At 46.1% G+C, this 144,179-nt stretch overlaps 1 protein-coding gene across 1 annotated transcript; it reads right to left on the bottom strand.

The window, feature by feature from the left end:
* Window positions 1-3,100: 3,100 nt before the first annotated feature.
* LOC146830797 (uncharacterized) lies at window positions 3,101-118,321 on the bottom strand. Its single transcript, XM_085604959.1, has 5 exons — window positions 118,139-118,321; window positions 103,799-103,861; window positions 17,271-17,344; window positions 17,048-17,074; window positions 3,101-16,164 (listed from the first exon to the last, which is right to left on the bottom strand). Exon 5 carries the CDS (start codon window positions 15,012-15,014, stop codon window positions 13,182-13,184), a length of 1,833 nt encoding a protein of 610 aa, XP_085461085.1. The 5' UTR covers window positions 15,015-16,164; window positions 17,048-17,074; window positions 17,271-17,344; window positions 103,799-103,861; window positions 118,139-118,321; the 3' UTR covers window positions 3,101-13,181.
* Between the last annotated feature and the right edge of the window lie 25,858 nt (window positions 118,322-144,179).

Here is a 144,179-nt window from a genome sequence, read left to right on the forward strand (position 1 = left end):
CTCATTTGTTGACTGTTTTCATCTATTTGGAGAGACATAATTGTAAAATAAGTTCTTTAGATTATTAAGAGTGGCAGAACCATTGTTTCACATATACTACTCTTCTGCAGCAGGGCACAATTGCATTAGTCCACTGGTTATGACAGCACTAGATGTGAAACTGGTTACTGAAGGCACATATTTATATAGGTAGCAGTCACTTTTATCTGGTGCTCATTTATATATGTAGATGTGAGTCTGGTGGTGCCTGATTACTGATAGCACATATTTGTTTACATAGGAAGGAGTCACATTAGTCTGGTGCTCATTTACATGAGCAAGCTATGTGACCCTAGTGGTGACTGGTTACATATGACACACAAGCGTGTTCACATAGACAGGAAAACTATGAAACTAGTGATGCTGGTTACAGACAGCACACAGCCTCATTTACATAACAAGGAGTTACAATAGTCTGGTGCTTATGTACATATGCATAAGTGAGCCGGGTCACAGATGGCACACAGGCTCATTTACATACAAGAGTGGTGGCTCCTGATTAGAGACGACACTCTAGCTTGTTTACACATGGAGGAGGGTAGGAGCCTGGCACTCCGTTACATATGTGGCAGATGTGAACAAGGTGGTGCCTAGTTATGAATGCCGAACATGAACTTTTAAACAGGGAGAGGGGCTAGGTGACTAACGAAAGCCAGAGTATGGCAATCTGCAGCATAATTGATTTTCAGTCCAACTGTTGCTGGGATTCTGTACATACACAGAATTATGCACAGGAAAACAGGACCTTGGTGTATAGGGGTTGTACCTTTCTACCACCTTAGCACCCAAAATCCCAGAACCGACTAGCTTTAGTGTCTCATTCGTCCTTTGACAAAATCACAAAGCTACAAATGATTAGACAACCCAGAACACAACACTCCCGACTCTCTCAGGAATCGCGGTAGCAAGACATACCCTTTCGCTCACTCACACGTACTTGTCCACAATAATGATTGTCAAAGTCACTATATAGTTTAAAATGTTTATTTTAACTACCGTGCTCTATAATGCAGTATACGAGCCAATACCAGCAGCAAAATGCATAAACCTAGCACAGTTAGCTTTGTTACAATACCATAGAATATGAAGGGGGATGTCATTATATATAGACAGTCCAAAAAGGACTATAAGGCCTAACCACCCTCCCCTTGGTAAGTTGAGGTTTATTATATAAAGGAAGTTCTCTGGGCTTTGTCAGCAGACCCCATACCTTAGAGCCTAGATGGTAGCTTTACATCATAGGAACAGCGTAGCTCTTCCCCAAGGAATGGTTTCCCTCCAAGTGTGTGTGAACAACATACAACTCCGTAATATCAAAGCACGAGCCCTCTAGCATTGCAGCTGTGTGTAGCATGTTTTGTCTAGGTTATAGGGACTGACCAGAACAGAATAACAAGGGGCATGTTTTTCGACCTTGCACATCCTGTTCAGACTAAATTCCAGGAACAGTAGAGAACGCAAAAAGCAGACTGTTCTCATGTGAAAGACACAGAGTCTTGCAAAATAAAGTCATGTAGAAACGTGCGCAAAAGCAGCATCATGGCTGCAGAGCTCATGCTAACTTAGCAATGTCGAGAATTACCCTAAGGGCTATATAACACAACCACCATCATGTTTAACAAAATGTTCTCGGCCGCTTGGCGTCATCCTGGCATAATCCTGCTGACATCAGAAGCAGGTCATGTAGAGTCTGGTGTTATCTCTGTCCTCTTCCAACACACTACATACCGATCTGTAAATGGCATGGGCTCTTCCAGCTCCAGTTGGTTACAAGCTATACACCAAGCAACGGGAAGACCTTTTAAGAGCCTGCTTTCATGTGTCTGACTTATCTGGCCACAACATTCAATCACAAATGAACAAAACCATTATACAGAACATAGATCCCCACACCACACTGTAAGAGATGAGTGCTACTCAAGTGTGAACGTGTTTCACTCTATATGTATATGTTCTTTTAATATACCATGAGTATCGCTGAAAGGCATCAGATCTTTGTACAAGGTCCAAGGCAAAGGCAGTCAACAAGTGACTAGAGGGTAGATGGTTACTAAGAGTGAAAGAGGATTGTTAATTTGTCATGATTTGTTATTCTTTACAGTGGTGCATTCAGCTCATCTCTGTCACAATTTGCAGCTCTGACAATTTCATATGTTTCTGTTTTTTGTATTCCTTTTCCTTTTACAGCAGCTTCTGCCTTGAAAAGGCCCATCCTAGTCCAGCAAGATGACAAAACACACACCGACAAATTGTGAACAGAGGTATTTTGACATGGTCTAGGAACACTAACAACATATCCTATGTCAAACCTCACGTCTAACTGATAGCGATTAAAGAGCGATTTAAAGTGATATTCTGAAAAAGTAACCTCGAGAACTGCTGCAAATTACCGTAAATTGAAAACTAACAAAGAACTACATAACCACAACTGTGACTTGGAAGCCTATTATTACTCAATATAGCCCTTGTTTGTAATTACGTTACAGTGCTCACATTATCATCCGTACTAGAAGAGATGGGAGACTGGGGCTTCTGGTCAGAGAAGCTTATTTACATACAAAGGAGGGGTGGCAGCCTGTCCACAAAGTAAAACACAACTTGTTTATGTAAAGTGCTTGTACACAGCACAAAGCAAAGTGATTTAGGTATCAGTGTGAGTACTGTATGATGAGAACGGGCAGTCTTAGTTGCTGAGACCTGAGTGTATGCTGGGTAGCATTTTTAGCTCTTACAACTGTTTGAGAGAGGGTGCCAGTCTCAACTTTTGGGGGCACAGCTACCAACAGCTCCCCTCATGGTTTTTATTTTTTACATCTAGTCGGTGCAGATTCCACCTAAGACAGTACAGGTCCTCTGCTTCCTGGAATCAGCCTGCTTTGCTTTTCACATACTTTGGTCAGCAAAGGTACATGCATCTTCCACTTAAGTGCCCTTAGCTCACTTTTGGTAACGTGGGGTGAGCAGTAAGGCCAAAGGCACGCTCAAAGGTGAAGCAAAACAGTGGAAATCACAAATTTCAATACATTGTAGTAAAAAGAGACATAGAACTTAAAGATTCAAATCAAGTTTAGAAAAACAAGAATATTTAATAATTACTCAGAAACAAAATCAAAGGGAGGTCTGTGGTTTAAGGATTATTAATTAGCAAAAACAACTGTCCTAAAGGAAATAAATGATACTGTTAGTCATGTACTCAAAACAAATAAAAAGGCAAAGGAATAATAAAAAAAAAGCAGATCCACTGATTTAGTGTTGAAGGCACTGGTAAGTCTAGTCTCCGGTGATGGTTAACACTTGAATTTGATGCAATGTTTTGGGCTGAATCAGTCTCAGAAGGTGACAGGCTGCAAAGAGGTGGCTTGAAGTGCAAAATGCCCACAAAGTAAAGTTGGGTCATCAAGTAGAACCCGAATCTATGGCCATCAAAATGTGTGAAACTTCAGGCAGTCAATACAGCAGCAAAGTTTTGGAGCTTCAAAGGTTATGGCGATGGTGTGAAGTTGATGATCCGAGCACAGAAAGTGGGGTGAGAAGAAGCAGCAAACTGGAGCTCACCCTGATGATTAGAACATGAAACTTGTACCCATCAAGGGATATCACAGCAGATTCAAAGGTCGATCACTGATTGGAGCTATAGCTCAGTTATTCAAGTGAAAGGTAGCATACAGATGAAGGCAGATCAAGGTGCAGAACGCTGAGGTTTTGGGCTCTCTGTGCTTACATTGCAGCTGTACAGCGAGAGTAAAAACTGTTCATGGTATCAAAATGTACACATAGGATAAGGGTACCTCAGAACCAATTAACAGCAAACTAACTTTAGTACCCATGCAATGGTAAACACAACAAAATCAAGTAAAAGATAGAAAAGGGAAAATATAAAAGTAAATACTGATAACAGGGTTAACAACATGGAGGAATTTAACGATCCTAGCACTGTAACATTAAATACTTGGGACAAGAATCCCACTAGGCCCAATGATGTAGCAAGTACAGAAATAATACTTCAAGTTATTTTTTGCCGCTCCTCAGTCAAACAAATGCCTCAGACAAGTGCTCTGGTGTTTGAGCCGGATCTTCCAATTTGCACCAATAGCAGGACCAAGTACCAGCATCCACTTCAGATTTACCACTTGTGTTGAGTTGGACACGTTGGAGTCTATTTGCAACAGTGATTTACACCCACGAGTAATCTGCACATGCAAGATTACTCATAGATTTTTATGTAACTTTGCTACTTTTGTGCTATTCAGCATTTACATGCGTAAAGTTATTAAAAATGGTAAATTTGCAGGACTCTGCTCCCTGAAGGGTGGTGGAGCCAAATTTATGAGTGAAAGTTACTACCACCAAATAGGAGCAGTAGTAAGTCCAGCAATGCCCATTGCCACCAACTGGTACTGCAACATCTTCTCATAGAATATAATGGAGGCAGAGGCTTAAAATGGAATCGCTAGGAAATAATCTTGAATTATAATAATCTATTTTGCATTTTAAAAAATACAAATAAATTCAATAGAATATTAAAACATTATAACATTTTAAATAATTATTTCATGGTAAACTATGTTAAAAAACCTTTGTTAATAATTTCAATTTCCATTAATTCAAAACTTAACTGTTTGTAAGTTTGAGTTCATATACATAGAATATAAATACAAACATTTCACTTTAGGAGTTTTATTTAAAACAATCTTTGCAATAAAATTTGTATTTAATTTAATTAATTTAATCAAATATTTAATGAAAAATATTTTAATACACCTGTAGCATTTTTCTATTTTGTTTGCATGTAAAATATATATAAAACTAAATTTAAGTCAATATTTAACAAAAATATATATTTTAAAAAATGTAATTCACTTTTTAGCTTTTCCCTGGATATTTGCTGGTGGCAGAGATCTCTCTACAGTGAAGTATAGGAAGAAGTACAAAAATGTATTAAATGTGAAAAATATTACTATAAATATTTACATGTTATAGCCTCAATAACTTATTTTACATTTGAAACGTAATTATTTTGAATACATTCAATTTAAATTATATTTAAGTTTACATTAAAAAAACTCTCTACCTAAAGTAAAATTTTTACTGTTTTAATTATTAAACGTGATGTACAGAATTAAAGCAAACTTAATTATAATAAAAACAAATGCTACATTAGTATTTAAATGAGAGGGGGGAGGAGGAACATGGCGGCTGCTTAATAGTCGGTCGCGGGCGCCCGGGGGTTGAGGAGTGAGCAGTGCCCTCGACTCCCGTCCCTCGCGACATGAGATGATGAGGCGGTAAAGGGAAAAAGACCGTCCTACCTGCAGGGCGTTTTTTTGAATTGTGTGTTGCCGCATTTTTTATTTTTCCTGTGCTGCTTTTCCCGCTGATGGTATAAAATTCATTGCTCCTTTTGGGTTGTTTTCACTTTCACCCGATGCTGGGGGAATCTATCTTGCCCTCTAGGACAAAGCCAGAGAGGAGTTGGCCTAACGGCTAGGGCGCTCGACCTCGGACCTGGGGAACTGGGTTCGAGTCTCTGTAATGATGCTGAACATCCTGTGATTATGAGCAAATCACTTAATCTCCCCGTGCCTAACAAAAAAAATGAATGTGTGTCCTCATGTAACGTAACTGGTGCTATGTAAAGCGCTCTGATACCCGTTTGGATTTGGGTCAAGTTCACACTATATAAATCTCTGCAAAAAAAAAAGTGCACAGCAATCTCGCACTGGGAGCTTGCCGTGCGGGAGCTCCAGCGGGGCAGAACGACTCTCTCCCGGGTTCTGAGGGAAAGAGTCAGCAAACGTCCGGCAGGGCAGGCAAGGCAAGGAGCTGAGGAGGTCTGGGGGAAAAAAGGCAGTGTTCCACACAGCACTAGCCCTCAGCTTGCTGGAAGAACAAGGCAAGTGGAAGGACTGAGGAGATGGAACAAATTCGAGGCAACTAAGAAACAAAAGTGCTGGGAGCAGCAGAGACATCAAAACCAGTAACAGCATCAGCCCCCTAGGTCTATGGATCAGATTAGTTACAGACCAGGAGGGAAATCAAGGTACGCACTTCGTGCTCATACTGTCAGTAGTACAGGGGTAAGTGTAGATGTGGACCCCTTGGGGGTAGTCCCTGAAAGTACAGCTAATCCCCATTGTAGTACTGTTGGGGGAGCTATGGGATGGCCGAAATCAAAGCTTGAAAAACTTGGAAAACCTTCTCAACAGGTCAATAAAACACCAGGCATTAGGGGGAGGAAAATTCCTGCCACCCAGATAAGAGTGACCCCTAAATTGTTATTTTAGAGTAATGGCTCCAACAGCGCAAAATCAAAATCAAAACATGCAAGGAGCAGATACACATTTTTGGGATGCTTCTATTATAGCAGTAGGGCTGGATAAGAATGGGGCACTCGGTCATCTGCACAGTCATCCACACAGATTACTACTACGAATAGGTTTGAGGTGCTTGCCTCTTTTGAAAGTCCAGGGGAGAAGGATGAAGCAGATCAGGTGATAAAGTCGCCATCCAGAAATTTCCCGGCGAGAATGACAGGGTGGATAGGTAAGAGGTAGCAGGTATACAGGAGGAGTCGTCGTTATCCACTATACTACTGAGTCTAAGGACTGAGATTGAAAACAGATTTGAGGTCTCCGAGGCCAATCAGTCTGGGATACAGGCCTCCTGTATAGCCCTGAGCCAAAAATTGGATGAAGTTGCTGCTCGAAGTAAAGTTCTTGAGGAGGAAGTGTCATAGGTCAAGAAAGATGTACAGAAAAATGCAAGCAAAATCTCACTGCTAAAGCAACAGAATCAAGGCCTGAGGGAGAATTTAGAAAGGATCGAGAACCATTTGAGGAGAAACAACCTCCGGATTCTGAATGTCCCAGAGATGGAGTAAGCAGCTGATATGAAGTCCTTTGTGGTAGCATTATTACGAGACACAGTCCTAAAGGACAAATCCAACATTAACCTAGAACTGGAGATCCAAAGAGTGCATAGGGAACCATTTAAAAGAAACCCGTCAGAAACCTTTGGAGATTCTTGTGAATTTTCTTACTTATATGGTGAAGGAGACTATCTTGGGCATAGCTCTGAAGTTGGGCCCATGTTCTACTAAGGATAACTCCTTTACTATTAGGTCCGATGTCCGCAAGGTCACTGACCAGCGGCAGTGGAAGCTTAGTAAAAGGTTGGATGAGTTTCATAAACTAGGGGCTGAGGCACAGTTAAAGTTCCCCAATGCTGCGTATAATGTGGAACAGCCAGATGTATAATTATCGCACTCCTAAAGAGGTGGACGGTCTGATTGATAGAATCAGGAATCATAAGTAGTAGGGAGCGGTGGAGAGACAGGATGGAAAGTCGAGGGATGTACTAGATTTATGTGTGTGTTGTTGTATGTGTGTTTTGGCCCCCCACCCAAGCAAGCCCAATGGCATTTCATAAATGACAAACAGCAGAGGGAGGGTTCCTCAGGGGTCGTCTGTGGAAGAGGGCACTTGGTGGGTAACAGTGGAAAAAAAACAAAAAAAGTCCTCAATATCCCCAGATAGTGGTTTTTATTGCTCTTATATTTATAGGTGGTTTGTCCTGAAAGATAATGGGAAAGGATAAGGAGATATGCTTCTTAACCTTGAATGTTAACGGTCTTAGATCAAAGGGAGTGCAGAGGCTGGTACTCCGATATCTTGATGAAAATAGGGCTCACATAATAATCCTACAGGAGATCCCCTTATCAGCAATAGAGAGTAGACAACCATATTCAAAGTGCAGATGGATTGAGAGTTTTTCAGTTTCGGATCACGCAGAATTCTGTAAGGGCATTGCCATTCTTTTGAGGAAAAGAGCTGATAGGAGATGCTACAGTCGAAAACGGATAGTTCCAGTAGATGGGTCCTGGCGGGTATAAGTTGCTCCAACTATGAATTTGTCTGTGGGGGCCTTTATGGCCTGAATGCTGATGACCTCTTATATCTCGCGACCCTGGAGTTTGTTGGAGGCCACATTAACCAATAGTTTTGGGGCGGGATTTTAACACTGCTTGATCCTACTCTAAATAGATCTACAAGGAGAGCATCTCTACACCTAAAACTAGGCAGGCACTAAGGAATATGCTCCAAGGTTTGGGGTTGGTCGATGTGTGGCATCACCAAAAGGGCCAGGTGAGGGGTTACACATTTCATAGTAAGAAATATGGCCACTTTTCTAGGCTAGACTATTTCTTTGTGGATACTGCAATCACAGAAAAGGTTAAAAGAATTAATCATCGGCCAGGACACATTTCTGACCATTCACCTGTAACTATGGTTTTCCAGCGTTCAGTATACAGGCAGAACCCTAGGTGGATGGTTAATCATGCCCTTCTCCGGGACGCTGAAGTAATCTTTACCCTGGAAGTGGCTAGCAATTACTTTTTTGCTGACAATATGTGGTCAGCCACCCTTACAACAGTGTGGGAAACATTTAAAGCTTTTATAAGACGAGTCTTGCTAAATGTGGGCTATGCCAAGAATAGGGCAGAGAGCGGAATGTATCACCCTAAAGCAGGAAATTGGGATGTTGGAGGCAGCAATGCAGGCGCAAAGTTCTTCCCAGGGCGGGGATAAAGCCAGAATGAGGCTAGAGGATGCCCGTCTAAAGTTCAAGCTCAAGCTGGAAATTAAATGTAGGGATAGGTGGCAAGCAAAGAGTATGAAGGTCTTCGAGTATGGGGAGAGAGCAGGAGCACTCCAACTTGGAAATTTAGATCAGAGCGGGTCCGGAATAATATCAAGCAGTGAAGTATAAACTCTCAGGGTAACGTCTCTAAAAATGCGTGTGAGATGCAAGATCATCTGGTCTCTCTTTTTTCTACTCTATATACGGAGGCGATCTCTCCAGACCTGGAGGGTCTTAGGGGATGGATCCGGGATAGATCCCTCCCGGGGCTGTCTGAGATAGGGAGGGAGTCTCTTGAGGCACAAATTAAGGAGTCTGAAGTTTGAGAACATCTGAGTTGACCTAAGAATGGGAAAGTGGCAGGGCCTTATGTCATCCCCTCTGAGCTATACAAGATATTTAAGAAGGTGGTAATCCCGTTCTGATGGAAGTTGTTTAATGCTATATACTTTGAGAATGCCCAGATCCCAGAGTCATGGAAGGAAGCCACGTTAGTGTTGATTTCTGGTAAAGACCCAAAGAAGGCAGATTCATATCGACCAGTTTCTTTTGAATGCTGATTATAAGGTTTTCACTAGTATTTTAGCAAGTAAGTTAGCTACTGCAGCTCCACAACTTATCCATCCAGATCAGAAAGGGTTTGTCCCTAAGCGCCAAATTCATGATGTCACACAGCAATTAATGGGGTGCATTGACCTGGCCATGGGGCATTCGACTCGATTGGCTGTTGCCACAATAGATGGGACCAAGGTCTTTGACCGGGTTTGTTGGGTTTACTTTTGGGAGGTCTTAGTCGCATTAGAGTTTAGCCCGTGTTTTATTTTGACCCTTAAGAGAATGTATGCAAACTCATCAGCACAAATTTTATTTAAAGGTGCTCTGACAGAGAGTTTTAGGATTACCCGTGGTACGAGGCAAGGGTGCCCTCTCTCTCCGCTTGTTTGATATTTATATCAAACCATTTACCCAGTTGCTTAGAAGAGACCCCCAGGTAATCCCTTTTTCTGTACAACTAAACAATAAGATAGTGCTCTACGCAGATGATTTAATAATTTACACAATAGACCCTTTTCAATCTATTCCCCAGGGTAGGAAAAGTTAGCAGAAGAATTTGGAGCACTGTGAGGTTATGCTGAAAATACAACTTTGTCAGAGTTTACGTGCTGGTATATTACTTACTAGGATTGGGTGGTGACAGAGTTTAGGGACTTGGGCATTTCAATAGTTCATGCATTAGGGGGAGGTTCCAGCACATAATTTAGGATGGGTGGCAAAAGAGATTGATAGGCTCCTAATAAGGTGGAGAAACTTGCCATTATCGATCTATGGGTGAGTGAACCTGATTAACATGTCAGTTTTACCTAGGTTCACCTTTCTTTTTATTTGTATCCACTTACGTTTCCTAAAGAAAATGTAGAAAAAATACAGGGGAAAATCACTAGCTTTATCTGGGCCCCGGGGAGAGCTAGGTTCTCCTGAAAAACGTTAAGTAGGAGTTTGAAGAAACTGGCTTTCCAATTCAAAAACTGTAGGATGCTTTTTGGGACACCAGATAGTTGCACATACTATAAGAGATGGTGGTAGGGCTGGTACCCACAGGCTTTTTATATAAATTTTGGGCTCCGACGTTTTTCAAGAAAGTTTTAAAAGCTGCACTTCTTCTCTGGTACAGGGCGAGAAAGATTCCTGGCATCAGGTACTACGACTTTTCCCCAGTTTGGCACCACAGAATGTTTGTTGGATAGGTTGAGTCTTCCTCTGAGGGAGGCCGGGATAACCAGTTGGGGGATCTCTTTACAGTGCAAGGGCTTCTGCCCTGGGAAATCCTTAAGGCAAACACAGGGGGCTCCCTATTTAGATTAAAGTATATACAGCTCACCTCTTGGTATTGGAGTGCGAGTTCAGAGATTGGTGGTCCCTAGGAGGTTGAAGCATTGCTGCAAGTTATGCATCCATTAAGCAAGGAGGTCTCCATATGGTTTCGGAAGCTCTTGGAAGCTGATGATGGAATTGCAGAGGTACTGTGTGAGACTTGGAAGGGTGTGATTCCAGATTCCGAGTTCCCATATGTATCGCAAACCTCTTTGAATCTATTATATTCTATGATTGCCAGCCAACCTAAAAAAGAATCATTTTTGTACCATGAATAGAATATACTGGACACCTCAGAGATTGACTATATTTGTGCATTTTCCGATTCCAAAGTGTAAAGCATGCGGTCATCCTTAAGCAAATGACGTGCATATGTTTGCTATGTGTCCTTCCATCACTGGATTCTGGAACAATGTGAGCAACATTATAGGGGATATTCCAGGTTTTAGGATTGTGATAAGCCTAGTGTTGGTGCTGATGGGACTTGCTAAAGAGTCACTTAGCCTGTTGGGCAGGATGCAGAGGGGCTTGCTTTTTTCTTGATGCTTTTTGCGAGAAGAGAGAAATGCAAGCATTGGGTGGGTGCAGCAGGCCTCCACCCTGAGGACTGGCTTGAATCTGTGTGGTGGTATTGCAAGATGGACTTGGGCTGTACCTCTGGCAGAACGGATAATATATGGACAGACTTTCTTAGGTGGAGCGATGTGTCGGTTTAGAGGAATGGAGCAGTCCGATGATTACACCTAGGCACCAAAGATTTGGGTGTGTAAGCCCAGGTTGGTGTGGCTGGGAAGTTTCTATGCAGAAGGTGCGTGGTCTGCTCCAAGGGGTCACCTGAGATTGCAACAGCTGGGGTGATAGAAGGACAAAAAAGAAAAAAAGTATTTAACTGAGAAAAAAGAATAAAAGTATTTTAAAAAAAATATTTTATATTTAGATATTTATTATTAAATAACAGCTATAGTAATTTTTTTAACTAGTTTAAATAATTTAATTTAGCATTATTTATATGGGGTTATATTCAAAGTGCATAGTTCTATTATTTTCTACGGGACGGTGCTGCAGTACCAGTGTATGGCCATGTGTGGTGCTGGACATACTCCAGCTCTAAGCTGGAGTACACTTCTAACTCTGTTTGGGTCCATTATGCCTGCAGTAACTTTACTTTAGAAGTTCCGTTCGTGAGTAGCAATGGGCATACACTTTTGTGAGTGAGTGCATGTCCCTTCTGAAATCCCTCCTTCCTCCCCTTTAGTCAAAAGTATTTCCCATTTGCATGTCACTCCCCTCTGTCCTACCCGCATTTACTACTAAAACATATACCTAAGTGCAAGGAGACTCCGTAGTTGAGGCAGAGATCTACACACAGACAATGATAGGAGAGGGAAACCCCCACAACTAGGTTTGTGAATAGCATTTTGTAGTCCTTTAGTTGTCCTATTGAAGTTTATGAATAGGCCAGATTATTTGTGAGACTCTACTAGATGTAGCTGATGTGATTCTAAAGCTCGCAAAACTTTGCTCAGCAGATGGGAAGCAGGTTCTATATGTAGCAATAAGAACATGGAAAGAGGCCACTAAAGTGAATCTTTGTAATACCAGGCTGTGCCCCCTCTGAAGAGAAGTGTTAAGGACTACTTAGGGTGTTGGCAAGAATGGTTTACATATGGTTGGCCTTGTCTGTAGTTAGACTGGAGAAGGACCTAGTGGAATGTTGCAGAGATTAACTACCAGTCCTTCCATTAGCTTTAGTTTTTCTCAAAGATCAGCCCTGATTTACACAGACATAAACAGACGTTGGTCCCATAGAGACCTACGACAAAGGGACTCATGTTGCAGCTCCCTGGTGAGGCTCATGTGGCTGGAAACAGTTTGAGGTTACTTGTACTCTCGAACATAGGGGCATGGCCTCAAAGTTCAGGATTGACTGGACATTGTGGGCAAGAGCCATGGCTCATTGGCAGACAGGGAGCAAAACACAATGAATGGAATGAAGCTAGAGATACTTACGAAGGAATAAGATTAATTGAAGCATGTTCATCTCTTGTGTGTGTTTTTCTAACAAGACAGTTATTAAGACAATCAATGGCTTGGGATCTTTGTGGCTGCTTCATATGAAGGTTTTGCGATGCTGAAACCTACTCCCAAGGGATGACAGTGAGCACCTTTAGTGTCCCATATTGTCCCTCTCATGCAGACAGGTTGCATTTACAACTAATTTTTGTCACAATGTGAGCACCGATATTTTTGTTCTGCTTGATGGTTCTCTCATTTTGAAACAAACTGAATCTCTGACTGCTATTTTCCTGGCATTTAGACCAATGATAAGGTTTTTACCCAGTGTGGATTCACTTATGTCAAATGTTATTAGCTTTCAGACTGAATCTTTTCTGGCATTCATTGATAAGGTTTTTGTCCAGTGTGAGTTCTCTAATGTCTAGTGAGATTTATTTTCTGACTGAATCTTTTCAAGCATTGAGAGAACTGATAAGGTCTTCAACCAGAGTGAGTTCTTTCATGTTTCGTGAGAGTTTATTTCTGACTGGAGCGTATCTGGCCTTCAGAGCACTGATGAGGTTTCAGTCCAGCATGTATTTTCTCATCTAGAGTTAAACCGGATCTGCAACAGATCAGTCATTCAGATCAGTGATGTTTTTTGGTCCAGTGTGAGTTCTCTCATGTTGAGTGAGACCATATTTCTGAGTGAAGGTTTTCCAGCATTCAGAGCACTGATAAGGTTTTTGCCCAGTGTGAGTTCTCTCATGTTGAGTGAGACCAAATTTTGAAGTGAAGGTTTTCCAGCATTCAGAGCACTGATAAGGTTTTTGTCCTGTGTGAGTTCTCTCATGTCGAGTAAGACCATATTTCTGACTGAAGCTTTTTTGACATTCAGAGCACTGATACGGTTTCAGCCCAGTGTGGATTCTCTCATGCAGAGTTAATCTGGATCTGTGACAGAACCGTTTTTGGCATTCAGAGCACGGATAAGGCATTTGTCCAGTGTGAGTTCTCTCATGTTGAGCAAGACCATTTTTGTGACTGAAGCTTTTCCAGCATTCAGAGCACTGATAAGGGCTTTGTCCAGTGTGAGTTCTCTGATGTTGAGTAAGACCACATTTCTGTCTGAAGCTTTTTTGACATTCAGAGCACTGATACGGTTTCAGCCCAGTGTGGATTCTCTCATGCAGAGTTAAACTGGATCTGTGACAGAAACGTTTTTGGCATTCAGAGCACTGATACGGCATTTGTCCAGTGTGCGTTCTCTCATGTTGAGCAAGAACATATTTCTGACTGAAGCATTTCCAACATTCAGAGCACTGATATGGTTTTTGCCCAGTGTGAGTTCTCTCATGTTGAGTGAGACCAGTTTGATGACTGAAGCTTTTGCAGCATTCAGAGCACTGGTAAGGTCTTTGACCGCTGTGTGTTCTCTCATGTTGAGTAAGATTCGTTTTTTGACTGAAACATTTCTGGCATTCGGAGCACTGATATGGTTTTTGGCCAGTGTGAGTTCTCTCATGCTGAGTGAGACCAGATTTCAGACTGAAGCTTTTTTGGCATTCAGAGCACTGATACGGTTTTTGTCCAGTGTGAGTTCTCTCATGTTGAGTAAGATTAATTTTCTGACTGAAGCTTTTCCAACATTCAGAGCACTGATATGGTTTGTACCCAGTATGGACTCTCTCATGTCGAATAAGACCAGATTTCTCACTGAATCTTTTTTGACACTCAGAGCATTGATAAGGTTTGTGGCCACTGAGGATTCTCACATGTTGAATGAGATAGGATTTGCGAGTAAAACTGTTCTGCCATTCAAGGCACTGATACGTTCTTTGACCAGTGTGTGTTCTCTCATGTTGTGTAAGATACATTTTCTGACTGAAGCTTTTCTGGCATTCAGAGCACTGATATAGTTTTTGATCAGTGTGAGTTCTGACATGTTGAATGAGAGTGGATTTCTTACAAAAGCTTTTTTGGCACTCAGAGCACTGATATGGTTTATACCCAGTATGGGTTCTCTCATGTTGAGTGAGACCAGATTTCAAACTGAAGCTTTTTTGGCACTCAGAGCACTGATAAGGTTTGTGCCCAGTATGGGTTCTCTCATGTTGAGTGAGACCAGATTTCCGGCTAAAGCTTTTCCAGCATTCAGAGCACTGATAAGGTTTGTGCCCAGTATGCGTGCTCTCATGTCGAGTGAGAACAGATTTCTGACTAAAACTTTTCCAGCATTCAGAGCACTGATAAGGCCTTTGACCAGTGTGTGTTCTCTCATGTTGAGTAAGAGTCACTTTCTGACTAAAGCTTTTCTGACATTCAGAGCACTGATAAGGTTTTTGTCCAGTGTGAGTTCTCTCGTGTTTAGTGAGGTGCGACCGATAACTAAAGCTGTTCTCACATTCATTGCTCTTATTCGAGATGTATCCATCTCCACGCTGGGTTTGTTCCTGGATACATGCCATGGTAAGACTGAATCTGATTTCAAAGTCTACACCTGTTTATGTTACACTCAGTATTAACTTCTACAATACACTGAACACACTCTACCAAACATTTGTATTTAACTAATAATAGCTTTTATCTGGAGATCATTTTTCCTACCATTAATGGCAGCCTATCTAACTTGTCTTAAAAATGTTCACAGAGGAGCCCCTTGTTGAGCTATTTTCTCCAAGTTATGTCTAGGTGAGTGCTCTCAAGTAGAATTAGACTCATTTTATGACTCCAGTTTATCGCATTTGATTTGGGCATTTTAAAAGCACTGTTGAGGTCTTTGGGGTTTAGTGCTCACATGTTAGATACATTTATTCATTCAAGTAATGATCGGACATTATGACATGCCACCTTAATTATACGAATTATCAGTAGAGTAACACTGGGCCCGTTTAAGCTTCCTATCCCAGTACAAACTTTTTTTGGTATGAGGCTAAAGTCACAGCAGGCACATAATAGACTTTGGCGGTCCGGGACACTTTGCCTCTTGGGTTGGTTCGAGTTGTTTAAGAGTTGGTGGAAAATATCTTTCTATATTAAAAATGATAATCCAGCGATTTTGCTGTAGTGACAACAGTGAAAGAGTTTTCACAATTACTTTCTTTCTTTCTTTTAAACAATTTTTCTCCACTCTTAAATCAAAGGCGATGTAGACAAAAGATAGTTTTTTTAAATTGAGCCGATTGGCGTGCATACAATTCTGTTACATCATGTATATGAATACTGCTTTATTGGAGAGGCGTTTAGGTCTCCAAGGCATGCCTCATATACCATTAAATTAAATTTACAACACTGATTAGTTTGCTCTCAAGTGCACTGAGGAGATTTCAATTGTCGCCCATGTTCCTATTTCATACATACTTTGAAATGGTAAATTCAGTAATTGTTTCAAACCATTTTACTTTAGGGACTTGGCAATTTATAATGAAAATAAGAAATGTGAGAAATCACTTTGAGATTCAGCAGTTCCTTTTTCTCCACGTTCCTTACCATTCCTGGCACAAAGAATGCATTTCTTTTTATTACTCTAGAATGTTGAATGTTTTACTTTCTTTAAAATAATCCTTTTCATTGTGTTTCACTAAAATACATTTCGTTTTCGGTTCAAGTTTCAGTGACCTGTAGAAATAGAGTTAGAGATTGTAAATGAACTTAAAGAAATCATTTTTATTACCAGTTTCTTTGCAGAAACAACGCATTTACAGAAATGAGGTGAGAAATCAGCTTGAGTTGCATTTGTGAAAGGGGTGAAACTGCTCTTGGGAACTGTGTAGATAGGGAACTTGGAACCACTGGAACTCAAGGTTGTGAGAACAAATGAGTGATTACTGAAGAAAGAAACAAGTTACACATACATTGCGACACAGGTTCTGAGAAGCATCCAACTCCAACAATTTACTCTTTCTGTGACAATGGCAGACGCCACAGTAAGATATTCGTAACAACTTTAATGAATTACTAGATATGATTTACTCCCCTGTCCACTTAGAGGATCATCTATTCCTTATTCCCGCAGTCCATGAAGGACATTTTATTGAGCAGAGGAATTGGCCTTGTTGAAATCACTGCTTTAAATGCCACAGTTTGCTGAGGTGGTGCTCACTTAGCTCATTGGTATTCACAATTTCTATTTGTGGGGAAGATAAGGACTTACTTTGTGGCAAGGAACTGCTGAGCCACATGGGAGGCAAGAGTTCAAGACCCAGTGCCTCCCCACCCAGGAAGGGACCAGACCTGCATTAGGACCACACCACATTCACATTCCCGGAGGAGTGTGTCTCCTTCTGGTGGGTATGAGGGAACGTGAGTGGTCAGCCACATTAGGGGGAACGCAAAAATTGAAGAGGGAGGTTTGCGGGAACATGGGGAGGCCGGACACTGCAATGCGCTTTGCCAGAGAACCCTTTCTATTCCTAAGAACCTTAGAGTAAGAGGCAGAAAGAAGAAATCATTGTACAATTTATGAAACTGGAGATAATTAGCAGCCTTGGAGTATACTTACTTATGAAAGGAAATATGCTCAAAGTACCTAGAATAAAAATAAATAAGGATTTGTAAAAGTCACATTTATTTTATTTCATATTTTTATCACAGCCTGTGTACGTAGACAATAGTCTGGAGAGGGAGTCAAATTCTGGAAGTTATAGAGATAAAAAAACAGAGAGAGAGCGAGACAAAAGAAGAAAAAAGGGGGAAATGAAACAGAGGGTAATAGGACACCTTACCTGCTGTTTATTTATTATTTATTTTTTGTTCCTCCAAGGGTGGCAGCCACACTGCCTGTTCCGTCCCCGAATAGCTTGAAAGAAAGTAAACAAATACTTCAACAAACAGCTTATTTGCATCAAACGTGAATCACACTACATCCCATCTTCCAAACTACCGTCCTAAAGTTACGAAACAAAATGAACTTTTGTTCTCTGCAAAACCATTGTAAAGCACTTTTAATCTATGAAAAAAATAACTTTTTTCAGAAAAGCCTATTTATTCTTCTAGTATCTACAACCAAACCCACAACACGCATCTTCCTCCAAATCCAAACCTTGTGCTGCACGAACACAAAACAAAAACATGGTCCCTTGCTGAAAAAAGTCCATAGGAACATGCAGCGAACCCCCTGGAAGAAAAAGGTCTGAGTGAACATACAGCATACCCAAGGTCTGAGTGACCAAACAGCGCACCCATAGGCTGAACAAGGTCGGAGTGAACCTACAGCGCACCTGTAATGTTCCAGCGTAAGACTCAGTGGTTGTTGGAGTCTGGAGCTGGAAGGAGGTCTGCCGTGCCATGCTGAATAAATCTAACTTAATATTAAATTCACAACGCTTGAATTTAAAATAAGTTAGATTTATTCAGCATGGCACGGCAGACCTCCTTCCAGCTCCAGACTCCAACAACCACTACAGTGATGTTACATACGTAACCAAATAAGAATACAACACACCCACAGGCTGAACAAGGTTGGAGTGAACATACAGTGCACTGCCAGGCTCAGAGAGCAAACCCTAACAGCCGAGCCACTTCTTTACAAAATCTTTCCATTTACAGCCCATGAAATATGCAAATTAAAACAATGTGGTTGACATACAGCAAATTATAGTCCTCATACATAATTCACCTATAATATGTCAGTCAAATGGTTGGTGAACGATGTTCGAGTCAGCAAGTCAAATGAAGGACATTCAGGATGGCAGGACCCACAGACACTCTGTTGTGATGGGAACTAAGTAGCCTGTGAGCAAGTGAAAAGGACGCAGATTGGATGACGATGTGCAATTAGTGACCAATGGCCTGAAAGGGCAAGGAGTGAAGCAATGCCTCGTATGATGGTTGGTTACCCATTCCATGTCTGGCAACAGTGAATAGAGGCCAGGATGGCATTCCAACACAAGGCTGGGCAGGTAGCCAGAGAAGCTGTGCTAGGACACACCAGTCATGCCAATATTAATGTATGTATGCGAAAGAAGATTTCGCAAGCTACAAAAGACCTGGATATTTGTACAACCATAGCTAAGATAGACCTGGCAATTCACTCACGTAGGGACCAGACATGCTGGCAATCTTCCACCCCCTCATGTGATCTCTTTAGCGCGGGGACACACCCGTCAGGTGTAACCAAGCGCTCTATAAATGTATAAATAAATAAATACATAAATAAGGGTTATTGGGTAAATTAGAGCACTCTAGGGCAGTAATGTGAGATCGTAAATCAGGGGGCTCCTGGCATTCCTACAGATAAGGTCAGGAAATGTACCAGAGTGCATTGCTTTTGTGCAGCCCGGGCACCATTGGGACTGCAGTCAATGGAGTGACAAACAGGAAGTGTTCAGTGGTCCACCAACAGGAAAGGTCCTATTCTGTCAGTAAGTTCTGTTGACAGGTGAGCATGTAATAGCTTTCTGGGGAACTGTTTAGTCAGGGGAGGGGCGGCAGCACTGGTTTCATATGGACTGAAGGATGAGCAAAACGAGCCACATTTCCCGGGTGTATTACAATTCAATAAATTATGCAGTTTGTGTTTTTTTGCGTCAGCTATTAGATATTATGTACCAAGTGGTGTCAAACAGATTATAATCTTACCTACAAGGGTCATCTGCTTTATGAAGAATTTCAGTGAGAGGAGTCAGTCTAAAGAGCAACATGGGTAGCCATGTAGTAAGAGGAGAGAACGTGGAGTAACACTAACGTTATGCAGTACCACACAAGTTTAGGAGATACATAAAAGCAAGGGAGAGACCTATGGGCTCTCCACCGTACATGAGCCCAGTACACAAAAGCACATCCTTGTCAGGTCGGAGGGGAGAAGGAGGGGCTAACAACACAAACTTAGAAGAAAGAGCTAATAGCTATTCTTGCCACTGGCGTTCAGGTACATATTACTGGGCACTGACTCCTCTAGTGAGTAGCGTCATGGACTGGATGTGGGACAGCAGTCCCCTACAACAAGCACCTACCTCTCCACGGCTAGCGGAAAAGGTCTTGATCTGCTTCTGGGGTCCTTCTCGAACGCAAATTAACTTGGAAGGACATGGTGCTAATAATCTTGTAGAAAAAAGCATTGCTGCAATTTTTAGCTTTTATAAAAACTAGGATCCAAACGTATCCCGGAGATTTTAAAGCTTTATCTAGCCAAAGCTAAAGCGATTGTAACATGCGGGCAGTGATCTGGGGAATGGCGGATGTAGATTCACTGCAGCATGCGGAGGATACATTTCGTAAAAGATGATCAGTGCCCCACAGCTGCGCAAATTATGTCTGGCATAATGAATTAGGCTAACCCTATCTCAGGGATCAGATCAAACTGGCCCCCTTATTATAATGGTATTCAATATAGAAAAGGGATAATGTCAATTTTAACCAATCAGTGATGAGGGATAGTTTAAAAATGGACCACGCACAAATCCCAATGCTGAACAAATGTAGAAACAACTTTGTCAGCTTTGGGTCTTCGTGAACTGTTCAATACTCTGCTGCTGCATGCCAGTTTACCAAAGTCTAAATTAAAAGAAAACATTTTGTCGATGGCCACAGCGGAAAGATCGGCCACATATAGAGATATAAGCACTATAGTTTCATATCATACGCTACCTTCTGTGACCTATGGTGCACAGTCCTATTTGTTCTTTATACATAATACACAGCATCAATATGTTTTGATAAGGTTCCATCTGAATTATATCCCTCTCATGCTTGGTTTTCCTGCCAATACTTATTCGTTGAAACAGCTGTCCCCCTGCCCTTGTGATGGGAAGTCCATACAGTCAAATTTGCACATTTTATTCTTTTGTTCTATAAATAGATAAACAAGGTAGACTGTTTATTGTTCCACTGTTATGTAAATATAAATGTATAATGTCGCCCGGCACTTTTTTTAATACAACAACTGGAAGATGTTTATGCGTGCCATGTTCTTGCGTCTTATCTCTCGGCTGGTTTAAAGTGCCGGCACATGTATCAGGTGCTCAGACTTTGGTATGGGCATTGATCGTACTCTCAATGGTTTTTATGCAGTTATCTTTTATTAAAAGGCACATAATATTGCTTTTACTTGATAAAAATGTGCCGCATTGATTAAATTCGACTTTTTAATATTTTGTTCTATAGATTATGAACATATGAATTATATGTTTATTATAGATATGCATATTTCGTTTAAAATAGTTTTAATCGTGGAATTGTATGCATTTTAATTAATGCAAAATAAAGTTCTCTGACTGAATGACTACTTCTGCCTTTTTTCATTACATGAACATATTTGGGGGAGGGCACTGAGAAATAGGCTCAATATAGCTAGCAAATGCGGTAAAAACCCTTGACACAATGGAGTAGGAAATTCACTGGTGTGTGCGTACACCACCACTAGACACAACATCTAATGCCGACCTTACCACTTTACTTAAATATGCTGGAAATAAACACCAAATGTTAAGTCCCGGCAGGGCCATTATACGTCATTATCCTGGAAGGGTAGGCCCTCAGCCTTTCCATCACAATCTCTGCCACCCCACGTGTGGTTTGCTGCACTGGGAAACTGTGCACCCAGGAGACGTTGTGTTTAACCGTGAACCACCAATTTGTCATATAGTATGCATGGGTAATTACAGATTAGATTTATGCCTGTATCCCCAATTTATGTCCAAGATTGGGGTTATTTACAATCATTCAAAAGTTTTAAGTAAAACTGTGCTTTAAAAAAATGGGCCTCGGCTGGGTTGATGTGTCTTTAACTAAAGATTCCTTCCCTGTGGCTCTTGGGATGTGGTTGATGGATGCCAGGAGTGCTCCTTGTAGTTATGTTCCTGGTTCTGTTGGGTGAGTAAATCTAACTCTTAACCTACCGATGACATGAGAGTTTTATTACCACATAAGAAATTCCTTCTGGGGAGGCTGGGTACACAGTGCCCACTATCATGCACTGTTCACCTGAATATATAACATGGTGAAGTAATGATCTTTGGAACAACTAGTTCTGCATTCATCGGATTGCTAACTGATCAAACTGTCAGATCAGGGGACAGAGGCACAGAATGAGAAGCATTCACCTAATACTAAACAATGTGTGCACCTCGAAGGAGGCTGGATGGAAGGAATACACAGAAAAAGCACATTCCCAGCACGTGGCCCCAGCATGGATTTCATTCACTCGTTCAGAGCTGTTTAACTGCAGGTCTCCGCACTCCATATTAGCAACTCTAAAGGCAACTCTGTCCCTGAGGCTGCACTGTGCGGGATCCGTCCTGCCTGGCAGCGCCTGCCTCCCAGGCAGGACATTTACGGCTATACTACGGCTGCAATACTGAGATGTGTACACCCTGCCAGGCTGTTCTTTTTGTACTGCAATTGGCGACCTGCACTATAGTGTGGGCAATGTGACAGATGACCCAAAGGCGGGACAAACTGGAAGGTTCCTGGTGACAAAGAGTCAACCAGTAGATCGGGAATGTATTTTTTTTAATGAACCCTATAAAAAAAATTAACACTAGGTTCCGTATGTTTGCTGTTACTAACAAACATTGGCAAAGTCAATTGGTCTCAGCAATCAGAGAGCTATTGATGCTGTCAATATCTTTTAGCCATGTGTTATGAAGTGGGGTGGATGATTGTGGTGTGTAGTGCAAATGTGTGGCATGGTGGGAAGTGTAATTATGTGGACTGTAATTATATTGTATAGTGTAGATCTACATATTTGTGGCATTGTGTGGCATGGAATGGCATGTAGTGAGAGTGGAATTATGTGGCATGATGTTGAATTATATTATGTGGAGTTAAATTATGTGGGTTGGAGTGGAATTGTGTGGCACTAAATGGAGTTGTGTGGCAGAATTACGTGGCATGGTATTCAGTGGAATTATGTGGATAGTAATTATGTGGTATTGAGGGTAGTGTAATTATGTGGTGTGGGAATGTGTAGCATGGAGTGAAATTATGTAGAGCAGGATTGTATGTCGTGGAGTGACACGTAGTGGAGTGGGATTATGTGGCGTGTTGTTGAATTATGTTGTGTGGTTTTGAATTATTTAGCAAGATGTTGAATTATGTGGTGTGGATTGCATGTATGTGGTGTGTAGTGGAAATATGTGTTGTGGGGTGGAATTATGTGATTTGGTGTAGATGCGTGTGGTGTGACATGGAATTGTGTGGTGCTGAGTGAAATTATGTTTAGAGGAATTATGTGGAGTGTTGCTATGAGGCTTGGAGCAGATTTATATAGAGTTATTATGTGGTATGGAGTGTAGTGTAATTATGTGGAGTGTAATTATGTGGTGCTGCATTTGTTGGACTGTAATTATGTGGCACAGAGTAGAATAATGTGGAGTGTAAATATGTTTTGGATCTTAGAGAGTATATGTGGAGTACAATTATGTGGCATGAAGTGTAATTATGTAGGCTGCAGTGGAATTATGTGTAGTGGAAATATCTGGAGTTTGTGTGAAGTATGATTAATTGGAGTGGAGTAGAAATACGTTGTGTGGAGTGGTATTATGTGAAGTGAAATTATGGGGCATGCTGTGGAGTGAAAATATGTGGAGTTGAATAAGTGGCATGGAGTGGAATGATGTGGAGTGTAATTGTATGGAGTTGAGTTGTGTGGCTCGGAATTATGAGCGGTTGAAATGGGTTGTGTGTAGTGGAACTGTGTGGTGTGGATTTGTGTGGTGTGGAATAGTGTGGTACTTAATTGGGTGGTGTTGCATTGAATTATGTGGCGTTTAATGCTTGATGTCTTTACAGGCAAGCTGAGTGCAGGGCACAGTCTGCCTCGGTTTACTATATTGCCCAGTGATCGCTGCAGGGCTTGGATTGGTGCAGGCAACATATCTCCTGCAGTACTGAGGGAGCTGCCTTCATGGGAGACGAGACCTCCTGTCCTCTAACTCCTGTGAATGGCTTACAGCAGCTGTTTCTGCGACTCCTGAGATGGCACCTGCTTCGGGCGGTTGTATTGATCATCACTTTGAAGTTTCAAGGCAGACTCTGCTGATGATTAAAGGCAGCTTGCCGGGTTCTCAGGAGCCAGTTGGGTTCCTGCAGCTCTTCTCTCTGGCATCATCTTTATTTAAACATGCATCGGCATGAGGGGCAGAAATGAAGTATTCCTCCTGCTAGACAATGGCAGCAGAAACTTGTTTGCAGTGATGTTTTCTTGAATGTCCTTTAAATGACAAGCATCTGCATGGGCAGCTTTTAAAGCAAGAAACAAAACACTTTATCTTAGAGGTTTTTGGTTTCCTGTCCATAAAAGGCATGAAGGTGGGTGAGGGGATTAAAGAAACACAAGGGTGGGTGAGGGGAATAAGGGGATAAAGAGATACACTGGGGGTGTGGCCAAGGAGGCTAAGAGGGCGTATGCGAGCTAATCAACCTCCGCACCGCACTCCCCTCATCCTGTAATATATCCAGCAATGCATAGCCATCAGACCCCCTGACTTACCACCTGAGGTGGAGATACTGTTGTGAGCCTGCCCTATCCAAAAGTGGTTTCAGTCGACCTCTTCGAAATGCAGGGCTGCCTGCGCAGACCACAAGGTTTCGCAGCCTTCTGATGAGACTGCTGCGGCCTGTTTCTATGGCCTTAGGGCAGTGTTGCCAGATTTTTAGACCCGTCCCAAGCCCAAAGCCGCTCAAATATAAGCCCAAAATAAGCCCAATCAGACCAGTTCCAGCCCAAAAACCAGCCCAAATTAGCAAGTCTCCAATTAAGCGCAAATCGACATCAGAAACAATTTTAACGACAAATATACTTTCTATTCAATATACAGATGGTGGGAGGGTGTTAACTGGGCACCTGCCTTAATGCTACTCATTTTTAAGACCAGTTCTCCCTGTGACTTTGTCATGTGAAACAAACAGGCACTGCTCAGATACAATAGTAGAAAACAAAGAATAAGCAAGGCAGAAATAGTGGTCTGTGCAATTTACTGCTCCCTCTAAATTTGGATTTGTAATAAAGTCTGTAAAACTCAGTGTCTTCATTATTCATTACATTACAGCGCAGAACTTTCAAGCAAGTGGAGGAGACCAGGTTACATGTTCTCGCGGTGGGGGTTTAAAGATTATGCACCCTATTTTGAACAAGCATTGGCATAGCCAATAGGTCTCGCTTTTGGGACCTTATAAGTGTTTAGTCATGCAACTGTTGATGTTGCACCAAGGATATTGTGCTGCATAACTAAATACTTATAATGTCCCAAAAGCGAGACCTATTGGCTATGCCAATGCTTGTTTACTTGTGGTATTCTATATATGGATACAGTGACAGAAGCAGCAAAATACCAGTCAGGTGGCACACTATGTTATGCATAGATTTTCAGTTTACGTGTTTCTGTGACACAAACAAATACATGATCAAATGTCTTTAAAGTTAAAAGAATGCATTTCTGTAACATGTAGGCGCATTTCAGAGCTTTCCGAACTTGTGCATTGTGTCCAGGCCCGGTTCAAGAGGGTGGGCACCGAGTAACTTTTGCCTACCGTCCTGTGCTGCGTGGATATTTCCATTTCTGTTCAGCATTTGAGAAAAGAAGTTTGTTAATTCTCATTCACCTTTCCTGACTACTGCAACTGCAGTTACAACTTACACACAATACACTATACATGAACCTACATTGATAAGAAATGGGTAGTGAAAAGAATTGGGGCCCACTGTCCTGAAGAAGTTCATAAACCTAGCGTGTAACCTTTTTACAAGCGACTGAAGCATTTCAGCCGGAACATCGATATAGAGGATAATGCCTAGCCCTTGAGTTCAACATTTTAATTTATCCTTACCCTAGAGAGCCAATTACACGTTTTTTCCCCTCTACTACTGGGTAATTTTAACTTATGCATGGGGTCCCCCACGTTTCTTGACAACCAAGAAATTGGGTTTTTGCACACCAGCAAAGGGTTCTATTTTAGGAAAACGCCCTCAGTTGGAGCCACAGGTTCTACAAGTTTCCTACAGAGTTAATGTTTAGCAACCTACCCTGGATAGAAATGTAGTTTATTCAGGGAAAAGAGCAGGGACACTGAGAAAGCATGCCACTTAGATGGTTGAGTACAGTGTCGTTAGATAAGGAAACATACTTAGTTCTGACTATGGGCTATATCCACAGTATATCAGCAGCATTCCAGGAATCTCTGGTCTTCCCTATATGCTGTTGCACCATGGTGTTCCTGTCTCTTCCAGTTCATAGTTGAATAAACCTGGACTACCACAGCACTGTATTGATATTCTCCCACCTATATCTGCATCCATAAAACATTAAACATAACACACACTTGTTTAAATAACATTACATTAAGCACACAGTTTGCCGGCATTACTGTACAGCTAAGAGCTGTCCAAGACAAGCAGTGGACAACTATGCACCTTAAGAAACGAAAACAGATGGCTAGGTTGACGCATCCATGCACTACTGTTCACACAAATGTAGTCATGGTCTTGCTTGACGCTATCCACTATAATTTGTTCCTAAACAGTACATTGGCCTACTATCCAATACAACTCGTTTCTAGTGTGAAACGCATCCAAATGGAATATCAGCACACCACTCTGACTCTGATCATCACGAATGCTAGTACTGTTCATTCAAGGACAATTGTTTTAGCTCTGTTTGTTGGTCATGTGGCTGCATAATGGTTGATTGTTGGGTGGGGGCAGAATGAATGGAAGAAATTAAACGCGCAAGAGAAGGACCCTTGTTTGATTGCTCTTCTCCGTGTATGCTTTAAATCCTGAGTTTGTGCTTTCCCAGGCCAAACCCTCTTAAAATATACTGCCCAAGAGTATGGATGACATTTAATTCCTACATCTTGTAATCCTCATTGATTTATGTGACATTCCCTATAGACTGAATGACATACTTGTATGATTCATTGTCTCTATATTTTGTGATTACGAGTAAGTGAAAATAAAACAAAACAGTACCTTTATGCCACAGCTTCTCAATATAATGTAGCGAAACGTACACCGGGACGTAGCAGTAATTGAAGGAACTATATGTGTTGGTTGGTTCATTTGAAGTCTTCAAACGTACATAAATGATTAGTTTCCACCTGACCTCACTCACTCTGTGATGATCATGAGGCACAAGCAATCGTTGCCAAATTGATGTGGATAAAATCATGCACACCTCAGATTTGCACAGTTGAGGAGCGTGTGATCCCTCTCTCGCACACTACGTCAGTCTCCTCTCCTGAGCTGCATAAGTACTGTGACACCCTACACTGTCATAGGAATATCGCTATACAAGTTACAACAAATGAAATGCATATGATAGGAGGCTACACAGAGACATGAAGGGCACTGTTGGAGGTTGGTAGCAATGGTATCTGTGGAGAAAAGAGGTAATTGGTGCGGCGCCAAAAAAGACTTTCGCACTAGCGCGTTAATCACGGCCCTGTCATTGCCTTTCTGTTTTCATTTAACTAGCGGTCATCTCAGGTCATTAGGGCAACATATTTTAAAGTGCGTGCTAATTTTATATCCCTTTTACTTTCAAATAACTCTCGACATACACACAGAATTGATCCTTTGGATCATGGGGTGACTGATGTCTCACTTACCTGGACCTGGTCGGAGCGGAGGTCGGTGGTGAGTCACGCGGTCACCGGTGGTGGGTGGCTGGCAGTGGACTGGACTGGAAAGGAAAACTAACGCTGCCTGGCAGCAGGCACGGTGGCGTGGCACTGGCAGTGGCTGGGCCTAGGCGCTGGCGGGCCTGGGCGCTGGTGGGCCTGGGGCTGGGCGCTGGGGCAGGCCTGTGCGCTGGCGGGCCTGCCCTGGCTGGGCGCTGGAGTGACTAACCCTGGGGGCTGGGCCCTGGGGCTGGGGCGAGGTGGGCCTGGGCCTGGGCGGCTGGGGCTGGGCCTGGTGATGATGAATGATGAGTGCACACACACGTCGGAGTCGGAGGAGTCGAGGACTCGTCGTCGTCGTCTCCAGTCCTCTCACAGCCAGGCACTCAGGCAGCACAGTGATAGACCATCCGTCGTCGTCGTCTTCTTCTCTTCAGTCAGACAGTAAGCAAGCAACACAGTGAGTAAGTTAACACTGCCTGCTGGCTGCTGCACTGCACTGACTTGACTACACTCGTCGTCATCAGCAGCAGACAGACACAGTCAGCACGCAGCACAGTGGCAGGCAGCACCACCAAGCACCAACCAACCATCAGTGATCAGATCAGATCACTTCACTTCACTGAGTGATGAGATGGATCAATCGCGATTCGCCGCCGCGCCCCGCCGAAAAGACCGTACTCACGTCAGACTCAGCCCCCGCTGCCCCGCATTATATGGGAACCGCGGCTGTGAAGGACTGGGCTATTCTAAGGCCCAGCGGTGCCAGGGGACAACACCTGAAACCTTCGTGGGTTACCTGTTCCGGCGTACAAAACACAGAGACACGGGACACTTCCTGCGGCGTCAAAGATCAGCGTTTATTTACTGCAGGGATACAGAAATCGCAAGAAGTACACAACGTGTAGGTTCTGAGAGACTGCTTCAAATTGCAAAAGTGGATCACTCCTTTTATACACATTTTCGTCACTGAACAACATGGCAAACAAAAGGTTACAACTCAGTTCCCACAGTAAACTTCAAAAGGGTCGCATTCATGTTTTTAGAAGCCCGGAACATAATTACAGCAGCATTGCCGGTTCCCAACTGTAAAAGCACATTATCCCCACATTAAGCACATTCCATTCTGACTGTAAACGAATTAGGAGAAGGGACAGAAACAGATGCAAAGGAAAAACAAGGATGCACAACAGATTGGAAAAGAGTGTAGAGAGCAATATCGGAAACTTGATTGCAGGATCAAAGGACTCGTGCCTAATGCATGCATGACTGAAACAATAGACTAGCACGGCAAGATGAGCCTCGAGCGGAGCCATCTGCCTTTGCAATGTCATCCCCCTCATCATAAAGACACCTTCAAAGGAACATGTGTCCTCCGTGAAAGCCTGGGAATTCCAGGGTCACAAAGCGGACAGTGTCCGTTCGCTGGCTACTTGAGGGCAAGAGACAAAATGGATGCCGCATCTAAAATGGAACCCGAGGGTTCAGATGGACACACCCAGGAATGAGACGAACCGTACATAGTAGCGTAGCGAAAACGCGTACACCCACTAAACTCGTCATTTGCGGTTCGTAGATACCAAACTCGTCCATATTCGAACAAACCCCAAAAATGTCATTACGATTTTCACGGAACCTCAGACGCTCCTTTTGTCCTCATGTAGGCAAGCACTAGTCGAGATCAGAATCGATTTCGATATTCATCAAATCGTTCAGTTGTTGCTGGAACATCATTCTATCCATCAATGTCTCCTTGGTAACAGATGGCCGTCTTATACATGTTGTGGCACAGAGACCACATAAGGCAGGACCACACTGCACACAAAGACAACACGTGAACAGAAACGTTACAACAACCCCTACGATCATCAGAATCTTCCAACCCCAAGTTGATATCAGGCCCCAAAACCATCCTAGAAGTGTCCAACCACCTTCGTCCACGTGTATGGACTCGGAGATCTTATGTAACTTCGAGATGGCTTGGTAAACAGTTGGAGCGTTGTCAGGGATGAAAATGCAACAGCTCGAATGGATTACTTTGTACACACCACCTCTATCTGCAAGAACAACATCTAGAACCATACGGTTCTGCAACGTCATGAGTCTATCCGCCTGAAGTTCTGCTGTTAAATTACCAAGAGCACTCGCAGTTATGTTAGCAGTCAATTCTACCACATGGGTCAACTGTCTCAGGTTCCTACTATTAACCATAGGTCCCCAAAACGGCAAGAAACCCTTAAAGAAATCTCCTGCTTCTTGACCAGCAGTGTCCTCTTCACTAATAACGCCTCTCACAATTCTAGTTTTGTGATAGTCTGAGGCAACCGTAAAAGTCGGTGGCAAAAGATTCGCAATATAACAGGTACCCGAGAAGTCACGGGGCAACCATGTATATGCACGTTCATAACATACGAAATAGGTACCCTTGGCAGTCAAGAAAACAGGGGAAGAGAGCATCGGTAGAACATACGTATCAGTACAAGCACTCTTCCCAAGTTGGGCTCTCGGATTTCGACCAAGACCTTTCAAGCAGAAATTACCGAGGTGAGGTACGATCCATATTGGAGACGAGCTCTTAAGCTGTCTATCACCCACTGACATACTATACTCAGCCTCACTCAGATCCTTATATGCTTGCACCTCTTCATCTGGAATAAGCGATGCATCAAAAATATCTCTATCTAAATCAGCAATCGCTATCGCCAAAGGCTTGTGGTACGGACCAGGACCGAAGTTTGCGGAACGTGGCTCTCGACTGGGGTAGGAATCTAGTGCACTACGGAACATAGTTTGGAATGCTCGAGCTGAGCCCTGGGAGCTGTAAGGAAGAACCAAATACGGAATACCCCTATCCATGGTATGTGGCATTAACCCACACACCCAACAGTTGGTAGTATTCATCACCAACTGATGCTGATGTAGGAGTTGAACGAAGGAGTTATTCATGAATTCCGCACGTCTAACCTGTTCATGTTGGGGCAGAGGATGAAAGGAATGTGGGGAAACAGTGGCAATAGAACTTGGTTTAGGAGAAAAAGTAGGTGAAATGGAAGGCAATTACGACTGTATTCCGAAATACACTCCACCCACCAATAGCATAGAAACAGTCAGAAACAGCAGGAATACCTGAAACAAAAAACATTTTGTTCGTACAATCTTATGCAATTTTGATCTTTGCGCCGACATCCTTTCTACTTCCAACAGCTCAGAGAATGCCATCCTCTAAAAACCGTCCGTGACGTCCTTGACGCACTTCGTTCTGAGCAGCGATTATCAATTCCCAGGAGTTCCCAGGAATCGACAAAAAGTAACCGACCTAGTGTCAGGAACCTGCTAAACAGAAGGAAGTACCCGCACGGCCCTACGGTTAACCCGGATGATAGGTTTTCTTAAACAAACACCCAACTTAATAAAAATCTCTTAGCTGTGAAAAGCACACGTAGAAAGGAACTCGAAAATCGGAAAAGGATGTAATTGTTCTTAATGTTCGTGGCAACAGTAAAGGAAAATATAAGAAAAATTTTATTAGTCTTTGTCATGTGAACGAAGAAAATATCGATTTCTTCCAGGTCGAGTCTGCTCTTCAAATAATTGTTCAGCTGGTGAAACAGTGTTCCGTCGATTAGATAACAATTCAGACCTTGAGTTCTCCAAAACTGACGACTCAACAGATATGTCTGGCTGCAATGAATTGTCTCCTACAGGTTGAGCATCACTAAATGGCACAAAACATAGAGGGGTCTCGGTTTCCGTTGCCGCAATACCAGTTCTCACCCAATTATCTGCTGGTGAAGGGATCGGAACCTTTTTGGTATGGGTGGCGTGCACCCAGTTCTTTCTGCCTTCCAACCGAACTGCAGTCCTTGTAGCCAACAATACTTGGAAGGGACCCACAAATCTCGGCTCCAAGTTGCGTTTTCTGCCAAAATTGCGGGTAACAACCCAGTCACCCGGTTGGAGCCGATGTCCAGGACCCTCTGTCTGTGCCGGTAAAGCTTCAAAGACCTGTTGATGAATTAACCTCAATTTAGCAGTCAGATCATGAAGATAATCAATTAGCATTGGATACTCAAGACTATCAAAGGCCTTAGGCCTCGGGACTCCCCAAATGTTCGCAGGGCGGCCGAACACAATCTCATATGGGCTGAGCCCTACTTGAGAGTGCACAGTCGCCCTGGTCGATAAGAGAGCCAGAGGCAAGGCATCAGGCCATGACAAACCAGTCGTAGCTTGTATCTTCGCAAGTTTCAGCTTCAGAGTACCATTGTACCCTTCAACCAAACCCGCTGCCTGGGGATGATTGGCGCTATGGAATTTCTGTCGAATTCCAAGGCCCTTACACACACTCTGCATCACGCTTCCCACAAACTCGCTTCCATTATCTGACCACACAATCCGTGGCATTCCATACCGAGGAAAGTATTCTTTCAATAGGACTTTCGCTGTGGACAGGGCAGTATTATCCTTAAGAGGATAGGCCTCGATCCATCTGGAGAACGCACAAACTACAACTAAAACGTACTTCAGATTATTGCATCTCTCCATATGGATGAAGTCCAGTTGGATAACCTCAAAGGGACAGGCAGGAGGAGCAAAATGGCCGGGTGGAGTGGGGGTGCCCTTGCCAGGATTATGCATCAAACACACCATACAATTCTTAACCACCCTCTCAGCACATTTAGCAATACCATCATTCTTCCATACAGGGGACAACAACTTACATATACTTTTCGCGCTAATATGTGACAAACCGTGAGCCATAGTCACAACGGCTAGCACATATGCATCCGGTAACATCCACCTCTGACATTCCGACATGTCAACCCAACATCCATGCATGTCCAACTTTCCCGTGCTTTCTTTCCACTTGGTCTTTTCAGTTTCAGTGGCCTCATTCTGAATTGCTTTCACGCTTAAACGAGATTAGGACAGCGCAAACTACTTATTTTTCCGCTAAAATTATGGAAGCCAAATCCAAACCAAAGGAAATATTCCACTTGGTAAAATGCCTTACAAAAGTGAATAACTCAGCTCCATCCCTAGCTAAAACACAAGCACAATGTAATGAGCTAGCGGACTTCTTCCACAAAAAGGTCACTAAGATCTACTCCTCCTTTCCAACAGTAGATATAACCCCAATAACAACTGTCCAGGCACCACTAAAAAAACACAACTCTCCCAGACCAACCTACCCTAGAATATTTTCTTCCTTTAGATCTGGATACCCTTAACCTTCTGGCTCGGCAAATCAAATCTGGCTCCCCACTCGACCCAGCACCACCAGATGTTATGATGCAGGCTAGCCAGGTTACCCTACCCGTGGTACTGGAGCTACTAAACTCCTCCATTTCATCATGTACTGTGCCCACAGGAGGGAAGAGAGCCATGGTACGGGCTCTGCTTAAAAAGCCCAATTTAGACCCGGAGGATCACGCCAATTACCGCCCAATCTCTCTGCTCCCCTGGACAAGCAAAATTCTTGAGAAACATATAAACATCCAGTTAATCAAATTTCTTGAAAACCATTCGTTACTAGATGTCTCTCAGACAGGGTTTAGACCTAGGCATGGAACGGAAACCGCACTGTTAGCGGTCATTGAAGAGTCACAGAGGATACTGGATCAAGGTGGTTCAGTGGCAGTGATCCTCCTCGACCTAAGTGCGGCCTTCGACACGGTCAGCTATTCCACTCTGCTGAACCGTTTATCGAAGATCGGAATAACAGGAAACGCACTCAGGTGGCTCAATTCCTTCCTGAGCAACAGAACATTTCAAATCTTTGATGGTGACACAGTGTCATCCAGCAAACCACTGAGCTGCGGGGTACCACAAGGGTCCTCTCTGAGCCCTGCGTTGTTTAACGTATATATGAAGCCACTGGCTGGGGTCGTCCAACCGTTCGGTATCAAGATCATATCATACGCAGATGACACCCAGCTAGTGGTGTCTTTGGCGCAGGAGGGTAACAGGCACATAACAACAGGCCTTATGAAATGCCTACAGAATGTTAAGGAATGGATGACAGCCTCCTCCTTAAAACTCAACGGAGACAAAACTGAGCTTATGCTCCTGGGCCCACCTTCACCAGTGCCTTTTATCTCCCTCTGGCCGTCCTGTCTAGGTCCTCCTCCAACCCCGAAGGAAAGTGTAAAAAGCCTGGGAGTCTGGTTAGACAAGAATCTCTCGTTCACCACCCAAGCCATCAAGCTGTCTGCCACGTGCTTTGGCTTACTTAGAACAGTGAGGAAAGTTCTACCCCTCCTGCCGATGGAAGCAAAACAAGTGGCAATACAGGGTCTGATTCTATCCCGGTTAGACTTCAATAACGCCCTTTATTTGGGCTCCCCCGAATCTACCCTGCGGAAGCTCCAACTGGTACAGAACTGTGCAGCTAGAACCTTGCTTCAGATCCCACGCAGACAGTCAATCAGACTCGGATTAAAAAAACTACATTGGCTCCCGGTGAAACAGAGAGTTGCATTTAAGGCATTATGTATCTTCCACCGAGCCTTCTGGAATAAGAGCCCAGCAATCAGCAAGAGTCTAGTCACCCATTACCACCCTAGCAGGAATCTCCGATCTACGGAGGGTTTTCAGGCCTCAATACCAAAAATTAAAAGAGCCAGAACCGGAGTTAGGATGTTCTCCCTAAATGCCTCCAAGCTATGGAATTCTCTTCCTCTACAACTCCGCTCCGACCCTGACCTGCTATCGTTTCGTAAACAATTGAAGACCTTATTGTTCACACAGTCTCCCTGATCCTGATCACCTCCTCATTGATCACATCTGTACACCTAGCGCTTGGACGCCCTTGGGGCAGCAATCGCGCTTTACAAATCTACATTCAATTCAATTCAATTCTCAACAGTGTCTTCACACATACCAGTCTCCGTCGGCCACCTCACTGAACTCGTAACATACATTCGGGTTGCAAGATTCTTAGCCGTTTCCTTAGCAATCTCATCCGCAAATGCATTACCACGACGAACATCATCCGTAACCTTTCGATGCGCACTACATTTAATGATCGCCACCTGTTTAGGCAATGTAAGTGCATCCAAAAGATCGTTCACGAGCTGTCCGTGTTGGATCTTTGTACCATGTGATGTCATAAATCCTCTTTCTCTCCACAATCGACCAAAACTATGTGCAACACCAAACGCATACTGACTATCAGTAAACACATTCACTCGCTTTCCCTTAGATAAAACACACGCTCTTGTCAACGCAATCAACTCTGCCGCTTGCGCTGAATTCTGACTCAATCTCGCAGTTTCCACAACCGTGCTCAACGTCACTACAGCATACGCAGTCGTCACATCACCATTCGGCAACTTAAAACATGAACCATCAACATACAAAGTGTCATCGGGGTCTGTCAATGGAGTGTTTTTCAGGTCCACACGACCCTTCGTTTCTTCCTCAGTTCGTAAATAACAATCATGTGGTGGCACACCATTTGATTCCATATTAGTCGGCAACAATGTCGCCGGATTCAGCACATTACAACGCTTGATCTGTATATGACTTGCCAAAAGTGTAAACTCATAACCGGACAACCTTGCACTGGTCAGATGTTGAGTTTTTGTCCGATTCAGGAGAGTGTCAACTGCATGCGGAACCATCACTATGAGCATATTATCCATGACCAGACCTGCGGATTGTCGAATAGACACCGCAGCTGCCGCTGTCGCTCTCAAGCAACTTGGCAACGCTCTAGCTACCGGGTCTAAGATCGAGGAAAAATATGCACACGGACGCTGCTTACCACCAAATTGTTGCGTCAAAACACTCAACGCACAACCTTCTCTCTCGTGAACGTATAGTGTAAATGGTTTACTGTAATCAGGAGTACCTAACACAGGAGCTGAACACAACGCATCACGCAGTTCAGAAAAACTTTTCTGACATTCTTCCGTCCATGGCAAGGGAGTCGAAACATCCTTGCACGTGAGAGCTATCAATAGCTTCGCTAACAGTGAAAAGTTCGGAATCCACTGCCTGCAGTATGACGTGATACCTAGAAAGGCACGCACATCTCTCTGAGTTGTTGGCACAGTCATTCGAGCAATTGCTGCAATTCTTTCAGGGGTCAACCTTCTTCCCGCCTTTGACAATAAGTGACCTAGATAGGTTACTTCTTGACAACAATATTGCAATTTAGAAGGTGACACTTTGTGATGTAAGTCACATAGATGCTGTAACAGTGATACTGTAGCAGTTCTGCAAATCTGTTCAGTGTCAGCAGCTACCAACAGATCATCAACGTACTGAATCAAGGCCGCACCAGCCGGTAACACAAACGCATCAAGTTGACTCTTAAGAGCTTGGCTGTAGATCGATGGACTCTCACAGTAGCCCTGAGGTGCGCGTTTGAACCTGAAGCTGCGACCACCTAATGAGAAACCGAATAGATCTCTGCTTTCCTCAGCAATCGGAATGCTAAAGAAAGCATTCTTCAGATCAATTACCGAGAACCATGATGCAGAAGCTGGAATCAGAGTCAGCAAAGCTGTAATGTCAGGCACCACGGGAAACTGTGGAATAACAATCTTATTTACTTCCCTTAAATCAATAACAAAACGATACACAGGAGGCTTGGATGGATCAGTTCGTTTCAAAATAGGTAACACAGGACTATTACACACGTTACCCCGAGTTTCCTCAATGACATCTTTATCGATCAAATCGTAAATGATCGCTAATAGTGCTCGTTCTCCATCAAGAGAGATACGATACTGGGGAATGCGTGGCAGTCGCACGTTGGATTTCAATTGAACAACATAAGGTGGTATATCCAGCAGGCCCACGTCATTGGGACCAGTCGCCCACAAAGACTCAGAAAGAGAACTCAATTCCGGTGGGAGTTTATCAGTTGACAAATACATAGGAGAGATCACTCTCTGACCCAACGTAAGCTCCACTCCCGCAGGAGAACAATACAAAGTCGCATATAACCGCTTCAACAAATCCAGGCCCAAAAGATTCTCACCACAACCAGTAGTCAAAATCAAAGGAGCTTCTAACTCACGAGACCCAATTGTAAGGGGCAAAGGGCTAGAAACTGGATTGCTAACGGGGGCGCCAGAGAATCCAACGGAAACATTCGTTAAGCCAGACAAAGGCGCGCCAGGGAGTTTCGAATGCATGATGGAACTTTTCGCTGCACCAGTGTCCAACAGAAAAGGCTCAACTACGCCCAATGTGGCAACTGCGACATAAGGCCCTCTCTGATCAACCGGAACTGATACTACTCCCTTTCTTTGTCTATTGCTGTCCTAGTAATTACCATCAGCATCAACATCATGCTCGACATAATAGTCGTCCACATGATACTGTGCAGATCTACCAGACGATGAATCGCGCCGATCAAAGCAATTTTGCGAGTCTGATGAAGTGACAAAACGCTCATTCTGATTCTGAGTAACAGCGCGACCTCTACCACGTGACGCCTGTTGAGGACCACTACGACCTCCTCGAGCCGAAACAATATTGTTTCGGTCACGCAAAACTGGACAATTAAACTTCAGATGGCCCTCACCCCTACAATATGCGCATTGATTATACCCCAGCATAGATCGAGGTGTAGAGGAGTCAGTACGCGACTGTGATCTAGAAAACTGTGATTGTAATCGATTTGGCTGTTGCGAGTCATTTTGATTCGAGCGCGGAGGGTACGCTTGCTGCAATAAGACCTTAGTTTTAAGATCCTTCGTTTTCTTATCTGCGCGTTCGCTTTCTTCTTTCTCTCTATTTTCGTAGTATTGGGCCGTGGCTAATATCTGGGCAGTGGTAGAAACGGCCCACGAACTTTCAGAATTCTTCAATTTGTTGCTTAGTTCAAGCAACAAATTAGATACAAATTTATCAACAAACAATCGCTGACCTCCCTCAGAACTCATATCCTGACCACTATGATCGATAAATGCCTCCTCAAATCTCGTAAAGAAATCGGAGACACTCTCGCCCTTCTTTTGTTTGCACGCAGACAATTTGTCCCAGTTAACTCTTATTGCTGGCATAAGTGTCTTCATAAGTGTAATTATCCTCTGGGGCAGATTTTCAATGATCTGTTCAGGTTTAGCCCCACCAACTTGCCGTCCGTCAGCCGCCGCAAGAGCAGCCCAATCACCGCCTAACTCAGCTGCGTGATTCTCTTGACGGATTTTCGCCCAAATCGGTTGAGGTACTACGTTACCAAACAACATATCGATATCAGCAAGGTTCATAACAGTAGCATCCACTAATTGGGATAACTCCTTATAATAACCTGCAGGATTTTTGTGGGGGTCAGGCAAAGTTTGCTTTACCTGCAAAACTTCCGATCGCTTCCATGGGAGGTGTATCCAAACTCTCTGAAAGTGTGGTAGAACAATAGGATTAGCAGCAGGATCACCTGGCATCCATACTGGGGGAACTTCCCGCATAGGATACTAACCAGGTTGTGCCATCCGCTCCTCAGTTTCATCCTTAAACAATGCTCGAGGTTGTACTGTAGATCGAAAAGATAACAGACGCTCTAAAGCACGTCGGACATTACCACCCACAATCATACCATTCGAAAACTGATTCTGAAGTTCAGTGATCTCGGGCGGTACATTATCTACCGCATCATTATCCCACTCTTCTCTCAAAGATTTACACATTTCCTCATACACAAATCTTTGTGTGGGCTCATTAAACTGAGAAAACGTCTCAAAAACTATACGCGAAGTGTACTTCGCAGGATGCCTAATCCATTTACGCGCCATTTTCACTAACGACTCACGTTCTCTACCATCAGGAATTTGACTGCGCCTCTGAGCGACATCAGAAAGATCGGACCCGAGTATCGGTCCAAAAAGTGGAGAATAGAGATTAGCAACAGCATTAAATATACGACTACGAACAGAAGGGGAAGAAGAAGGAAGCACAGGAGCAACGACATTAGGAGTAAACGTAGAAACAGTAGCAGTAGTCGGGATAACAGGAGTAGTAGTAAGATTGGGCTGATGAGATACTGGCAAAGGAGCAGTAGGAAAAAGAGCGGGTAAAGGAGGATGAACAATTTGCAGCAGAAGGGGATTCGGAAGAACAGGAGGAACTACAGGCTGACCGGCAGCCGCCAGGACAACAGGTTGAGGAACAGGAGGAATCACAGGACCCACAGTATCTGGTGCATAGGGAGGTGGTGATTTCAATAGATAAGACAATAATGGATCTTCTACCGCTTCTTCTCCCGTCTTATCAGGACTAGACGGTAAAACCGGATAACATTTATCCACCGCCATATGATGAAGTCTAGCAAAAACTTCCTGCTCCTTCTCGTCTTTGTCTCGCTGATACTGTTCTGCATTTCGCATCACCGTAATAACACCTTCTCTCTTATTTTTCTTAATCTGTTTGATTTCTTTCTGCTTGGCCTCTTTACGCCATAACCGAAAGGAATCAAACATGGCCGGCCTAGCCTTCTTTTTAAACAATTTAGCTTCAAGATTATCTAATATTGCAGTTTCGAAACTACCATGTGATGGCCAACTAAGAACACCATCATTTCTAGTGTAACGAATCCAATATTCATTATATATAATAGGACCTACTCCGTGGCGACTATAGAGCTCATAAATTGGAGTTCCAACTGGAGGTATCGGACATGAATCCTCCAGTCGGGAATCCGTGCTGCAACATTTAAGGAAACCAAACAAAGTACTACGGCCAGGCATCGTGCACACTAACCGAGTTTACAAACTTCAAGGGCTATCGAATTACGATGTCCTCGCAAAAAAAATGCAAGACCCTCGGTTTTTGGCAATTGCAATTGTCAAATAAAACCCAACAACTAAGAACCAACAACTAAGAACCACAAATGCAATGGAACCATGCAAACAACCAGGGTTAGCGACCCACAAATACTTAACTGAAAGAGCAATGGCGTCACCAGGAAGGCCCGTCTATCGTCTCGCCGTACAAAGGACTACGCCAGGCGCCAAAACAGGTCGACAGTCAGGGCATCAGTCCGTCGTAGCCGGCAGCCGGCAGGAGGCGGGAATCTTCGCGGGAAAAGTCTTCGGACCACTTATTTCGACAACTGGATCGATGAAGCGGGGTGCACCTTCCCTCGGAGATTTCACACGAAGTTCCTCACGATCGTCGGGCTTCGGACCGGTACCACTGATGTCGCCCAACGTTGGGCGCCAACTGAAGGACTGGGCTATTCTAAGGCCCAGCGGTGCCAGGGGACAACACCTGAAACCTTCGTGGGTTACCTGTTCCGGCGTACAAAACACAGAGACACGGGACACTTCCTGCGGCGTCAAAGATCAGCGTTTATTTACTGCAGGGATACAGAAATCGCAAGAAGTACACAACGTGTAGGTTCTGAGAGACTGCTTCAAATTGCAAAAGTGGATCACTCCTTTTATACACATTTTCGTCACTGAACAACATGGCAAACAAAAGGTTACAACTCAGTTCCCACAGTAAACTTCAAAAGGGTCGCATTCATGTTTTCAGAAGCCCGGAACATAATTACAGCAGCATTGCCGGTTCCCAACTGTAAAAGCACATTATCCCCACATTAAGCACATTCCATTCTGACTGTAAACGAATTAGGAGAAGGGACAGAAACAGATGCAAAGGAAAAACAAGGATGCACAACAGATTGGAAAAGAGTGTAGAGAGCAATATCGGAAACTTGATTGCAGGATCAAAGGACTCGTGGCTAATGCATGCATGACTGAAACAATAGACTAGCACAGCAAGATGAGCCTCGAGCGGAGCCATCTGCCTTTGCAGTGTCATCCCCCTCATCATAAAGACACCTTCAAAGGAACATGTGTCCTCCGCGAAAGCCTGGGAATTCCAGGGTCACAAAGCGGACAGTGTCCGTTCGCTGGCTACTTGAGGGCAAGAGACAAAATGCATGCCGCATCTAAAATGGAACCCGAGGGTTCAGATGGACACACCCAGAAATGAGACGAACCGTACATAGTAGCGTAGCGAAAACGCGTACACCCACTAAACTCGTCATTTGCGGTTCGTAGATACCAAACTCGTCCATATTCGACAAACCCAAAAAATGTCATTACGATTCTCACGGAACCTCAGCTGACCTAAAATTAATTCCCAGGGCCGTCATTGGTAGCGTTTTCGCGCGCTACAACATGACGGCCCTGGAGACCCCCACATTGGCTAATTAATTGCCACGACTCAAGAGGGGTACGTTAAAGTTAGGTGGTGCCTGCGTGGTCTGGCTCTTCTCTTGTCGGTGTGACGTCACGTCGTGACTCACACAGTAGAGTTTGTGTGCACTGTGCTGCTGTGCAGACTTGGTGGCAGGCAGGTGCTGCCGCGGGCGTCACGTGTGACGCGCGCCACCACCGCTGAGCCTGCCTGACTGTGCGCCTGCGCAGCTGCGCTCTCCTCTGAATGATTTGTGCAGTGCAATTGATGCTGCCAGCCAATGCCAATGCCAATTGCCACAATGGTAGGCGCCCACCCCAGGCCAGTAATTCCCGCACAACTACATAAATCCAGCCCAAAAAGTAGCCCCCCACTAGGCATGGGTTTTTCCCGCACAACTGGGGAAAAAGTCACAGAATTGTGCGAGAAATAGCCCAATCTGGCAACCTTGCCTTAGGGGGCTCCTGGGGATGGTATCTGCAGGGTGTCCACCCCCGGGAGCTTACAGCAGGTGGTGGAGTCCAGACCTAGCGGGGGTCAGTGATAGGTTATGGTATGCGAAGGGCGGGGCTTGAGTTATGTTAGGTGCATAGATGTTTGTTGCGCCATTCCGACGCTGTGGTCTGAGGTAGGGATAATTAAAGCAGTTTGTAAGTTAAAATATGTTTAAATGTCAGATAAGGCTGTTGCAGTGAGGGAGGCACTTAAAATAATTTGCGAGGCAGGTAGGGAAGATTAAATAAAGCCTGGGCTGCTTTCAAGAGGCCCATGCTTGCTGGCACCAAGGGTGTCACAGCTGCAGTGCTGGTGTGCGCGCCGCCGCAAACAAAGATCAAAATATTTAATAAGGCGTGTCAGTGATAGGAATGATCAAGAAAACATAGCCCGAGCCGTGGTTCCACTTACCTCATCGCTGCGGGAGCCAGCCACTGCTGTGAAAAGAGGGAGGGGCCATGCACGTTCGCGTGCGTCTCTTCATAGACGCCCTGTCAGTGAAAGGCAGCCCCGGGGGGGATTTCTCTATTAAAACAAGTGGTGCTCATCAGCGTAATGCGTCAGCACCGCCCTCAGGCCAGGAAGGCATGGCCAATAATCAGCAGGGGGTAATAACATAGTGAAAGTGCCTATTTTTAAGCGGAGTTTAAAGAAAACAGCCCATGTAGAATGTGGTTGCTTCAGAAGAGAGAGAACTGCCTGCAATGTTAAGTTCTATGAATGGGGACAATTTTTAAGTCAGTCAGTTGATCTGACAAAGCCTCATGAAGTAGAGGAGAATGAAGAAAATTATATAAATATGGACAATGTAGAACGAGAGATATTAAGTAAAAATTAGAGTTTTTATCAAGGAGATAAGGAACTGGGCAAGAATATTTCTGAGGATAGTAAGGGACATAAAAAAGCCCTCCAACCGGGTACATGGATTTGGGTACCTAGTGAAACTATTATAGGACAGGATATATTAAGTCAGGGAGGTGTCAAGACCATAGCATTTGCAGGTTCTGGCGGCTTGCAGAACATCGCAGGGAAAATACTGCCAAGAAATATAAAGGGCAGTAAAGAAATGCCGGTGAGGCCTAGAGCGTCCTGGTAGTACCGGCCCGAAGAGAGGGTGAGGTTTTGTACAACCGTCGCCGACAATGCAGGAAAAGAAGACTGTTATCCAAACATTCAAAGTAGTGGACTGGAAACATTTTGATAGGTGTGTGGGTGATGGTGAATGTACGGGTGTAAGTTCACTGAGTGTGCATGACCAATGGGAATGTGAATTGGATTATGAATAAGGTTTCCGTTTATGCGTTTTCACTGACTTTAACAGATAAATACAGACAGAAAACAATGTGTTTCTTGTCTGTATTTATTTTTAAAAGCGAAAAAATACTGAAAATGGTGCTTATTTTGAGAGACTCTCCATGCTCTCTTTCATGAATTCCAGACAACAGCTGCGCAAATAGACAGCATGGAGAGTTGAAAAACAGGATGAGATTTCCTTAAATACAGGCATATGCTAGCACATATTTGTAGTATAACGCTAAAATATACCTGTGAGTGTAGTGTTCTGTTATATGTGCTGCTTAATTTGCTAAAACATGACAGGCATACATGTATGAGTGCACGTCCAAGAGTTAAATAAACATGGAAATACACCATTTTACAGCTCCATTTATTGTCAAAACACAAAATAAATATGGATTAATACCAATGAGTTGTGATTCATCCCGATCAGGCCGGCTTCATGCCCCAGCGAGCCACACGCCACAATATTCGTCGAGCACACATTGCAGTGGATACCATCCTGGGTTTGGGTGCTCAAGCTGCGCTTTTATTGGCAGACATGGATAGGGCCTTTGACTCCCTTTGCTGGGTATACCTATTCGCCCTGCTGAGTCTTCTCACTATGGGTCAGTGTTTTTTTTCCTACCTGAAACTGTTATATACAGACCTTACGACATCGGTGAGAATTGCAGGGTCCACATCATATACCTTCTCCATTGGTCGGGGCACTCGTCAGGGTTGTTCCTTATCACCATATCTCTTTGCCCTGGCAATAGAATCCCAGACGGCGTGGGTGCGGATAGATGCACAGGTAACTGGTTTTGAATGGGCACAAGTGCTCTCAGACCACATCGCATTATATGCCGATGATGTCCTCTTCTTTTTAACAGATATCAATAAAACAGGGCCACGATTGCTTGTTATCATGCAAGTATTCGGAGAATCGTCGGGTTTATATATGAATCCCCGCAAATCTACTCTGTGGGTCTTGAAGGAACAGATGGAATTGGGGTCTTGGGCATTGGAGATACATGTTACAAAGGCAATATTAAAATATCTGGGTGTCTTTTTGTCAGATTCACCAAGTGTGTCCTGGGATAAGAACCTTGTTCCGATATGGGCGTGGGTGTCTATTTATGGTCGGTCGGCCATCTTTAAGATGGTATCACTGCCGCGTCTGCTTTACCAGCTGCTGAATCACCCATACCCCATTCCGCCTCAGGGGTTTCACCAGGTCAATGTGGCTTTGGGTCAGTTTTTATGGGCAGGGGGGCATCCAGAGTGGCATTGCAAACCTGCTTTCAATCGACATATTGTGGGGGGTTGGTCACATCGGATGTCCAGTCATACTATATGGCCTCGCACCTGTTGATACTGAATGAATGGTGTTACAGGGACAGGTCAGATCCTGCACATGCGGTAAAAAGAAGATGCTTCGGGGACTCTACTCTACATACTATCCTATATTCAACACCTCTGCGCAACTCTCTACCGTCGGCTACAAGAGTAGTCTTCCAGGTTTGGAAACAGGCTCTGCGTAAGATGGGATGGTGGAGAAGGTTGACGGGGGAAACCCCACTGTGGTTTAATGGACAACTGCCACAATTAGCAGCCCTATCGGGATTCCGAGGCTGGGATAATATAGGGGTCTCCGTACTGGGGGATGTGATGTGTGAGACAGTCCTCAAGTCTTTCCAGGACCTCCAGCAGGAATATCAAATGCCAAAGACCCAATTCTATAAATATCTCCAATTTAGACATGCCATTTCCCCCAGTATTGCGGGACTGGAGGCCCTTCCCGAGTTCAGTCCTATCGAAGCTAAAGTCTTCATGGGAAATTTAAAAGACCATAAAATCTCCAAAATGTATCAGTTCCTGGTGACAAATAGTCCCATCACATTAGACAAACTTAGAGAGGCGTGAGAGGGAGATCTCGGCCCACTGGATGGGGACGACTGAAAAGAGGCACTGGCCTCCCCGTGGGAGGCAGCAATTGCAATGCGTCTTCGCCTTATTCAATTTACATACCTACTTCGGGTTTACTATACTAGGGTTAGGCTGTGGAGGGCGGGCCTGGTGTCATCTCCAACGTGCCTACGATGTGGCTGGGAGGAGAGAACCCTCATTCATACGATTTGGTATTGCACGACACTCACAAAATTCTGGCGAGGGGTATTGGCCTGCCTTGCAGAGGTGCTGGGGTGGGAGCTCCCCACTACACCCAAATTGGTACTGCTAAATATAATGGAGGGTGTCGGGGAAATATTTATAAACGACCTTTGTTATTACTGGGGTTCACATTGGCTAAGAGAGATATTGCACGGAAATGGAAAGCGGCGGCCCCACCTTCTTTGTCAGTGTGGAAAAATAGCCTATATTTCTGTATGGAACTGGAAATTGCAATATTTAAGGCTAGGGAATGCCCGCAAAAGCATCCCAAAATCTGGAGGCGATGGGCAGACTATCGAGGTCTCTACCTCAAACCAATTCCCTCTGTAGATGTTTTACTCCCGTGATGACCATTCAGGACTATGGAACCATATACCGGCGACCTAGTGGTACAATCTATGAGGGGAGGTGGGTACCAATGTGGCCCTTTATGCGTAGTGCTACAATAGTGCAATGGGGGGGTGCTATACAGTTTATGTTATACTATTTCTTTTCGAAAAGGTTTATTCTAAATGTCAATGCAATTATCTTGTACCTTTTGCTGAGGCAGAAGGCTTCTGGGTTACAGAGACCTGCACTGTATTTAACGCTTGACACAATAAAATCTGTTTCTAAAAAAAAAATACCAATGGGTTGAAAAAATACCATAAAACCGGGAGCCCTAATTATGATGAAGGTGCGGATGAATTGGAAGAGGGGGAGATACCGGGTGAAGAAAATTTGAAAGATACTAAACAATCTGAGGAGACAGAAAAAGGGGGGGTGGGCGCTAATGAATGTTCCAAAAGTCATGTGTTACAGGAGGATTCCAGAGCGAGGTTACAGAACAGATATCGGGTTGTGGACACAGGAAAGGGACCATAGAAGGCGGGCATCTCTAGGGACATTTAGCAACTTGAGAATAGGTTAGAGTTAGTGTAGGAGTGCTTGGAAGATTGGTATAGATCAGTGCAAAAAAGCAAAGTTATCAGGGGCCGATGTTGTAGATAAAAGTGTAGGTACCGATTTGATTGGAGAGGAGTCCGAGTCTACAGGTAAGAAAGACCGGGGGAGTTTTACAAAAGAGGTCGAGAAAGAAAAAGGGGGATTAGAGGGGGTATCGCAGTCAAGTTTCAATAAAGATGGAAAAACTAAAGACGAAGGTGAAAAGAAAAAATCAGACGGTTTAAAACATTTGCCTTACATGAGGTTATAATGCCTTTGGGGGCTCATCTGAGCACAGCAACAAAGGAAAAAATTTGGTGGGGTGATTTTGTGGACGTGTTCAAGCTACTTCATAGAGAAATACAGTCTAAAGAGGGGTCTAGGGAAAAAGCTTTGGAACTAGCAAAAAGAAGGAGGGATTCTACAAAAATTGACTCTTGGACATCAGCATTCCTAATATTTGCTATTGTCTACTGTGAGAAGTTCCCTGAAAGGGCGGTTTCGCTATACAAGTATATTGACACCATTTGTAAAGCCCACATGGAATGTGGGGGCTTTGCATGGTTGCATTATGATTTTTTTTTTAAACAGACTTTATTGAGCATTTGTTCATAAAAACATATTGATCCTGCTATGCGCAATACAACAGATAATCATACCCTTGCCATACATAAAATGTTTGCCAATCATCAATTCTCTGCACTCCTCTTTTTCTGACTGATGGCTTATCTCTCCTATTCATAGTCCAATGCTTATATGTCCATTCTCAGAGACCATGTCAGCACTCTTTTCGGTGGCTGCAATGCAACATATTGGCTCAAGCAACATGCAAATTCCCCGATTATCTCCAATTAGAAGGCAGCTGCTCGCTCTCCATCCCCTCCCCTCTCCCCCGCCAGGAGTGTCAAGTACTGCCAACATTAATGCCCCCCTCAGGGAGTTTCGTCCTATTTAGTCTTCTATACAAGCATGTGACCACCTTAAATGTCCCTGCCGCTGACACCAAGTATTGTCAACTTTCAGCTAGAGGCGGCTCAGCCAACCCGCTTCTCCAATGTTGCCGTATTGCTGCTGTTAATGCCGAATGCAACAGGAAGTCTCCTCTCGGTATGTCGTACCTCTCGCTGAATGTCGGCTCTATGCGGTAATGCCATACACACTAGCAAAAGAATTTCCGATGCATACGGGCGCTTAATCTTAGCCCTCTGTAGGCTCCCAGCCCAGCAGCTGCAGGCCACTCATAGTTCTGCAGTCAGTTCCCTGTCCTGAACAGGCAATCGTAGTACTATTCTCGAGAGGAGGTCCAGACTCGGGTTTCCATCCCCCTGTTGTGCCGTTCCCCATATTTGACCCGCAACCCATTTCATGATCCACTGCATTTGAGCCGCTATATAAGAGTACTCAAAATCTGGCTCTGCCAAGAGTCCTTTCATCGAGGTCCTCCCTTATGTTTCTAAGAAATATGAGTAAGTCATCTGCACATAATGCTATACGATGAATCTGCCGCTCCACCTCCAATCCCTGATTCGAGATGCCTGCCCTGGCTTTGGTGGCCAAAGGCTCCATGGCCAAGGGGAACAGCAGCAGCGACAGGGGGCATCTCTGCCGTGTTTCCCCTCTCCACCCCGTAGCTATCCGATATAATCTTATCCGTCCTGACTCAGGCCTTCGAGTCCTTATACAACTGGGCCGTCCATGCCACGAATTCTGACCCCATCCCAAATGCCTGCATCACCTGGAATAAATATGGCCTTTCCAGGCTATCAAAGGCCTTTTCTATGTCGACTGCGAAAATAGCTGCCTCGTCTCTGTAGTACATGTCTGCTTCCAATATTCTCATCAGTCTCCTCACATTCATTCATCGCAGTGTTACGGGCTGGTATGAACCCCGCCTGGTCCTGGTGTATAAGGGGCATCATATGTGGCAACAGGCGTGTGGCTAGTATTTTGCTTAAGATTTTATAATCAAGGTTAAACATAGAGAGTGGTCGATATGCTATTTTATCTGATGCTTGTTTCCCTGGCTTTAATAATGGGACTATCAAGGCCTCTCTAGTGGTCTACGGCAGTGTTCCCCCTTGTTTTGCCTGATTGTACAATCAGGGTCCCAACTGATCAACATATGCGGCGTCAAGTTTAACGCTAAACCCATCTGTCCCTGGTGTTTCATACCTAGCCATGGCTTTAATGACGCCTTTCACCTCCCATAGCTCTTTCCCCCTCCCCAGAGCTTCTACCTCTTCCTCGTGAAGCATCGGTAGTTCCGTACTAATCACATAATCATCTAATTCCTCTATGGTGGGGGATACCATACTTTTATACAAGCCCTTGCAATAATCACAGAATAGTTAATAATATCTTGCTGACGACAGTGTACCTCCCCCGATCATCTTTCATTTCCAGTATCACAGATACCCTTTTGGCTGGGTTAGCCAAACAAGCTAGCAATGCCCCTGGTTTATCCCGTTCAGCATGCGCCTGTGTCATGTATTCCTTGTAGTCGAAGCATCGTAATCAATCCACATGCTCCGCCACCTCTTCCCTGGCTGCTAACAACTTTTCTTGTTTATCCGCATTCTCTGGTCTTTCCTATTCAATGCCTTGCGACCACTGCTCCACTGCTAAAGTGTCCCGCAGCAGCGTTCTCCTCACTCCTACCAACTCAGCAATGCACTTACCCCGAAGCACCACTTTTAGGCCTCCCACTCCGTGCTGGGCCCCGAGGCCATACCTGCATTGGCTATGAAGTATTGCTCAATAGCCGCTCGGACCGTAGCCTGAAATACCTGATCTTCCAGTGGCTCCAGTCTGAGGCGCCAGGTAGGTATGCATGTCCTAATCCTGGACCAGCCGAGTCCTATCAAGAGGGGATTATGATCTGTTTTTGCCAGGTATTCGATAGTCTGTACGCACTCATGGACATCAGAGGTACACAATACTGCTTCTAACCGAACGTGTAATTCGCGCATATGTATAAAAAAATTAGTAATCTCTGTCCTCCGGGTGCTGTTGCCTCCAGGAGTCTGTTAGTCTCCACTGTAGCTACCAGTTCCTCCTCGCTGCTGCTGTTCTACAAATCGGAGAGTCTGGTGGGGGGAGGGGGGGGCAATCTAGGTTTACATACATCTTCTACACAATTAAAGTCTCCCCCCAGAGCACTGAGCCAGTCAGGGCATGCGCGAGTGTCCTAGAAAGAGTTGCCAGGAAAGCGGCCTGCTCTACATTTGGGCCATAAATATTTCCTATTGTGATGTCTCTTCTGTCGAGTTTGCCCAATATTACCACATAGCGCCCTTCAGGGTCTATGAACTGCTTGGTGCATTGGAAAGTTACTCCTGCCCTCGCCCACACCAGTGCCCCTCTGGTGAAAGCAGAATAGTTTGTGTAATATACCGGACCATGCCAACGGCGCTGTAACGCAGCCCCCTCTTTCGCATTTATGTATGTCTCCTGTAGCATTGCTATTTGCACCCCTGTGCGCACCAAAAAGGCATGCACTTTGTGGCGCTTCATCATGGAGTGCATCTCCTGCACATTACAAGAGAAGCATTGGAAATCAATGGAGGGTCCCATTGTATGTAGCCTGTGCTCTCACGTCCTAAATTCTTACTCCAGACACGCCTGGCCCCCTGTTGCACACCCCTGAAACAACTGATCTTCCCAACTTCCATTTCCCCGTACAGGTAGAACTAACCCCCCCTCCCATCCAAACACTATAACTACAACTGTTCTTCTGGTTGTGTGGTTGTAGTGACTGTCGTCTTGCACCGATAGCTCCTCCACTCCAAATCCCCCCACATGAGGTCGCCCTCGCAGTTCCCCTTCCCCAGGATTCGCATCAATTCCTCCTACAGTTTCCTTACTCTGCCCCAACCCATGATAACTTATTAAAGGATACACTTTGCCAGGAACTGGAGTCCTGTTATCTCGCCAGGTCTCTGTCAACCCAGTTCATCCACGGACTGGGCCGTTACCCTCGGCAGCTACGTCTCAGAGTCCTCCACTGCGCTCATAACTGGGGAACTCTCAGAGCACCCATCTTCTCAGTCATTCCGCGAGGAGCTAGGGCTGGATCCTGCTTGGCTGAGCTCTGCCACTGTTTTAAGGGCTCTGCACCTTTCATCCTAAACATCTGTTGTGGTCGGTGCGCTCGTCGTACCTCGACCCCTCCATTCCTCTCCGTCGACGACCTTGGTGAGCTCCCTCTTGAACCTCGTCCTGAGCCAGAGTCCAGCCATTCCCAAGCCTCCTGCAGCGACAGGAAGAATTGCACTCCCTTCGGGCTAACAACTCGGAGCCTAGGGGGGAACAGCATTGCATATGGGAGCTGCAGTTGTCTCGACTTCCTTTTCACAGCCGTGAACTTAGTCGTTGCCTCTGGACTTCCCTAGTGAAATCTGGGAACACCATCACTTTGCTATTCTTGATCTGTAGATCAGTCTTCTGCTGGGCCTGCTTGAGAATATGGTCTGAAATGAGGCAGACGGGCTATTATTGGGTGAGGGGGAGCTCCAAGCCTAGGCGCTCTTGCTGGCACTCTATGCGCCCTTTCAAACACATAGAACGGTGATAGTCCTTCCGGAGCCCCCTTTTGAGCCACTCTTGTAGAAAGTACACCACATCGTCTCCCTCCTTCTCTTGTACACCAATGATGCACAAATTATTTCAGTGCGATCGCCCTTCGCTGTCTTCTGCCCGTGCCTCCAGGATCTTTACTTTCTCCTCTATGACCCTGAAAGATTTCTTCAGGTCTGTTATCCCCTCTGGGATGCCTGCGAGCGTTTTTCCAGCACCAGTAACTCTCTCCGCTAGTTTGCGGTGGTCATCCTTTAAGAGGCCGAGGTCAGTACCGATGGCGTCAATTTTAATTTCAAGAGCTTCACGAGGTGCCGTGATGGCCTCCATAATATCCACCAGAGTGGCTGCGCAAGGGCTGCGTCCCTCCCTGTCTCTAGAATGCCGTCCTCTTCATCCGTCTGGGTGCTCCCGCCTCCTGCGGTCATGGCTCTATGTCCCTTATTCTTTGGTATTTTAATTGGTGGAGGTAAACAGCTGCAAAATCGCTGGTTTGACACTACCTGCTCACAAGCTTCTGCCAACCTCCGCCACACGCTAAAAGCCAATGCAAGGGATAAATTCCAAATTAAAAACTTGAGACAGAGTTATAAAAGTGCGATAAGTCGGAAAAAACAATTAAGAGCCGAAGCATGGGAGAAACGAAGGTTAGCAGCCAATGAAAATGACTCTAAATCTTTTTGGGAAGTGGTCAATCCACAGTTCCTATTAGAAGCAGGTGGCCCATCCACAGAGGAATACACATGGATAGTTCACTTTCAAAAAATCTTCCAAAAGCCAAACACAAATATCATTGTAGAAAGTTTGCACATGACGAAATGTATAGCCCCTCTAGTTTTTGATCTGGACGAGATAGAGTGTGCATTGTCGCAAGCGTCTTCTTTAAAGGCAGCAGGACCAGATGGAGTACCTGTGGACATATTCCTGAACAATTGAACGTTCTAGGTCCCTTTACTCACATTAGCATTCTTTGCCATAGCCACTATGGGCCCTCCTCCGTCATGGAAACAGCCCATCATTGTTGCAATATTTTAAAAAAGGAGATGCCTCAGACCCCACAAACTATCGGCCAATTGCCTAAATTGACAGCACAGCAAAGGTAATGGGCTGAATACTGTTAAACAGATTGGAAAACTGGGCTTGGGAGAAAGGGAACCTGGCGGAGGAACAATATGGTTTCAGGAAAGGCAGAGGGACCGTGGATCAATGCCTAAACTTGGCACTTCATGCAGAGAAGTACACACATGCCAAGCCAGAAAATCTTTATATGGCATTCATGGATCTCTCTGCCGCATTTGACTGTGTTAATCACAACAAACTATGGCAAGTCGTGAAGCAAATGGGGGCGGAGGTGGCAATAATTTGCTTTATAAGAAAATTATACGCAGGCGCTTCAGCGAAGGTTCGCCATGGTAGGCTGGTTGAATGCACCAGATCTTTTAACATTACAAACGGCGTAAGGCAGAGCTGCGTACTTGTGCCCTTCCTTTTTCCACTGTATACCAACAGGCTAAATGATAACTTAGTAGGAAAAATAATAGATACCCCAAGCGCAAGTAACACGCGATTTCCCATTCGGCTGTACACAGATGATGCGGTTCTCCTAGCACAATCCCCCTTAGCTTTACAAAAGTTTATCTCTAACTATGTCGTTTTTATGGAAAATCTCGACCACCATGTGAATAAAGCGAAGTCTTTTATTATGTGTATGGGAAAAAGCAAAAAGAAAGGGAACTATGAAATCACAGAGAGAAAAGTCAACATAGTAGCTAATTTTTCATATTTAGGAATCATTTTTGATAATAACTTAGAATGGAAAATGATGGTGGCCTCGAGGGCGTCACAGATGAACAAAAGCATAGCTGCAATCTTCAGATTTGCATTGTCTCTGGTTGATTAACCAAAACCAGAGATGGTCAAAATTTATCTGGCAAAAAGTGTATCAGTGGCTACATATGGGGCAGCAATATGGGGTATATCCAACATGGATTCCCTTATAGAGGATAGGTTTACTAAAAGGTTACTGTCTGTTACCAAGCCATGCAATAATGCAATCACACACAAAGAATTAGGTTTACCCTATATCTCTGATACAATTAAATTGTCCCCTCTGTTACTTTGGCTGTCAATCTGGAAACTGGAGACGGTACAGATAAATCAATGCATCTTAAATGATGTGATGAAATTGGCTTATGGGCATAAAATAACGTGGTTAAATTATATAAGGTGTATTCTGGTCTCTCTGGGGTTGGGGGCCTTGTATGATCACCCAATGGAATGCAACATTTTCTAAAAGGCAAAATAATACATCTTTTCCGAGAGAAATGCACACAAGAAAGAGAGAACAAGAATAAAGACAAAACCGCATTAAATGCCTATAACAAGAGACCCTCTTTAGCGCATGGGCTACCTTCATAGCTTGGCTGTGTGACTAATAATTGTCAGCGTTTATAAGGTTTAGGTTGGGATATATAACGATAATGCTGGGATATCCAGCGAACGTGTTCTCTGAGACCTTACTAGGACGATGTCCATGTGACTCTCGATCTAAACAATCAATTGTACACATATTGTTTTCTTGCCATTTTTATGAATTAGAGAGGAAAAGATTTATTGTGCCACTTCTAAAGAAATTCTGCCTGTATGATCATACCTCTGCACTGCGTGCCATGTTACAACTAGAGACCACATATGTTTGCCTGGCGGTGGCCTCCTTCCTCTGTGCAGCTTTCAAAACCCAGACTAGCAAACATCTGATTAAATGTTTAATCACTTATATGCAAAATATGAATAATTCTAATTCTAAAAATATATTAAGATACAGATGAATTAGTAATATGATGTACATATGCGTTTTTATCTACACTGTGATTAATATTATATTTTAAGACACTTTTATGATAATTTATTGACATGTCTGTATATTTTTATCTGAACTTTTTATGCATTTGACTCTAAATGAGAAATAAAGTATTAATTGAATTGACAATCAAGTGTATGTAGATAAGGTACTGACAATTGGCTGTGCTATTTTGTGCAAGCTATTTGTAACATTTAGGGCCATATGTAGGTAGCCTCACATTTACCGATTCATAAATACAGAATTTTACCGATTCGGTATTTATGAATCGGTAAATGTGATGTAGGTAATGATTCGGTAAAGTTTACCGAATCGGAAAAATTCGGTAATAATGAATCGGTATTTACCGAATCGGTAATGAGGCATACCTTCCCTTTGATTCCTATGGGCCTGGAGGCCCATAGGAATCAATGGGAAGGTATGCCTCATTACCGAATCGGTAAATACCGATTCGGTAATGGGGGGAGCATATACAAGGGTGGTAGGGTGTCACATTGACACCCTGTTGCACCCCTGAATCTTGCATGTGTACACATGTGGCGCACATACATGCCCTAAGGGCATGTATGTCTGCCACATGGCACTCTTAAATCAGCAAAATATTGCTTTTTGCAAGGTATTCGATATTTATCACCAACCTGTATTTGGTGGTAAATAACGAATTTCTAATACTAATTTTCACTCTTTAGAGTGCTCCCTACATCTGATTTCAGGATTCGGTATTTTACCGATTTCTTAATTTCCGATTCGGTAAATACCGAATCCAGAAATCAGCCCCCTACATCGCAAATGCCTAAATACCGGTCGGTAACGGGATATTTACCGAATTTCGGCCGTTACCGACCGGTATTTGGCTTCCTACATGAGGCCCTTAGTATTTTTCTGCAGTGGTGCTTTACCTACAGAACAGACCACAAAAAAGTCATTTATTGGGATGATTTTTTGTTTGTAGGTTCAGCAGGTACACAAGTTTGTGAGAGGGCACTACATCATTTTGAAAATGTAGCACAGGATTTAGGAGTACCTCTGGCTCCTGAAAAAACCGAAGGGCCTTACACATGTCTGGTATCTTTAGGCATTGAATTAGACACAGCCAAGATGGAAGCGAGATTACAAGCGACGAAGGTTCAAGAAATTGTTAAGTAGCTGGAAGAAGCAAATATGTCACCCAATTTGAAATTAAAACAAATTCAGTGCCTTTTGTGGCATTTGAATTTTGGTTGTCGAGGGGTAAGGGCAGGAAGGTCTTTTTGTAGACGACTAGGTTTCACTTTTCAGGAGCCACGTTGCAACACCACAGAATCAGAATTCCTGCAGCAATAAGGGCAGATTTAGAGGTATGGTTGATGTTCTTGAAAACTTTTAATGGTGTTACCATGTGGTCTTTGGATTTTGTTTGGATGGTACACATTTATTCAGATGCGGCCGGCTCCAATGGCTTTGGTTTATTCTGGGAAGGCAGATGGTGCACCGAACAACGGCCTAAGAAATGGGTTAGTGAGAAGAGAAGCATTGCCTTTTTTCAAATGTGCCTGCTTTTGGTGGTTCTATCATTTTGGGGTTCAAAGCTAGCAAACAAAACTGTTACCTTTAATCTGGACAATAAGATGGTGGTAGATTTGGTTCCCACAAGAGGTATGAGAGCTAGCGGACTGAGAGTGCTAGAGTTGGTTGAAAAATCCCTAGCTGTAAGTTTTAGATCAGCTTATAGAAGAGCTTGGGAAGAATTTCTGAAGTCGGTGCATCCCATAGGCCTCACAATGAACAAGGCTTATGGCTACGCATAGAGGATATTCTTCGTTTTATTATGTATACTATTGAGCAAAAAAGTGTCAGCGACCACAATTGCTGGTAAACTAGGCGGCTTGAGTTTTTACGGAAAATTGTTCTGGGGATATGAGCCTGCAGCTGGCGAGATTGGGAGGCGTATGTTACAAGGTTGGGCTAAAGAAAAGAACAGAGGTCAGTTTATTAGGGATCAAGTTTCAATAAAAATACTGCTTCACAGGGTTAGGATCCTTCCTTCCATGTGTTTTTCAGAGTTTGAGCAGTTACTATTCAGGTTATGCATGTGTTGGTTATTTTTTGGGGCTTTTAGGATACCCGAATTGTTAGAAAGGGGCCAGTCAGGAGGTTTAAGGGTTGAGGATGTGGCTGCTTCAGAAGAATCTATTTAGATATTTTAAGAAACGCTCTAAGACAGATCAGGCAGGAAAAGGTTTTAAAGTAATTCTTAAAAAAATAAGTGGCATAATATACCCAGTGGTAGCCTGGCAAGATTTCTAGGCGGCTGGGGGAGAAAAGTCAGGATTTGTGTTCAAACACCAAAACGATACATGGCTTACAGCATGATAGGTGCTGGGAGTGATGAGGAAAGTACTTTGTACTATTGGGGAAAATCCTTTTCGTTTTGGTACTCATTCTTTCAAAATTGGAGCTGATTCTGAAGCAGGGAGATTAGGATTCTCCCTGGTTGATGTTAAAAAAACTAGGTCGATGGTCTTCAGATTGCTGTTTGAGATACATTAGGAACATTGAAGATACTTAGCCTTTATATATTTGTTAATTCCTGGTTTTTTTGCATGTTGCGTGGCAGGTCCTGCAGCGGCGTTCTTTTCTATTTGGATAATTGAACACACTTTTATTAAATGCGCTGAGAAACAAGCAGAAAGCGGCCATTCGGAAAGAATTTGGGTTTCCACAGCGATGAAATCAAGATTGATTGGTAGGGAAAGGGGGGCATTAAATGGGGACAGCTGTTATCCGTGTTATCCAATTTGATTTCAGATAGAAAATGTCTCGATGTTTTGCTATTACATGTTGGGGAAAATGACTTGGTACAGTTATCAGGCTTGGGGTTGATCAAAGAGATGAAGAAAGATTTAGAAATGGTGGACAACTCCTGGGGTGGAATGAAGATAATATTGACTGCTTTGGTACCAAGGAGAGTTTGGAGGGGTGCTGAAAAATTCACTGCAATAGAAAGGGCTAGAAGTAAAGTTAATAGGGAAATGCATCGTTTTTGCAGCATAAATAGATTAGGCTGGTTAGAACATACTGATATAAAGAAAGAAGATTTTCACCTTTTTAGACGTGAGGGTGTTCACCTGTCATTTATAGGTAATGAGTTGTATTTACTCAACATTAGGGAAAAGTTAGCTTTAACCTTGCCTATTTTGGTGACAGCCTGTTTTTACTATAGCGCCGGATGTATGTGGGAGCTAACTGTTTTGGCGACAGACTTGAAATTTTGATCCTTTTCCTTTGTTTTTCTCCTCTTTTCATCAATGGCAGAATAGCCCTGCCTGGGGTTGTGGTTTGTCTGATCTTTTTTGGGGTGCGGCAGGAAAAAGGCCTTTGCAGGGTTTTTTCCTGGTGGCAGAAATCAAGGAGCTTGAGACAGGCCGGAAGGGTTGGGGGCATAGCAGAGTAGGTGCGGGCAGATGGAACACAGTGAAGCGATGGATGAGGCATGTGTGAAGGTCAGGGGATGAAAGAAAGGGGATGGTGAGGATTGTATTTTGTAAGAATGGTTTGGGGATTTTTATATTAAGGGTGGGTGGGTGTTAGGATATGTTATTGTATCAGTGAGGCGGGGATTTATATTCTGTAAATATGGATCTGCATACATGTCCTAATGAAGCGGTCTTTTACTCTCACTGGGTCTGGTTATTGCTTCCTCGCCCGATCCCTGATCGCACACAAACGTCGACCAGTTAAAGGCGGCAGATTCGCTGGCACTGCCCGCTCTGCCCTTCCCTTATGCTGCTGCCCCCTCCGAGGCCTTTGAGGAGCATTCAGGACGCTTATAGCGGTAATGTTGCATACGGCCGTCCAATTCCTGTACCTCCTCTGAAATCTCTGGCATGCTGCAGGGGGCTTATTGAACTGACATTGGACCCCCCTGGCCATGTGTCCAAGACGTACTGCTTCTCTTATGCAGTACCGGTACTGCCCGCCATTTCTCCTGTGCAGCACGCTTGAGCCCCATTGTGCTTCCCTCTAGCGTGAGGCTGGGAGCGGCCGTCTAGCCGCCTCGTTGCTTACACCATTTTGAGACCAAGGGAATATTAGCAATGTTCTACCTGCCCTGTGCCATATACCCTGCGGCCTGATACAACCACTGGCATCCGGCCTAGACTGGGCCTGAAGGACCATCTATCCCCACCTCTATATACTGCTGGGTCCAAGGGAGCACCATGAAACAGAGGTACCATTCCAGACAAAGTCCTGGATTTAAACCAAAATTTGCAGTGAAATACTTACATCCATGAGCTCACCCTGCTGATGGTTCTATCTTGTGGCCCACTCTGGAAGTGTAAATACACTACAATTCAGGTATACAACTTCAGTGAATCATTGTTCTGCTGTGAAGGGACACCCACACGGCAGACCCTTGCACCTTGCAGACTTTTGCACTGTGCGCTCACCTCTGAGTCATCATAAGTGAGGTGCTGCATCGTCTTGACTTTCCTTATGTTGCAAGTATGTGATCTTGAGCGATGCACACAAATAGGGAGACCCAACTGTGGACACCGTCAGGACAGTGGTGTTCCCAGATTATAAACTTGCGGTGCAACATAAACAGACACAAGTTTCTTGATGTCAAACGTCAGTTGCATGCCCATCATGTTCAATATGCCCTTCTCTTTCCGGCACATCTGTTTCCAATTTAATGGCAAAACTTCATTCTTCATTGACCCAGCAGATGTGTGGTCTTGGATGGAATAAAATTAAATTACTGACAACCTTCCTGCCACGCGTGGGCAACCCCTGTCAATGAATCCGAGACGCAGAAAACACACACAATACCCAGACCTACCGGCTCCACGGACATGCGGTTCTCCAAATCTAGAAGCAGTCATGTAGAAGTGCTGGTAGCAAGCGGACTTCGTGACCTCATGCTACACTCCAATTCAGACGAGGGCGGCTCCAGATCAGCTGGTGACAATGACTCTCTCACGTCTGACATTATCCCCCGAGCACTGATGGGATGTCCACAGTGACTCCTCAAACCTCCATTGAAATCCTTAAAATAGTGTGCTTGTTTATCCATATCTATTCTCACTTGCCTTTCCTCTCCTCACCCCCCGGCCATGTGAGCTTTGTGTCATGTTAAGTCCCAGTCACCCGAGATAGGTGGATCAAAGCAGTAGGTTTTGATGGGTTCTCCGGTCATCCTTCACAAACCTAGACTTGCCTGAACTTCCACTGTGTGGCTTTCGATGGCTGTCAGGACTGGTTTTCTCCTCTGGTGATTCAACATGGGAGGGGGCTACTGTTCCACAATGTGTTTCCAACTCACCTCCCCCCCCCAGACCAGCTACTTCTTACTGGTCCCTATATCCCATTTGGTTTGGGCAGATACCCGTTGTGCACCTGCTCTCTATGATATTGACTGTTCATTGTTTTGTTATAACGCTTGTTTCTTTTTATTGTTACACACTACACTCATCCATGTTCACAGGAATCCATGCTTAGGGCCACCAATGTATTCACACTCTCAGACTATACAATGGCCACCATGAACATCATTATTTGGAATGTGAGAGGTATCCACACTCGTTCCCATAGATATGCGGTGCACTCATACCTGCGCCACAGACACACGCACATTGCCTTACTTGCAAGAGACCCACATTACAAATCTAGCAGCCTCACGACTACAGGTGTTTTCCCCCAATTACTCTACCTATGCCCAAAGAGTCATAATTTAAATCAGGGCAAGGAGTCTCTTTTGCTGCCATACAAACGATAGTAGATCCTGAAGGTCGATATGTGTTCATTGAGGGTTGTTTAGATGGTAAAAGACTGCTCCTTGGAGCAATATACGCACTTCTCTGCCACTATTGCCCCCTGGAGTGGTATCCGTTGGGCTTGGAAGGGGATTTCAATAGTGTCCTAGATGGATACTAGTTTAGATCACTCCTTTCCTCCACTCCCTCATACGGTCGCTACCACCAACACGCATACACTTAGTGAATAGCTTAGTCACTGGGGATTGATAGACGTGTGGCACCACCGTAACCCCCATTCTACTACTCACATCCACACAATGTACATGTCTGTAACGCCAGACTTACATGCACCCAAGACATTACTCCTTATATTACACCACTGATTATTTTGGCTGCACAAACTTTAATCACAACCCACTCCAATTGCAACTCTGCCACCTAAACCCCTTTGGAGAAACCAGGTGTCCACGTTGGAAGACTTCCCATTTCGTGCTTTCATTGCAGACATCACAGTGTATTTTGACGTGAACGCAGGCGTAGCCTCCTCTCCTTTAGTGGAGTGGGTATATCTTCAAAATAGCCATTCGGGGACACAGTTTGGGCAGCATACTTAACATGCTCTATCACCTTACCGCTTATATATCGCAAATGGAGGGTAGACTTTTGGGCCTAGAGGAACTCACTCGTATTTCCAACAACAGTCGGGAACAACTCCGCTGATTCTGACTGGATCATCTTACCCTATTATAAATGCTGCACTGACTGAACTATGTGGAGCACACTAAACGTACACACACTAAAGCTGACCGCCCAGGTGCGCCGCTGGTGTAACTGACACGTCAGGACATAGACCGGTGCCCCATTCTGTCTATGCGTACTGCTGGGGGGACACTTACTCCACACACAAAAGAACATACACTCCCCCTTCATGCACCACTATTCACTGCTGTATTCCTCAGTACCTACCATGCCTCTGGTCACTGTGGGTGACTGCCTGGCTGAGGTGACTTAACAGCGGATCTAACCAGAAGATAGGGAAAAGCTTAATAGATCGATTTCTACGTTTTAAGAACCAGAAGCGATCCGTGCCTTTGCCACTAGCAAAACCCCGGGATCGGATGGCATGCCAGCAGAGTTATATACAGTGTATGTACCCTGGCTGGCACCCCGCCTAAAAGCGTTATTTGACACCTCACTTACCGCTGCATTGTTATCACCCACCTTGAGGGATGCCCTTCTAATTTCCTTGCCCAAAATGGGGAAGAAAGTGCTTGTTCCTGAATCTTATAAACCTCTTGTGTTATTAAAAACAGACTATAGGATAGTAACTAAAATCCTGGCAGATTGTCTGGCCTCCCGGTACCACAATGGTTTTGTGCCAGCAAGGAGTACCTCATTTAAACTTCTGTGTTTTTTCCGTATATTAGCGCATGCCCTGCTAAGCTCTCTTCACTCATATTGCTTAGTGCTAGATCTACATAAAGCTTGAGTGGTCCTTCATGTTTCAAGTCCTTCAACTATAAGGTTTGGGTTCCTGTTTCCTTCATCTGGTCAAATTATTATACAATGATCCCACAACTAGAGTCAGAATTGGTTATCAAATCTCAGAACCCATTGCAGTACAGCAAGGGACATGACAAGAGCTGCCCACTGACTCCTCTGTTGATTTATTAGAACCTAGACCGCTGGTGCATCATCTGCATAATCAGAGCTAGCATTAGACACTCCTCCTAGGAAATGGTACACACTTGGCATGCTGATTTATCGCCAAGATATCTGCTCTATACCTCCTACTATCGTGGAGCTCCTGTCAAAGTTTGCCACCATATTCAGTCTTCAAGTTAGCTGGGCTATCCTGTGCCTCTTTCCTTTCAACACGGATTCCCCGGACCCACTGTACATGGTGAACAGCGTCACCCTTACATGGAAACCGTCTACTTTTTGTTCCTTGGGGATACGAATTTACTATACATCTGAAGATCTATTAGAGGGCAATCTGGTCCATGCTGTCACTACGCTACCAGCACAAGCGTCTTTTTGGCAGATCTTACTGCTGTCAGTGTCGGGAAGAATAGCCCTAAAAATATAGTGGTCTTACATAAATTATTGTACTATTTTGTCAACCTCCCTCTATTCATGTACCGTCCCTTTTTCTGTACCCTAGAGAGCATTATAGGAGATCTCTTCTGGCATAATACACGTCATAGAGTGCATTTTGCCTTCAATCATAAGTCTAGAATTATTGTTTATTTCCTACATGTATTCATTTCCTGACCAGCACCGTCAGTTCTAACTTCTTAACATCGGACACATCCAGCTTCAGCTCTAGGGATGAACACGTTGTATTATTGTAAGAGGTTTCTTATCAGCTTCCTTTTCTTTCTAAAATAAAGCATCAGTTCTGACTCTAGAATACTGTGATACCTGCCCCTTAGACCATCACTCATGCATCACATCCCGCAGACAACAAGAAAAAGATGATAGATGGACCTGGCTCGCAGTGCCACTGGATTCATGCTAGCCTGGCTGATGAGGGGTGAAGTCCCGAAACCGGTCTTAGGATGCTTGTTTCCGGTCCAGGAAGGACCTGGCTTGGCAGTTCACGCTGGACTGTTTTCATGAGGAGCAGGGTCAAGATTGATTTGCATTTGGCTGGGTCCAAACTGGGGTGGCGTCATGAGCAAAAGAACGATGGATTAAACCCAGATCTGTAACTGGGGATGAGTGGTTGAAAAGTGTCAGCACTCTGTCCATCATCTTGTTGTGTTTGCTATGTTTGCTCTAATTATCCATGGGTATGCCCAGACATGGGTCCCTTGCTTGATGTGCCACTGGATTCAAGCTAGCTTGACTGAGGAGTCCCAGAATGCTAGTTTCCGGTCCAGGAATGACCTGGCTTGGCAGCACGGGCTGGACTGTTCACAGGAGGAGCAGGGTCAAGACTGATTTGCATATGGCTGGGTTCAAACTTGGGTGGGATATTGAAGAATGATTGATTAAACCCAGATCTGTGAGTGAGAGGTTTAAACTTTTCAGCACTATGTCCATCATCTTTTTGTGTTTGCGGAGTAAGGCACCAGGTGCAGTCTATCGCCATGCACAAGTGAAACACACAAAACATGGTGTACTCTGTGCGTGGAGTAAGACGAAACATGCACGCAGTCTTGTGGTCCCATGCTCCTGTGAAAAACACGGCACATGGTGAGTACTGTGTGCCTAGTAAGACGCACCATGCACACAGCCGCGTGACCCCAAGCACATGTGAAACACAACATATGGTGAGCACTATGCACAAAGTAAGACGCACCAATGCCCGCAGTCTCCTAGTGCATGCACATGTGAAACACACAGCACATGATGAGCACTGGGTAAAACGCACCATGGATGTAGTATCTTGCCTCCATGCACATGTGAAACACACAATGATGACATCATGCACGCAGTCTCGGAGCCCCATCCTCTTGTGAAACACACAACTGGTGAGCACTGTGCACGGAGTAAGATGCACCATGCACACAGCCTTGTGACTCCATGAACATGTGAAACAAACAGCGGTCACTATTCTATGAAGCACTTGCAGAGCGCATAGCTACCTGTAGGCATCCCAGCGCTAAAAGTGAAGAACAGAATCTATCTGTGAATTTGAGGGGCCCATCCTGGAAAAGCCAGGTCTTTAATGCTTTTTGAAAAGGAAGTTCTTTTTTAAATGAAGCAAAAGCAGGAGGCTCTTTCACAATTTGGCTGCATTACATGCAAAAGAGCATCCTCCATATTCAGCCCTCTTTTTTTTTTTGATAAACAATTTTATTAATTTTTAAACAGAAACTACCAGGGGTGGTCAAATACAATACCTCCCATTCCAAAGCAATCCCAGTCAAAAAATGAACAGACCAAATGACCGGGGATGGTTTTGAGACCTTTAATTGGTTAGCATTCGAAAAAACTGGGTCTAGTGGGTGCCTCTTTTATGAGTCGGTCCTAACACCTGCTGTGAAAGTTGAATGGCCAGCAAGTCTTGTATAAGGCCAGAGGCTGAGTGTTCCCGGAATCCTCCAAGTGAAGATTAAAAGCTCCTAAAATAGAAAAGGTTGCTTTAGCGCTAGCCAAATTGGCAGTAACTTCAGGGAGAGAGTGATGGAATTTATCACTTGGCCCTGGAGGCCTACACAATAGAATCCCTGAAGAGGTGAAGGTGGGGGAGAGAGAGAGATGGCAAACATCAGACTCTTACAGTCTGAGACGTACATAGGCTCAATAAGACAAATTAGTTTTTCCTTGAGAATAATGGCCATCCCTCCCCCTTCTTGTTTTCCCAGTCTCTCTGTAAAATATAATAGCCAGGGGTGATAGCCTGAGCCAAGTCAGGCCCAGACTAAGCATGGAGCCAAGTCACAGTCAAAAATAGTTGATTAGAACAGTTGCCACTGATATTTGCCATTAAGTCTTTCCATAGGAACCCATGCCCCAGGAAGGGACCTGGGGCAATGTTGACAGGTGGTTTCTCCAGCTCCTGGGTCAATCGAGTGGAGGCAGCTCACGTTAGAACTCCCTCGTAAAGCTAATAGTTGGAGGGGAAATAAACTCGCTCACCTGCGTGTAATGCTGCAGGCTTCCTGGCCCCCAGACCCGTTCGGACACAGAAGGGCGCAGACGGGCTTCGCGACAGCTGCGAGCATCTGCGCACCAAGATCTAATATATACCACTGTGCGTCTCCTTACAAAAAGCACAGCAGTGCTAAAGAAAGTATTATTGTAAAAGTTAAAATGCAACTAAAAAGGTCACTGAGGAAGAAGTAAGAAGTAACTCATATATAGGGAATTGCACAAATGTTTTACCAACCCACAAGGGGTACAGGTAAAAAGGGTGTGCCCCTCAACTGGAATACAGGCGGCATCCACTGTCTGTTACCCCACAGTCTGAAATGAGGGGACAGTAGCAAGCAGCCTCTCTGGCAGTGGGTACACCCATAAACAACAGAGCCCAGACTCAGCAGTCAAAACACGTCAGCAGATACAAGCAGGCTCCGGCGGACTCTCAAATGAAGGAAAAATCACAGGGCAGAGCAAGAAGCAAATACAAACAGGAGCAGGATGCACGAGTTCCTGAACCAACTGAGGTTCACACAGAGAATCAGACTATATAGGACTCTCCTCCAAATACATACTCTTAAGAAGGAACAATACGAGACTTTAAGAGGCTCAAGTCTGCCCGGTGCCAAACACCCCTCCCCTTATGAACTAACAGACAGGTCACCCTTGGGATTAAACACTCCTGAAACAACTAAGTTCAACCAGATCTACTGTGTAAAACCCTCTTCCGTTATGCTTTTCCGTACTGTGTAGGGTGGTCAGCAGATCTACAGACTATTATAACTGTTGTAAGTTTAAGGGGGGTGTTCTGAAATTACCGTTTTAAAACTATGAATGGGGCTCCCTACATATTGCTTGCCAAAAACATGTTTTAGGACGTAAGCTGTAACTGTAGCCAAGCACTAAAAATGTGCTTACATTGAAGTCATGTTCCCTATGTGGGCATCTTGAACAGTGGCATAACTAAATACTCTGATGGAGCCCCTACAGCCTTACCCCCTCTATCAGCAGACGTTTGAGCAATCAAGGTCACCTCAAAAGGAAAAGCAGAGGATTGTGCTGCCCCTGGAAACAAGGGCCTCATTTCATAAAGGCCTGCTTTGTGGCAGACATTTTCCCCATACTAGCTCCCACGTACGATACACTAGGCCTCCAAAGTGTCCGATCTTCAAAAATAACTAATGTCCACAATGGCGCTGGGTCAATTTGAGTAATATTTCTGCCCAGGAGTGTGGTGGTACCCACTGTGGTAGTGGGGTTCACATCGCTGTGCCTTTGATTCCATAACTGGGCGTCCCCCTGCTGGCATTTCCATTAGTGTTGGCTAAACAGCAGAGAAACATATAAATCATCCATGAAACAGTATAAAACCTGTATAAAAGATACGCAAGCTGCCTATTTTGAAGGAAAAATTCTAGCTGCAGCTAACTCTTCCAAGGAGACCTACCGCATTGTACGTTCACTTATGAAAGTCCCCGAACCTCAGCCCGTCGCCGACCCTACCGGCGCTAGATGCACCCAACTTGCCGAGTTTTTTTCCTCTAAAATCCTCAAAATCCTAAAGACCTTCCCCCATCTCCACCCCCGCCAGACCCACCAGCTCGGCCCACCGACCGAGACGCCCCCTTCCTGGACGCCTTCTCCCTCATATCCACTGAGACGATGGTGGCCACCCTCAACCAAGTTAGGAGCGGCTCCCTGGCGATCCAGCGCCCATGAGCAAACTGAAATTAGTCGCCCCTACAATATCCCCCCTCCTAACCAGGCTGATTAATGCCTCCCTCTCCCAAGGGATAGTTCCCACCAACTGGAAAAGTGCGATAGTACGCGCCCTCCTCAAGAAACCCCACCTCGACCCCACGGACCCCTCCAACTTTAGACCTATTTCCCTCCTCCCAGGCATCAGCAAAGCGGCGGAAAAAATCGTAAATGAACAGCTATCCACCTTTTTAGAGACCCACAACCTCCTTCGCCACTCCCAGACAGGGTTCAGACCAAGACAGGGGACCGACACCGCCCTCCTGGCCGTGACAGAGGAGACTAGATCCATCTTGGACACAGGGGGATCAGTGGCAGTGATCCTCCTGGACCTGAGCGCTGCCTTTGACACGGTGGACCATACCATCCTCCTCCACCGTCTTCACAAAACTGGAGTCACTGGGACCGCCCTGGCCTGGTTGAAATCGTTCTTAGAGCATAGGACCTTCCAAGTGGCCGATAATCACGGTCATTCCAAAGCCCTTCCCCTTCAGTGTGGGGTTTCCCAGGGATCGTCCCTGAGCCCAACGCTTTTTAACGTTTACATGGCCCTTTTAGACGACATAGTCTCACCGTTCGGCATAAAGGTGGTCATGTACGCCGACGACACCCAACTAGTCGTCTCCATCAATCAGTCCGACCAGTCCATGGAGAATCTGGTCTCCTGCCTGCAGAGCATATCTAAATGGATGGGCGACTCTCGCCTCAAACTCAATGGTGAGAAGTCGGAGATAATGCTCCTAGGTGACCCGCACAAACTCCCCAAGTCTCTCGCCTGGCCACCCAGCATGGGCTCCCCCCCTATACCAAAAAATGAAATCAAGAGCCTAGGCATCTGGCTTGACCAGGACCTTAGCTTCAGAACCCAAGCGAGAAAGACAGCCGGCACATGCTTTGGTCTCTTGCGAACTGCCCGGAAGATCTTCCCTCTTATACCTCCCCAGTCTAGAAAAATTCTTATCCAGGGCCTCATCATTTCTAGATTGGATTACGGGAACGCCCTGTACCTGGGCGCCCCAGTAGCTGTCATCAAAAAACTCCAGCACGTTCAGAATGCCGCAGCAAGACTCCTCACAGGGACGAAACCCAGATGCTCTGCTAAACCCTCCCTCAAAACTCTCTACTGGCTCCCCATTCAGGAGCGCATCGCCTTTAAAACCCTGTGCATCTCTCACAAAATCCTCCAGGGTAAAGGCCCCTCCATACTAAAACCACTCATCAAACCCCACAAATCCACCAGACAGCTTAGGTCAGATTCCCTTTTCCTTGCCAGCATCCCTAGAATAAAAAGAGCGCGTTCGGGTGGGCGCCGCTTCGCATACAACGCCCCAAAGCTCTGGAATAGCCTCCCCCTCAGCATCCGTAAAGAAACCAACCTTCTACCATTCCGCAGGCTACTGAAGACCTGGCTCTTCCCCCAATAATTTCCCCCCAGGAGCATTTCAAGCTGACACGCCAGCGCTGGGACGCCCTTGGGTAGCTACGCGCTTTACAAATCAAAAAACAAATCAAAAAAATCTAAGTGGCAAGTACATTTTAATAGTGAAGCCGCTGGCGGCTCAACCACTGCAAACATTATGTTCTTGGTAACAGCGGCTTAGGTCCTGTTTGTTCAGTCTCTTCCCTATGTTATATCTGGCCCTCTACCGGAGTACTCCTGAGATCACAGTGGTGGGGAAGTAACAGAGATCACTTCAAAACTTGCAGACATCACAGGATCAGGTTTCTTCTATAGGGAATAGAAAGAGCACCGGCAGCTACAGTGCAAGCTTCACTCACACCCACAAGAGGCACAGCATGGGCAGCATCCCTGCTAGCTTTACACTCTGTAAGAAAGTGAATTATTAGTTGGAGCGGATGGTAGTCCACCACAACTAATGAAATCACTAATCTGTTAGGTCAAGGCAAAGGTTTCAGCAATTTAAACTCAAGATCAACCCCTGGTAGCTATGGTACGGAGCTCACCGACTTACCTTACAGAAAATATGAAAAGCATATATATGTAAAAACAGTTACAAAGTCACAAATACAACATAAAAATCCCTCTCAATGTATAAAAAAATAGGTTAATATCTAATAACAAAGTGACACAAATCCAATCAGGATAACCTGAGATAGGAATTTTTAACGATATAACAAAAAAGTGGCCAAAAAACATAGAAAGCACCAATTGTAGTCACTGTTCGTGAGCAAAAGCGTCCTAAGTATAATTTCAGAGTGACTGCGATTGAGGGACGGTCATGTACGCCAAGCAGTTTGTTCCCTGTCAAAGATTTTACATTAGAACTTAGTTTTCGTTTCAGACTTCAGAGTCCTCACTGAGAGCCTGTTGAAATGGATTTCCTTTTGTGGAGAACCTCTAAGCGGTAGAAACCGGTTTCTTTAGCCTAATGAACTTGGACGGATCAGGGTGGTTGTCCCGCTCCTCCGGCAGCTGAAAGTGACAATGTTTTTTACATCTCACAGCACTTAAGGAATTGTAGGAGGAATCCAGTTAGATACAGCAAATGTATGACCTTAGGGATCAGGACTCACTCCAGCAGAGGCTTCCAGCAAGGTCCAGTCCAGATCCAGCTGCAACTAGTCAGGTAGCTACTTCAGGAGGAACTTGTTGTCTGCCAGTACCACACTACAGTCATGTAAGGGGCGATAGTGGCAATAATCCTCTATAGAGGAGGTGGTCCTAGTGGCAAGAAGATCTGAAGCTTGTGCCTCAGACATTAAGGAAAATGCCGACCAGGTCTTCTATACTGGCATGTGTACTGACTGAGGGGTATCGGCTACTGTCTGGAGAAGTTTGTGGATTAGGTTAATGATCATATTAATAAATAAATCAGACAGATTGTCACATAAATCTAGCGATGGAACAATATAATTACTCACTGCATCTGGGCAGGCAATACTTTTATATATGTATCAAAAGGTTCCTAGTGATAGGAAGGTGGGGACTAGAAGCTGGATGAGAGGCCCAGGGCCCCTGCTCTTTGGGTTGTGACAAAAACAAAAAATAGGGCCACTCTTTCTAAAGAGAGGAGGTATAGACAGGTTGAAGAGGGTTGGGGCATGTGCAGAGTGGCAGTCAGCAGGACTGTTTCATGTTGCTCTCACACATCCCAAAGGGATGTCATGCTTTGTCATAAGGCTATAGCTCCTCATTGGGCTAGCGCTACAATGCCTAACGGGTCCCCCGAAGGGTCACTTTGGCGGAGATCTTTTTATTGGTATGCCGTAGAATGAATGCAAGGTAAAGTCTGGGTGGGGTGGTATCTCATATGCAAAGATGGGGGGAAAAAATGCTCAGGGGAGTCACTAGCTACTTTTAATAACTGGACTCCCCAGTCAGATTAAAAAGAAAATTCAGGTAAATGCTACCGATGGGGTCGTAAAGTGCTCTAGTAGCCTGATGTGAGTTCCCTCATTAGGGTCCAACTCTAGTCAGGCAACATGTTTTGCGCCCCTAGTGGTCAGGAGGATCAAGTGGCACTTCTTCAGGACAGGAATAGTGAGTGAATCTTCCTACCCCACAAATGTGCCAAAAGGTGATGCCCTGTAAGTGGTAAGTACTTTTCTGATGTTCGCTTTCGAACTTGTTAGGAGAGAAAATAATAAGGTGACAAAATTATCATGTTTCTGGCATGAAAGCGTCTTATTAACCTGGATGTCCCTTGTTGTGGACCAAAATGTTCATCTGGTGCTGGAGTGGCTTCCAGCCATATCAGAACAGATACAAGACACACACACAACATACATAAAGGTAAGGTAAGGAGCCACTGGTCAGTGTAAAAGTGAAACAAGCTCACATTGAAGTTTCTTTCAGAAAAGGTAGCAGCCTAAAAAAAAACATTAAGGCTGGTGCCCCTGTACAGCACTTTTGCCGTAGATCACAATAATACATGCCTTGCAGTATGAGATAAAAAAATGTTCATTGTGTAAGTGGCGCAAACATTCATAAAATAGATGCCGCTGTGCAACTAGTGCAGATTGGCCAGTGTGACAGCCAACTGTTTTGCACACACAGAAGAGATCACCATAATGCGTGCAACTATCTTGTGAGTGGTCATTGTATTGTAAAACAGGAGTGTGGTTATGTTTCCTTTGCTTCCCTATTTTGCATTTCGTAAAATACATAGGCTTACCTACAATTGGAGATACAAGTACTCCCTAGGGCAAAGCAGAGGTGCAGCGTTCAGTCGTGCTAAACTGGAAGTGAGGAGGTAAGGTAAAGAGGGAGGATCAAATTGGAAAAATCACATGTGCTGTAGCAGCGTTATCCGGTTCAGAGACCAGCAATAGTACTCACGGTTTTGGAGTGTGAGCTCATCGTCACACCCACCCTTGTCCTTTGTTTCCCCCAAATGTGGATGCAGGAGCTCTTATCTCAAAGCAGAGTTCCCGGAAAACCGGAAACCAAGTGAATCCGGCGGTGCCTCATCGCGCCTGTCTTGCGGCCATCTTAGAGTGGTGTTGGAGTCAAAAACAGCAGATGTCTATCTGAAGGACTATTGCGCATGTCTGGCTGTCATCTAAAAGTCTTGTTGAAGTAAAGAAGAGAAACTGTGTATTGACAGTGAATGTCTATCAGGAAGACCGCTTGGGTTCATGGGGTGATGGTCAACAGCACTTGAGTGCAAAGGGTGATGGTCACAGTGGATATGTTGTAGTAGTTTTTAAGGACCATCATTGTGTGACACTTATTACATCAGAAGGATACGTATTACTAAGTGTCTAGTGGTATGTGATATGGTTTGATGTAGTATAGTAAAAACGAAATTCACCCAATGTCTGCAATCATGGCTATTCATTAGAATGGTATTGGGATCGTAACAGATTGTTTTAATTTTTGAACGATTACTAGGGTACCTACAGTAGGGGTCAGCAGCGACATATGTATTGAAAAAAAGCTCTAACTGGTTTCTATATTAGGTGGCTCAGGGATCAAGGCCTATAATTCGATCCAAGAGATGTCATCATTAAGTCCATCCCGGTTAGTATGTAGGCGGAACACCCAATGCTGTTCTAGTCTAAATAGTGTGGCTGGGTTCCATGATGTGTTTGATTCAAGGATTGTCCATTTGAGATCACTGAAGTGGTTGCTCATCTTTGTGGCATTGCGTCCGCATCTTATGGTGCTCTTATGTTCCTCTATTCTTATAGGTCTGGTTGTCATTCCTATATAATATATTTGGCAGGGGCATGTATTAAGATAAATGCAGTTTCGGGTGTTACAATTGGTGTGTTGTCTCTGTGTCCGGGAGAATGATCCTAGCTGTACAGTTTTAGAGTGTTCAGTAGAAATACATGCAGTACAAATACCACAGGGATAGCGTGCGCTAACTGGAGGAAGGTTCCAAAGTGTTGTTTGCGATCTAGGTTCCTTCGTCTGTGTGTACCAATTGGTCTTTCAAGTTGGATGTTCTTTTGAAGGCAAAGTATGCGCGTTCAGGTTTCAAATTGCCTGTACTCAGGATTTTCCAATGTTTCATTATGTTGGTCTTCACATTATTAGATAAAGGTGTGAAGATAGTGATGCATGTTATGGCACCATTTTTGGGTCATGTATTCTCTGATAGTGCCTCCCTGCTTTTGCTGCAGGCTCTCTTTTTAGTGAGTCTGATCACTCTAGGAGGATATTTTCTCTCAAGTAAATTTTTGCTCTGGTCTTTCACTTGATTGTCATAGTCACCCAGGTTACTGCAATTCCACAGAAGACGTAGGTACCGGCTGTAGGGCAGGTTTTCACGGAGAGCTTCCGGGTGGTGACTCTCAAAGGATAACAGGCTGTTGCAGTCCATATACTTCTTATAGGTTTTGGTGTGCAACCCGCCTTGAGTGAGGCTAACCAACAGATCCAGAAATGCAATCTCAGAGTCCGAGATCGATCTTGAAAAGGGTTGAATGAGTTGATCTAGTTGGCAAAAGCCTCACAGCTGTCCCTATTTCCTTTCTAAACAAGCACTGGCATAGCCAATAGGTCTCGCCTTTGGGACCTTACAAGTGTTTAGCCATGCAACAGTTTATGTTGTTGCACCAAGGATATTGTGCTGCAAAACTAAAAACTTATAAGTTCCCAAAAGAGAGACCTATTGGCTATGCCAATGCTCTCTGAACCCCACAATCACACTCTTTTTTTAGCTTTAATAAGCGCGGCGCCGTCTTCACGGACACTGCGCTATGCAATGCAATAGGTGTTGCTTTTGGTATTGTAAAAAACAATGCCTTTTAATTTTTTTAAAGGCATTGCCATTTACAATGTCAATAGCTCAAAATAATGTCATTGCGAGACTGCAGAATGCACAGAATGAGGTGTGCAAAATGTACAGCACAAGATATGCGCCCTGTGCAGACTGTACAGCACAAGGCGTACTCCCTGTGCTGAATGTACAGCACAAGTTATGCTCCCTGTGCAGAATGTACAGTACACGGTGTGCAGAATGTACAGCACAAGGTGTTCTCCCTGTGCAGAATGTACAGCACAAGATATGCTTGCTGCGCAGAATGTACAGCATAAGGTATGCTCCCTGTGCAGAATGTGCAGCACAAGGTGTGAAGAATGTACAGCACAAGGTGTTCTCCCTGTGCAGAATGTACACCACAAGGTATGCTCTCTGTGCAGAATGTACAGCACAAGGTATGCTCCCTGTGCAGAATGTACAGCACAAGGTGTGCAGAATGTACAGCACAATGTGTACTCCCTGTGCAGAATGTACAGCACAAGGTATGCTCCCTGTGCAGAATGTACATCACAAGGTGTGCACAATGTACAACACAAGGTGTGCTCACTGTGCAGAATATACAGCACACGGTATGCTCCCACTGCAGAATGTGCAGCACAAGGGGGCTCCCTCAGGACAAACCACAGCTCCATAATCTGCCAGAGGGCAGAATCCATAGCCCTGTGAGTTGCTTGCCGTCGACAGCCCCCAAGACCTGTCACTGTTCGTAAACCAAATCTATGCGCAGTGTGCAGATAGCGCATCTCCGAGACCTGTGGAAAAGCCATAATAACCAGGGCAAACACTGTACAAAAACTACAAGGTGAGTGAGACGTGCTCACTGACTTTTGCACACAAACTACAGCCCAAATCGGGCTCACTGTACTGAAGCAGCAGTCCTTCGTCCTGTCACTGTGCAGGGAGTACACCTAAGGTATTCTCACTGAGATGAAACGACCCCCCTAACATGTGCCTTCGGTGCAGAAACCACAGTAAGCTCTCACTGCGGAGAAACTCCGCCCTCAAGCTCCTTGGGGTGCCAATGAGACTTCCCCAGTATGCAAAGAAAAGAACCTCCTGAACAGCGTAGTATGTAGAAACAACAGGACCAACATCTGCTCACTGCATAGAAACCACGGCGCTACGGTCAGCTCTGTCTGCGTAAACCACGGCACTAAGATGGGGGTTTGGGGGAGTAGCCGACCGCATGGAGGTCTCTCCCCCAGGGGTTTTGGGAGGAGCGGGGGGGGCGGATTTCAGGCCAGCCATTTTGTTTTGGGCTCTTTGGTTTTGTAGCCCAAACGGAGCCCGAGCAAAAATGCTTTGGGCTCCTGCTCCCGGCCACCATTTTAGGTTTGGTGACCTGGTGGCTGGGAGCATTTGGTGTAGTTAGTTTTTGAAAGTCGGTTGTGGTAGTTTTCGGTGTGTAGGACTCTATTTGGCTTTTCTAGGGTTCCGTGATATTTTACTGTAGCTGCGAATGGAGGATTATTGCGTCTTAGAAGCTCTGCGGCTTCTCAGTGAGGCTGGTTGGCTGGATTTGATCGTGGGGAAGCGGCGTGGCCGACCTGTACCTCCCCCAAAAGGCACCGAGTATCACTGGTGAGTGAAAGGGGCTGCCCGTGGGGCAAGAAGGCAGCCCCTGTATCTGCGGGGAGGGGGTGAGGAGGGTGCGCCAGTTGTGGGAGTCGGGAGCGGGTCTGGCGGATCACGGAGTGGGCTGCAGCGCATTGGCGTGAGGTCCGCTCGAAAGCGGGCGGCGGTAGAGCCCCGGGAGCCGTCCGCGGCCTCGGGGCTCGCTGAGAGGGCGGGCTCGCTGGCAGAGAGGCATGGCAGGGGCGAAAGGGCGGGGTGGCATGCGGCATTTATCTGGCGGCCCCGTGGAGCCTGGGTCCCCAAGGGGGGGCGGGCGGGCGCACGGCTGAACCGCCTTTGGGATTTGCTCGGGAGAAGGGAGGGCGGGGCAGCTGGGATGAGGGCAAAGGGCGGGTGGCCGCGCTTGTGGGGTTCGAAGGGGTGGGGATCCCCATGGGAGTGGACAGGGGTGCTCAGGTAGAGAGCCTTCCTCGAGACGAACGGATCCCTCGACCCATCGCAGTCCGGATTCAGAGCCAACCACAGCACTGAGACCGCCCTCATCGCAGCCACCGACGACATCCGAGCCCTGCTCGACAACGGTGAAACAGCGGCACTCATCCTCCTAGACCTCTCTGCAGCATTTGACACTGTCTGCCACCGCACACTAGTCCAACGCCTCAACGACACCGGCATCCAAGGCAAGGCTCTGGAATGGATCATCTCATACCTCTCCGGCAGAACACAGAGAGTACGCCTCCCTCCGTTCCGCTCCGAGGCCACCGAAGTCATCTGCGGCGTCCCGCAAGGATCGTCGCTCAGCCCCACTCTCTTCAACATCTACATGAAACCCCTCGCTGCCATCGCACGCCAACACAACCTCAACATCATTTCCTACGCCGATGACACCCAGCTGATTCTCTCCCTCTCCAGAGACCCTGACACAGCCAAAGCCAGCCTACACGAAGGGATGACAGACGTCGCTGAATGGATGAACATCAGCCGCCTGAAATTGAACACGGACAAGACAGAAGTCCTCATCCTGGGACCATCGCCCTCCGCATGGGACGACTCCTGGTGGCCTCCGGCACTAGGCACCGCACCCAAACCAACGGACCACGCACGCAACTTGGGCGTCATCCTGGACTCCTCCCTATCGATGGCCAGACAAGTCAACGCCGTCTCCTCAGCTTGCTTCCACAACCTCCGCATGCTCCGGAAGATCTTCCGATGGATCCCGACCGAGACCAGGAAGACGGTCACCCAGGCTCTCGTCACCAGCAGACTAGACTATGGAAACACCCTCTACGCCGGTACAACAGCCAAGCTTCAGAAAAGACTTCAGCGTATCCAGAACGCCTCCGCCCGACTCATCCTGGACGTCCCCCGACGCAGCCACATCTCGTGCCACCTGAGAGACCTGCACTTGCTCCCTGTCAACAAGAGGATCACGTTCAGACTCCTCACCCACAAATCCCTCCACGACCTGGGCCCAGGGTACCTCAACGACCGCCTCACCTTCTACACGCCCACCCGCCAGCTACGTTCCGCGAACCTCGCCCTCGCCGTAGTCCCTCGCATCCAGAGAGCCACCGCCGGAGGAAGATCCTTCTCCTACCTGGCGGCTAAGACTTGGAACTCCCTACCCGTCCACCTGCGGCTGACCCAGGACCACCTGGCCTTCAGGAAACAGCTCAAGACCTGGCTGTTCGAGCAGTAGCAGACCCCCTTCCCCAAGCGCCTTGAGACCCTTCCGGGTGAGTAGTGCGCGATATAAATTCCATGATTGATTGATTGATTTATGGGAGCTGGGGCAGTTTTGGCCCCCTCTGGTGGGGCAGCGGCTGGGTCAGCAAGGATATGTACAGCGGGTCTGTGTGAGACTGGTTCTTTGGGGGGAGCTCCAGGGGGGACGGCGAGGGGGCACAATCGGGAGTGTGGGAGGGCCCGTTGTGGGACCATAATATTTCAGGGGACCGGGAGGGGGCCTACAGGGTTGCCCGGCCGCCCAGTTGGGCGGGAGGATCGATTGGGGGGACAGGGGAGTTATTGGACTTGGGGGACAAGGAGGGGGTTGGGGGTGGTAGGCCGGGGTCCGGGGTGAATTGGCAGTGCGACCTGGACCCAGTGGGGGGGGGGGCAGGCATGGGAGGGCCTGGATGTTTTTCCCATTTGGGTGGAGGAGGTGAGGGGCCATGTGGGGGTAGTCAGGGGGAAGCGCATGTACTGCCGGACAGGATGCAGGTCGGGGGGTCCTCGAAAGGGGGGGACAAGGGAGGTAGGGGGATTGACCCCGCTTCAGCCAGGGTGGCGGCCATGCCGGAGTGGAGCGAGGAGGAGGACGGGGGACGGTAGAGAGGTTAGGGCAGGTTGGCCTGGAGCAGGGTGGGTTGTCTGGGGCGTGGGCGCGGGGGACATGGGGGAGGGGCTCAGGGCATAGGTGTGAGGGACCCAGCACATCATTCCAAACGTTTTCGTTGCAGGGCAAGGAGCATCGCGGCGCAGCTGACACGGCAGGGCTAGGGGCGGCCCACGGGCACCGAGGTGAAGGGAGGGTGGAGCCTCGTGCAGTGCACCCGATACCAGCGGGGGAGCCTGACGCGGCCAGCATACATAGGCCCAGAACGACCTCGCTGGCCACAATGCAACGCATTTCTAAGTGGACCGCAGTGCCGGCAAGGAATCTCTCGGACGGAGCGGATGGTTTGGGGGGGTTCCGGCGGGTACAGTACTCCCCAAGTGGTAACACCCGCAGGGACGAGAGGTCCCCTGAATGGCTCCAGGTGGAGGAGCCGATTGTTTTAGATTATGATGAGGAGAGCCCAGAGGAAGGGGAGTTGATTGAAGATGTGGGAGAGGGGGGGCAGTCTCATGTGTCCTCTAGTGTTTTACAGGCACCAGATGGGAAAGCGTGAAGAGAACGCAGTCACCCGGTGAGGGCTCCGCGGGTTGAGGAAGGGAGAGAGTCGGGGGCCAGGTGATGGGTGCCGGAGCGCGCACCCTCCTTAGAGCCAGGTAAGGCCGTTAGAACGCAGGACAGGCCTAGGATGGTGTCGGTGGGGACGAGGGAGGTCGAGGAGGGACTGAAGACCGCTTACACAAAGGTAAATACGTTGTGGATATGGGTGTGGGGAGGTGGGATGGGGGGCCCGAGTAGTACCAAAGTTGAGAGTGGGACCAACATCGAAGCAGTTCCAGGGGACGGTAAAGAGCAACTGGAGAGTAAGGAGTTGAAAATTAAAAAGCTCCCTTATATGGGAGTGACGAAACCCCTGGGGGTCCATCTCATGTTGACAACCAAAGTGCGCCTCTGGAAGGGGTGAGTATGTGGAAATGCTAAAGCTATTACACATGAGGTAAGGTCAAATGAGGGCTCTAAGGAGGAAGAATATGAGCTGGTGAAAAGGCCTAAGGTGCCACTGACCATAGAAAATTGGAGGGCGGCGTTTTTGATTTACACCAGTGTGTATTGTGAGAAGTTCCCGGATCGCTGCGTTGCAATGTTTAAGTACATGGATGTAATCAGGAAGGTGCAGATCACTGGGGGTGGATATGCATGGATGCAGTACGATGAAGAGTTTCAGGCCCGAATGGCTTGGGACCCAGAAGCGAAATGGGGGGGAATTGGACACAGATCTATGGCAGCATACTATGGGGGCAGCGAAAGGGGGTAAAACGATATTTACAACCAGTGGTCTGCCGATAGTCTACCGGCCCTTTCAGGGGAAGCCCACCCGGGAGAGGGGTAGTGGGCATGGCCGCTACACAGTCTTGGGCAGAAGGTGCATGCTGGGATTATAACAAGTGCATGTGCACACGAGAATATTGCAGGTTTCACCATGAGTGTTCAAGATGTAGCGGGCGACATGCCTTGGTCAACTGTTGGGGCGGAACGGCCGCAAGGGGCCCAGCAGTGGCAGCAGTCAGGTGCCAGCGCGGGGGGACAATCCCAGCAATTCCAGAACAGCAGGGGGGGGGGCAAAGGTCCACAGGGCCCTGGGCCCAAGGGCTCATACGCTAGTTAACCTGGAAAAGTTGGAGGAGGGCTTCGGGGGTACGGGGATGTGAGGGCATGGCGGGTTCTTTCAGAGGGGTTAAGGTGGGGATTTCGGCTCGGTTATCTGGGTGCCAGGCAGAGGCGGTGGGCGGATAATCTCAAATCAGAAGCAGAACACAGGCAGGTGGTGCGGGACAAATTCAACAAGGAAGTGCGGGAGAGGAGGATGGTAGGCCCTTTCGAGGATTGGCCAACAGAGAACCTAAATGTCGCCTCAATCAGGGTAGTACCCAAAAAGGAGGCAGGACAATACAGATTGATTCAACATTTGTCCTGGCCGGAAGGGGCCTCGGTTAATGATTTTATTGATGAGGAGGCGGCCTCAGTTTCATATTCTTCAGTTGGCATAGCCATGTCACTGGTAGTGACCGCGGGCGCAACTGCAACAATGGCAAAATGTGACATAAAGTCGGCATTTCGGCTGCTTCCAGTCCATCCAGATGATTGGGATCTTCGGGGTATCCATTTCGAGGGTAAATGGTACGTGGACAAAGCGTTGCCGATGGGTTGCTCTATGTTGTGCGCATTATTTGAATGTTTTAGCACCTTTTTGCAGTGGTATTTCACACAGCGCACAGGTCACAATGGTGTGACGCACTACTTGGATGATTTCTTTTCTGTCGGTTCACCGGGCTCCACGGAATGCCAGGCAGCACTAGACACTATCCATGAGCTCATGGATGAATTGGGGGTCCCTTTAGCACCAGAAAAGACGATGGGACCCAGCACGGCACTGTCTTTTTTGGGTATCGAAATTGATTCTGTGGCTATGCGGGCTCGCTTGCCAGCAGATAAGAAGGAGAAAATGCTAGAGCTATTTGAGAGTATGGTTTCTAAACAGAAAGTGACAGTGAAGGATATACAGGTGCTTCTAGGCCATCTCAATTTTACTTGCAGGGTGGTCAGGGAGGGGCAGACTTTTTGCAGGAGGTTGGGGCGAGCACTGGCAGGGCATCATCTACCTCACCATCACATACGCCTGTCGGCGGGTGTGAAAGAGGATTTACGCATGTGGACGGTTTTCCTGCAATCCTTTAACGGAGTGCCGTTGGCATGGGAGGATGACGTCAATTGGGATGTTCAAATCTTTTCTGATGCGGCAGGCAGCGAAGGCTTTGGCCTGTTTTGGCAGGGTAGATGGGTTTGCTGAGCAGTGGCCGCAGCAGTGGAAGGATGGGGGGGCGGAGCATAGCCTTTTCCCGTTAGTGGTGGCACTGACGCTGTGGGGACAGGAGCTGGCTCACAAGAAGGTCTTGTTTCGGGTTGACAACATGGCAGTGGTGGAGATTGTGAACAGACAGTCCGCAAGGGACGAGCAAATACTGAAACTGTTACGAGTCTTTGTGTTGGGATGCCTACGACACGATATTGCGTTTAAGGCATTGCATGTACCTGGTGAGGACAATGACATAGCTGATGCTTTGTCTCGTTCACAGTGGGAGAGATTCCGTGAGCTGGCCAAGGAGGCGGACAGGACACCGAGCATCTGTGGTACGTAGGCAACGTAGGATGTTACAGTTGGTGGTAGGCTCATTGTCACTGTCCACATGGTCAGCATATCAACTGTCCTGGAAAGAGTTCTTGGCATCTGGGGCGCGGAGGCGCTCAGAGTAATGTGACGGTCCGAGGATGTGATTCAGTTTATATTAGACCTCTTTAATCGGGGTCTTTCTAAGGTTACCATCACCGGGAAGTTGGCGGGCATAGCATTCATGGGGAAGCTTTTCTGGGGCTATCCCCCGCTGGCGGGTGATGTGGGGATGAGGATGCTAGAGGGATGGGCCAGGGAGAGGGCGGGGGGTGGGACTTTCGGTGCAGAGCCCTCTATCTTGGCAGACATTATCAAGGTTGCTTGTGGCTTTGCCTGCGGTATGCAAAGATGGTTTTGAGACATGTTTGTTCTCTACGCTGATGGTGTGGCTGTTTTTGGGGGCATTCAGAGTGTCTGAATTGCTGGGCAACAATGGGGGGTGGGGGGGAAGAGTGCGATGGCGGGATGTGACCCCTTTGGAATCCTGTATTCATAGTTGGTTGAGTAGATCTAAAACGGATCAGAAGGGGAGGGGGAAGGGGGTCAAGTTGGAAGCACCAGTGCCAAGGGCGAGGTGCCCGCTGCATTGGCCGGCGTTATCGGGTGGTTCTGGGGAGGAGGCGGTTTTCAAACATGACAACGGGCGGAGGGTGAATGACTATCAGTTGCGCATGGTTCTGAGAAAGGCATTAAATAGCATTGGTTTGGATAGGGCTTGTTATGGGACGCATTCCTTTCAGATTGGGGCTGCAACGGAAGCAAGTAATTGGGGTTGGTCACGGGGCGATATAACGCGGCTGGGGCGCTGGTCATCTGAATACTTTCAGCGCTATGTTCGGCGGAATGTGGGGAGGCGCATGCGTCATCCCCCTCTTTGCGAAGCTCATGCTATGTTGTCTTATTTCAGGTTCAGTGGCCGGCCCTCAAGCGGCAGAACTTTCCATATGGATAGTGGGACACTCCTTTGTAAAATGGGCTCACGTCCAGGCGTGCAGGAATTATTTTTGGTCACATTTAGGTTTCAATGACCGCTTGATTTTAGGTGAAAATGATTTGTGTAGGGACAAGGTATTGTCTTAAGGGGGGCGATGCAACGGGATTTGACACGGTTGAAAGAGCAATGGTCGGGTTGCCACATATTGTGGACAGAGTTTGTGCCCCGGAGGGTGTGGAGGGGTGCTGTGAATCCTAAAGCCATTGACACGGCTCGGCGTAAGGTCAACATGGAGATGTCTAGGTTTTGTAGAGGTGTGGTTTTGGAAGAGAGAGCCACAGGGATATACGTTTTGACTCAGTGGAATTTTTCAGAGACGATGAGGTGCATTTGTCTAGGATGGGCATGGACCTTTATTTATTGGAAATCAGGGAGGTTTTGTATAGGTGTTTGAACGTCCAGAAGCATTCAGCTTAGAGAGTCTCCTGACTGCCTATTTGGGGGCAGAAAGGTGTGGGGGGATAGTCCCCCCCACACTTTCTGGGTGGCGGGATTTATTGGAAGTTTGCCAGGGTTGGCAGAGGTTTTTGGTCATTGTTGAGGTTGGGTTATCGACAGGAAAGGGGTAGGCAGGTTATTTTAAGTTTGGTTAGACACGTTGGGTGAGTTTACAGTTGTAAAAGAGGCAGGCAGGGGAGGTTGTTTAAGGGAAGTGTTGAATTAAGGGGGTTATAGTTGATTGCAATGCTTTGTGTTGTGTTTTAATATTGTAATTAGGGCTCCCGGTTTAATGGTATTTATTTTTTTAACATTTCCGTCTGTATTTATCCATATTTATTTAGTGTTTTGCATATAAATGTGTTATAAAACTGTATATTTCCATATTTATTTAAATGATGGACGTGCACTCATACTTTGATGTCTGTCGTGTTTTAGCTATTTAAGTTGCCAAATATTACATAGCAGTACATCCACTGGCAAATATTAGCATTATACCACACATGTATGTTGACACATGAAGTTATTTAACGAAATTTCATCCTGGTTTTTAATTTCCATGCTGTCCATCTGCTCAGCTGTTGGGCTATAATTCATGACAGACAGCACGAAGAGTCACTTAAAAGAAGCACATTTTCTGTATTCACTTTAAAAAATAATAGCAAACAGAAAACCAATTGTTTTCTGTCTGCATTTATCTGTAAAAATCCGTAAAAACGGAAAACAGGGAGCCTTAATTGAAATGTATGGGTGGGGTGGGCACAAGGAAATTTTAGGGGCGGGGTCAGGTTTGTGTTTGTATTAGTGAGGTTTATAGTTTTGTGAGGCGGTTGCCAGGGATGTTTAATTGTTACGTGCACCTGTTTCAATAAAGCGGCCTTTTACACACAATCTTCTGGTTTGTGGTCTGCTCCCCCTCCCCCTCCCTCCCAAGTGTCACTGTGCAAAAACTACAGCATCAGCACTGTCAGTGTGCAGAAACCACAGACCCTGGGCATGTCATTGTGTAGAAACCAATGTCCTACGATCTATTCACTGGGTAGAAACCACAGCGCTCAGATGGGGCACTGCGGAGACCACAGCGCCAGGGTCTGTTAGTTTTGAAAACCACTGACCGAAGGTACGTCACTGTGCAGAAACCACAGCACCAGCGTCTGGTTTCTACACTATGACATGCTTTGATCTCTGGTTCTGCACACCGACAAAGTCCTATGATGTACTCGTTGGGTAGCAATCACAGCCCCCGGGTGGGGCGCTGCACCCTATCACACCCACTGACTCCGTTGTGATGCGGCACTATTAATCCTCACATGCATGGCATGGCCCTGCTCCAGTCTGACCTTTCACCTTTGCTTCTCCCTAGCACCACCCCATCCCCAGATATTGTCTCTCAGGATTCCTCCTGGCAGCAGAGATTGCTTCATTAAATGGTTCCGCTTCATTTGCTAGCTTCGAAGCCACGCTCGTTCTGCAGCCAGGGACTGCGGGCAGGAGACCCACAATTCACTGCAGTCCTGTAATATTTCTTAAAAAGCGAGTGAGAGGGGGAGGGCTATTCCCGAATGTCCCAGTACACGAGGACAAATTGGGCATCATGAAAATGGAATCGAGGCTAGCACGAGGGAGAGGTAGGAGTAATTCTTCTTGAGCCTGGGGGTGGCCAAGAGAGGGGCTCCGGTTTGTATAAATAAGTAACCAGACAGTAGAATGTTTGCCTGTGCTGAGTGCTTGATCCTTCAGATATGATCATGGTCGAACTGTATTTTGAGAGCACCTTTCACCAGAGTCCGGCTTCCCCACCAAACAGCCTACGTGACCTTTCTCCACCCACTGTTTGCCCCCAGCCCTCGTCAGAAACACCCATTTAACGTTTCTTTCAAATGTACTTGTTCGTGTTTGCAGCAAGCTTATTACTCGTTGCTCTCAATTTTGGGAGACAGCACAAATTTAGCAAAAGGTTAGAGATTTGACCAGGAACACACAATGTTGTCATGTGAGCAATGTGATTTAAGAGCTCCGATTTCCTGTCCTGACTACCCAGTTGGCAACTGTAGCACAAAGGCCTGCATGCTTCTCCTCGCTTGGTACCTACGTGTTCTCAAGAATTGATGGAACTGGTGAACGTGCTGACTCGGGTCTCAAAAGATGTGATAGTCGATGTAGAACCCGAGCTACTTCGTAGAATGGCTTCAGCAAAGGGGTACATCCTTACTGGTCGGTCGTACACCGCCGTATATGCATGTTGGCGGTAGTGTTGTATCGTATCTCATGCAGCGTTAAGATGTAGATGCAATAGAGGTCACTGCAATGGTACTTGAACCATCGCGTTGAATGTGCATACGGGAGGGTGTAGTATCATAAGTAGCCTGGCAGGGCACGTGCACTAGGGACGGGGGAATACTACATGCGACGTCACAATGTAGAGGTCAACATGCTTCTTGCCTAGTTTGTCACAAGATCAATTGGCAATTCTTCAGGACCAGAAAAAATAAATAACTATGTACACAGTGGTTGGTTTCTTAATTAGTATCCAGGGTAAACCAAACACACAACCAACCTAACAGTGAGGTACCTTGTTTTTAGACTGACCCATCTGGGGTGGCTCACATGCTGCTTCGATTGCTGATAGAGGGAACGTTAAGGATTTCTTAATGTTGGTTGAGCAGGGTCCCTGCCGAGCTGGTGGAGCGAGGGTAGGTCGTACGTCTACTGAGCCGCTGCTCAATCGATGTTAAGCAATCCTTAACGTTCAGGTCTGGGTGATGTTCAAGCAGTCTTTGAGGTGTAGGATGTCTGAAGCAGATGAAAGTTTCACGTAGAGTTACACATCATCAGCATATTCGTGACTCTTGATGCTGTTGTCTATCAGTTGAAGATGACAAGGCAGTTTGGAACCCTGGGGGACTCCACATGTGAAAGGGATCTTTTGTATTCTGGATGTGCCCATGTGGACAAACAGGTGTCGCTGGTAAAGGTTGAAGAGCCAGTGAGGGTCATTGCAGATGAATCCCAGACGTGCTTATAAGGATGGACTGGTCAACTTTAACAGCTGAAAGGACCACCAATGTTAGGGGGCACAGGTCATCTTCAGCTGAGGCGAGGACCAGCGTGTGAGCCGTGGCCTGGCAAGGACCAGCGTGTGAGCCGGAGCATGGCAAGGACCAGCGTTTACCTGGGGCCCCGCGAGGCCCAGCGTGGGAGCCGGGGCCCCGCGAGGCCCAGCGTGGGAGCCGGGGCCCCGCGAGGCCCAGCGTGGGAGCCGGGGCCCCGCGAGGCCCAGCGTGGGAGCCGGGGCCCCGCGAGGCCCAGCGTGGGAGCCGGGGCCCCGCGAGGCCCAGCGTGGGAGCCGGGGCCCCGCGAGGCCCAGCGGGTGAGCCGGGGCCCCGCCGAGGACCAGCGGGTGAGCCGGGGCCCCGCCGAGGACCAGCGGGTGAGCCGGGGCCCCGCCGAGGACCAGCGGGTGAGCCGGGGCCCCGCCGAGGACCAGCGGGTGAGCCGGGGCCCCGGCGAGGACCAGCGGGTGAGCCGGGGCCCCGGCGAGGACCAGCGGGTGAGCCGGGGCCCCGGCGAGGACCAGCGGGTGAGCCGGGGCCCCGGCGAGGACCAGCGGGTGTGCCGGGGCGTGATATGAATCAAAATGGGAATGTAAAAATCCACACAAGAAGAGCGTAGACATATACTCTTTATTTTCCAATATTCATCTTCTGCTACCTCCTGCTTGTTCCTCCAGCTTCCCAGCTCCAATCTCCCTTCACATATCAAAGATAAATATTTCACCACAATCCCATAGATTCTGAATTCCATTTCCAAAGGAAATTCTAACAACTCTACACCCTCATATACACACAACAAAATTGAGACAAAAAGTTTTACAGAAAACAATAAGCACTGAAACATTGTACAACACAATGACTGGTCTTACGAAGGACAATTCCCACCGGCGGTATGGCACAAGGTGGTGAACAGAATTCACACGTTACAGTCATTATCAAGAATAGGCTAAGGACTTTGACATTTGCAGACACTCCCCACACTCCATGCAGAACCATCAGCCAAGCTGAGAACATTTTTCTTTATTGCTCTCACTTGTATGGGTTTAGAAAAATTACTTTCACCTTTAGTTACAATTGCACCTTTCTTGACTGCAACCAATCACCTTCCTTTATCTCAGGTGCCTTGATACCCTTCCGGACATTGTAGTATTCCATGGCAACAAGTTGCTTTTAGGCTACATCACCCTCCACAGCAGTACGGTTGACCCAGATACAATCCTTGTTTTTCAACCACCCTGGAACCTCCTTTAAACCAGGTTACCTCCCTTTGAGAGAGATAAACGGCGACACCACCGTCACCGAATTGGGTTACCCTATAGGACCACACCAATTTCTTCAACTCTTGACAACCCATTGTACAGTGAGAGTTGTATATTCTCCAAAATCAAGCGATTACTCTTTCCACTAATCCATTGGCTTGAGGTCTAAACAAGGCCACCTTTTCATACTTGATTCTCAGTTTGCACAAACATTCTTTCATTCTCCTGGATACTAATTGTACTCCATTTTCAGACACCAGGATTGTAGGGATACCTTTGTTCATAAGTACCCTTTCAAAAAATCCTACTATCTTTTCTCTGTCACTACAATCAGTGGTTTCAACAACAAACCATTTAGAATGGTAGTCCACCAGAACCATCATGTATTTACTCCGTGAACAAAGCTTAGATATCTGTTCCAAAAAAATAAATTAATCCCTACTCTTTCCCATGGCCTTTTGGGCAGAGTCACACAAGCCAGGGGTGGTTGTCTCACAATTCTAGTTTTATCACTGTTTGCACACTCATAGCATTCGCTCACCACATCCTCAATGTCCCTGTCAATTTCAGGCCACCAAAATGATTGTCGCACTTGTTTCTTGATCATATTCCTGCCTAGATGCCCCTCATGTGCAATATTGACAATTCTCTTCCTGAGTTTCACAGTTGGCACGAACGAACTCCTTCGCAGTAATTTTCCATCGCACACACTCAATTCGCCCTCCACATGACGATATCCTTTGAAAAGGACATCCTAAACCTGATCCTTCTTCCAGCCTTCCGATGCGCACTTTATTACTTGTTGCAATACACCGTCCTAGAACATAGCTGCCACCCACTCCATTTTGTCAAGAGCAATTTCCTCGCCACTGCCTCTCACTGTCTCAATCTCCTCATCCAGCTCCACTTCTTCCACCGGCATCCTCAACAAACAATCAGCTACCACATTCTTTAAACTTTTCACATACTCTATCTCAAAGTTATATTCTAAAACTGACAACATGCTTCCTTCTAAACCCCTCCCTCCTTTAAACAAATGAATGAGGGGCTTGTGGTCAGTACGGACTTTGAAAGGTAGACCCAAAACAAAATATCTAAAATGCTTTATATCCCAACAACATGCTAGGGCTTCCCTTTCAATGACAATATAGGAGGTTTCTGCGTCCCGAAGCTGCCTAGAGGCAAACCCTATGATTCTTTCTAGACCTTTCTTTACCTGAGTTAGAACAACCCCAATCCCTACCACAGTAGCATCAGTAGTGGCAAACGTGTTAGCCTTGACGTCAAAATGACCAAGGGTAGGAGCATGGAGGATACCACCCTTCACTTTAATAAAAGCCTCATCACAGCGCTCATTCCATTCAAATGCTGCACCCTTTTTCATTAACAGCCTTAAAGGTTCTACAATTTCAGTGAATCCAGCCACAAATTTCAAGCAATATTCTGACAGACAAAGGAAGGACTTCAACTGTTCCTTAGTAAGAGGAGTAGGGGCGCTCTCCACAGCTGAGACAATGCTCTTCTTGGGCCTAATGTCATCTTTGGATATCTCCTGCCCTAAGTATGTAAAACAATTCTTCTTCAACTGGCACTTCTCTTTTTTTATCATCAACCTGTGACTTTCCATCTGCTTCAACACTTCATTCATCACTTCATCGTGATGCACATCATTCCTTCTGACTATCCGCTCATCATCCTGGAAACAAAAGGACTTCTCCAAGTCCCTCAAATATCTGCTGCATAACTCTCTGGAATACCGCTGAGGCAGAGGCTAGTCCAACCAGCATTCTACAACAACGGAATGCCCACAGCGCTGTTACAAACCAGCTAAGCTGTCTAGAGTCCTCATGCAGATCAATTTGGTGATACGCCGCAGACATGTCAATCACGCTAAAAGCCTCACCACCACCCATAGTCGTTAACATTTCAGAAATATTAGACAGGGGTTGCTTATCAGGTTGCATATGAATTTGTTTAGGTTACGCAAGTCCACACATAGGTGAATTCCCCCCCCCCACCCCCCATCCTTGGGTACTACCACAATGGGTGCCAACCACTCTGAAGCCTCAATATGCTCTATTATGCCTTGTCCTAACAATTTCTCAAAGTCCTCTTGTAGAGGTTCCCTCATTAAATGACGTACATTCCTAACTTTGTGTACAACCGGCACAGCATTTATTTTTTTAAATGATTCGGTGAGAAACGTTCTTAAGCTTCCTAAACTGGTCAGTAAAAACTCCAGGATATATCTCTTCATCATGGTCACTTCGTAGTCATCGATATTGTGCACAACTGCAGTCATAACCAGTTCAGTGGCATTAGGATTCAAAATTATGTTTAGATCCTTTTGGTTCTGCCAGCCTAGTAGAGCCGAACCTTGCTTTGTCATATACACACAACCATATACTTTCTTGCCATTAAAGTTTATCGCCATCCATTTTAATCCCAACATTTCTATAGTTTTCCCACCATACACAACAGCTTTTATGTCAGGTTTACTCTACATGGATTCTTCTCCCTTTCACCTTTCGCAGTAGGTTTCTTTAGACAGCAAAGTGTACAAACTTCCAGAATCAACCAGCATCTTAACATTACACTCGTCCAAACCTATAGTGCAGTGAGGTTTCTCTAATTTGTCAGTGCTTTCCCTGACAATACCACCATCAAGCAAAACAGAGTTACCTTCCAATTCTCCTGAAACTCCGCATTCCTCCACATTCAATATAACTCATGAATACTTTCAAGTGTCGTCTACTTCTTGCACTTGACTAAACAGTTTTTTAGCTCTACAGACTTTGACAACATGTCCTTTCCTCCCACACGCTTGACATGTTACATTCCTAGCCATGCACTTGGTACTCAATGCAATGTGGCCAGGAGCACTACAACGATAACATTTGATCACCCTCTTGTTAAACCTTGAGGTGGTAGGAACAAACTGCAGGTTGTCATTCGGTTTGTTTGAAGGCTGGGATTTTACATTAGGTTTCTCCTTTTTAGTTTCGCCAATTGACACGTGCACCACCGTTACCTTGGAGGCATGCTCTTTCGGCAAAGCGGCACCACCACACTTGTCCATCTCCCTGATCCACAAATCTGAATGCTCTAATCCCTTAGCAATCTGAATCGCTTATTCTAGCATAGGATCTTTAACTACAGCTTTTCCTTTACCCGTTTGTTGTTGGTGCACCTCATGGTCTGATTTTGTATAAGGGAATACCCCAACCCTCCGAATCGGCACGTCAGAAAGAGGCCCCTTAATGCAGCAACATACGTTACGATATCCTCATCTACCCTTTGCACCCAGAGAACAATTTATGTCTTTCTAATACAATATTCACCCTTGTGGTAATTCATGCATCTAACATCTGCATTGTCATCTCATACACATTACTTGGTTGACTATCTCCCATACCAAAGGAGATCTCAGGGAGGTCTTTCTATAATCGTCATCCCTCAACTCCAAGGTGGTGGAGTAGAATCGCTTGTTTACACACAGGACCGTACTTGTCAGCACCAGTTGCCAACACATAGGTAATAAATAATTTCTTCCATTCCTTCCATGGAATGGGAGGTTCACCAGGAGGGGCAAGAAAAGTGGGTGCTAAAGACAAACCCTGGTCAGCCATGACGTAAAAATAGCTTGAAATGGTATACCAATTTCCCTTACTCAACGCTTAGTTCACAGGGTAATATTATTAATACGAAGACGCAACAGCTTGTTACAAAGTTCCACCTGCAAAGAAAACGGGTTAATGGCGAGCAAATAACAAATTAATATAATAAACTGATATAATAAGTTAAAACAACAACCCAATGCAAAGATGCTTGACAAATCCATTAACGTCCTCGCAGTTTGTGATTTGCAGATCGAGAACAATAGGAAAAAAGTTTCCCTTAAACAGTATGAAAGACAATGAGATTCTTCCCAACCTCCTAAAATGGCTGCATCTTAACGTCACATAGGATGAGTTTCTATGAAATATGGGCTAGCTTTTCCTTTTGAGTAAGTCATATGCGGTATTGGCTTGAAGAAAATTGTCCCCAACTTGTTAAGATGGCTGCTACAGGGGCGTCATCGAACGTGCTGTTTCTAAAGGGAATAGAAGTTCCTTAAAACCAGGTTCCGAAGTCGCGAGGAAAATAACGTAAGTATTCACAAATAAGCGGCAGTTAAAACTTGTAATGCGCGATGCCTGCAATGTGCCCGATTTGCAGTATACAAGGTCAAAAACAGTCGACATTTTCACACTTGAATACACGAAGCTTCAGAGCACCACCGTTCACTGAGCACATAAGAACATGGGCACATGAGAACATGCACCGATAGTTCAAAAGTACACTGCCCGGTACCCGGCAAGCGACAACATGGGTTTTCCTGAACACTACGTGGTACTCACAGTTCAATGGTGCAGAGACAGGGGCCCAGTGGTTCTTGTTACTCAGCGCTTGGCAGCATACTGAAATCTTGAGTTACTAGAGGCACTTGGCAATCCGTGTCACTGAGTAATCGGCACACGAAGGCATGCCCAAAGAGATTTCTTCTGTTCTTCTCCACCAGCAATCCAAAACACGGAGAGGGAAATCAGTGATGTTATAGAAATGCTGGAAGTGGAAATTTGTGTTCCTCCATCCTTGAAATTCAATGCGTCGTATATCCAGGGGTGGAGGAATCATTTGTCTGTCCCCTGCACAAACTTTGGTTCAACTTGTCGCCAGTTATGTAAAGACCCACACAAGAAGAGCGTAGAAATATACTTGTTATCTTCCAATACTCATCTTCTGATACCTTCAGCTTGTTTCTCCAGCTTCCCAGCTCCAACCTCCATTCACATCTCAAAGATAAACATTCCACCACTATCCCATAGATTCTGAATTCCATTTCCTAAGGGAGTTCTAACAACTCTACAGTGAGTCAGGTCCTTCCAAGGGTTAGGATGTGAGGTAAGGAGCAGGCCGTGAGCCGGGGGTGAGGACCAGGCCGTGAGCCGAAGGCGAGGGTGAGGACCAGCCCGTGAGCCGAGGGTGAGGACCAGGCTGTGAGCCAGGGGCGAGGGTGAGGACCAGGCCATGAGCCAGGGGCGAGGGTGAGGACCAGGCCGTGAACCGGGGCCTGGGGAGGACCGGGGTGTGAGCCGGGGCTTGGGGAGGACCGGGGCGTGAGCCGGGGTCTGGGGAGGACCGGGGCGTGAGCCGGGGCCTGGGAAGGACCAGGGCTGGGGAGGACCGGGGCCGGAGCCGGAGGCTGGTGAGGACCAAGATACTGAGCTCACTCTCACTCCCTTCGAAAGACCAGACTAAACAACCAGTTGGTCCTCTCTTGCAGCACCAGGCAAGGGCCAGTTGAAACAACCAAATCTTCCACCTTAATATTTAAATGTCCGGTAATTCATCCAGAATAAACATATAGTTGTCCCACAAACATGGATTTTGTAAGTTTTATTATTAAAAAAAAATATACATTCATTTTATACATCATTTTTATAAATTACGTTTTCAGAATCGCATATAAACATAACAGACATGTACATCAATGTGGATATTAACAAACCACTTGAAAAAAAGAGCCGACTTAACATGAGAATCTAACACAAAACATAATATAACAATCAATAAAATAAATGTAAAACAAACATCAAGACAAAGAAAAGCAAAACAGCTAGACAATAATAAACAACAACAAATACATACATACCAAACTACAATACAGTGATTATGCAATGAGTTGGATATACAGATAAACCATCAAAGAAAAACGCCGACGCGCGTTTCAGAAATTTGGAGTGCATAAGCAGTTCCTTCATTGGAGCGTAGAAGTCATAATTGATTCAGTGGAAACCAGCCATCTGTATGTCATGCAAATTCCACTGGATATGTGGTGCAGGGGGCTCAATTACAATATAATGCAGATAGTCTGTAGGGACAACAAAACATCATATAATATATCTAGATAATCAATATCGGAGCTTAAAGAAGGCCACTAGATAACCCAAGAGATATTGCACTGCAGAGGTATGCAATGATTGCCAGAAAGATACCGTGTGAGTAGAATCAGTTCAAATACCGTATACCACCAGTAAAGAGAACGCCAATGGAAATAGGTGCACTGAAGTAAAGAAGAAAAAAAAAGTGAGGAGAAAATTTAGAAACAGTAATGAAAAAAAGATATATATTGGAAAAAAATGTTCAACCCAGCCCCACAATGGAGAAGGTTGAGATTACAATAGGGTCATTCGTGTTTGGTGGTGGCAGCCAAGCTGCTCTCACTCTGCAGCCCACCAGTGAAATGCCCGGCTGGGAGAATGGCCAGTGCGGCCCCCTTGGAGATACCTCTCTGACTTTTCTCCAGTAGCCTGGACCTGAGAGGCAAGCAGGGGCTCTTCTCTTAATAACAAAAGGAATATATTTTGATAACAGTGCATTGAATTTATGCTGGTCTCATCTTTAATATTGTGATCATAAATCAGTGTTTGCGCAACGATTGCTGCATGTTTTTCCACGTTCCAGTCACTTTATGCTACACGCTTTTAAGCAAACAAACTATATCTGTGGAATACGCAAAGGTGCAGTGATTCCTCATATGTTGGTTTCCAGATTCCAGTACAAACTAATGTTTGACAGAAATATGTACAATAAATTGAAACCCATAATGAAGTTAATAGCGCAATCACTACAAACGTGTGCGTCCTGATTTTTCGCGTTTAGCTCATTTTTCTCTTGCCAATGGGCTGGCCGCTTCTAAAAACCAAATCTGGATTGGAAACGGTATGGGTATGCGTCCCATGCGAACGAGAGAGTCCAGCTCCCAGGCCACGTGTCACCGTGGTGCTAGCGCTGAGGAGGCGCTCTTCCATGTGGGAGGACAATGCTACACCATCAAGGGCGTGACGGGGTGGGGGGAGACTTCTATGCATAAAGTAGGGGTGTGGCTCAGCTTGTCAGCTCGAGTGTATGGGTATTGCCTGGGGCCCCATCGAGGTCCCTTGCAGCCCCCCCTCCACCCTCAAATCTCCCTTACGCCATGCGCACCCATATAGCGGTATGTCCCACGTGTGGTCTTTACCTGAAAAAGGTCTCTGGAGAACGACGTAGGCCTCTGGAGCCCGGAGGAGGTCCTGCCCCTCGGAGAAAGGCACATCCCTGCAGCTTTCTCAAGGACTGCGCTCTATGCAAGGACATTGGGGCTGCGTGGTGGAGGCTGTGTATACCAGCACTGCAGCTACAGCACCCGCTCCTGGGATACGAGGGGGGCCACTAAACCACAATTCCTTCAAGCCAGGTCAGGAGTCACATTTCCCTTCCTTGCTTTGAGGTCTATGATGGGCCCCAAAGCAAACAACCTAACCTAGACCGTCCATCGCACCTTTGGTATACACCACTGGGAGACGGGGGACTGGGGGAGCCCTGACGAGTGGAAGGTGCGCAATCTTAACAGAGCTGATCACAAGGGGGTGGCATTAGCAACCCCCTTCTCACAACAACCCACGTAAAAATATGAACAAGCTATCGCCGTGAAAGTGCGGGGCAGGAGATGTGCGTACGCATACACAACTCCTGTCCTCTGCACACGTGCACGTCCAGTTCCCCTTCCAACGAAAAACCGACAACAATAGGTCTCGCCAAGGCGAGCAGCACATGTGCTGCGTCGCTAGGCGACACCTAAAAATGATTACTTCTAAAAGAAGTCCGTAAGGTGCCCCACAATATAAATTATATCACAAAGATCTTAAGACTAAAACTAAATGGGAAACTAAAGAAAATTGAGAATAACTAAAGGTCAATGATGTACATGGGACTAAGCAGTTACATACAAAGGTGTCCACACCAGGGCTCCAGATGTAAATACTTATGCAGGTTGAGCTGTGCCTCGTATCCTAACTGGACAACAGTGACCCAATAAAAGTGTGATATACCAGAGGAAAATAGAGCAAAGTTACTCCAAAAAGAGGCGGGAACGCTATACATGCAACGGTAGTACCATTCCTACCAAGCCTAAAGGATCACCAGTTCCCTGTCTCGTACCTACCGGTCATACGATCCAAGTAAATAGAAGTTGCGGCAAGTGTCGGCATCCGTCCACAGCATGTAAGAGGGGGACAGGCTGCGAGACTTTATATATGTCAGATGGTCACTCCCTAACGAACGAATACAACTCAAATACACCTGAGCCAAAGGCTTGGGGCAGCAGGTAATCTAGAACGTAGCTAAGACCGTACAGTGTGAGCAGAGTATCTAACTAGGCGCCATATTGGAATGGGTTACCACAGCTAGGCGTAATGCGGAATATAGCGAAATAAGGTTAAAAACCGGCATACTCTGTGCATATAAATCACATCAGGAACCTACAATACTTACAATAAGTGAAAGAGTGAAACACCCCATAAAGCGAAAAATACTTCCAGGGGCCGATGTGTATACGGCAACTCAAGGTACGGGATAGCATACGGCCGCCATTATATAATGGTAAAGAAACCAGAAGTACAAATAGTCTATGAAGAACCAAGGTATGAGAAATCTATAGGGAGTCTATAAGGGGCACCCAAACTAATAAGAGGAAACTCAGCACCATGTCTGTGTATAGTTAACAACAAAAAAGGAAAAAAAGAAAGAAAAATAAACGATTTCATCTATTTTTAGTAAGGAAAGCACAACATTAATTCATAGAAAACCTGTCTAGCAGTGTCTATACAGGAAACGCTTGAACCAATGTACAACAAATAAAATGGTATAGCCAACCAACTAGGAAGAGAACAAAACGCCAACCAATCCTAATAAAATACAGATGGTCGGCATGTAAATCAAAGAAAACAATCGTACTGTGGTGAGCAGCTACGCAAGAAGGTGGTCACAATATAGCGTTTTCCAATGGAAGGTGGTCATTGAGGCCGGTAGCCACTGTCTGAAGTGTATAAATCCAGTACACCTCTCTTTTGCGTCTTAACCCATCTATATTGCCATCTTTGGGGTTGTAAACTCTCTCTAAGATAATTCATCTTAGGTCTTTTTCAGAGTGTTGCTTTTTCTACCAGTGTTCGACCAATGGAGCCCCCATCCGCTCAAATCTGATAGCGGATTTGTGCTCACTGAATCTCACCCTAAACTCTCTGCCGGTTTCATCAACATAGCCCTGATTACAGAGACAGAGGATCAGATAGATAACATTGGTCGCCCTGCAATTACTCATTTGTTTGAAGAAGAATTTTCTTTTTCCCCATTCCAATTCCGCCGCAACAATGGCGGAACTACACGCATGGCAGTTACCGCATTTGTGAGTACCGGAGATGGGATTACCACCCGTAATGGATCTCTGGGTGTATTCTCTTTCTGAATGGCAGACAGATTTTACTAGTGCATTACGAAGGTTCCTATTACGTCGGAAAGCGAATACCGGTCTTGGTAACGGGGTGCCTTGTCCTGAATTCAAGATGTGCCACTGTGAATCAATAATTTGGCGTAGTTTGTGATTCAAGTTGGAATGTCGTGTGACACATACCAATTTTGTATCCTTCATAGAGGATTTATTTTGAAAAAGGGCCTCCCTCTTATAATATTTAGCCCTCTTATAGGCATCCCATATGGGTCTGTAGGGATATCCTCGATTGAGAAGTTTGCATGTGAGTTGTTCCGCGTGCATGTCATAATTCCTAATGTCAGCACAATTCCTACGTATTCTTAGGAACTGGCTGAAAGGTATGCTGTCTTTCTGGCACCGCGGATGATAACTCTCATAATGGAGAAGAGTATTTCTAGCAGTGGGCTTGGTATAGAGTGATACCTCAATAACATGATTAATAACTTGGATCCAAATATCCAGAAATTCAATCCTCTCTTTGTTGATGTTAGGGGTGAATTTCAGATGAGGATCACATAAGTTCATTCAAGTAAGTTGTTCTTCTGGGCCACTCCAAATGAAGAAAACGTTGTCTATAAATCTATGCCAATGATGGATATTTCCAAAAAATGGTGCGATTTAGTTAAAAATAAATTGCTCCTCAAATGCGCCCATGAAAATATTGGCTACATTGGGTGCGCAAGACGCGCCCATACTTACACCCTGAATTTGTTTGTAGATAGATTTATTAAATTCAAAATAATTCTCCTGGAGTGCAATGGCCAGACATTCCAAGACGAACAATCGATCAATTTGGCTATTGCTGTTCTCAAGGGTGCTTTTGACCACTTCCAGAGCCTCCCCTTGAGGTATATTAGTGTAAAGCGCCTCAATGTCCATAGAGACCAATATATCAGTATGAGGATTGAATGCAATGCCTTCGATTTTACCAATAAGATGGCCTGTATCTTTCACATGGGCAAGATGACTGAACACCAGATGCTTCAAAAAGATGTCGACGTGTTTAGACAATGGTTCAGTGATGGAACCTATGGTGGATAGAATAGGTGTGAAAAGTGGTCTAATAGTGTCTTTGTGAGTTTAGGTACTTCATATAAAACCGGAATGTTGGTATATGGTTTATTTAGGTACTCAAACTCTTGGTTACAGATTGAGCCTCTATCCAGAGCTCTCTGCGTAACAGAAAGAATGTCTGTTTTAATTCTTTGACTAGGGTATGAGGTGACTTTCAAAGAGTGTTTGGGTGCCTCCAGCATCATCTGACTCTGTTCTTTATACTCGATACTATCCAGTACCACAATTCCACCGCCCTTATCACTAGGCTTGATAGTGACATCGTTATTAGATGATAAACTCTTGAGGGCCTGATATTCATCATAATTGAGATAGTATGAAGATTTAGGGGCAAATCTCATCCTGGCAGTGACGGCCCGTATAGGGCGTGTTACCGGGGCGGTGACGTGGGGCAGAGGAGGGGCAGGGTGGGGGGTTGCAAAATGCGGCATACGGCTGATTGCAAGTAAGTTACGAAAAAAATAAAGAAAACAAATTTTGTTGCACGCGCTGCATCGCATTTGGCGATGCTGCGCGCGCAACGAAATTTGTTTTATTTATTTTTTTCGTAACTTACCTGCAATCGGCCGAATGCCGCATTTTGCAACCCCCCCACCCTGCCCCTCCTCTGCCCCACGTCACCGCCCCGGTAACACGCCCTATACGGGCCGTCGCTGCATCCTGCTGCGAGAGGTTCTTGCCTCTCTTGTCCGAGGAGCACAGGAGGCTGACGGTGCAGGCTCTGATAGGCTCCAGGTTGGATTATGCCAACATTCTTTACCTGGGCCTGCCAGAGTATCTGCTACAAAGGCTTCAAGTTGCACAGAACGCGGCGGCCAGGGCCATCTTTGGCCTAAGTAGACGGGCCAGCGCCTCTGGGTTGTTGGTGACGTTACACTGGCTACCCATCCGCAAACGGATTGCCTTTAAGGCTCTGACCTTGGCCTACAAAGCGCTCCATGCTGTGGGAGCTAAACATCTCCAAAAGAGACTGACCTTTTACCATCCGACTCGCTCGTTGAGGTCAGAATCTCTACTTTTGGCGGCTGTTCCGCGTGTGAAGAGGGCTCGCCTTGGGGGCCGCTCTTTCAGTCTGTTGGCCCCACAGATGTGGAATGCACTACCGCTCCCTTTGCGGGGGGCGTCTACTCTCCTTGATTTTAGAAGAGGTCTCAAAACCTGGCTGTTTTCCCAATAGATCTGCCAGTAGTTTTGCTTTCTTTTTGTTTATCTTTTAACCTCTTTTAGCTGTGTTGTGTTATTCTGAAATCTGTTCCCCATACCTAAAAGCGCCGGGACACTCTTTTTGAGTAACCGTTGCGCTATACAAAAGAATAAATAACATAACATAACATAACAATTTTGGAAGTAAGGTTTCCACTACCTCTCCAGCAGTCTCAATGATAAGAATCATGAGATCCCTGGAACAGCGGTTAGCGATGAGCGACCACTTTTCCAGAAATGTTCTAATTTCAACAAATAGACCAGGGATGATTTTTATTCTTAGTCCGTTGGGGATAACGCCAGCTTTTAGATATTCAAGCATAAATTCCACGTGAGACTCGGTTCTTCTGGCTTTCTTTTTTAGGTCTCACCTGAGCCAGCGCATTCGCTGCTCGGAGAGACATTTTTTAAGCGGGTTTTCACAGTGCTACCAGAGGGTTTTGGTGGCCTCAAGCGTGAGTGCACGTGCGCAGCCGGCATCTATCTTTCCTCCTGGCCGCCTTGCTAGCGATCACTTTTGCGCGCACCATTTGCTTGTTCTTTACTTTTGCTACAATCGCAGCTCCGGCGCTTTACCTTTAAGTAAAGCGCCGGTGACGCGACTGTAGCAAATGTAAAGAAATAGATGTTTTTTTCTATTTGTGTACTTTTGCTATAATCGCGGCACGCGTGCTTTACTTTTAACATTAAAAGTAAAGCGCGGGTGCCGTGATTATAGCAAAAGTAAAGAAATAGAAAAAAACATCTATTTCTTTACTTTTGCTATAATCGCGGCACCCATGCTTCACTTTTAATGTTAAAAGTAAAGCGCCGGTGCCACGATTATAGCAAAAGTAAAGAAATAGATGTTTTTTTCTATTTCTTTACTTTTTAGTTTGTGTTTATAAGCCACGCCCTTAATTGCATTGGCCACGCCCCTTTGAGAGACCATCCAGTTTTTTCATCCCACGTAAAGCTCTGACTGCAGGCATAGCACAAGCTGCCAGCCACTCAAAATCCACTAGGGTGCCGCTCAGCAATCCAGATACAGGAGATAAATACACAAACACTGAGTTATTCCCGAGCAGACACGAGTGATAATGATTAGTCCAAAGTATAATAATTTACAAACAAGCATTTACAATGCAATGGTCTCGCCATTGTTAAAGTTAGAGCTATTGGCATTGCTCATGACATTATTTTTGTTTATGTTTTTGTTTTTAAAACATTTAAAGAAACGGCATTGTTATTTACAATGTCAATAGCTTAATCTCTCTCAAATGCGAGACCTATTGCATTTGCACCCACACACAGAGCCACACACACAAAGCCACTCACACACACAGCCACTCACACACACACACACAGAGCCACCCACACAGAGCCACCTACACAGAGCTATTCACATAGAGCCACCTGCACACAAATAGAGCCACCCACACAGAGCCACTTACACACACACAGTTACCCACACACAGACAGAGCCACCCACGCATAGAGCCGCCTACAAAAAAAGCCACCCACACAGAGCCACACACACGGAGGCACACACATACACACACACACACACACACACACATAGAGCCTAACCCACACACACACACAGATCTTAGATTGGCTGTTGGGGAAATCAGGGACTAAAGACGTGAAAGACTAAATACGGCTCACCTGGGCCGGTATCCCGCAACACTCGCTCCAGCTGCGGGAAGGTAAATTCGGGCAGCTCCAGCAGCGTCCCGTACCGCTCCAGGAATGAGCAGACCACTGCGAAATCCGGCAAGGAGCCCGGGCAGGTGTCTTCTTCCACAGGCGCCTGCATCTCCGCCGCTGACTCTGCGGCCGCCATCTTGGACCTGCTGGGGAAGGAGGGGGGCGACCAGACTCGAGCATCCGGAGGTGCCCGCCGCGATCCCACAATGCACCGAAAGAGACAGCAGAAGCAGCACAGGTTGCGGTGACGCTCCTCCCCGACAGCGTAAACTTTTACAGTTCTCCTTCACGTTCAGTTTAGGGTGACCACCAACGTGCAGGTCATTATGAGCACAGTTACAAATGTTTTATTGTTGATGTCATCATTCATTCTGGATGCTGTGGTCTTATGTTCCCTTTTAACTGACGATGTAAATACACCTGTAAAGGTGTCCGTAATGACCTGGATTGAGGGGGCTCACCCCAGTCGGTCTCCTTGTCCGTTAAATGCCACTTGGTGCCAGCCTATTTATTCATTCACAGTGTTTTCCGGTAAATCTGGAGGAATGTCTTCCACCTAATGGCTGACCCCGGAGTCGAGTCTAGAGCCCAAACACCTGCGCATGGCATCTGTGGTCGACATTTTGTAAAGTATTTCTTGTTTGTTGTGGGTTTTTTTCACGCGCCAGGCTGGATTATTGTTCGCATTGTCCTCCCTGGGAAATTGCTTTTGTTTCAGTTCTAGGTAGGTAGGCCCTCGATATGAAGTGTAGGGACGTTCTCACGTGTGTATTGGCTGCGGCCCTTCGGACTTTGCTACATCCAGCATGGCTGGCATTTCTGACGTTGCCACACCTGCGTGAAGTCTGATATGTTTGGCTCGGTTTGTGATCTCTCTGGCGGCGAGGGAAGATTCGCTACCATCCATTCACATGCAGCAATGGCATATTTACAGCAGAGCATATTCTGCATGGAGACAAACTCGTGAAATATGTACGCGAACCAGTGCACTTGCCCGTATCCTGATGTGTATTACTTGGTCTTCTGTGTTTCTGGCAGTTTGAACATGTGCTACAATTTGGTGGCATTGCCCAAGTGTCTTTGTCTAGCGTGGGTTCCTGACAGCGCACTTCTTGTAAACTACTTAAAATGGACGATACTTGGACATGAAGGAGGCTGCTGGCTGCCGGATGTTGTTAGGGAATGTATGTCTGGAAAGCCCGGAAATAAATACTGCATTTTCTGCGCAGTACCCTACCAGTCCGCCGCCTCGAGGAGGCTGCCCCCACCACCCCCCTGTCACTTGCAGGACCGCTTTAGTTGCAGAGCTCGGTGCTGCCGGGTAAGTGGGAGATGTTTCCGCGCCTGCTGTCACGAAGGCCGGCTGCTGGAGGTGTGCTTGGCAGCCCACGCTGTGCGAGCTGCAGGCTGAGCGGCTCCGTGTCTGCAGGGCCTGCTTTCTGCAGGTAGCATGCTTTCATGTATAATTGAGGAGTGTGGCCCAATACTGCTGCATCGCCATTCCACTCAGGTTAATCTTTTATGAGGTACCTGCGCCGAGCATATATATACATATATACATACATTATTTCTTTCCTCGCCAGGGGGGACTGCAGGCCCGTAAAAACGAGAGGACGAGCACACCACTGCCTTTCTCCGAGGTGAAGCAGAAATGCCTCGGAGAAACGCAGTGGCGTTTTCAGATTCGGGGGCGTGTTTTTCTTTTTCTCTCCTCTTGCCATTGGCTGGAGGAGAGAAAAACACGCCCAGCGAAAAGTAGCGAAAAAACACGCCCCCGAATCCGAAAAGGACGGGGCCTGTTTTGCGAGACGAACCTCTTCTCCAATGGCTGGCCAGCATTTAAGAGGCCAGCCAATGGAGAAGAGGGGCGGGTTCAAGCCCCTCTTCTCCAAGTCATTAAATCTCGCGAGCGAGACTGCGCAAGCGCAGCCTTCTCTAGCCGAGACCTAAAAAGAGAGTCCCATCCATGAGTAAGTGGATTGTCTTCTTTATTGTTTCCGTTGTTGTAGATGTTAAGAATAAATCGTAGTGGCAAGTTGATTCATAGATGTTTGCAGCCAACACGTGTTTCGTCAAAGGGCGGAAAGCCCAAAAGACTTCCTCAGGGCATTAGCAATATATTTTCGATCTGGTGACGTGTAGGGCAGGAGATAATTGTCACAAATAGAGACAAATAATTCAATCAGAGGTTCCTCAAGGTGATATCTGGTAATACTCTAGTAAGATTCCGGGAGTATATCACAATCAAATTTAAAGGTCAGCAGTAATAGAAATTCCGTCGCGTGGAGAGTACTCCGATTGATATCCAAGCTCAGGTGCAAGTTGCGATAATATATTACTAATGCCCTGAGGAAGTCTTTTGGGCTTTCCACCCTTTGACGAAACACGTGTTGGCTGCAAACATCTATGAATCAACTTGCCACTACGATTTATTCTTGACATCTACAACAACGGAAATAATAAAGAAGACAATCCACTTACTCATGGATGGGACTCTCTTTTTTGTAAATTATTATACTTTGGACTAATCATTATCACTCGTCTGCTCGGGAATAACTCAGTGTTTGTGTATTTATCAACGGTTACTTTGTAACAGAGATTTTTGGGATTCAAAGTGGCTGTCTCCCGTTTTCCCTTGAGCATCTTGTTGATTTATCCTTTTTTCTTCCCTAATGAATATTGATTTTGCGCAATATATAACCTAGCCATGGTCGGAAGTTTCTAATCCAGATACAGGGTCCAGGACGAAGAAGCCTGGACATCGAGGCGGACACAAAGTAGTGTCAGGGAGCGAGGGTGCTTTATCTCAGAAAGCAACTCTAAGCATGCTGGGACTTGCAGTTTTACTTCTGTCACAAGTGTGGACTTACTCGTCCCAGCATGCCTCGCGCAGCTGACTGGCCTACACCCCCCTTTATGGAACAAGAAGGAGAAGGTGCGCACGATCCTCAGGACTACTGGTAATTGGGTCATATGATATTTAAAGCACTGAACAGCAGCATAACCACCTCCAATAAACACTGCACGGTGGCCCATAGCTCAGCAGCTTAATGCCCCTGCTACAGAGTATGTGCCGGTATTAGAACCGTCTTCTGCAGCGCCTCAAAACAGCCAGCAGCATGTACCCTTTTCTAATTTATAGATTGTACCCCGCTCAAGGCAACTGGTGGAACTCTTCGAGGCTGTGGGGGTTAACCCAGCCTGCAGCAAATGGATAAAAATAATCATTAGGTGGCAACTGTTCACCTCCTCCTGGGGCTTAGTAGCGACGCACTAATTCATTCTGGCCCTCTTGTTATCGACCTAGAAAGATTAAAGGTGCATCTTTGTGCGATCCACTGAAAACCCACACATCTCTGTTGCTAGTGCGTTAGCTATCAAAGCTGCCACAGCCCACCATGCCCATCAGCAGCTGTGGCGACGGATAGGTGGCCGGGCCTGAATACTTTTTTTGTTACCGTGTTTCTGGCAGGTATCTTTTTTCCCCTACTTTCCCCTTAAGTAGCATGTATGTACTAACATTTGTTTTTCATTTGGCTTAGCATTTCTTTGTTAAAAAGACAACAGCAGCTCATGACTTTATTTTCTTAAAGGAAGAGTACAGTAAGTTGGGCATAACGTTACTAGCTTAGCAAAATAGGTAACATTATCTCTAGGCCAGAAGTTAAATAAAGCTTTTAACAGTTCAGCCAACCTACATCACCTACAGTTCATATTAAAGTCACTAATTGTAAGGCGTTATCTTTAAACCAGATACTCAGGGCTTTATGCAACTTTCACTAAATTACCATTCACTACATTTGTCAAACTCTTCAGCTTTTCTGCACTCTTGCCACAGTATCATTGTGCATCTCACATTCACTCCAGACTCTTGTACACTATTTCTCTCTCCATCACACTTCCACTGCCTCCTGTCATTTGTTTCTCTCATCCGTTTTCTACTCATTTTTCCTGCGATAACTGTAACACTCTGTCTTCCTTTTTTCACAAATCTTCTTCCAGTCTCTTTTTCGGACACGCACTAGCTCTCTGCCATCCCCGTTCTCGGAAGAGCTCTGCTCCTGCATGGACAGTCGCTTCTTTAAAGGAGCACTGCACAAAAACTGAAAACATTCAACGTTGATTTTTTGGGACCGATTTAGGGGAATACCATGACACTTGTTTCAGCTCTTCAGAACACTCATCCGGGGTGGGCAGCCATCAGCAGAGTCCCGCTGGTGCCGACCGAGTGAATTTCATTGTAAAAAGCATCTCACGTATGCCTTACATTTTAATACATAAATCGGAGAGCTGCAACAGCCTGTAAGAAAGCACAACCATCGGCTCCCCAACAGGTTGCCGCATATCACACATCGTCTCAAACCACGCCTTGGGAGCTCATACTCTCATTCTACCTTTGCATTATGGGACTTGTAGTCCTATACTTACTGGAAGAAAAGCAACTTTACATTGAACAGAATGGAAACTCTGAAACCATGGCTGTGTACGCTCTCTGGCTCTTTTGGAAGAGCTCTGTTCCTGTTTGCGCATCAGCTTCTTTAAGGGAACAGTGCACAGAAACAGGAAACAATCGACGTTGCTCTTCAGGACAAATTTATGGGCTAAAAACATAAAACGTGCCCTTTCAAACTTTCCCTCTCTCAAACACATGCTCTCCTCCTCTTCTTCTTAGGGTGTCTTCTATATACACAAAAAATACCTCTTTAGGCATCTGTTGCCTGCTCTCCCCTTCTTTCTCACAGACTCTTTCTCCTCCTCTATCTCAATAGCCACTACCTTCACAAACGACCTCTCTCTTGTATTCTTCCTTTCTATCGCTTCTCTACAGCTCTCACTACTATCTATTCACCATGCCACATAATTCCAGTACATAAATACACAACACACAGTTACACACTGCACAAATAAACAACTAACAATTCCAATACAAACACACATGGTTCCACTACACTTCAAAACAAAACACACAGGTAATAACGTTATCATTTACAACGCTAATAGCTCTAACTCTAACAAATATGAAACCTATTGCATTATAAATTCTTGTCTTTTCTTTCTTTAAACAACAATTTTCACTTCCATGTTGCTGCCCCTCCCCCCTTTTATTCCTCTTATTCACTCGCTCCCTCTGTCTCGCTCCTCCTCACTTGCTGGGAACCATTACTTCAACAAATGGCTCTTTTTCTCTTTCCTATTTTTGTTCCCCTATGAAGTGGATCGAAAAAACAATAAGAAAAAACACTGACTTCAAATGTCTTCTTTTTCAGAAGTGCAGCCTTTGAGCGGAGAATAAAAAAAGGTTTAAAAAATACTAAAAATAACCAGCATTTGCAATGCAATTGGTCTCGCATTTTTGAAAGTCTGAGCCATTTGCGTTGCATATAATAATGCAACGCCAATAGCTCAAACTTTCAGTAATGCGAGACCTATTGCATTGCAAATGCTTGTTAAATTAAGTAGTTTAAACCACTCATCATTGTTATCTTTATTAATGGAAAAGGGAAGATCAGAGAAAGTACTCTGGCCTAAAAGTCTGGAGAAGTCCTCATTGCTGAAACCAAATGTTTTAATACTATCCATGGGTAAATGGAAAATGCCACACATTCACTGCAGATATATCAACGTAAACAAGCATTGGAAGCATTGGCATAGCCAATAGGTCTCGCCTTTGGGACCTTATAAGTGTTGAGTTATCCAGCACAATATCCTTTGTGCAACAACATCAACTGTTGCATGGCTATACACTTATAAGGTCCCAAAGGCGAGACCTATTGGCTATGCCAATGCTTGTTATTGTATTGAAAACTGCATGGGGACCCCCCCCCCAATTTTTTTAAGCCCACTGCTTGACAGATCATCCAGAAACTTTCCAGGAAGGAGTTGATGTGGATTAACCATACAGTATGCTTATTGAAGGAGAAATGTCAGAATTCAAAGTTGGCAGCCAAATAGTTTCTATCTTGAGATTACAGCTCTCACTACCAAAGACAGAGGCAGTACTATAATGAGATGCACCGCTGCACTGGCAAATGCTAAAATTGTCAAACATCAGGAGATAAAGCAAAAAGATATATGTTCCAGAAACAAAGACTGAAAGAACAGATGTAGAGTTACGTAGGACGTACCACTGTATTATTAAGGTCTTATTTGGGCTACATACAATAAGTGACATCATCCACTTACAGTGCAAACAGAGAATGACCTTTCTTACAGGAAAGACTTTTAGTATTATTACACAATTCTTTTTTGCCATTTTATGGAGCCTCGGTCTTATAAAAACCAAAGCAGAATATACACCTTTTAGAATAAGTAAACAAACTCCTAATGAAGAGATCCACAATTGAGTCAATTTTTATGCTTGCAATGTTTAATGGCAAAAACCTCGAAAAGTGACTAAACATCTTCTAAAAACATAAATGAATTTAAAGTTAAATATTGTTCATTCTTTCAATCACATTAAATAGCAAATCAGAACTATGTTTAACTAAATATGTGTAGTGGCCCTACTTCCTCTTAAAATAGAAAAAAAATAACATTTGACAAGAAACAAAAAAACAGTCTAATGAAAGGAAAGAGGTGTAGGTTGGGTCAGAACATAGGTACTCCTTGCAGTAGCTAGACTAAAGTGCGGAGGTTTTGGCTGAATAAAGTGTGTTTGTCTTGAGAGGAAGAAAAGAACAAATCTCTACAAAAATGAAACTAAATTACCCTGAAACGAGGCAAGCTGGAGAGGGTTACATTCTTCTTAGCGAAAGCTTCATAAGGTTCCATCTGGAAAAAAAAGACAACATAAAAAGTAACACGAGAAAGTAAAAACTACTGTATCATCATGACGCAGAACCTGCCCTCTACTATGAACCAGGCATGCCAAACAGTCCAGGTGCACAAAAACACAAGGCATGCTGCGTCCTAAGCGAAGGACCAAGCACAAAACCAACAACCTAAGATCTCTCACATGCACACAGTAAGACAGTACCTAAAAACATGAGCGAAGAACAGTCAAACAAGCATGCAGATTGCAACCATTACCAAGAAAATTGAAATCCTAGCATATGAACTTTCAGTGAGCCAGACCACTGCTAGCATGCGAATATCCATTTTCTTTCTTCAGAATGCATGCATTACAGTACGGCAGACACAGTAAACAACACAACCATTGCAAATAGAGCACTTTAACTACTATCATCTTCAACACCAAGCTCTTCTCCTATCCTCTAACGTGCCATGGTAAGCATCGGTGACATCATGATGCAGGTGTTTCTTCACCCCCACTGTTTCTGCAGCCTGTCCCAGAGTATACCTTAATACTACTACCTAAACAAGTACCTTAACAACATCACAACATAGATTATAAACTCCATGTCTTCAAACTGTATATCTGACGACTATTTATCACACGAATAAATACTAATGTAGAACCCTACTCTATACATGCATTCAGATGTGTGTATACACATCCACACATATGTAGATGAGAAGTTAAAACAAAAATATTTCCCCAAGAACTGTCTTATTTGATCAGAGTATTCCTTTTGTGGCATCGGAGGAACAATAGGGTATGCAGCATGCCCACCTTATTTCTTCTATGAAAACGTTGCTCTGTCTATTTAATAAGCAAAAACGACCCGGGTTCAGTAGCTACAAGATGAAGCGTGCAATAATTTGCACTCTGAACTAAAACAAGATAGCAGGATCGATTGGAAGTGTGGTACTGCCAGTTAAGCTTTGAAGGATATACTGGATGAGAGCAATTACGGACTGGAGATACATGTCATTAGTAGTACAACTACACTGACTGAGGTGAGGGTACAGTAGCCTTCTTTTAGAGTGCTTGGGACGTCTGATGCAAATTAAGATACCAGTCATGCCAACACTGGGTGGTATCAGAAGACTGATCTAATAAAGAAAGCGATACAGCTAAAAATAAGTCGCAACAGCATTCTGCTCTAGTGTGTACTGGCACACACTTTTAAGTCCTGGCTACAAGGAGAAATAAACTAGTGTTCTGAGCTCATACAAGCACGATATACAGTGCAAGCAGTACTGTCACTACAAATCAGAACCAGTCTGTGGATGCTGACATGGGAGATACGTCTTGATGAAAATGTTACCACCAACGCGGATGTTGGTTGCGCATTCATTCTGTGCTGAATACCTTAAGAGACTATCCGGGAGGCTACTCTCAAAAGTTCAAGAACCAGGCTCAGCGCCTCATAGACAGAACAACCCGGCAGTCAAGAATCTAAACTAGCCCGACCAAGGAGACCATACACATCAGTAAATACATGTATCTCACCATAAATTTCTAGTTACATACAGAACCCGAGCCTGCTGGATCCCTCACTTAAAACCATCTGACACAATCAGCAGCCACTCACCCTCATAATTGCGGGGGTTCCATGGGGCTCATGAGACAGGCAGCTGCGGTGGAAAGATAGTGAGAGTCGTCACTAAGGTATTATCCTGGTGCAGAGTGGCGAGATCTGGGCCGTACGGAAGCAGGTCTGTGCACCGGGGTTAGCAGGACACCGGGCAGTGCGTTCTGTCTGCTATGGGTGCGTTCGTTGTATCTTGGGCTAAGTGATGCTGGGACATTGCGGAAGGAAGGCCAGACTAGGCGCAGACGAGAATAGTCCACACTCTAATAATACAGCGTCTACTACTCTGTGCGTCCGGCTGAGGGTCACAGCTGCCGGCTCCTCACTATTGTCTTCCCCAGCTGACGTGCAGAGCATCAGCCAGTCGTTCACCGAAGCGCATGACGCATGTGTATGTACAACGTCAGACGCACGCTGAATACTACGTTTTCAGTCAGTTGGGAGAAGTGATTACATATAGCTTTAGAATGCCCTCTAAAGTTCTTTGGGGAGTGGGCGTGAGTGAACATCAAGCTCACCGAACACACAACGTGCGTCGCATTTCAAAGGACTGGAGTCGAGTTAGAATAGTAAGTTATCAGGTCCTAGAATTATTCGAAGCCAAGTAATTATATTCCGGTGACTAGCAGTCTCCCACAACGCAAGGCTTTAAGTGGGATGAAAAAACAAGCGCTGAAACACAAACGCGGCCCCGTGGCCTCGAAAGTGAAACAGTACTCCGGCCTAACAAGTGGGAGGGGTGGGGGAAGGGCGAGAGAACACACAGCGATTCCCTTGCGGGAGCGAGCCTTGAGCACTATGTGTTTGCAAGTTAATTACAAGCATATGGTGTCAAGCTCACTCCCGCAAGGAAATCGCCACACGTGCGCGCATTGCCATTGAAAGCAATGCAATGCGTGCACGTTTTTGGCTGAAATGCCAAAGCGATTTCTAAAGGTCTTTTTCCTATGCAACACATGCGTGATGCGTAGGCGAGACCTAAAAATGAAAATGAAAAAAGATAAAAGTGCCAAACATACAGTTTAGAAATACTAGAGAGAAAATAAGAAAGTAAAAAAGATAAGAGAATGACCAGGGGAAATAGATAACAAGCTTTGTTTGTAAAAGTCCTAACTACCCTCACAGCAACGTGCTGGGAAATACAAAAAAACACAACAGAGGGTCCCTGAAAATCCCAATGTAGGGAGAAGAGAGCAGGGAAAATACAACAATTGAAACAACCAAATCTTCCCCCTTAATATTTAAATGTCCGGTAGTTCATCCAGAATAAACATATAGTTGTCCCACAAACATGTAATTTATAAGTTTTATTATAAAAAAAATATACATTCATTTTATACATCATTTTTATAAATTAATTTTTCAGTATCACATATAAACATAACAGACATGTACATCAATGTGGATAGTAACAAATCACTTGAAAAAAAAGAGCCGACTTAACATGAGAATCCAACACAAAACATAATATAACAATCAATAAAATAAATGCAAAACAAACATCAAGACAAAGAAAATCAAAACAGCTACACAATAATAAACAACAACAAATACATACATACCTACAATACAGTGATTATGCAATGAGTTGGATAAACAATAAACCAAGAAAGAAAAACTCTGACGCGCGTTTCGGAAATGTGGAGTGCATAAGCAATTCCTTCATCAGGGTGTAGAAGTCATAATTGATTCAGTGGCCTGAGCCTGGTGAGGACCAGGGCCTGGCCGGAGGCTGGCGAGGATCAGGGCCTGGCCGGAGGCTGGCGAGGACCAGGGCCTGAGCCGGAGGCTGGTGAGGATCAAGATACTGAGCCCACTCTCACTCCCTTCGAAAGACCAGACTAAACAACCAGTTGGTCCTCTCTTGCAGCACGAGGCAAGGGCCAGTACAGAGATCTAGAGACTGGGTCCGTAGGTTTGCATCCCATGCTTTTAATTGCATTTCTCCCAGAAACAGACAAAACTGTGAGAAATCTCCTTGAGGGAGATTCACATTATCCCAGATCTCACTGGCCTCACAATATGCAGAAAGATGTTAAGAATGAAAATCCTTGCATATTTGTCACATTAATTGATCTATCCTTCTCTGTCACAATGACCCAGTTAGGTATCAAATATTTCTGTATAGCGAGCACCCGAATATTCATGCCTGAACTTTCATTTAACAGGCGATTGCATTCTGGGAGTTGTAGTCCTCGTTACTTCACGGAAAACCGTGATTTGTAAAAAGAAACTCCGAGACTGGAGAAGATTGTACCTTTGTCACGAGCCATCTGGGACCCTATGGTAACACCTTTCACCCCCATCAGGTCAAGAGAAGGTCCCCTCCGCCACCATGACAGTATATGCCCCCCTTCAAACCCCCTAAAGGTCCTCCCTGGTCCCTCTCCCTGGCCATGTTCACACCCTACACCCCAAACGCTAGTAAAGTAAATGTAACAGCCTCACTCACCCCTTTAGCAGAGGCGGAGCTAGCACTGATGCAATTGAAGTGGCTCCAGGGCCCTGAAGGAGCCCTTTGTGCCCATATAAGTGCTAAACTTTACTATTCCACCAGCAGCAAGAGTGGCCACTACTGGTTTCCTACCAGCACCACTGGACTCACCTTCTCTGAACCCCTGAGGATTAGGGTTGGGGGAGGGGTGGCACACCTCACACCCCCCTCAGCCCAAGACAGGCCCCACCTCCTCTGCAAACCCAGGATAGGACCTGAGCCGTTTTAAAGCATGGGCAAAGTGGGCTCTGGCCCAGGGCCCCAGCCCTTAAGGGGGCCCCATGATAGAGCCAGCTCTGTTCTGTAGAGAGACCTGCCCTAATGACCTTGCATATTTCTTAAACAGATTGTTTTAAATACCGTTTTCTTCTCATTTATTTGTGATGTGTGAGTGTATTACAAACATTTTGCAGAGGAAGGTTGTGTTTATGATTCATGCAACATCCCTATAACAGTTTCTTTTAGATCAAAAAAGGTCCTAACATGAGAAATAAGAGGGTGTCACAGAGATTATTTTCAGTAAATTTAGTAAGGTGCTGCAATATTGAAACAGAACGTATCACTCTATCTTATTATTAGATATAAACACATTTAGAATTTGGACGAGTGTGTCATTTACAGTAATCTGGCCAAAGGGGGAATCAAAGAGCTGAAATTGGATCATAAATTCAAAGCTGTTCCATACAGGGGCTCCCAAAATACCTTTGGCCCAGGGCCCCCTGAGTCCTTAAGATGTCCGTGGATAAGACAGGCCTCACCTCCTCTGCACCCCAGCCCCCAGACAGGCCTCACCTTCTGACCCCTCGGGACTAGAGTTGGGGGGGTGTAGTGTCTGAGCATGGACACGTTCTAGTGTTCCAACATGTATGTATTACACTGTACACCCACCCACCACCTACGCCACTGGTTCAGGTGACTAGGTCAATAAAAGTGGCCGAGCGCACGTGCTCGGGGCCAATTCCCACTACCCCACCTAAGTGTCTGCGTCAGTCATTGCACCAGCATGAGGGCCTAGGGCCCAACATTACAATGGGACGAGGGTGCTGTGCCCCGGCGTGCAGCAGCCCAGCTCATATGAAGGGGGGAGAGAGCGGACTGCGTGAAGGCTCCCAGCAGGCGAGAAGCGCCCGGTCGCCGCAGGGCATGTGAAGAGCCCCAGGCGCGAAGACGGCGATCGGAGCCCACCGCACCGCCGCGAAGTCCTTCGGGCGTGCAAGCCGCCCCGGAGGGAAAAGCGAGGAAGTCGGGTGCCCACCCCGACCCCGTCGCGTGGCTGCCGTGACCTCGGTGGGGGATCGCCCCGAACAAGGAGCGGACCGATCGGAGCCCACCCGCATCGGCCGCGACCTGCCCGGTGAAGGAGGAGAAGTGCGAGCCGTGCGGAGCCCACCCGCATCGGCCGCGATGAGCCTGGTGAAGGAGCGGGGCAAGCCGGTCGGAGCCCACCCGCATCGGCCGCGTTGAAGTGCCCCGAGTGTCGAGGACGCAAGCGGAGCCCACCCGTGTTGAAGGGAAGCCCAGCCGGGCCGAAGGTGAGCCTGCGGCGAAAGGGACTAGCTGTCCACTCCCCCGTCCCGTGAGGAGCCACTGACTTTGCCCGGAAAGGGGCAGGCAGGCTCCGGCAGCAGCGCCAACCCTCCGCCGCTCCCCGCACAGAATGCAAGCCGAGTGAGGCTGCGGGGGGGATGGGGGGACGGAGGAAAGCAATGAGGAGACAGCGCGCGGCACGGATAAACTACATGAACCAGCGGGTGCCTACCCCGCATTGGGACGAACATGCTGGCACCCCCTCCCTGCCGCGCGAAGACTGCAGGAAGCTGCCGCGGGCAGAGAGGGCGATCGGGTAAACTAGTGATGGCCAGCAGCGCAGTGAAGCGCGAGGTGCCCCGAGGTGGGAAGATTCTACCGGCACTGAAAGTGTAAAGGCCTGCGGGAGGGGCGAGAAGGGGTTTAAAAGTTAAATTGAGGCAACGTGGCTCACGGTGCTAAGCGGAGCCCTCCCACAGCCAGACCTCTCTTCCCACGCAAGGCCAAGGAGGAGTGTGCCACCCCTGCACAGCCCGGTGATTAACAAATAAAGAGGAAGAGAATAAGCACTCACCACGAGGGGGACTGTCCTCCTTCCCTCTGCTCCAGGGGTGATCGTATCACAGGCAAGGGAAGCAGTGGAAGATCTGGGAGAGGCCTACAGCGTGGAGCAGTAGAGCTGCAGGACCCAAGTCAAGGAAAAAGAAACGACACTGCCATCTAGTGGCCAAAGTGCATCATTGCGTACAATACACTAAAGACAGTGGCAGCAAGGGTACAGGCCATAAGGAAACAAGCATTTGCAATGCAATAGGTCTCGCAGTTACACGAGTTAAAGCTATTGGCATTGTAAATGACAATGCCAATAGGCATTGTTATTTGCAATGTCAATAGCTCAAACTCGCGTAAATGCGAGACCTAATGCATTGCAAATGCTTGTTAATGGAAAGTTGAAGAATTACGATATCCTTTTACAAATTATTTCGTTATTTAAGAAAGCACAGCTGTACACACTGAATGTCATTTCAGCTGTGGTTTATACATATACGCCACCGGGAAAAAGGCATGCGCGGATGAATGAGAGTGTTGGTGATACATTTTAATATGCTTTTTTTTATTGTCAGACGAAGATGTAGTGACAAACTTTAATAGTCTGCTTATTGGTGTTTTTAAAATATGAAATAAAAGAATGTTTCCAAACGAACGCGCTGACAGTTTGATCAACGGAAATCATCAACATACGATTAATTCGATTACCTCCATTGCACAGGGGTAAATACGTGTGTTTGGAGCCGGAAAATTAACTCCCTCGGCCAGCGGATATCGGATCGGTTTTCAGTCTCCACCATATGAATCAAAATTGAACACAATAACAGACCATTCAAAGAGACACTACTTTAAAAAAAAAAATTGGAAGTGTCCCTATTTCCCCGAAACGGTCCCAGTTTTGTAAGATAAATTGAAGAAAGTAGGAACGTCCGTTCTTACCTTTATTTCAATTTTCTATAGTGTTAACTTGGCCCGAGGTCACTGGAGCAATTTACAGGAGACGCAGGCTAGATACATAGATGTATAGGGATTCAGAGATTACGAGATATGCCCAGAATCACAGGGTGTTGTGCCGAGGCCGGGATTTAAACCTGACTCCTTAGTTCCAAAGCCAACACCGCTAGCCGCTAGGTTGTTGTATATGGCTTCAGTGAGCTGTAAAACGGGTTGCTTGGATTTTGGAATGCTCCGTTGGGGGGAGTATGGTGTGTGTGTGTTGTGGGGGGCTGTTTGGACATGCCTGGAGCTAATTACAGGCCGTGGCGGGCATGTCCAGCCTGGGATAACAGCAACAGGGAGGCATCTGTCTGTCCCAGCGCAGCACTTGGTGACTCATTCTCGAAGGAAAAACCTAAGGAGCAACAAACGGGCGTTGAGGAGAGTGGTCGGGACGAGACAGATGCACCGCCCTCTCTGTGGGGGGTGGGGGAGGGGGCGAGGGCGTGCATTAGCATCTGCGCAAGCAACATCCCCAGTCATTAATACTTTTTGGGTTCCGGAGTAGCGTGCTCCTCACCGAAAAGCGCATTGATGTCTCGTCAGTAGTAAGCGCTATATAAGTGCGATTAACACGCAGTAATATCATGCACGCCAGGTAAGTACCAGTAAAAAACACACACAAACACCGACACACGAATAGTCCCACCAGAAAAGCAGGCACAGAATGGCATGAATGAACGGCCTGACAAGTGCATGCAATGCAGTGTTTTACGTGGAGATACAGAAGTGCAGGGACTGACTCTTGAGAGTGCTGCTTTCTTTTGAGAAGTGCAATTAAATGCATTGCAGCAGTGCTGAGACATACAGGTACTGTCCCTTTCAAATGAAGGAATGGCAGGTACTCAGTACGGGTAGTACCTGCCCATTTCAAGCACTGATGCAATGGAATTCTAGAAGTGCAGGCACTCACTTCCCCAGAGTACCTGCCTGCTATTTGAAAGTGCTGGTACTCTTCCATTCAAAGGCTTACACCCCTGCTGAGAAGCAATAGGTCTCGCAGTTACACGAGTTAAAGCTATTGGCATTGTAAATGACAATGCCAATAGGCATTGTTATTTGCAATGTCAATAGCTCAAACTCGCGTAAATGCGAGACCTAATGCATTGCAAATGCTTGTTAAAAGTAGGTGCTGAGACGGGTCCCTATCGTGCTGACCTACTGCTAACTGCCGTGCAGGAGGAGGATATATACATCAGTACTGCCGCGATTGCCTGTTCGGTGAAGAAGTCATATTGCCCCAAGAAGAGTGTGAACCTTTTCCTCGCCTAAGGGAGGAATTCGTGCTCGTTTGCCTCCATCACCTCCCCACAACAGCTGCTGTCTGTCTGCTGAGAGGCTGTGTGAGTTGGCGGGCAGCATAAAGAAACGCATACAGCGCTATCCGCAGGACACCGATGACCGATGCACTTTGGCCCATCAAGGTATGATGGGGCCCACAACATGCCATGACCCCTACCTAATGAGGTACCAGTAAGCTGCCCCCACCTGCCAGCGCACATGAGTGGCACTACTGTCAGAGTTACTCTCCTATGCCACGGTCTCTCTGGTGGAGGCCCTCTCCCCCACTTTCTTAGTGTATTAGGACATGATTTGTGGCTGCATGTCTGCACTCCATCCTTTCTATCATTCATTAGTGTGCCAAGGAGATTTACTGCAAGACACCATTTAAAATTAGGGATTTTTAATAAAACTGAAGTTTCAGTTTGATTGAGTAAACGAGTGATCAGTTGAGCAAACCGAGTCAGTGAGTAAGAGTGCACTAGAAAGTGAGTAGGTGAGTGAGTGCCTGTCCTTTTGGAGCGAGTTAGACATTGAATGAATGAATAAATGCCTATATGAGTGAGAGAGGGAGCGAGCATGTATTGAACCAAAGATGCACTTCTCATTCTCAAGGCCCTGTCCTAGACAGGGGGATTGTCGCATTGAGACTTCAGAATCATGGAACATAATTGATGTCTGTTTCTTGTGAGCAAAGAGGCTTTTATTCTTCAATTTACTTACTATTCTTTCAACGGGCAATGAGGAACTTTGTCATTCAAATGCAATAACTCCCATGATAGCTAGTGGAAATTCATCTCCGAAAAAGGCATCCTTTACTTTATATACATCAAGTGTGGTTTAAAATACAAATCCACATATACTCCTGATAACAGCTGCTGGCAATGCCGTGTTTGATCTTTACTCCAGATGTGTCCTGAGAGAGGTTTAAAGGGTCTCTTTCATTCCGTCGCCCGAAGGAGCTCCGGGCTCGAACAATGTGCCCCTGATGCTGGCGCAGGCTTCCTGGCAGCCGACCCCAACAATGGCTTCCTCAGCAGCCACGCGCACAGCTGGAGCACATGGGGTGCAGGACAGGAGCGCGACTGTCAACATGGGCCTGGGTGTCAGTGCATCGGGTTTACATTTTTATCACAGGAATCGCTAATTCAGGAAATTACATATGGCAATTAAACGAAAGGTGTTATTGGTATAGAGCCAGAGCTTAATTTGAGCCGGTGTTTGCAGCTGGGGCCTGCATCATACTTTGACACAGCAAGAGGGTGGAAAAAACACGAGGGAGGGAGAAGGGGGAAGAGAAAGAGGGAGAACAGTGATAAAGAGCGAAAACACGTGTAAACAAGCCCTTCGAGTGTAAAAGAGAAGGAAATATCTGTCTCCGGAGACTCTGATGGGTTTTGAAAGGCTGAAAGAGAGAGAGAGTGTGTGGAGTGTGTGTCACAGTGTGTATGTGTGATAGCGATGCGTATATGTTTGCGGTGCATTTGCACACGTGCTTGTGTCCATGTATGCACTCGCACGCATACACATACACAAGGGTATGTATTTATGTGTGTGAGTAACGGGGGGTTGCAAAAGACGGGGCAACACCAACTATTTCAGTTAGTCCAAGAAAGGGGTGTGTGGCGGCCTGAATGGGTGCCCCCTTTGGAGGCACAGCGGAAGCCAGCACTGCCGGAGATCAAAGTCACGGGCTTGCTGAACAGCAAGCAACAGCGCCGTCTGCCTCCCCGCCGCCCTCTCAGCGCCAGACGCCATTCACCAAAGGATCATGAAGTGTCACAGGCTGCGTCCCACCACCAACACCAGCAACATCACGGTCCACTTTCACTTTCGTCCGTTGTTAAAGCTTTATTGTCTTTATGGGGCCATGTGTTTGAAACACATGGCCCCATAAAGATAAGAAAGCTTTCAGGCGGGGGAGCGGACCCTTTGAAGTAGTATGATGCCGAGGCTGTGGCCAGTGGGCTGAAGCGCTTCCCCAAACGGATTGCATGGCGGCACGATGCGCGTGATTGTGCGCGTGCTAGCCATGCAATCCGCTTTTGGCGCACATGCACTGTATCTCTACTTTCAATATCCTTGAAACATATATTTGCAGTAAATCGCCAAGATATAATCTCAGTACATTTTCCTTAAATACCCCAACCTCGCCTTAATTTTTTTTAAAAGGCACTATTTAAAATAGGAACTGCGCACTGAAACGCAAGCGGTGTATGGACCGGTTTGTAATGGTTTTCTAAAGATGTGCCTCTAAAATAATATTCTGCTTCATTGGCCGATGCAGTTCATTTGTTATTAAAGCTGCATCTTCCGGACATGAGTTTTCTTTATCCTAGCTTTGATCTGTAAGCAGGGTCCCTACAATGATGTGTGGAGAGTCTGTGTTTAGCGTGCGAGGTGTGTAAAGTTCAAACATGTAACTGAATTTCTCCAAGTTAAGGCATGGATTGGAGCAAATTGGCACCAGTGCGAAGGGATTGCCTTCCTCTTTCCGAACTTGTTTAAAATGCACACACCCGGCTGTAAAAAAAACAAGCAGTAAAACGAAAAACGGTTTCATTTATTGTTAAAAGTAAATCTTCCAGCTAAGAAGCACAAATAAGGTTAAATTAAAATGATACGTGATAGCAAAAATTTAATTATGTTTAATATTTTAAAGCAAACACGTGGCTGCCAAGTTTAAAAGAGGTCATGTTTTTTTCTTGTTTTAATTTTTGTTGTATGTATTTGCGGTATACAAAAAAACAACCCAAAAAAACATTGCTAATGCGGATTCCCTCAGAAAATGAATGTTTTACAAATGAGTAAACTGGCCTACTAGCACTAGTGCTAAACAAAAGTGACTTTATTCTTGTGTAAAAATATCTGGAGATGAGATGGGTGGGAACTGAGAGGAAACGATGCGTTTCCGACTCAGGGGCCTGTCTGCTTGTGAAGTATGAGCCCTTCGGCTTCTGTGCATTCGTAGCTTGAGTTGCAGTGAAGGCTTAAAAAAGTCTGGCCTTGGAGTCGATAAGCAGAGCCTTTGTTTTAGCTCCTCGGACCCCTTAAACTCGCAGCGCAGTACCAAAGATTCTACAAAGGATGCTGCAAGGGGGATTATGGGTCGCTTGAGCTCTTCCTGAAAGGTAACCAAGCTTCCTAAATCCACCCCCACTGGCCGCGCATGACTAAGGGATCAGATAACGCTGCAACACAATAGAGCAGAGGGAAGGCGAGTAAGGGATCCTGCTGACACAGGACCACATAATGCTGGGGGGAGGGAAGGAATGTGAGGTTTGTATAACGAGCCGTACAAAGCACATGCCATCACATCAAAGCGGCCGTGCGGCCGCGAAATTGAAAGTGATCGTGATCAAAGCGGCCGTGCGGCCGCGAAAGTAAGCGCGGCGCGCGCGCCCGCGCACATGCACTGTAGCTTTAGGCCACGGCAGCACTTTGTAAAGCCCAGATATAAAATGTCTCTTCGAGCCTTTGGCTCGCGAGACCTAAAAAAGGACATGAGCCAGTGGGCTAGGAGGCAACAGAGTGCCCGGAAGAAAATAATGCAGCACTGAGGGAGCTGCTGCAACCCAAACGTGTGTGGGAAAGTAAAGAGCACAAGCACTGTTGCAGCTGAATTGCACAACCGCAAGGGGAAAGCTGTAACACAGCAAAGCAGAGTGGAGTGTGCACGACCGCCCACACCGGAGTGGCAAATGCCGACAAGGGTGCACACAAGGAATACTCCAGGAAAGAGCCTGCTGACAAGGTTGCGTGGAGTGCGGTGACGCCTACTGGCCAGGGGTAGTCGCTGCAGGAGTGAAGACACCAGAGTGCACCAGCCTTGGGTGGCAAGGTTTAAAGAGACTCGTCCAGGCAGCAAGTCTCAAAAGAGGATCGGAAGGAAGTGCGCAGCAAGTGCGTCCACGGAAGCAACCAAAGGGCGCAGGCTGAAGCGCTGCCACATTAGAGAAGGAAAGGAGTGGGTGCACGACAACCAGAGATCACACGGCGCAAGGAGCAAAGCTACACTGAAGATGTACCACGACGGTACGAAGAGAAGCACGCACCAGCGCTCGACAAGTCAGCAAAGACAGGTAGTCACACGACGTGGCGCACCTCGTGAACACAGGGAGTCACACGACGTGACGCTCCTCGTGAAGCCGACCAGCCAAATGCTCGCACCGCAAAGGCCAAGCCGACCAGCCAAATGCTCGCACCACAAAGGCCAAGCCGACCAGCCAAATGCTCGCACCACAAAGCCAACCCGCCAGGGGTTGCGGAAGGAAATGACCGACGCACGGGTCAGTGGACATCACACCAAGTGACCAGCCAGGTGGTGAACACACAGAAGCCAACCCACCAGGGGTTGCAAAAGGAGGTGACCGACGCACGGGTCAGTGAAACTACAGAACAAGAGGTCTGACGACAAGACCGAAGGTATCCTGCCAGTGATCGGCAGAGTGGACCGTCAAGTGGTCCAAGAAGCTCAAGAACGAAGAGGACCAAGAGTATGGCCCCACGAACTTCAACAACCAAAGTAGCTGGTGAAAAGGAGAAGACGAAGAGAAGGTCACGACCCTAACTCTGAATGCTGAGGAAGATGGAGAGAGTGTCCTCGGACGAGGACAAGACCAGGTGGAACACGTGCAGAGTGCGCGCACTGCATGGAGAAGCCTGGCCAGACCAAGTGGAGAACAGAAACGGTCCAGAGTAGGTCGTGAAGCGAAGGGATGAAGATATCGGAGCGGCACGTTTGCCACTACAAGAAAAGAAGAAAGAAGATATCGGAGTGGCACGTTTGCCACTACAAGCCAAAGCAGAAAGAAGATAGCGGAGTGGCACGTTTGCCACTACAAGAAAAGAAGAAAGAAGAGATCTGAGTGGCACAGTTGCCACTGCGAGAAGAAGGAGAAGAACTTTGGGTTTTTGTCATAAAAAATTGGGAGGGATGTAGTGTCTGAGCATGGACACGTTCTAGTGTTCCAACATGTATGTATTACACTGTACACCCACCCACCACATACGTCACTGGGTCAGGTGACGAGGTCAATAAAAGTGGCCGAGCGCACGTGCTCGGGGCCAATTCCCACTACCCCACCTAAGTGTCTGCATCAGTCATTTCACCAGCATGAGGGCCTAGGGCCCAACATTACAGGGGGGGGGGGGTGGACACCACACGCCCTCTCTGCCTGGGACAGGCTGCACCTACTATACCCCCATCGGCCAGGCCTCACCTCTTCTGCATCCCAGCCCCCGGACAGGTCTCACCTTCTCCCTACCCCTCGGGACTAGAGTTGGGGGCACACCACACGCCCCCTCAGTCCAGGACAGACTGCATCTCCTCTGCACCCCCAGCACAGGACAACCCTTATCTCCTCTGCACCCCCACCACACCGGCAGGTCTTTACACCTCCGCACCCGCCCTGGACAGACCTCTCCGGGGGTGCCGAAGGGTCTTCTGACAGGAGATCCCGGGATAGGATTCTGATTAATGTGTTAAAAGGCTTATCCTGACGAATTGGCAGAGGAGCCCAGAGATCTTTACACCCATACAGCGCCTCTGTGGACGCACGAAGGCTCGGTGCGCTATGCACAGGCCCCGAAGGGAGACACTGCTCCCCTAGACCTGCCCAGAGGCGCCGGATGCAGGACTGGAGGGGTCAGACCGGACGCGCATTTATACCGCACACCACTGGAAAAGTCGCGCCTCCTCTGTACCCGCCCCCCGGACTGACCGTTCCTCATCTGCACCCTCCCGGACAGGCCTCAACTACTATGCACCCCCAGCAGAGGACACGCCTTATCTCCTCTGTACTCCCCACCAGCAGGTCTTACCTACTCTGCACCCACACTGGACAGGCCTTTCTGGGGTTGCACGAGCCTCTTCTGACAGGAGATCTCGGGGTAGAATTCTGATGAAAATGATTAAAAGGCCGATGCTGTGGAATGGGCACAGGAGCCGAGAGTTCGTTGCACCTATACAGCGCCTCTGTTTCCGCTCGAAGCCTCAGTGCGCTATGCCCAGGCCCCTAAGAGAGACACTGCTCCCCGGGACCTGCCCAGAGGCGCCGGATGCAGGACTGTGCCTCAGAACGGACGCGCATTTATTCCACATACCAGTTACTAGGCGCTAAACTCACAAGGGACACATATTAATAACTCAGAATTAAGGAAATAACAGAAATTTCCTGATCCAATATGTATCTTACAGTTCCTGTACCTGGTTCGGTTGCAGCAGCCCCTCAACTATTCGTCTGCAGAAGAAGTGACCTTTACCCTGGGTGTGGCCTCTCTAGGAGGAAGCAGCCCCCCTAACCCCCCCTCCCCCAAGTATTTCTGACTTCTGCGGTGATGATCACGTCATGTTATCAGGGTTCAGCTGACATTGTACCCCACTGTGCTCTTCCGTATCTCTAGTGGGTATTATACACTGTGATTCTCTCCTTGTACATAATTGGCAATAATAAATGTGTAAAATGAGAAGCCATTACTCCCTTAGGCGTCGTTCATGCTTTATGACCATCCTAAAATAAATACAAATTAGCCAAGTATTGGCAACGCGACTACGTATCACCTTTTGGACATATTGGGGGGAGGGGGTAATGGATGTTGCGTGTTGGCGATAGGGTGGCCAACTGGCATGGGCGCAAATTCAGGACGGGTGAGTAAAAATTCAGGACAAGGGGTCAAAATTCGGGACAAAAATTCAGGACAGCAGGTCGAAATTCGGGACAAAAGGTATGCTTTACAGACACATCAGTGGATGTCATGCAATAGTATATAAATAAATAGACAAAGAACATAAGTACAAGTCACTTCTACTGCCCGGTCACTTCTCCTGCCCCGTCACCGCTCCTTCCCTGTCATTTCCCCTGCCCGTCACTGTTCCTGCCCCGTCACTGCTCCTGCTCATGCCTCATCACAGCACCTGCCACATCACTTCTCCTGCCCTATCACTTCTCCTGCCCCGTCACCGCTTCTGCCCCATCACTGTTCCTGCCCGTTCCCTGCTCCTGTGCGTTCACTGCTCCTGTCCAGTCAGCACTCCTGCTCATGCCCGATCACCGCTCCTGCCCCGTCATTTCTCCTGCCCCGTCATTTCTCCTGCCCCGTCACTTCTCCTGCCCCGTCACTTCTCCTGCCCCATTCACTGCTCCTATCCGTTCACTGCTCCTATCCGTTCACTGCTCCTATCCGTTCACTGCTAATGTCCATTCACTGCTCCTGCCCGGTCATCGCTCCTGCTCATGCCTAATCACCGCTCCTGCTCTGTCACTTCTTCTGCCCCGTCACTTCTCTTGCCTCGTTAACTCTCCTGCCCCATCACCACTCTTGCCCCATCACCACTCCTGCCCCCTCACTTCTCCTGCCTGTCATTTCTCCTGCCTGTCACTTTTCCTGCCTGGTCACCTCTCCTGCCCCATCTCCTCTCCTTTCCTGTCGCCTCTCCTGCCCCGTCACTACTCCTGCCCCATCACTCTCAAGTGAACAACATTGGCAAATTACACAAGGCCGCAAGTTCCCCACAGTACTCTGTTTGGGTAAAGCTCCTCTGTAATCACTAACTAGGATCTACTGGCTCCAAGCGAGTCACTTGTCTCCAAAGCACTCACTTGCAAATGATATGCTAAAGGCAGACGGCGCATTGTCATTCGAAAGGGGATAATCAGCCTTAGTCAGAATGACAATGGGCCTGTCCACAGTCTGTGCGAGCTCAGGGAATGGCTGCTGCAGCCTCTGGAGTTCAACAGAGAAGTGAAAGCTGGCCCCTGAGAACTTTTAACCTCGGGGGCTTGTCGCAGGGGAACGGCACAGCTCCCTGTAATTGGTCTCCAAAATGACAGACGAAAGACGTCCGTAAAAGGAATGATTACGGACAACGGACATCACACCAAAATGACAGACGGTCCGTGAAATTTACGGACGGTTGGTCACCCTAGTTGGTGAAGGGTGCTGTAGGGGTAAAGTACACCATCGTGCAACGCAGAGCACGTTGGAAGCACACGAGGGAGAGAGCAAAACTAAACACGGAGTTCACGGGGTCAGGAAAAGAAAGGGGTTGAGAGATGAGGGGAGATGGGGTCATCTCTTAAAACAACAGTTCAAAATAAGAATAATTTGTGCGTATCACCCCCAGGGCTGTCTACAATAGAAGACTTCAGAATTGTTATCAGAGCTTCTGTAATGCAGCCTGAAGTTTTAAAACATATTTTAATAACAATATTAAAAGGTTTTGCAATCTACTGTGCACTAAATCTCACTGTGACACAATCGCAAAACCGGTTGAGCTGTTCTCTGCTATTTACACAGCCGCAGCCTAAATAGTAGAAATTATTTACTATTTGTCCGGTGGTCTTGAACATAGCAGAGCCACTTCACTATTTACTTAAGTATTTACCTGGCGCAGGCTAAACAATAGAGATTCTGCACTATTTGGCTGGGAGACGTGCTAATAGCAGAAACACGTTACTATTTACCCGACCCCTGGATAAATGGTGGAGATTTTCCACTGTTTAGCTACGATCATGCAAAGAGCAGAAAAAATCTTCACTAATTACCTGGCTGCTGGCTAATTGGTAGAGGTTCTGCACTGTTCGGCTGTAGCAATACAGATAGCAGGAATCCTTCACTGTTTACCAGGCAGTTGGCTAAATGATAGAGATTCTGCTCTGTTTGGCCAAGGGCCATACAGATAGCAGAAAAACTTCACTATTTACCCGGCAGCCAGCGGCGGCTCCTCCATAGGGGTGTTTGGGTGTCGCCCCACTGCTTTCTCGAGTACGAGAAGCAGAAACATAAAATGGTGAAAACTACAATTTTATGTTTCTGCTTCTCGCACTGCAAGAAAGCAGAAGTGCCTGGTTGGGGACGGGAGGGTGGGCGGTCGTTCTCGAGGGAAGGGGGGGGAGTAGCTTACCCACTGTTGTGGGTACTGACTGCTTGTTTGGCCCCTGGAGCCGACCAAACAGTCAGTACCCACAACAGTGGGTAAGCCACTCCCCCCTGCCCTCGAGCACAACCGCTCACTCTTCCTTTTTCTCTACGTAGGAGAAAATAGCAAGGCTGGGGTGCTCTCCCCTGCGCCTCACCAATCACAACGCTGCCATTGCAATGTTGTGATTGGTGGAGGGGAGGGAGGAAGGATGCCTTTCCTGATGACGAGGAGAGCTGCATGATTTGGCGCTGGACGACGGGAGTCGGGCCTGAGTAAGTTTTATTTTATAATTTTTATTTAATTAAACCCCTCCCGCCTCCCCCTCATCCCCCCTGCGATGACCCCATTTTCAACCCCCGCCCCGCCTGTAATGCCGGCCGCGACTGCAATGCTCATTGCTTTTGGTAATAACTACACCTGTTAACCTTATAGGGCTTCTGTCCTGGTCCTATGTGTCGGTGCATGCATAGCTGTTGTAGGGTTGTGGGGTAAAAGGGTCGCAGCTCACAGGCCATCCGCTGCCGGTGGGGGTAAAAACTTGTTTGCAGACAGGGCTGGTGCAATCATTCCTGTCATTCTGTGCGGGAAGGCGCTATCTAGCGCCCCTTGCATTGTAATCACGGGCAGTCATAGAGACGGCCCAGGGCAGTGAAAGAGAGGCGGGAAAGGGGCAGGTTGGGATGGGTAGAGGCCCTCCTGTCTGCCTGAAGGGGTGGAGACCTCCTATGCCTCACAGAGGGGTACAAGTTATGCGTTGTGCCAGTTATGTGCCAAACGTTAAGGGAAAGGAGCTGTGTGAGCATAGAATACAAGTGACACTCTCGGACCGGGGCTGCACCGAGCACACATGCGGAGTGAAGGCCAATGTTTGCACATAGGTGAGCGGGAGACTCGAGCTGTGCTGCGCTGGGACATATATCACTTAAAGGAGCTGTGTGAGCATTATTGTACAAGAATATTCCCATTTATGTTGTTTTGGGTCAAATTCACGATGACATATAAGAGTTTGTAAAAGAGTACCCCCAGAGTACCACGCTATGTACTCCAAATGTTTGTGTGAATAGCCCTCCTGGCCTCCTCGTGTTTCACTTTCCCACATCACGACTCAACTAAAGTACACCATACGCAGAGCACTGAATTTGAATAAAAAGGGAAAGAAAACTGACAGACTGCATGCCTTATAATTGTTTTATTATGTAAAAGCTACCTTTGTATGTTTAGGTAGATTTTGTAGAAAATGGAGTTGGCCTTCGGGTGAAAATATTGATTTACATCAATTACGGTATTTAAACAACAGTGTGTACATTTCCCCACAGAATGGACCTTGCTGTTCCTATTTTAAAGTAATTCCGGGAGGAAGAAAAACAAGCATTGGCATAGCCAATAGGTTTCGCCTTTGGGACCCTATAAGTGTCTAGCCATGCAACAGTTGCATAACTAAATACTTATAAGGTCCTAAAAGCGAGACCTATTGGCTATGCAAAGCGGCCGCGAAAGTTAAAGTGATCGCGATCGGGATCACGATCAAACATCAAAGCGGCTGCGAAAGTGAAAGTAATTGCGGTAAAGCGCGGCGTGCGCGCCTGCGCACATGCACTGTAGCTCTAGGCTGGCCTGGTAGCACTTTTTGGAGCGCTCTCAATAAGTCTCGCCAGACCAGCGCATGCGCTGGGTCAGGCGAGACCTAAAAATGAGTTCATAACTATAACTACCTATATATATATATATTTATTTTTTATTTTTTAAACAGATGCAGATGTAGACATATCACGCTATCCTAGTGATTTAGTGTCTTTTTACTTGACAGCTCGGAATAATCCGTTAACTAAACATGTCAGAGATGCCGTTAGTCCAAATAAAATACTTCCACGGCAAGATGGCCGCCACCATTCCACCTCTAACACTCTTCTCCTGAGGCAAATTAGACTGTGCTTCTGCTAGCCGTAACAGCTATTTTTCGGCCATTTTAGGATCAGGCACATCGTTAAAATACTTTGGAAGCTTCTAGGGAGGCTACCGACTCTTCGTTGCAAAAGCCACATACTATTATGGAGTTTGTGGTGATAAAGATACGTTTAATTTTAGGAACAATATTTATAATTAAGTTGTCGGATCAGTGATCTTTCCATTTCAGACCGAAAGGCCAGCTCAAAGCCATGTGCGTCAATTTCTATAGGACCCTGCTCCACCCCCTTCAAGACCATCATGCAGTTAGTGTGGTCATTAGACAGTGGATGGGCGGGTTGGGGAGGCCCTTTATGATTCGCCGCCTTCTCTTATTGGTTAGTTGGAGGCTTCTTCCTCTTCTGCTTTTGCGTCAGTCAGTCTCAAGTTATACTTTTTGGCGCGCTTCGTTAGAAGCAGAGGTAGCAGCTGATTTTCTGAAAGTACCTGTGATAGTCATGGCGCCTATCTCTAACGATGAATCTGAGCCTCAGGGCAGCGGTGAGTGAGGCGGCTGCTTAGTGTTGGGGCTGCACATGCCGTCTATCAAGATGTGACGGTGGAGCACGCTGGAGCTAGGGAGCAGCGCAAACTTTTTTATGTAGCATTAAGACAACACATATGTATTGTTTTGTAGCATTCCTTAAATGCTTTCCTGATTATTGTCGAAGCCCCAACGCATGATTCTTCTAATTGTATTATTTTTTATACAGTTGTTCATACCTCTTACTAAGCTGCGCTCTTTTAGGAATGTGTGAATGTGAATACACAGGATTCGGCTGTCGATTCATTGATCAGGGGGCTGCATGAGATAAAGAGGTAAATAGGCTGTGGAGCCGACACTCTTAAGCATGCGATCTTGAGGAATAGCATGACGTCAGGTGTGTTTGCACATGCAGATACCTTCCTATTTACGTGTTTTTGTAACAGTAATTAAAAAACATTGGAAGAACCAGGTTTTCAAAGCTCTCCAGCTCTGAAGATGGCTGCGAGTAACACTTGTTCTTGCTGGGAGAGTGCTATGTGTCAGTGATTGGCACAAGAAAGGGGATTTCTCTGGGATCGGATAAGATTGTAGAACAAGCATTGGCCGCGCGCGGGGCCGCGAGATACGATATGTGGTGGGGGAGGGGGAGAAGCGGGAGTTGTGTGCGCGCGCGGCCAATGCTACGAAAGTCATCGCGATCACGATCGCTGTGAAAGCGAAAGTGATCGCGATGACGCGCTAATGGCGTCCTTGAGTGCTGCTGGCTGGCCTAGCACATGGCGTCAGTGCGCGTGCATGCTCATGTGCACGCAAGCGCTAGGCCAGCCAGCAGCACTTAAAAAAGCCACATACAAAATGTCTCTTCGAGCCAGCGCATGCGCTGGGCTCAGCGAGACCTAAGAACACCTCAGTGAAAAATTGTTTAACATAAAAGCGCATTGATATTCAAATAGCTTGTCATGCAGGAAAATGGAAGGGGCAGCTGGAGCGAGCAGCGTGTGAAAAAGTGACTAATGGAATAGCATTTATGGCATAATCCACCTTTTAGAATGCATGCAAAGGTACGATATGATAGTTGGAATAGACGTGAAAAACCACTTCTCTACTTCCCCGTCCAGGAAGCGAGGGGGCCGGCTGGCACCGCTGTGTTTGTCCTAGTATGCGGGAGTCAAGTTTTCCCAGAAGACACCATCGTGCGAGTGGATGGCTGTCGGATTGTCAGCAGACACGCTCCCTGTACTACGATGATACGAAGGTTGCTGACTTAGTTGTACATCATTGTGGTGGCGAGTGTGATGATATTTCTGAAGTTCCCAGTTAATGGGATCATTGGGTGCAAAAAGTAAAGATTTGATCGTTGTGGGAGAAGTACTGAGTGCCATAGAGTGCCATTAGATCGGCGAACTGGGAGCCTCTAAATTGGAGTGATTCTCAACTAATCCATGCCTAGTCATAACAACCACTATGATGTCCCCAGGCATTAATGCCAGCGCAGCACTGCCTGATAAATCATGAGAGCAGCGTTAGAAATGTGGGCGGGAGGATAGGGCTAATGTAGGGAGGGCCAGCTTTAGGACGGTGCGACCCGTGCAGCCCCACCTGGCTCAGGAGAGGCTCTGGGTGCATGCTCAGAAATAACTTTCGGTTTTAAAAGCACCTGCTGTTTCCTGCGTGCCTAGCATCTTTCAGGCAGCAATAAAAATGTCAAGATAACTAAGTGGTTAATATTTCGGCTAGAGAAAGATGGGCATTGTGTCTAGTGGCAGCTTTGACTCATCATAGAGTATTACAGACGGTTAATATACCTGCTGCAAAGAAGGTGTACAGGTAGATCACAGAATGGTAATTAATCCTTGTTGTTTTGTGTTACATCTCATATAGAATGATTTCCACACGTACGGTTTATTGGCTCTGTATAATGTGTTGCGTGATGTAAAGTGCTCTGACACCGTAGGCTTGTTATGAGTAGCGCTATAAAAAAATGAAATACTTGTGGGAGAGGGGTTGTAGCGAAATGAGTGGCACTGTTGGAAGGTGGTAGTGAGGGAATCTGTGGAGAAGGAGGTCATGGGGGTGCGGGACGCCCCAAAAAATTGTTGCACCAGGCGCCTCTGATGCTAAAGCTGTCCCTGAATGTAGGATGGAGCCAGTGACAGTTTTTAAGCTGTCAGTACATATGCGTAATATGTACACATTTTGCTACCAGAGAAATTAACAAATATAGGAGAAACATCATAGCAGAACTCTTCCGGTTTACTTATTGACGTAGCAAACAGATCTTGTTTTATGATAGTGGAGGGTTATGCAGAATCCTCCCCTGAGAAGTTTGTGTGAATTGGCATACAGAAGCTTATAGGGTTAATGTGCATGCAGTAGGGAATCAGATGTAATGTAAGCTGTGTCACTGAGTTGTATGCTAATAATATAGCTCAGCGAGTTAATCCATTGCAGAAGGTATTGCTTAAACCGCAGGTCACAAATTCCAATCCTGGTAAAATAATTCAGTGGGTCATGTGCCTAAATTTAAATCCTTAGAAAGTTTAATTTTTTTCATTAATGCAGCTTCATAACATGGTCAGTTTGAGCTGAGAAACAATTAGCACATGGGTTAGTGCCAAAAAGTAATGCTGTTTGTATTCTGTGCTTTATAAATTCTCATTGTTAGTGTAATTTCATATCTCCGTCTTTCTCCAGTATTCTAACAGAGCTTCCTAATTATAGTTAATTTTTTCTACAGACAAACCAGCACACAGGCTTTCAGCTGTCTGTTGTTTGTGTTGGACATAGTTCAGACGCTCCAACTGGTGTCACATACAAATTCATGTTTGGAAATGAGGTCACTGGGAACTTGTGGCTAGCATCCAAGTTTATCCCAAAATTCAGGGTTCTAGATCTTGTGACCAGTTGGTATCGGTTACTGTATTTTTTGCTGAGGTAACTACATGTTATGTTATGTTATTCGCACTTATAGAGCGCACGGTTACCCTGGGGTGTCCTGGCGCTAAGCACTGGTTGCTGGGAAGGCGGGTGTATGTTACTGGGAGAAGAGCCAGGTCTTCAGATCCCTTCTGAAAGTAAGGAGATCCGGGGCGTTTCTAAGATGGAGGGGGAGCTCGTTCCATGCCCTGGTGGCACAGTTGATAAAACTCCTTCCTCCCCAATTGACTCTTTTGAAAGGGGAGACTTGAACTAGTTTAGCTCCAGTGGAAGGTAGCATTCTTCTCCGGACGTACCACTGAAATTTACGTCTAATGAAATCGGGACCTGCTCCATTTTTGGCCTTAAAAACGGTGCAGAGTGCTTTAAAACAAACTCTTTGTTTCACCGGGAGCCAACGGAGTTTCTTCAGCTCTTCTCTTACTGAGTCAAATTTTGGAATACCGGACAGCAGTCTTGCTGCTGCATTTTGAACCAGCTGGAGCAGATTGATGTGCTGCTTTTGGACATTAAGGTATATATAGGCCATTGCAATAGTCCAAGCGTGACATTATGAGGGCCGTTATCACTGTCTTAAGGCTATTTTCAGACAGGAAGAACTTTATTTTCCTTACAATTCTTAGGACTAAAAAGCAGGCTTATATCACCATACTTATTTGGTCACCCATGGTAAGCTTATTGTCCAACAACACCCCAAGGTTTTTTGCTTTCCTAGCGGGTGGAGGGCAGGCACTAAGGTCCTCTGGCCACCAATCGGGTGTCCACACACAAGGGTTATTTCCAAACTTTAGGACCTCTGTCTTACTGGAGTTCAGTTTAAGACAGTTGGAGGACATCCAATGTGAAATGTCCCCCACACAGTCATGGAAACGTGCCCCTGTTTCCTTTTCCCTCCCGTCCCTCAGTGACAACACTATTTGAGTGTCGTCAGCATCGGAAGTGAGTTGGAAGCCAAATGATCTTATGACTCCAGCCAGGGGTGCCACATGGCTATTAAACAACGTAGGGCTCAGTGACGAGCCCTGTGGCACCCCACATGGAAGGGAAAAAGGTTTGGACTTGTTGCCCTCCAGATCCACGATTTGTGATCTGTCAGCTAAAAAAGATTGTAGGAGTTCCCATACTCGCCCACCTACCCCTATATCGGACAAATGGCCCATCAACACTTCGTGATGGACCGTGTCAAAGGCCGCCGACAAATCCAACAGGATCAGGACGGCATTGCCACCCCTATCCAGGGCCTCTCTAATTTCCTCCGTGGATTTTAATAGGGCCAACTCAGTGCTGTGCTCTGCTCTGAACCCATACTGAGATGGGTCGAGAGAATTGCTGAGCTGGAGAAACACACTGAGTTGGGTGTTCATGGCTTTTTCCAATATTTTAGCAGGGAAAGGGAGCCGAGAAATCGGCCTGTAGCTTTTGGGATCTGTGGGATCCAGGGTCTGACTTTTCAGCAAAGGAAGGACAGAGGCCTTTTTCCATAGTTTGGGGAATGTGCCTGATCTAAATATGGCATTCAGCAAGGGAGTAAGAGCTGTTGTAAAGACCTCAGGAATTTGCTTGATAATCCGCACTGAGCAAGTATCAGTAGGGGCTCCTGAGCGGATAGAATTCAAAATATTAATAGTTTCATGAGTCCGAAGGGGTTAAAATTGTTCTAACACCTGTGGAGGACAGGGGTTATCCAATCCGTCAGTACTTGGACAAGCATGTACTTTTTTAATCAGCTTGTGTAAATGAGGTAAAGATGATTTAAACTTTTTGTTGTACGTGCTACTAAGAGTACATTTTGTATCATAGCCTTACTTTTAGTCAAACGCAGAATTTCACTATGCTGGGGCAGTAGGAAAGCCCCAAACACCAAACACTGGCTTGAAGATATGGCCTACTGTCAAGATGCTCTAAAAACGTATGAGGAGGAGCTGCCCACTGGATCCAAGCCAAGAGACTATTGGAAATATCTGATTGAATATCTACAAGTGAATCAAGCTGTTTAACTGTGCATCAATTTGTAAATTGCAATTGCTATTATTTAAAAGGTGTCACTGTGTATTTGCAATGCACTGGATGAAGGATGTGGTAGTACTACAGTCTGTATGTTGTCAACTGTTCTGGACGTTGTAAGTCCTGTAAAATGCTAATAAATAAAAAATAAATAAAAATACATTTTTGTTTAAAGAAATCGGCTAATTTATCAAAAAATTCTGGGTTGCTCTGACTCTTTGGGAGATTCAGAGTGGCAAGCGTTTTAATGGTTTTGAAAAGTTCCTTTGAATTCGATTTTGCCAATGCTATCTGTGTAGTGAAAAACATTTTTTTTCTTCTAGAAGTAGCTGTTTGTAGGTGGAGATACTAAGCTTGTACCTTACTTTATCCACATCTCTGTACCTTTTGCACCAGGCCCGTTCCAGTTGCTTGCAGGCCAGTTTTTTAGCGCAGTGTTCCTCAGAGTACCAGGGCGCTGATGGTTGAGCCCTTTTGGGGATCCACTTTTTTTCCGGGGCTAAGTGGTTGCATGTTGTACCTAGCCATTGTGTACAGGCTAGTGTGGCCTCTTCCACTTCCAAGGGGAGGGGGCATATTGAGCTCCTCAGGGTGTCCCCAAAATTGTTAATATCCACTTTTCCCCAGGCCCTGGTTGCAATCTCCTGGGTTGACTTTATGTAGGCCAAGTGGTCTTTATGACAGCTCAGTTCAAATAGGATGGGGCAATGATCGGACCACATCGTCGTGGTTGTTAGAAAAAATCCAGTCCAAAGAGTGCCCTTTCTCGTGAGTAGGGTCTTTCACCAGTTGCTTGAGATCTCCTGCCCCCATAATTTGCTCCAGCCTGGCAGTATCTGGGTCTTGGGGGATCTCCAAAGAGAAATTGAAATCTCCCAGCACAGTGAAGGAGTCTAGGCATAACCCTTCCTCCAGCAGGGAGCCTAATGTGTCCAAAAACCCACTTCTAGGGCCGGGCGGACGGTAGAGCAGTATGCCTATGAAGGTCCTAAAGTGTGCCATTTGAATGCTAAAAGCTAAGGCCTCACAAGAGGTGTTGGAGGCAAAGTGAAAAATTGCTTGAATTGAGTCATGATAAATAACTGCCAATCCACCCCCTTTCCTGTGAGGTCTATCCAGAATATAGCAATTGAAGCCTAGAGGAGTGGTCTTTACTAGGTCTGGACCAGATGCACTATCTGTCCATGACTCAGTAACAAAGGCCAACTTTATCTCCAGTTCCTCCAGTAGTAATGCACATTCTGAGCTATGTTTAATTAGTGATCTGGCATTAAATAAAATACATTTTAATGGTCCTGCATTGGCTGTAGTGGTCTTTCACACTGGTTTAACAGCTGGCTTTTTAGCTGGTAGATCTCGGACTTGGGGAAGGTATCACCGGCAGCTGGGGCAGGCGCTTTCCATACCTTTGTTGTCAGCTTCAAAAGAAATTGAGGGACATCTTTGCATCACATTGCCAGGATTCAGCCTGCATAGCTCTTCTTTGGTATAAGTTATTCTGTTTGCTGAAAACGGCCAGGGGGGCTGGCCCTAAGCCCGGTCCGAGCACGGATGGGTGCAGTCGGTCTTGCCTTTGGCACGCCCGCAGCGCGCGTCCGCGTCAGCATGTGGCTTAAATAGCCTAGTGTCCAGCCGCTAGACCGCTAACCTTCAAGATGGTGGGCCGCAGGTTCGATCCTCCTCCCTCCCTTCCTTTCCCTCGTGAGCAGCAAGTTTTAGCAGCAGCAAACAAAAATAAAAAGCAACACTAAAAGTTTTAAAATTGAATCAGGTATCTAAATCTGGCCTTCTCCTGGCGAGCATTGAACACAGCTCTGCCCAGGCAACCAGCGCATACATATCCTGGGACACCAGAATGACTAGAAGACATTCAGAGGGAAAGTGTTCAGACAAGGATGCCAAACAAAGATGCATTGTGTGTGTGTGTGAGAGAAACATCGAATGTGTGTGTATGTGTGAGAGAAACCTTAAGTGTGTGTGTGTGTGTGTGTTTAACCTCGAATGTGTGTATATTGGCTGAGCATTTAGGTTTACGCGTGTGTTTGCGCGCGCAGGCGTGTCTATCTATGTCTCTTTTAATGTCTCATCTACAGGTTTATAGTCATTTCTATATCTCCCTTCATACATTAAGAAAGGAGAGGGTTGAGAGGAATTCTGACCCAGCACACTTCCTCCCTCAGAAGTATAGGTCATAAATTGAGTGTGCAGTTCCGAAGTAATGATCCCTATCACCTTATTCTGCAATAGGAGCAACTCAAGTCATCAGAGGTGTCCTCTTTAGGAAGCACAAGTTCTCACCCACCAAAAGGTGGCAAGCTTCGTCATCGGGCTGGGCTCCTTGTCGGGCTAGGGCTGCAATGCCCCACAAGCCCCTCTCAAAGGGCCTGCAAAAAGACCGGTGAGCAAATGTATTGCTTGCATTACATTTAGGACCATAGAGACAGGAGGGCCCAAAGCAAATGGCCACCAAATAGTCCTTACCCCCTCATTGGTCCCCTTGTCCCAGTCATCCCAATGTGAGGCGGTCCCATCCACCACAGGTCTTTTACTACGCGTTATGAACAAGTCCTACCTCTATGTCCATGACCTACATGGGCTTAATGCTCCTCCTCCTGAGTGCCACCACTGGGCCTAGCTTCAAAAACATAACAGTAGAAATGCTTCTAACGCTAGGCCGTGCTGGCACACAGCGTGTATATTGCTCAGAGGTGCGTGGCACTGGCAGGGCCTAGCTTCGGAAAAATTTCTATCTACATGTTGTTATATGACATCCATTTATTAATGTAATAACTGCACTTTCACAATTGCTTTATTAACTTTCTTACGTCTCAAATTTGCTTGAAAATGCACCATTTACCCCCTCTTTTTTCAACATTTTCTCGGGGGGAGAACCCCCCCGAACTCCCTTAAGGTGTTCGAGCACGCTCGCTGCGCTCGCCGTAGTGCACTACGACACAAAGTTTGCGCCCATCACTTTCAAATGTCACCAGCCACCACTGTTTACAGCACCAGATAAATTCCTATTCTTGCCTTTTTGGAATATATCTGGGCCCTTTTCTCACTTAGGGCGCTCTTTTCCTGTTTGCGCCATGGCGCACCTTTAAATAGGTGCGCCATACACGGATAGGGAAAGTGCTCCATATTGTAGAGAATGTACTTCCCTCAGAGCAGCTGTGAACTTGTGCTGCCCTGGGGAAAGTGCATTCAAGTGAAATACGGAGCGGCAGCTTCTAATACGCTCCATGTTTAACAGTGCAGACGGAAACTCTACTATACTTTGAGGAGGGATTTGAGATCCCTTTGCAGGCAGGTGCAGTGAGTGACTGCACCTGCCTTCAAGGGATGTCTCTCTTCCCCTTCAGAGGGCTGCCATCAGGGGCGACCTGACAGTATGCCTACCTTTTGGTGGGCACTTTCAGTGCGCCTCTTAACAGCTTTTTTGCTTTTGTGCCTGCATTCATAATACAGCGTAGGCGCAGAGGCAAAGAGAGTCCCTCATTTGCATGAGGCCACATCCTCATGCAAATCAGGGAATGTCCTCTTGAGACAGGTCTGGCACTACATGTGCTCCAGCGCTATCAGTATTACAGAAGGAGTCGCACGAACGCCTGTGGCCCTTTCTGGAATACCAAAGTGCCCCAGGGGTGTACAAAGCGGACACTTCTGCCGTTGGGCCCTGGGGCGCTTTCGGTAATATGGCCCCAGGCAACAGCGGCCCGTGCAGGTAAGAGCGGTGGGGCGGTGGTTCCGGTTTGGGAGGGGGGGGGATTTTGACAGACGACATCAAGGGAGACTTAATTATTTATTTAATTTTCCCTCGCCATCGTCTGTTGAAACCAGCCATCACCCTCTCTTACCTGCATGGGCCGCTACTGGCCCCAGGTGTGATATATATCACACCCTTTTCTGGGATGTGTGTAATCAGGAAATTAATGTTTAAAATAGAAGTAAGCAAAATTGAACGTATTTCTACTCAAATGTCAGAGTTCGATGTCTCAGTTAATGGAAAGCCATTCTTTTTAGTGCCCTTTGAAGCTGCCATTTGTTTGATATTTCTGATATCAATGATGCAGAGAATGACTAATTTGACCTATGTTTTGAAGATGTAATCACATTAGGATGTGCCTACTTTATTATTCCTGCTGTAACATGCTGATAAGTTGCATTTTATAAGAGTAGACGCACTGTAAACTGTCCAGATTTAGACCTAATTGCTGTGAGTACACATTTTACAGACAATAAATCTCATAATCATTAGCTAATTAGGGCTCTTGTAAACTGTTGTGATCTCTGTAGAAAGACACCTGGAGCCAGGAGGTATTCTTAAGCCATCTTTATTCAGTCTCCAGTTCAGGTAACATCTGTCTCTACACCAGCCAGCCTAGTGTGGTACCAGCCCCACCAGGAGCAGCCTCCCTAGCTGCTCAGCCCATCTTCAACTGCCAACACTCATCCACTCAGACACCCAGGCATTCCATGCATCACAGGCACACCAACATTCTATGACCATCTCACGCTCTGGCTGAGCAGCTAGTGGCAGCAGGGCTGGACTACATGTTATTCAATTAAGTAGGATATAACATTATCCCTTTTTCTTCAACGAAAACAAACATGCAAGTGATAAAGCATCAAGGAAGAACTATCCACAAGAAAAAATGAATAATGGTACAAGTCCCACGGATGCAAACATAAAATTAAAACATCGCAGGAGAAAGAACCATTATACAAAGAACGGATAAGATAAAAACATTTGATAAACAATATCTCCCATCCCTCCCTTAAAGAAATAAAAAACATTTTGAAGCAAGAATAACATTACCCAAAATACATTTGAAGCATTTTGCATTAAACACTGTGACATAATGCACTACAACGGAAAAGGTAAAAGACCCCACACAACCAATGCCCAAAGTCATAACCTAGAGTAGCACTAAAGATAGCATACCCTACTACTACAATCCCAAAAGAAAGGGAACCAAACATGTATATGGGTCGTCACCCATAGAAACTCCCATGAAGGGACATACATTAGTACTGCGCGCAACCATAACTCAACCCTGTGTGCAACAATAACTCAACCCTGTGTGAGGGTTAACCTAGGTACTACAATCCCCTTATAGAGGTTACAAACGAGCTCTTGACCCCCTCGTGGAGGTTACGTACCCCATATGGGAGTAACAAACATAACTAGTCAAAGGGCTGTTACCCAAAACCTTCCCTCGTGTATGGGAACAACGTGACGACCACCCACAGGAAAATCACTGTTAAATAGAAGACCCATCCTCAAACTATACACCTGTGGCATCACGACATTTTTTTTCCTGTTACAATACTAACACATAAAACCATTCAGTTAACTGTAGAACAGTAGTACACTATGCCCCTCGCCGGTGAGCGATATCTCACCCGAGTTGTAATAGGTCTGGACTTTCCCTGCAAAGAACTTCACCATCAAACTAGAACGCTACGACATACATGAAACGGAGGACTACACTTTGAAGTTGTCCAGACAGCGACATAATGACTTGTTACAACACTGTATACAAGAATAGAAATAGTAATACTACACACTGTAGCCTAAACTACTTGAGCATGTTATCTATTCCAAAAACAAAATACTACAAATTCCAAAGCACAGACTCTAAATAGTCTTTTCAGAATACAGTCTTGCAGAGCTTCTTGTGCCTCTTGTCCCTTATACCCTGAACATGCCAAAGTCACAACTGGAAGCCGCCACCCGTCTCATTAATTTCCCAAACCTTACCTCCACATACAACACCAAAACAAGGCTCAACAGGGACTATCGTAGCACTTATGTTGACCGCTTGCCTAACGAAGTAACATCTGTTGTTACGAGTCTCCGGCGTCTACAGGGTGCAATTTACCCCAAAAAAACTCGACACGATGAAGAAGTAGAAGTCATGCAAACACCGCGTTGTCCCTGACCCTCATGCCGACTTGCAGAAAACTTTATTCTCACAGAGAAACGAACACCGTGGTTGGCAGAAGGAAGCTCTGTGGACAAAAACATTACTAGAAACCGGAACCTCCAATGGGAAGAGACAAAAGCGACCGCCAACCTCAAAATGGCGGCACGCTGTCTACATCGCTGCAGAGTGGCTCACGGTAGGTGTATGCACCAAATCGCTCCTGTGGAATGGCCCAACGTCACAGAGAAGCTCACGCAGAAGTACGCAGCGTGGAGGAAACATCCGAGGCACCCAGGTAAGCGTCCACGCGCTGATTGTAGCGCGCACCTCAGCTTTTGAATTTTCAAAGATAGCTGACAAACTGACACTAGTGAAACGCTGCCAGTAACGATAGAAAAACAAATGAAATGCTCACCACAAAAACGCCAAAAAGTGTTCATTCAGGCAATTGCCTCCATACCCTGCCGCATAACATGTAGAAAAGGGCCAAGTGAATAAATAAATCGGTACTCCAACTCGACTTCAGCTCTGAAGATGCCAATAGAAGTAGAGCGTCGAGTATGAACCGCAAAGTCGTGTATAAACACGATGATCTCCCAACCTGTGCACCAGCAGTAACACGTTGCAAATCCTGGGCTTGCGTGGGTCTCCGCTCTAATGAAGACCAAAACAAACGTGCAGTCACCCAGAGTGCCACATACACCGAGTAAGCACCTCGCCTCTAGCTGCTGCACATTAGCACGTAGTTTCAAGTAGACATAGTCACTTAGATTGAAGTACACTTCACTTGACAAGATTGTATGTCCTGTCAGACATCTTACATTCACCATATGTGGAACTACTGCTGGAGTCACTGTGGTGTTGGGGGCACTATAAATCGTTGTAACTGTCAATAAAGCACTTTTTTTCAAAATATTCTCCATCTGTGCAACCACTGCACACTTTGCGTTCTTACAACTCCATGATGAAATATCCTAAATTGACTTTTCTTTCTGTGGCTGGAACACCATATGTTGTAGTGGTTTTACTACTCCTCCAACTCACTGTAATCCCTTTGTGGCTAACATTGTGGCTGGAACACCAGATGCGGCTGTAGCTTAGCTACTCCTCCAACTCACTGTAGTCCTTTAGATGTTTCTAGTATTCCCAGGCTGCAGTGTCCTTTTGTGATGACATGACACTTCTCTGTGGGCTGTCCAATGGAAAGGACACTGGTGGGGCTGGCGCTGGCTTTCCTGGGAATTCTTTCTTTGTAGATGTAGTTGCTTGTAGGATCTCTTAGTTTCTCCTTTATTTCCTTTATAGTTCCTTTGTATCAGTGGTTCACCAAGAGTCTCTAGGGTTCAAGACCGCTCGTCGCAAAAATAAATGTTGTGATCTCTGTAGAAAGACACCTGGAGCCAGGAGGTATTCTTAAGCCATCTTTATTCAGTCTCCAGTTCAGGTAACATCTGTCTCTACACCAGCCAGCCTAGTGTGGTACCAGCCCCACCAGGAGCAGCCTCCCTAGCTGCTCAGCCCATCTTCAACTGCCAACACTCATCCACTCAGACACCCAGGCATTCCATGCATCACAGGCACACCAACATTCTATGACCATCTCACGCTCTGGCTGAGCAGCTAGTGGCAGCAGGGCTGGACCTAGGTACTACAAACCCCTTATAGAGGTTACAAACGAGCTCTTGACCCCCTCGTGGAGGTTACGTACCCCATATGGGAGTAACAAACATAACTAGTCAAAGGGCTGTTACCCAAAACCTTCCCTCGTGTATGGGAACAACGTGACGACCACCCACAGGAAAATCACTGTTAAATAGAATACCCATCCTCAAACTATACACCTGTGGCATCACAACTTTTTTATGTTACATTACTAGAACAGTAGTGCACTGTGCCCCACGCCGGTGAGCAATATCTCACCCGATTTGTGAAAGGTCTGGTCCCCTACTTAAATCACACAAATCATCACACCACTGTGGGGACACAAGAACAATGTACGCCACCTGAAACTATGACCAGTACATAAGTCTAAACACATTACAGATCCTAGTGAGTTTGGTGCTGTGTTTCGGAAACAACTTTGGGCCTGATTCACAAAGGTAAACATACACTTTTGTGTAAGTTTACATTTGTTTTTGAATTCACAACACTGCGTTTTAATAGTAAGTTCACAAGTGCAAACATTTTTTGCAGTTGGGGTGGACAACTCCAAACATATCAAGCATTGTCATAGCCAATAGGTCTCACCTTTGGGACCTTATAAGTGTTTAGCCATGCAATAGTTTATGTTGTTGCACCAAGGATATTGTGCTGGATGACTGTGAGCTATTGTACCTTCAGACACCTGATGTTCAGGTTTTAATTCACAATATGTTGTAAGACCTTGTGGTTTTCATGGTACTGCTTCATTGTTTTTGGTAATTTGGGACATCTGTGTGGTGTTTTGGAGCAACGGAACTCTGTGTATTGTCACAAAAGGAAAGGCATAGTTCACACCACTGATTGCAGCTTTAAGGTAGGATTGAAACCATTTATTGATGGCTCTTAAATAAGTTAAATAATTAACTGCGGTGCTAGGACTGGTGTGTCAGAAGTGCTGGGCAGTTTTAAGGGTTTGGTTTAAGGGAGACGCAGACGTCACATTGCAGTAGCACCAATTAAAGAAGAGTTTACGTCATTGGAGCTGTGGAACAGTCAGACGGGCAAGTCCCAGTGCTACAGCCACGGTCACAGGGCAGCAGGGGAGGATCAAATTATGCCAGGGGTGACTAAATATTGCAGCAAGAGAGGGCAAATTATACGGCATACTGTGGCACATTTTTCAATAGCATTAGGTTTCACCTCATTAGTTCCAGTTTAACAGCGAAATAGAGCAACAAGCAACAGAAAGAGGGCAAGTCAACCTTTCAAAGAGCCATTCACTGAGCAGCCATGCGTGTTGCTGCATTTTTGTTACTTTTGATCCGTTTGAGTTTTTTTTGTACATCTTCAAATTATGCAGAAGATTATGGTTTATGCGGCAAATCCATAATAATAAGGAAACACAGCAGCTGCAAAATCGTTTAATTCCAATGGCCCTGGCTGTAACCCCGGGGGACAGTGACGTCACAGCGCTGTGGCACGGACATTCAAAAAAGGAGGTCCACTTTAAGATTCAGCAAGAGTCTTGTGTGTTGTGAGTTTGAATTGTGAGTTTAGTGTGTTAATCACAGAATTCAAATGCGGATAATGAATATAAAAAATAGGTCATTTTAAACAGGTCTCGAAAATACACTCATCAGAACCAAGGGAAACACAGTTATATTGCGAACCGCACAATAGACTAGTAACGTTTTTTCTAGTGGGCTTGTAGTCAGTTGTGACGCAGTCTTTTTTTTTTTTTTTTGCTGTTTTATATAGCGCGAACTCGACCCAAAGGTAATCAGAGCGCTTTACATGAGCACCAGTTGCATTACAGACGGACTCATTCTGATTAAGTGATTTTCCCCAAATCACAAGATGCTAACCTGTGGGCTTCTGGATGACAGGGAGAGAGAGGCCTCTGACGGGGGAGCAAGCAGAATACAGGGCCTCTGGCCTCAGTCCAGGCCCAACGGCGGTTTCGCTTTCCTGGCTGCTCAAGGAACAAAAGGTAAAGTTTTATTTCCTGGAGCCGGGGTGGGGCTGAGAATGAAAGCAATCAGCAAGGCTAAAACAGCATCTGGTGCAACTGGGAAATGCTGAGAATCCGTCGGGTCTTATATGAAGGGATGAGAGCAACGGGGCAAGGGAGTGAAATATTGAGAGAAATTAACAGCAGCTGGTTTCAGGAGAGAGAGCCGTGCACTGTTTTCAAGCACACTCATGCTTGTGGCACCATCCGCCTTGCGGGAGCGAGCAACAGCCAATTAGCATGCGCACCGCTGCTCGCTCTCACAAGGTGGATGCCGCCTCAAGCACAAGTGTGTGCTTGAAAATGAGCAGAGCTACGGCTAAAGGCCCTCCTAAGCAACGTATGCGCGCTGCGTAGGCGAGACCTAAAAATATAGACAGGTCGTACCATTTAATCTGTAGAGTTCTCTGCCCCAACTTTGAAGCCTCCTCACTCATAAACTTACTACTAAAATGCAGTTTTGAGAATTCCAAAACAAACATAAACTTAAACAAAAGTGTAAGTTTACCTGTGTGAATCAGGCCCCAAGTCTGTAGGAGAGAGAGTAACTCTGTCAGAAGAGGCAGTAGAACCATATGATGAAAAGGTTTTATCTGTAGCAAGGGTTTTGTGTTCTAACTTAATCAAATCTTTGATAAGCAGCGTGTATAAGATATTAATAAACATAAGGATTCAAGATGTCCTTTCAAATAGAATGTACTAGCTTACACAGAATGCTGTGAGCCTCGAAAGACACCGAGGGGCTTATTTACTAGCCCCTGGCGCCACTGGTGTGTCACTTTTTGAAAGGGAAAAAGTGACGTACCAACGGCGCAAGGGGGTTGTAAACAAGCCCCCAAAAGTGATGCTTAAGTTGTCAATCAGATCACTTCTCATAATTGAACATATGAATTTTTAAGGTGCAATTTCAATAAATTCAAAATACATAATACTATAATACAAAGGATTGGTTATTATAATTAAAAGACCAAGAAACATGCGATAAGGCATGTTAGCAGCAGAAAATTAACACCTGCTCTGACCTGGTGCAAAGTCGGACGACAGCCTGCACCACAAAAGGGAGCCCAGCCCAGAGACACACCTGAAGAACAACAGATGCCATGGAGCCACTGAACATGTGTGCCGGACACCCAAGAGGGCCATACCACCCACCACCACCACCCCCAGGACCCCCCATCCTCGGCAACCCCCCCCCTCCCTGGCCAAAGACATGCCACATCAACTACACGGAATCATGTACCAAACAATCCGCCTGATGTCGCACAATCACATCTGGTGACATGCATGTGTCGTCACAAAAACAAGCATCACACATTCACCTTCGAGACAACAAATGAAAATTTATTAAAATAAACACTGAGCAGAAATGAAGACACATGGCGGCTCCCTTCGGGACATTTCGTAGGTCACAGTCTGTAAGACAAAAATCATGATGAGAAGGTGTGTCCTGCGCACATCAAGGGACATAGAGAGAGCGAAGGAGAGAGAGAGGAAGAGAGGGAGAGAGAGATAGACAGACAGAGAGGAGGAGAGAGAGATAGATGGACAGAGGGGAGAGAGAGAGAGAGAGACGGACAGAGGGGGGAGAGAGATAGACGGACAGAGAGGGGGAGAGAGAGAGAAAAGAAGAGAGGGACAGGGTGAGAGAGTGCCGACACTGCGTACCCAGGCCACACTGCTCACCTGCTGCCACTGGTGCGTTTCCAACCATGTGCCGGTATGTAGTGCAATTCACCAGGTCCCACATCTGAGACAGAGCCGTCTTCTGAAACACAGTCCAGATACATGGATGGCACAGTACATACAATTGCACAAGACATCATCGCCTGACCGCCTCTGCGCACCCAGGCAGATGCACCCCAGCCCCTCCCGCTGCCCAGCGGTGCATGCCTGCCCCTGTGCACCCAGGCCTCACTGCTCACCTTCCGCCACCGGCGTGTAGAAAAGTGGGCCCACCATGTGCCGCTGTAAGCCACAAGCCTGGGGCCAGCGGACATGGCACCCTCCACATCATGCAGCCCCTGGGTCTTGATTTTGCCATGGCAGAGGACATACCAGTACACAGGGCATCATCGCAGGCTGCACACCCGCTCAGCCCTTGAGGTGCCACTAACACTCTGTGACCCACGAGGCCACGCCACGTGGCGGTAGGCTCTCGCTGTCTGCTGGCTCAGGCCTACACTGTGGTCCAGCAGGGCACACAAAACCTGAGCAGTCCAGACCACCGGACGGGGCATCATCACAGGCTGCATACCCGCTCAGACCTTCCGGTGCCCCTACCTCAGTGCACCAAAAGTCACTGTGGCGGTGACCCTGTGCCAGCCGCAGTGTATCCAGTGCCTGTGCCCCGCCAGTCATGGACCCTCTATGATCGGGTATCGTGGTGCGGATGCCATCATGTCACCTCCGGGCCTGTGGAATGTGATGTTGCAGGCCCCTGGGCCCCCATGCCTACATGCACACCACACGGATACACCCCGAGAGAGACTGGAAATGGCATCGAGGACGTGCGCCCGCCCTTTTTATTGGCAGGGTTACATGTGCTGTGACACGTGTGCTGGATGGATGTGGTGTGAGTGTACACCAGCCGTGAGGGAGTGGCTGTGGCATGCTGACAACTAGACCTGTGAGCAGCAGATCCCTTCAGGGAAGACCTGGGACATGTAGCGTTCCCCCCCCCCCATAAGCGTAAGCGGAGTGGGCTGGCCTGGCGTATGCCAGTCCAGCATATGGGTTTGAACAATGACCCCGGGGCTCTGGGCATTGTTCCGTACTGGACTGGACAAGGAAGTAACAAATGCGTGTGTCACTGTTGTTGCGTCGGCGCTACCCTGACAACATTCGGCAATGTGTCACCCTGTGACCCAAGTCCAACGACATGAGCCACATGGACATAAGAGGAATTCTCTGACCCTACATTCGTCCATACTACCACATGTAAAAGACCATAGACATGACACATCTGTGTGATTTGGAATGTTTAATGAACATTCAGTGGAGTGTTGCTTATGGAGCAGTACAGGGTCATGCAAAGTCCACTTTACAATGTTGGCCCGTGGAGGGCCAGCTAGAGTCCTTCAGGGAATGACAAGTCCAAAGGAACAGGAAGAGTTCAGTCCGCAGTCTGTTAGCTGTGTCATTGGCTTTCATACAGAATATGGCAGTCCATTGCATGGTACAAGGTGAGTGTCGCAGAGTGTATCGGGGGACAGTGGAAGGTGATGATGCAGAGGGCAGAACCAAGCTGTAACCGGCCATATGGCGTAGATGAATGCTACAGTTTTCTCCGTACCAGTAAGGCGGTTTTGTCCGGAACTTTGTCCTCTGCTGTCTCATGTGCCTCACGTGTGGGTGGTGCTGGCCTTTCTCCAGCACCGTGTGACACCTCAGGGGCCGGAGGTGGAATGTCTGCCGCACTGGGTGGCACTGACACTTCAGGGGGCGGATATGTGGATGTAGTGGTAGCTGCAGCATGCATCGGCACCAGGCCTTGTGGCAGCAATGCCATGAGGATGGTTTTGAGGTGATTGTGGAACCCAGCTACCTCTCGCTGGTATGCAGCCATGGCAGCCATTCTTTCCGCATTGGCCCGCTCCATGTTCTCCATGAGCCTCCGCATGAACCCAACTCCTGGGCGAGCTCGCTGGAGGCACTCTGACTAGACTAGACAGTCGTTCTTGTCTCAGAGTCAGGACTCTGGCGATGTCAGCCATGGTTCATTGCAGTGGACTGTGGGTGTCCGTTAGGGACTGTAAGTGGTCCCTGATGGGACTTAGATACCCACGTATGGCATCTAGTTTGTCTGCCATGCGGTTGAAGCCCACCCGCACCTGTTCAGCCAGCTGCTCCTGGCATTCCAACACACGGCATTGGAAGACCATGTGTTCTTCGTGGGGGTTCTGTGAGGCAGCCGTGGTGGTGGCTGCTGCCTGCTGTGTGGTCTGTGCAGGGGGTGGGGTGTCCCCGTTGCAGCTGGGCTGCCCTGCTCCTGGAGGTGGGCTGCGGAGACTGTCAATGAACTCTTGGAGGGCATCGGAGTAGAAGCTGTGGTGGTCCTCTTCGTCATCAGAGAAGAGAGGTTCGGGCTGCTCTGCAGGATGTGTTGATTGTCCCTCTGCAATGTGAAGGGGAGATGCAGTTTGACAATGTGTTCACATGTGTGTTGTCGGATTGTACATGTTCACATACAGACTGCATGACTGTGTACATTGTGGCTGTTTTGGTGGGGCTGCCTATTTGCTGCGGGACAGTGGACATTTCGACAACATCACGGAAGTGGGTTTGAACTTGTACATTGTTTACTCACATTTCCCTGGAATGCCACTTGTGATTGGCCAGTGTCTACACCCAGTAGGCACCAGTTGTGTCCTGTGTTCTTTTGTGGACGTGTTGAGGTTTGTGATACTTTGATGTCAGTGTTGATGTGCTCTGCATGCTATGTGTGTGTGCTGCCTAGGGGGGTGGCCCCTGTTGCTTTGTTTTGCTGCCCCTTATCCCTTTCATGCAGTGTGCCTTTGACTTCTGTGCTTGTACAGTGCTGATATGTAGCATACTTGGGTACATTGTTCTCTTGGTGGAAGTTGGAGTCTGGGGTATGGTTTGTCTGCAGATGTGCTCAGCTCAATTGTGCATGTATGCCATTGTGCCCATCTACCCCCGTCCCCCAAGTCCCTGGTCGTTACTCACCCTGGTGCTGTTGTGTTCAGTCATGTTGAGCAGTGTCCGGGCCCCCGACTCCAGCCATCGTCTCTCCACTGATGACTGCGGACACCATTTCCTCCATGTCGTCCAGCTCCTCCTGTGGCGCAGGACCCCCACCTCCAGTCTGCATTGCTGCCTTCTGGTTGTTAGTGAGTTTCAGCTTTGTTTGTGCTTGATGTCATTGCAGCGCCTCTTGACCTCTTCCATTGTCCTCTTCAGCACTCCGACTGCATTTACCTTGTCCACGATGGACTGCCATAGTCCATTTTTTGTTGCCAATAACACAGTGGAGGTGACGAACATTTGTTGATGGTGTTCGACCACCTCCGTTATCAGGATCCTGTTTTCATGCAGACTGAAGCGCTTCTTCCTACTCTTCTTCTCTTTGCCCTTCCCTGACCCGAGGTCCCAGGCAGGTCCTCCGGGGGGCTTGTGGGGTTCCAGTTCTCCTCCATACTTGCTCCGGCAACATCCATTGTGCTTGGCTGTTGTTTGGAATTTGTTTGTCAGTTTTTTTTCTACTTTTATGGTGATTGTTCCTGCCTGACGCATGTGAATTGAAGGCCTGTAGCTGGTTTTCGCTGATTTTTGTATCGCGATTGGCCTCATCGCAGCTTTTTTTGCATTCGCGTTTCGTATTTTTGCGGCGTGGCATTGATTTTAACACAGTCAGTTGACGCGTTATCTGGGGAATATCGCATGGTGCCGCAGTGTTGGGAATGCTTCGTTAACACGGCGTAATTTTCCCGCGATAGACTGCGATGTTGAAGGTTGCATTAAGTAACTTTTGCGATGCTTATCACACGTTCTTGAGAATATCCCCCCATATGTATGAATCCAGCTGTGAATCCCCAGGGTATTTATTATTCAGCGAAATACTTACCATTCCAGAGAAAAAGGGGAATATTCCAAGTTTCATAACATGTAGGTAAATGTTTTCACTGTACTTTTTAGGTCTTGCCTGACAGCTTAGTTGCCTGTCATAGATTGTGTTACTGGGCTTTGAAAAATCTAACACAATGGACCTTTGAAGAGTAAACAGCTGTTACTTCGTGCTGTTGGCCATTTGGTGTATCATTCCATTGCAATGCAACCAGTACTATTAAACATCATAAGTTAAACCAATCAACACATTTTTTATCACATTCAGTCCTTTATCTCACTGTGTATACAAGCATAATTTTTTGTTGTTGACTGTAAGAATTTTTTCATGCATTTGTCAGGACTCAATGGTGAACCTGTTCCTAAGATGTCCGCCTAATTTGTTTTCTCTTTGACACCAGCAT

This window comes from Triturus cristatus, chromosome 5_1 (genome assembly GCF_964204655.1).
Source record: "Triturus cristatus chromosome 5_1, aTriCri1.1, whole genome shotgun sequence".
NCBI lineage: Eukaryota > Metazoa > Chordata > Amphibia > Caudata > Salamandridae > Triturus > Triturus cristatus.

What these genes read in the sequence shown, in the direction of transcription:
- LOC146830797 (XM_085604959.1), bottom strand. Translation starts at nt 15,014, where the DNA reads ATGGCATGTATCCAGGAACAAACCCAGCGTGGAGATGGATACATCTCG.